Source organism: Mchenga conophoros, linkage group LG12 (assembly GCF_057382185.1).
Source record: "Mchenga conophoros isolate Kocher_MC1m ecotype Shallow Benthic linkage group LG12, M_conophoros_male_GT1.1, whole genome shotgun sequence".
NCBI classification, from domain to species: Eukaryota; Metazoa; Chordata; class Actinopteri; order Cichliformes; family Cichlidae; genus Mchenga; species Mchenga conophoros.
This window is the reverse complement of record NC_140537.1, coordinates 18,809,614-18,929,552: the sequence shown is the minus strand read 5'-3', so window position 1 is coordinate 18,929,552 and position 119,939 is coordinate 18,809,614. Positions and strand designations below refer to the sequence as shown.

General features: G+C 40.9%; 7 protein-coding genes across 7 annotated transcripts; 2 read left to right on the top strand and 5 right to left on the bottom strand.

The window, feature by feature from the left end:
- Positions 1-2,036: 2,036 nt before the first annotated feature.
- iqgap2 (IQ motif containing GTPase activating protein 2) lies at positions 2,037-41,285 on the top strand. The gene is made up of 39 exons (XM_085294165.1): positions 2,037-2,135; positions 2,241-2,405; positions 5,457-5,556; positions 11,105-11,261; positions 11,647-11,724; positions 13,982-14,058; positions 18,311-18,378; positions 19,139-19,252; positions 19,377-19,555; positions 22,026-22,113; positions 22,326-22,489; positions 22,763-22,850; positions 23,069-23,232; positions 23,376-23,536; positions 24,504-24,628; positions 25,394-25,557; positions 29,965-30,055; positions 30,382-30,549; positions 30,678-30,820; positions 30,973-31,143; positions 31,461-31,544; positions 31,721-31,792; positions 31,881-31,950; positions 32,260-32,468; positions 32,634-32,786; positions 33,193-33,356; positions 33,498-33,722; positions 34,059-34,199; positions 34,681-34,765; positions 34,923-35,155; positions 35,687-35,819; positions 36,625-36,727; positions 36,809-36,950; positions 38,066-38,153; positions 38,300-38,512; positions 38,593-38,753; positions 38,861-39,004; positions 40,339-40,447; positions 40,674-41,285. Exons 2-39 carry the CDS (start codon positions 2,360-2,362, stop codon positions 40,785-40,787), a joined length of 4,989 nt encoding a protein of 1,662 aa, XP_085150291.1. The 5' UTR covers positions 2,037-2,135; positions 2,241-2,359; the 3' UTR covers positions 40,788-41,285.
- f2rl2 (coagulation factor II (thrombin) receptor-like 2) lies at positions 25,871-29,032 on the bottom strand. The gene is made up of 2 exons (XM_085294167.1): positions 28,735-29,032; positions 25,871-28,467 (listed from the first exon to the last, which is right to left on the bottom strand). Exons 1-2 carry the CDS (start codon positions 28,796-28,798, stop codon positions 27,446-27,448), a joined length of 1,086 nt encoding a protein of 361 aa, XP_085150293.1. The 5' UTR covers positions 28,799-29,032; the 3' UTR covers positions 25,871-27,445.
- Positions 41,286-41,559: 274 nt separating the features above from the next.
- f2r (coagulation factor II (thrombin) receptor) lies at positions 41,560-44,494 on the top strand. Its single transcript, XM_085294161.1, has 2 exons — positions 41,560-41,710; positions 42,784-44,494. Exons 1-2 carry the CDS (start codon positions 41,644-41,646, stop codon positions 43,983-43,985), a joined length of 1,269 nt encoding a protein of 422 aa, XP_085150287.1. The 5' UTR covers positions 41,560-41,643; the 3' UTR covers positions 43,986-44,494.
- Positions 44,289-45,935, bottom strand: LOC146562434 (uncharacterized). The gene is made up of 6 exons (XM_085294164.1): positions 45,674-45,935; positions 45,417-45,562; positions 45,225-45,286; positions 45,030-45,140; positions 44,855-44,956; positions 44,289-44,636 (listed from the first exon to the last, which is right to left on the bottom strand). The coding sequence occupies exons 1-6, from the start codon at positions 45,782-45,784 to the stop codon at positions 44,599-44,601; spliced, it is 570 nt and encodes a 189-aa protein (XP_085150290.1). The 5' UTR covers positions 45,785-45,935; the 3' UTR covers positions 44,289-44,598.
- A 398-nt stretch (positions 45,936-46,333) lies between these two features.
- On the bottom strand, positions 46,334-49,621 carry LOC146562433 (uncharacterized). Its single transcript, XM_085294162.1, has 6 exons — positions 49,431-49,621; positions 47,386-47,528; positions 47,229-47,296; positions 46,981-47,109; positions 46,764-46,859; positions 46,334-46,678 (listed from the first exon to the last, which is right to left on the bottom strand). Exons 1-6 carry the CDS (start codon positions 49,539-49,541, stop codon positions 46,590-46,592), a joined length of 636 nt encoding a protein of 211 aa, XP_085150288.1. The 5' UTR covers positions 49,542-49,621; the 3' UTR covers positions 46,334-46,589.
- Positions 49,622-54,184: 4,563 nt separating this feature from the next.
- On the bottom strand, positions 54,185-56,124 carry LOC146562432 (uncharacterized). Its single transcript, XM_085294160.1, has 6 exons — positions 55,955-56,124; positions 55,467-55,609; positions 55,111-55,175; positions 54,887-55,021; positions 54,638-54,736; positions 54,185-54,547 (listed from the first exon to the last, which is right to left on the bottom strand). The coding sequence occupies exons 1-6, from the start codon at positions 56,057-56,059 to the stop codon at positions 54,492-54,494; spliced, it is 603 nt and encodes a 200-aa protein (XP_085150286.1). The 5' UTR covers positions 56,060-56,124; the 3' UTR covers positions 54,185-54,491.
- A 2,110-nt stretch (positions 56,125-58,234) lies between these two features.
- LOC146562431 (single-stranded DNA-binding protein 2) lies at positions 58,235-114,954 on the bottom strand. Its single transcript, XM_085294159.1, has 17 exons — positions 114,657-114,954; positions 92,546-92,618; positions 88,321-88,382; positions 87,923-88,007; positions 65,042-65,131; positions 63,600-63,659; positions 63,427-63,493; positions 62,463-62,533; positions 62,283-62,350; positions 61,794-61,842; positions 61,679-61,714; positions 61,533-61,587; positions 61,357-61,427; positions 61,195-61,273; positions 61,013-61,041; positions 60,827-60,925; positions 58,235-60,212 (listed from the first exon to the last, which is right to left on the bottom strand). Exons 1-17 carry the CDS (start codon positions 114,710-114,712, stop codon positions 60,183-60,185), a joined length of 1,080 nt encoding a protein of 359 aa, XP_085150285.1. The 5' UTR covers positions 114,713-114,954; the 3' UTR covers positions 58,235-60,182.
- Between the last annotated feature and the right edge of the window lie 4,985 nt (positions 114,955-119,939).

The following is a 119,939-nucleotide window of genomic DNA, read 5'->3' as shown; positions in this document are numbered from 1 at the left end:
TCATGGGATGTTTGGGGACACCTACACAATCGCTCCAAATTCCATGAGCGGGTGAAGCACATACTTAGAAAACTGAAGTTACAACCACTAGCTACTTTTTCTGCAGGTCTTTTGCTGAACGACTGCTTTACTGTCCCTTTTGCCATGTGGAGACATTAAAGCAGCACAAGCATCCATTAAATTCTAATAATATTACAGTTTTCAGCAGTTATATAACACTACATGACAGTTCAGCCCACAGAAGAAAATAACAAGAGGATATACAAAAACAAAAATAATAAAAGATGATGCCACAGAGAAAAAAAGAATACATAAATAGAAAAATGTAACAGTTGTTGTGCCAACCCAGTAAAAGATATGGTTTTAATGTGGCCTCCACATCAAAAATTGTGTGGATGTAATCTTTTTCATTTCATTGTACCACAATGGAAACCGTTTCCAACATTTTGCATACCTGCCAAATGAATACATGCAGATAAACACGTGGTTAGAGTAACTGTGTCCTCGAGGTAATGCTGCCTCCTAGTGGCCAAAATCGAGGACGTGAATCATTGCAATAGCTGCCAATGATTAATGTATAAAGAGTCGGTATAGACTCTTCTGTATACAGACTTCTTTTGGCTGCTCCCTTTTGGGGGGTACCACAGTGGGTCATCTGCCTCACTCTCACCCTATTTCACGCATCCTCCTCGATCACACCAACGCGCTGTATCTCCTCCTTCACTGCATCCATGAATCTTATCTGCAGTTTTCCTCTTTTCCTCCTGCCTGGCAGCTCTATGTTTAACATCCTCCACATGTCCAAAACTTCTCAGACTTGTCTCCCTAACTCTGTCTCCAAACTGCTCAGCCTGAGCCGTCTCTCTTATCTACTCATTTCTAATCACTCCCAAAGAAGATCTTAACATCAACTCTGCTGCTTCCAGCTCCACCTCTTTACGTCAATGCCACCACCAAACTTTACATCACTGCACAACTCACAACCATCTTTTAAACGGTCTCTTTCATTTTTGCTGCTATTCATTTGTCAAAAATCACCCAACACTCTTCATGTCTCCCCGCCTCCAGGTATTTAAACTTATCCACGTTCACTTCCTCTACTACCTCTCCTAGCATCTTCACTGTCACACCCACCCTCTCATCCACACACAGATATTCTGTCACAGATATTGTTTTTTTTTTTTACTCCAGAGCATACCTACACCTCCAGACCACAATGTTGTCTATAAAGATCATAGTCCACAGAGGCTCCTGCCTGACCTTGCCTGCCAGTATGTCCATCAGCCCCGCAAACAACTCGTCTCTGTCTCGCTGTCCTCATACAGTCTAAAAGTTTTAATTGATTTTAGAAAGATTTTTTACGCAATAATATCTTGAAGTGATATTTTTAACCTCCCACGATGGCCTTTTATGATAAGAACACGTTGTACTAGTAAGTTTATATCAGGAAACCCGGTACCGGTCCGTGAGTCATTTGGTACCGGGCCGCGAGAGTGAGACTCGGGTGTGAAATGTATGGTTTTCAGGGGTTTTATCGGTTTTTAGCGTTATTTTGTTATCGTTTTTTCGTTAACTTGGTTTTCCTGGGTCTTTTCACGTGTGTTATGAATAAATCTTATTTTTTTCGGTACCGGTTACCGGTACTAGTTTTATTTTGTTGTATTTATCCGCGACACCTTAAAGGCCGGTCCGTGAAAATATTGTCGGGCACAAACCGGTCCGTGGCGCAAAAAAGGTTGGGGACCGCTGGTTTATATGACTTGTGGCATCAACTTTGCATACAAAAGCGAAACCTGAACTTTTATGCAAATTAGAGGACGTTAAAAAAAACCCTGTAAAGACACACCCAAGGCAGGGTTGTCTAAGAGAAAAAAAAACATTAAAATAACAAATAATGAAAGCACCAGGCAGAATTAAACATTCACAATTTACCATCTTAAAAATTAAAATAATAATAATACTAATAAAAACAGTTAAAGCTCTGCCCAGACTCACCTTATCACCAGCAGGTGGTGCAAGGTGCTAAAGCTCCGTCAGCGTTCCCGTCAATCATTGCAGCTCAGAGCTGAGCGGGGCAAGAGCACCGACCAGGAGCACTTTGTTCAGGAGGCACCACAAGCTGTGCACACCATGGGGTTCGTCTGCTGCAAGGCACAGTTAGCACTTTCATGAAACTTCTGGACACAGCTGTGCCTATTTTTTTCTCTCCATATACATCACTATTATTTTTCTTCCCCCAGTTACCAGTTAGTTTATTCACATCTGTATCTGCCGAGAGGCGCGGTCGCCGGGTAACTTCAACGTTAACTTAAGTTATTTCCAGTTGAGACGAGTTCACGGGTGGAGGAAACGAGGCAGGATGTACCATGAAGAGACCGCAGCGTTACACAGGCCACGCTATGGAAGTAAGTGAGATCGTGTTTGATTGTTTTAGAGCTAAAAAAGCTACTGACTCCTACCCCAACGTGGGTTGGTTGCGAGGATGAGGACGAGCTAACGTTTCGGTGCCTTCGCGGGGATGTTTGCTGAGCAACAGGTGGGTGAGCTGCACCACTAGCTGCGGGATACCTTCAGTAGGTGTGGCTGGCCCTGACGGTGCGCTTAAAATGCGGATGAAGAGTGGCTATTAGAGGTTTTAGGTGAAAGAAACCACATCCTGGATGCTTCAATAATACTACTAATAGTTATTTGAGACCTAGTTTTCTCCCCTCGCCTCTCACAGGTGGCCCTAAACGCAGCACAATGATTTTTTAATCTGTTTATTTGACAGTGGACGCCAACATAAGGCGTTTTTCTCACAGGTTAACCATTAACTTGAGCTTTCTGCTGCCACTGTCACATGTGCAGCCTAACCCCGTGAGCACGCCAAGAATTTAACCGAGTCCACTGACAATAAACACAGGTAGGTTTACTGTAGATAGCATGTCTGTGGGCAAAGTACAGCTTTGAGAATAGGCAGTATTACCCCCAGTGCTGTTTTTTTTTTTCTTCTTCTTTCTGTAGCATCTGACTTGAATCATTATATTTTATTGATCATATCTTGCTACTGTGAATCAATAAGAAGTGTGTCTCCAGATAAGAGAGAGTAGTATGCTGCAAACTCTCTAAGATATGGGTCCAAACAAGTCCAAATTTGTTGGCCCCAAATCACAAAGTTGTCCTTCAACTGCGCTTTAATTTGCAAGTGCTGCTGTGGGACCCCGAGGCAAATCTATTCATGTATTTCATACTGACCTGAGTTTATTGATTTGGCTTGGATACAATGGATGGACCAAAAAAAAAAACCCACAAAGCCTCCCTTGAATCGTAGCCCGCCAAAAGGTTGCGTAGAATAACCCTGCAGCTAAACAAAAGCATGAGTCATAATCACAGGGACTATAACTCAGGTCCGGTGATCTTGTGACACACAAAAGCAACAGACCCATCCTGATAGTTAAATATAACACAGTGCAAGAGCGTAGACAGGCTCTTCCAGGAAGTGTGTGAGTGTGTCACTAGAGGTAGTGTGTAATGGCTGCGCTGGGGCTTCTGTGCCTGACATACGTTTTCATCTGCATCTGTCTTCTGCACAGCTGGACCACAAATCTGTGGTTGGACCCTTGGATGCGGTGCTCAAGAGACTAGAAAACATTTCGCCTAAATAGCGGGACAATTACGTCTGTAGAGATGTGGTTGGCCCGTGCTTCTCCTCGCATGCGAGTATTATTTGCCAAGCCTCTGCTGAGACTTGGCGAACAAATGTCTCTGCAGGTGGCTGTTGAATAGACAAGTTTAACAGAGTGTGCTTTAGAGTTTTAAAATATTCAGGCTAGAAAAGGGTTTAATGACCTACATATGAAGTTGGTTTGGCATGATTGGTAGAATATATGCAATGTGGGCATAAAATTGAACAAAACTACAGTAAAGTCAGGATTCTAAACTGGCTTTTGTAGCTTTTGTTTTAGGATCTCTGTGAATAGAAAAGTTTGCACTTGGCCCAGGTGTGCAGAAGCTCCACTGCCATGAGTTTGATGTCACTGTTTAGCAATGCGAACCTTTCTGAAACACATCTCAGCACTGATGGATGTAAAAGTCCAGCTAGGGACAAATTAGCAATATATGTAAACTCTCTGTGCAGCACATCAGCTTCACGCTCTGTATTGGAACTGCTGCGTGCTAAACGACATTGTCCCTATCAAATAAATTAAATTTTAATTTAATTTAATAATGACATCAATGGAACTTGAGAGGATATGCTCTAGTTTGTCTATTAGCCAGTGCTGATATTTTTTGTCTGTCTTGTTTTTTTTGTTTTGTTACTTATTTAAGAATCACATAAATCTAGTGTAATTAAGTCTTTTCTTTTAAGTCGTCAGACAGTCTTTGTGTAGTTAGCCGGCTCAACATTGATATGTCACAAAAGGAAAGGGAAAAAATTGGCTACTGACACTGGCGGATGTTGTTATTTTCTGTTATTTCTTATTTCCCATCTTATAGGTAACTTAGTGGTTGCAGATTATGGCAAAACCATCTTTAAAAAAGAGTCATGTTAAACAGTTCCTAGAGGCTTACATCTGCAGGGCACCTGGCTTTATTTTACACTCGCAGAAACCTGCGAGTAAAAACTGTGCCTGTCCACGTGTACCATCAGCTGCTAGCCTGTATTTAAATGAAAAGGGAAAGATCTGTTCGTAAAAGGAGCCCCATAGCTTGAGATTTTCCCTTTTACTCAGCCAGAAATAAATAGATTTGATCGGATTAGAGCTGGTTAGGGAGTACGGCGTGGGGTGGGGTCTCGTTAAGCTGCAGGTGAAGGTCAACTCTCAGCAGAAGTCACTTGTCAGATCGGCACCCCGCCAAAGCCAGTTTAAAAACCATAAAATAAAAAGACTATTTCATCTCTCACGGCAGGGTTTACTGAAGCATGAAGTGGAGTTTTTAAACACATCAGCTCATAGTAATTAAAAAAAAGACTTATTTTTATGTATGTTTGGTATCAGCACTTCTGTTCAGGTGCCGTTTTAACCTATACCTTCAATGTTAGTGTAATAAAACACCATCCTCGAGGAGACCGCTTTCTGTGGTACTGATTCTTTACAACCTGGAGGGAGACTGTGAAGACCCTCCCGATGTGTGTCACGGTTGCGAGTGCAACTTTTGCTGTGCCGTGTTTAAAATAACCTTGTGTATGCAAAAATGTTGTCATGCTTGTGACAACTTCCTGTATTGAGTATGACGCACACATGATGATCTTGGTGTTGGTTAGAGCTAAAAAAATACCAGTGACACAGCTCCTAAGGAGGCCCGAGCTATAGTTAAGTATTAGCTTGACCTGTTCTTGTGCAGCTTTATGAAACAACCCTTTTCAACTGTAATTAAGAACAACAAGAATGGACAACACACTATGGAGTATGTTGCATAATGAAAAACGATGACAGTGATATAATCATAAGTGTTTTTTGTTTTTTTTCTTCCAGCCATTCAGGATGATGAGAGGTTGTCAGCAGAAGAGATGGATGAGAGGAGGCGGCAGAACATCGCCTACGAGTACCTGTGTCACCTAGAAGAAGCCAAACGGTAAGGTGGGCGTTAGATGGAGGGAGAAGCATTGTGCAGACAAAAGCCAGTTGCTTTTCTTTGTATTGTTTGCCTTGTCACAGTTCACACGGCATCTAGGATTTAAGTTGGGTGTGCTCTTGGTCAATCATTAGTTCTGTTTAATGTTTTTATACAAAGGTTTATGTGTTTAATGAACAGGAAATGGTTGTGAAATAAAGGAATGGAGTGAAAGTGAGGGCAGTCTTATGAGTAAGAGAGCAAATGTGTGTGGTTAACAGTGTTTGTAGTATTATGAAGCTGCAATGGTGGATAAAGGCTGAATCAGCGTGGATGCAACATGATGACATGGAGGTGTAAACATTCCTAAGAGCACGTGTGATTAAATCTGGGGTGGTGCTGACTGAGTGGAAAGAGTGGCTCGTTATCCACTGTACTCTCATCTTAGCTTTTTTTTTTCTCTAAAAGCTGAAATTATTTATTTATTTAAAAAAAAAAGAAGAAAAAGCTGTTTTCCAAAGCAAGCACAAATCTGATGAAGAGTCTTTGAGGTGCCTTAGCAAACCTGAAAGCGAACCACTTCCTGTCTTCTTCATGTTGGCATCCATCTGAACGGAAGAGGAAGTCTGATCATGTTTCTTCTAACACAGATTTGATAACCACACCCAGTCCCCAAGAGAGTATTTTCTTGGAGTCACTTTTCAGCTTAAATCCATTGCAGTCACTGTGGCCGAGTGTCGACTGCACATTTGCTTTACGTCCACATGCCCTCAGAGATTTGTTTCCCAGCTGAACTTTGACCCTGTAAAGACTGTTTGAATAGCCTATATTATCTGCTTATGACACAAGAGAGTTTAAGGGTTTGCAATAAGACTTAACTGAACACAGCTTCAGGCTTTCATCATAATCTGGTCACACCAATATGATGACACTTCAGTCTTTTTATAGCTGACAGGAAACACTTTAGCAGAAGGTAAACTGAACTGCATAGAGAACTTTTAGTGGGAAAGTTTTTGTATTAATACACCAGGTTAGCCTTTAAAAATACTATATTTAACTTTCTCAGTTTCCCTTTTAGCTTCCCCTTATTTAATCCTGGAGCTTGTGACACCTTTCAGCCATTGAATTGCACCTCCATTCTTTGAAATGTGTCAAGTTAGATTAGGATTAAGACAGACCTTTAACAAAGCTGTAAACCACAGAGGGCAGGGGATTAGGTTCTGGTCTCTGGAGTCAGGTGTAAGCAGTCACTGAAGTCAAGCAACCATGAGTAAGCAACCCAGTACACCTGAAGGCACAGTTTAATTAGCCCCCTTTTTAACAGTGGTAAAAACCAGTAAGGTTGGTGTCAGCAGATGACCCAGCATGCCTAACATGCCCGGGATCCTGAAGCGGCAGCAATTTCCCAATTTGTCATTTTAAACATTTTATTTACATGTCGTCTGTATAAAAGCCTAATGGGACAATTGGACAGACAAAAAACTGGAATCTTTCTGCAGCAAAGGGACTCAAAGGAAAAAAACAAACAAACAAACAGCTGGTGGGGTCAGTGACATTGTTATCTCTGACAGCATGTGGGATGGACAGACATGCTTTGTTTTAACAGTGCTTTGCTTGCAGTGCCTAATTAGTTTAGGTCAAACTCATAAAGGTTTAACTACCTGAATTGTTTCTGTTGTATGTTGCACATTAACTCGCACCTTAAATGAAACATCTGCTAATATTTCACAGGACGATTGCTTCATTTTAGCCAGACTTTTTTTTTTTTTTTTTTTAAACATCTATCAACTGACAAGAACGGATGTCAGTTAATAGACCCTCCCCCTCCCTCTCCCCAATTCACACACACAGTTGCACAGAAGTTTCTGGAAGGAGACCTTGTACTCTCACCACAGAGTAAACAAATGGTGGTTTACATTTGTAGTTTTTCTGGATTGGGAGCTTTCTTGTTTGCTTTGATGCAGGATCGCTTGGAGGCCTAAATTGTCATGTTTGCTTTTTAGTTAACAGCATTACCCTAATCTTTGGATACATTTTAGCCTGAGATGTAAAATAAAATTCTGTATTTACAGACACACTGGCACACACAAAGACAACTCATGACATGCATGACTAAGCTCCATGACGTAAGCTTCCCAAAGCCACTGTTCAGTCAGAAATGCTGAAGCTGAAAGCAAAAGAGGATGGTAATCATGTGTTGAGGTGGGATAGACCTTTGTTCTAGAGTCCTGAAAGCTCTATTTTGTTTTAGCACTGTGAGCCACAGATTGGACAATAACAGGAAGGGATTTTTTTGGAGGGCTGTAAACAACATCACCAGTTTGTCCTGCGTCAGGAGACAAGTTCTCCCGTCATTGTTTTAAGCACAGGAAGTGCTTCACAGGAGAGCTATGTAACCCACGCAGGATGTTCCTGCATCATGTGTTCATGCACTAGTTGGATTTCTTTCTTTCTCTGTAATCTGAATATCAAATATACTTGCTGTTAATTAATATGCTGCTTTTTTTGCACAAGATTTTCAAGTCATTTATTTTGTCAGATGGGCTTTGTTTGTGAGGCTTTGTGCAATAGCACAACACTAATAGGACTGCACAGTATGTGGAAAATCTGTAAGCTTAGGTGCAGGGAGGTAGTGAGAGCTCTCTAATCTCCCTGTAGGCAATTTGAAGCAAACAAACAGTCCTGTATAATATCAATCCATTCCATGCATCCATTCAATCATTCATCCTAACAAGGCCAACCGTTCATGCTCACATTCAAACCTGTGGCCAGTACAGAGTAACTGGTTAGGAGTAATTTAACTTGCACGTCTTTTGACTTTGTGTGGGCAGCTGGGATATCTGAAGAGAACCCACGCGGGGTGGAAGAAGCGGCAGGTTTAGATGCTACTTTGTTTCTGTTGTGTTAGAGCTATTGAAGAGGGGAAAAGCATCTTAAAACAACTGTGCCTAAATCATTTGATGACCGGAAAAGGATGAGTGCATCGAGTGTATAATTAAAAAGATTTTTCTTATTGGTGGGATTTAAGTTAGGGGTTAGGGTTAGGCATTCCCTTTAAAAATAAAGGGATAGCTATAGCATTGTTTAAGATTATTATACAAATGTTTGTTCCTCATGGTTATAGCCTGCACACTCCACTGGGTTTGTGTTGACTATGCACGGTGTGTGTGTGTGTGTGTGTGTGCGTGTGCGTGTGTGTGGTTGTTGTCCTTAATGTGCTGACAGATAATTTTCCACACTGAATCCTTGAAGCACCCACGCAGCCTTAATTAACCTAAACAAGATGTCCTCTGCATGCATGTGGGAAGTAATGCTTTGCTGCTTTTGTTAAGCCTGAAAGGAGGCAGGAGTTGTTGGTATAAATAAAACCCATAACTGAAACATGACCAGGTTAGATGGCTGCGTGCTGTACACTGTAAATTCAGTGTATGGGGATGAGCAAACAGCTAATAAATTACACACACATTTCTTTTACTTTGTAACATCCAGGACAGGAGACCATAACAGTAAATTTAGTGTCACTTGTAAGCAGTCAGATAATGTGTAACAGACGTCCTCGATCATGATGATTCACCATGCTCACAAATCATTCACTAGTTCTTTGGAATAGGTTTTTCCTGATGTCCCTGGAAATAGTCTGGCAGAGACTGCGTTCCTGAAGGCTTTGCTAAACCTCTCAAAGGGAAATTACATCAGCATAAAAGGAGGGCAAGTTAATTCTGATATAAACTGTATATTTTTCTATTCAGTTATTCGTTTGCACCTTTCTCAAAACCTCTGCCATCCTCTAGAGAATAAAATGTGATCTTTTCCATCGTTACACACTTTTTTTCTTGCCAAAATGCAACTTTTAAACTTTATCCGTAGTGCTGTTTTGAATTTAGACGATTTAAAATAGTATTAGGTTGCTTTAATTAATGTTTTTCCTTCATTGTTCCCCTGACTGGTCACCTCTAATCACACACTGGAAATGTGTGTGCAGCCCCCTTCCTAAAGCATGCTGGCCTCTGTGTGGGTGTTGCCTGTAACATTTGCCAGTTCCCTCACATAAACAGGCTACTTTGTTGCTCTGTTTAATCAAAAAACTTCAAATTCATTTCAGCAGCAATGGCTCTTGTGAACTGTGTGTGTGTGTGTGTGTGTGTGTGTGTGTGTGTGTCTCTCTCTCTCTCTCTCTCTCTCTCTCTCTCTCTCTCTCTCTCTCTCTCTCTATATATATATATATATATATATATATATATATATATATATATATATATAGATAGATAGATAGATAGATAGATAGATAGATAGATAGATAGATAGATAGATAGAGATATATATATATATATATATATATAGATAGATATAGATAGATATATATAGATAGATATATATAGATATAGAGGTGTATAGATATATATAGATATATAATTTTTTTTTTTGTGTGTGTGTGTGAGAGTTCAGCAGGTGTAGGGAAATTCAATATTGACTTGTTGACTGCACGTAGGCATTCAGCCACTTAATATCTGAACAGCACCCTATCAGATGTGTGGGTAAACAGACTAGTAACCATAGCAATGTTTAAGGGAAAGCAAGTTTAATTTAACTAGCGATGAAAATTAAAGGTTTTACTCTTAAGTGCATCCATAAAGTATTTAGAACCTTTCACTTGTTTTACATGGTCTATATTCAATATTCCATACTGAAAATGGGAAATTTAGAAGTTATTACAGACTCTTTCAGATTTTAAGCTCTGTCAAGTTAGGTAGGGATTGCCTGTAAACCACCATTTCAAGATCTCAGTTCAGGGATACAGCTGGACCATTCAAGGGCATCCAAAGTGTTATCCCTGAGATACTCTTACACCGTCTGGGCTGTGTGCCTAAGGTCACAGTCCTGTTAGATTTAAAAGGTTAATCACTCGTCCGGTCTGAAGTCCTTCGCACTCTGGAACAGGTTTTTCACCACCTTACTATCCTCTGTTCAGTCTTCCCTCACCTGTGACCACTTCTCTTGTCACTGCTCATGAAAAACAAACTTGTTGCTGCCACCATCATGTGTCAATGTTGGGATGATATTGTGCAGGAGATGAGCTGTCCCTGGTTTCCTCCATACACAGTGCTCAGAATTAAAGTCAAAGCAGTCAGTTCCATCAGACCTGCAAGTGTTGTTTATCACAGTTTGACTTGATTTTAACTGCAAAGAAAATGTTTAAATTCTGTTCTTGCGTTGCCATCATGTGGTATTAAGTGTAGATTAATGCGATAAAAGGAATTTAACAATTAATAGGTCAAAGAAAGTCAAGAGGTCACAATTATTATGTAGAATGCAATGCAAATGAGATGTTGCGTCAGTGTGATTTCCTGTGTACTAATGTTGTAGACTAGTCTCATTTTCTTCTTTATACTCTTTTAATCTGCAGTTTTACATCATTATGTCCTCTTCTCTATTTTATGTAATTGTCAACCATACTGAAAATCTCTGAGATTTAATTAACATCAGGCTGTTCATTGGGGTCTGTTTGGTTCCAAGAGATCAGTATGTGAGATGCACTTGACATCTGAGCTTCATATTTGTGTTTGCTCAGATGGATGGAGGCCTGCTTAGAGGAGGACTTGCCGCCTACCACAGAACTGGAGGAAAGACTTAGGAATGGGGTCTACCTTGGCAAGCTCGCCAATTTTTTTGCACCAAAAATGGTTTCAGAGAAAAGGATCTATGACCGAGATCAGTCCCGTTATAAGGTAAGGCTTCTCTTCTTTTACTGAACTTGTTTAAGAAAAGTCAATAAAAACTTTGAACTTTCAGATTGCATCATAAAAGGCAGAATGACTGTTTCCCAGGTACTTCCTGGCAGTTACAAGCAGTTTTAAACCGGAAAGAGGGAGATGTGACAGGCCAGTGTTGAGGGCTAACTGTAAGCTGTTGCAGCTGTTCTGCTGCTACACTAAAGTATAGATACGTTTGTACTTTGCCATATTATACTCAGGGCTCGATATGAGATTTGGCCATCAGACCAGCTCAGCTCTTGCACATAGTTTATGCTTTGTAATAAATCCTTAAATATAAATGCTCATTTTTTTTGCAGTTCATCCCTTTAAATATCTGTGCTTCTGTGGTTATCTTTAGAGTAAAGGACTGCACTTCAGACACACTGACAACACAGTGCAGTGGCTCAGAGCCATGGAGTCAGTGGGCCTCCCTAAGGTAAGGGGCTTGTACAGCTGTTGAAGACACTTTAAGTTCTCTTTCACATTTGTCACACTTTAAGTGGAACGATCTGAAATGCGAGAACATGACTGTTGAAGTTTGTAAGTGCATGATGTAAAAGAGAAAAAAGTTTGTATAGAAAGGTCCTATTTTTTTATTTAAGACCATAACATATCTGAACACTGGCTTATGGTTTGTACTTGTTCATGTTAGAGATCAGAAACCACCATGGCACCTAATTTTTACCTCCAATCAATTATAATAAATGTGTAGGAGTAATGCTAGAACAGTATTACTCATATTTTATCATTTATAGCACAACACCAAAGACTGGAAATAAAAACATAAACTGCATCCTGGAAATAAGAATATGGTAAAGTTGTTATCTAGGGCTGGGCCATATTATACCGTTCACGGTAATACCGGTATAATGTTAGGCAACGATAGGAAAATGAAATATCGCGATAGAATGAGTAAAACGCGCATGCGCAGTGCCTTTGTTTTCATACGCACATGGCCGATTGTTGAGTGAAACAGATGAACCAGAATTGGTTTTGTAAAAATGGTGCAACTTCCGTGATGTGGAACTGGTTTGGTGTTTGTCCGTCAGATACACGACAAAGCACATTTTTTTGCAGAACATGCAAGCGGCCATCGTTATTGTCGTATTTGACGGACTAAGATGCCCTTAAATCTGGGAGTAATCTGGGTCCTAAACTCCGTATACTTCAGGTCAAACGAACACTGCAGCATCACTAAGAGTTAAAAACTGTCTAAATTCTTTCATCTTTAATAAAACGATCAGCATTGCTGCTTTACCAGGTGTAACTATGAAGTTTAACTTCCAGGCATCCATGAAAACAAAATGTATTACATTTAACGGAGTTAGAAGCTAGCAGGAAGCTAGCGGAAGTTAGCTCGCTAGTTTCGCTAGTTACCTAAGCATGATATAGCATGTTCTGACTGAGAGATTTCTGAAAAAAATCAAACGTACAGCTCTGCTATCACTTCCAACATAAATGAAGACAGAAAACTAAACAGCAGTGACCTTTGTAGGGTTACTGAAGTTGGGCTAGCTGGTATATAATGATGTGCTACGTGATCGCTAGCGACACAGCTATGTTAGCATAACATAAACAGTGAAGCTGGAGGACAAACACTAACACTTTTCCACTTATAAAAGTTAACGTTAAGGTTCCTCATGGTTAGAGACAAATGCAATCGCATGGCAGGATGCTGTAAAAGGACCAATCTTCAGTCAGGAGAACAACTGAGATAATCCGTCCACAATACGAGGTTAGTCATTAGTATACTGCAACAACATGGGAATAGAGCCGCTGCCAGAGAATTCAACATTAATGAATCAATGGTACAGAATTGGAGGAAGCAAGAAGAATGAGTTTAATAAAGTTTGATTTATCTGACTGCTTTGTTTCGCTTAATGTGCCTTATAATCCCGTGCACCTTATGGTCCGAAAAATACGTACTGCACACTGCAGTTTAATGTTGCAAAGCACCTCTTTTTAACTTCAGTGGATATTATACATGGTTATGCTCAGGATATGTCAGCCCATTTCTACTGGAAATGCCTTTTGGTTAAACTTTCAGCAAGGAATTAGCATTTGCACTGTTACATTTTTATAAAGCTTTAATGTACATAAAAACCAGCTTCTTGTTTAAGTGAAAATAAATGGAAGGTTGTCTTTTTGCGCTAGTAATGTTGTGGAGTTGTATTTTGTCTCGCATCAATTATATCGTCAGTTATATCGTTATCGCAAATTTTCAAATATATATCGTGATAAATATTTTTGGCCATATCGCCCTGCTCTATTGTTATCTACTACTGGCTTTTTCTAGTCTTCAGTTCATTTTTATTTCAAACATTTCAAACATGTGCCTTCACAATCATTACAAAATATCGTTCCATTATTTGTTTGAAAAGGAGTAGGCAGAAGTATTTACTTATTTGTCCCTACCCCCTCAAGTTTTACCTCTCATTCATTTAATTTTCTTTTAGTCTTAATTTATTTATTTAAAATTACTTGCAGCTATTCCTACCTCTTAATTCAATGTTGATTTTAAATGCATCATTCGTGTGTTATTATCAAGATAATTATTGAGACAGAGCCCCCCCCCCAAAAAAAAAAAAAAAAAAGCAGGAACATGTGGTCCTGTTAAATTGTAGCAGAATGAAAAGTGTCAAGACCATGATAAAGAAGAGTGACTAATACCTGCTGGTGGTTTCTGCTTTCAGATATTCTATCCTGAGACGACAGATGTGTACGATCGCAAAAACATGCCCAAGGTGGTATACTGCATTCATGCATTGAGGTACGACTGAAAGGATCTATTTTGACAGCACAATTGGTCGCTCATCTGTTATCTTCATGTATGTGCAGTGGCTGGGTTCCCCTGGCTGAGTTCTCCTGAAGGATCTACACCTGAATGTTCAGTGTGGTTTCATTTCATGAAATGCAGACCTAAGCGTTGTCTTTGACCTAAAAACTATGTGGTTGTATCTGTCTGTTAGGGTTTAAACTATGAGCCAGGCCAGATTAGATTCAGGCAGCATTACATTTGTCTGTACAATGTTGCCTAATTAATGAATGCAATTTATAGTGTATATAAAAGATGTGCATAGTTTCCAAAGTGAAAAGCTGATTTAATACATGTGACTTTTGTCTGCATTCTTTCTAATCACCACCAGGGGGCAACTCATCTGGTTGTAAAAAATGTGGAAATTGAAGTTTCTCATGTGACTTCATGTGCACATTTCTGTCTGCCATACTGGACACGATGCAACCACCTGTTGCTAGGAAAGTTTCTTCCCTGACTGGTTGGTGGTGGTTCCTGGGGGTTTCTACCTGTTGATGAATGAAATTGGTTGCAAAAAAGGCGCTGCACCAAAAGTCACCTGTGATTTATTTGGATGCTAGCAGATTGCCACTGTTGTTGTTGTTGTTGTTGTTGTTTTTTTCTTTTCTTTTTTTCCTTCTTTTTGTTTATTCAAATACTGGCTAACTACAAGCTGGAAATAGAGAAGAATTCCCCTTCATATTAAAAATTGTGCTTGTGGAAATATCTTTGCTACATTGCTGAGGCTTAAGTTTTAATTAAAAGGGAGCCTTCTCCATATCCAGTTTGTCGCACTTTTCATTTGGAAGTGAACTATGACTGCTGCATTGTGCTAACAACCAAAACTATCATAAAGAGGACTTTTCTACATGGTTGAGGAAAACACGTTTTACCCTAGCAACAGGTGGTTGCCATGACTTTAGCAATCCTTTTTTTTTTTTTTTCTTCATCGACTGCTATCAACCTCCAACAACCACTCCCAACCAGTGTTGGGAATTTTTCCCTTATGACCAGTGGTTGCCAGATGGTCATGGATGATCCAACATTGTCACCACGCTTGTCACATGTCCAAAATGGCAGAGAAGTTAATGTCACATGGTTAGTAGTCACATTTCTGCAAAACCTCGATATAAGTCAAATGCTCAGTTGATCCATGACCTCTTTCCGTGGTGTCTTGATGAACTAACGAAAACAACATCATGTTTACTTTGAGTTAAAAGGAGAATAAAGCAGGGAATGGATTAGGTTGGGACAACCATGTAACTAACAAGCCACTCTCCTAGCATGCAATAGCGAAGGTCAGAAGTGCACAGCTCAAGGCTTCCACACAAGATTATAGGTGATGTCATTGTGCCAAGTCCATACAATGTATACAGCGCAGCTGTAGATTATATGGACTAGTACATACTGTTTTCGCTAACATTTATTTATTTATTTAATTTGGATTGGGTTGTGTTGGACTAAACCAAACATTTTGGTTTGAATTGGAAATGAAGTGCTTATTTTGTATCTACAGACAGAATTTATCGACAGCTCATAAAACTACTATGCTTGTGGTCAGATGTTTACACATCATCATGATGGGAATGAATATCATGGTCATTTTAGGCTCTTGATTCCCTTAAACTGTTGTTTTTGTTTGTTTGTTTTTTTCTCCCAGGGTGGAATGATTGTACAGAATACGTTTTTAATGACTTTAAGAAAAATATAAAACGGTTGCACAAGTTTGAATTGTTTTAGGATATTATCTAATCCATGCCAGGTCAGAAATGCATACAGGCTCAAATGTGTAAACATATTCACCTATCTGTTGTAATAAGTAGTGCTGAAGGTTCAGTTTCTTCTAACTTGACAAAGCCAAGGCCTATTAACTTCATGGTCATGCTTTATTCAACTGGTAGCATAAAATAATTTGTCTGTCAGCACTCACTGGATTAACCAATGCTAAGAACAATGGGAAAGTCCAAGGAACTTGATGAAGATCAAAGAAGGAAAACTGTAGATTGACACAGGTTGGTAAGGTCTCTTGGAGCCATTTCTAAACAACTGCAGTTTCTAAGATCATCAGTTTAAACAACTGTATGCGAGTACAAGTTATTTTGATGTGTAACTGATTTGCCAATATTTAGAAGAAGACCCAAACTGTCACTGTCAGATGAAAGAAAATTGGTGAAAGCCCAGAAACCACCAAGGCTCAAGCCTGCCAAGAACTGGAAAATGCTGGAACAACAGTATCACCTGTTCACAGTGAAGTTGCATGACCATGGGCTGAGAAAATCAACACATTTAAGCTTTACTGAAACTTGAATATTGGACACAACTGATGATCCAAGAGGACAGTGTTTTAGAATGGGTAAAGCAGGCGTTAAACCTCTGGAATGGTCTTCCCAAAGACCCAAGCTCAACCTGATTGAAAATTTGTGGACTACACTTGAAAGCCAGGTTCATGCCAGAAATCCAACCAGTTAAAAATGAATTTGGTGAGTTCTGCTAAGAAGACTGGTCAAATATCCAGCCAGACTCATGCCAGAAGCTTGTTGATGGCTACCAAAAGTATCTGGTCATTGTGCAACTTGCCAAAGGGCATTTAATCAAATACTAGTGGGGCTGTATGTATGGATGTATGTATATATTTGTATTTACTTAATCTTCTTTTAGAGAAAATCCAAAATAATTTCAAACTTGTTGACGTGGTTGTTTTCTAAATTTAATTAAGATGTATGCTGTGCAATCATTCCCCCTGGAAAAAGAACAGTTCAAAAGGCTCATTAAAGAAATCATTCAAATCCCACAAATACCATGATATTCATGACCACGGTGAGCGTACGGAAACTTCTGACCACATTTGTACAGTGTGTCCATGAAGCTTAACCTCCAATCTATACATCAAAAGCAGAAGTGGTACTTAGTAAATGATATGAAACAGAAACTGGAAAACATTGTTTCTACTTTAGTAGCACAAGGAGGTTCTGTGTGTTACTTTAGATGTGCCATGCTGTATATATTATCCAGACTCTGTTATTGAGCTATAGACAGCTATATTCACTCTATACTATTAGTTGTAGTTTCAGTGTTTAACTTTACGTTTGCTTTCCTGTGAAAGGTTGGTGGTCTTTTTCCGTGGCTTGTGCGTCGCTGTAGGCCCTTGCTTACTTAGTCTAAATGACTGACTTTCTAAACCATCCAGTCAGCTAAGCACACATTTGGGGAGTGGTTATGGGAGCTGCCTGCCTTGTTTTCTCTGTTGTAGTGTTTTGGTGAGGTCCTTTGAGAATTGGGTTCCTTCCTCCCCTTATGCACACACGTGCTCTTCCTTCCTGCAAATCCAGTTCAAGTCCCACAAGTTCCCATTGAATGTTATTCCTCCTTAGGTACAATGCTGACCTCATAAGTAGATGTTTTAATTCTTCTCAGAGTGGTAGAGATTTGGAAAAAAAAAAAAAAAAAAGGGAATCCACCAAGCTAGTCAGCTGATCGTCTTTAACCCCTGTGGCTGGTAATCAGCCACCTTCATTAACCCCAGTCAGCTGTTGTTGTGTTTGTATCCCAGACCGAATCAGTTGCCTGCATGTTGGAAAATTACCCTTTGTAAAAGCAGATTTTTTAGATGGTCTCTTTCAAACCTCTCTGTGCCAAGGACAGAGTGCATCTTATGTTTACACATGCTGGGACCAAAGGGCAGAACAACCACTAGCTACTACAACTCCTTTATTCAGAGCTGTACTGATGCCAGACCTCCCTCGCCTCTGTCAGTGCGCCCCAGGGCAGCTGTGGCTACAATGTAGCTTGCCATCGCCAGTGTGTGAATGTGTGTGTGAATGGGTGAATGACTGAATGTAGTGTGAAGCGCTTTGGGGTCCTTAGGGACTAGAAAAGCGCTATACAAATGCAGGCCATTTACCATTTAAGTATCTATAATTCATTGCCAGTTACCCAGTACCTGCCGGAAGATGAAAGTTTTATGAAGTTTCCAGTCACCTCCTTGTTAAATTTATCTGCTAGGTAGTGCACGGAGTCTGCTTAGTGTTGTCACAGTGCTTATTGTAATTTGAGACAGTGCTACCCCCTTGTGGTGTAAGTGTGACACTGCAGAGAAGATGATACCGAAGCGATCTTGATCGAAAAAATAAATAGTTTTATTTTCATGGTATGATCTACAGTGTTTTGTATCGCTTATTTTTTGCACAACTCTTACATCGTATGTGTTTGTGTCTTTTTTTTTTTCCAGCTTGTACTTGTACAAACTGGGAATTGCACCACAGATTCAAGACCTTCTAGGGAAAGTGGACTTCACAGGTAACCATCTACCATATAAATTACCTGAAAGTGAAACATAGCACAAACCTTATAACGCACAATATCATTCATACTACATTCATATTATTAGTCCAGCATCACTTTGCTTGTTAGTCCTCACGTGATGGTACAACACAACACGGTTCCCATGTGTTCTTCATGTTATAGCAGAATTTTATGACCAATGGTTCATTACCAGAGATCAGGCTCTTATCACTAGTGATGATCATCCACTCAAGTAATGGGACCATAAATGGAACAATTTATAAATTGCAGCTGCCCTAAAAGCAGGACGATGACCTTGAAGGGGAAATTGGATTTAAAAAGTGGGGGATAGCTTTTTATGGGGCAAGGCCCTGAACCTTTTGATGGCACCTCGTGTGTACCCATGTTCTCCTGCAAGCAACTGTCATGGTGCTCTAAGAGCAACATGTCTTCATCTTAATTTTCCTCTAACAAAGGACATTTACTCTCCTCATGTGTGGTGTGAGGGGTCTGTTGTTCTAATATCACTTGATCATTTTTAACTAGTTTTTTGAATGTTATGAAATATTTATTTTAGGGTTTTGGCAGATTGATTTTAAGTCGTTGTTAGTGTTCTGATGCCCCATTTAACAGTTATACTGGTTAGAAATTTGTCCCAACTGTATGTTTTGTTTTGTTGTTGTTGTTGTTGTTGTTTTTATTTGTTTATTTTATTTTTTTATTCCAATGTGCCGTGTCGCAGCTGTTTCATGTCAGTAATATATGTGTTTTACAGAGGAAGAGATCAGTAACATGAGGAGTGAACTGGAAAAGTATGGCATTCAGATGCCAGCTTTCAGTAAAATTGGAGGTATCCTGGCCAATGAGCTGTCGATTGATGAAGCTGCCTGTGAGTGATCTTTTAACCTTGTGATCTTTTAACCACTCAGTTGTTTTTGACTGAAGTAAACGGAGTTATCTGATCTGATATGTGATATCCTCCACTAAATCCATGTTTTGTTTTTTTTCCTTAGTACATGCTGCTGTGATTGCAATCAATGAAGCGGTTGATAGAGGTCAAGCATCTGTCACAATGGGAGCCCTGAACAATCCTAACGCAATGCTGAGGAACACACAGGAACCTCTGGCCCAAGAATATCAGGACACACTGAGTCAGACCAAGTCTCGCAAGCAGGATCAGTCCTCAGGGAGGGTGAGAAGACAAACACTTCAGTGATCTCTTGGAGCTTTTTCCTTTTTATTTAGTATCTTAGCTGCAGGGCTAGCTCTACACTAGGGCTGAACGATATATCGCATTTGCGATAATATCGCGACATGATCGAGTGCAATTTTCTAACCGCAAAGGCTGCGATTATACTCTGGACATGTCCAAATTCATGGGCTGCATCCTCCTGAGGCCGCATTTGTAGACCGATTACGTCACAGCGACGCGCCGAAGGCTGTCCAAATTACTACCATATCCCAGAATTCATAGCGCGGCCCAGCCAAACTCCAGTTTCCAGCAATGGCGGCCGCTACTAAGTTTTAAAATTACTCATACTAATCTTTCTGGGTCACAAAATAAACTTTTAACATATTTTCAGGCGAGAAAGTAGCTGTGTAAACATCAAATATCTGCTCGGTTTATCAAGATATCCCATATTTGCAAAAGTGCTTCGACGTTTTCAGAGGCGTCTGCTACCCACCAGCTCGACAGCTAGCCGGGAGCTCGAGGGTTACTGATGCGGCCGAGAACGGCACAACTCCCGGCACATCATTTTCAGATCACCGCGGAGTTTCGCTGCTCGGGTTAAACGTAATATATAAGTCACTTAGACAACCTAAAAATGTTATTGTTGGGCTTTTTTCAGTGTTTTGTTTGTTCGTGAGTAAATCGGTTTGGCTGAGATTAAAGTTATTAGATTAGATAAAATAAAACTTTATTAATCCCCTGGGTGGGTTCCTCCTTGGTTTTCACACAGCTGACTAAACGTCAAACAGAAAACTTATTAAACAGAAGTATGAGACAGTCGAGAATTTACACCAGTGTCTGGTTATATTTTAGATAGCAAGAAGCAGACGGCCGAGTTTATTAAACTCCACCGAGACAGCGGTGACGCTAATCAGAAGGCTAGACCGTCCAATTTCACGCCTTTAAATTTTAAAGGCGTGTTTGTGTGTGTGTTTATACAATTGCTATTATGTTTGCACTTTATGTGTAATGTTACTGACTGCAGAGATCAGTAAGATGTGTGTATTTTTTATTTATTAGTTTTATTTATTTAATATTATTTTTTAATTGAATGACTGTCTAGTAGTTCACAGATGTCGAAAAACTGAGTGTGGTAAAGCCACTGATTTTTTTTTATGTATATTTCTGCAATCTGCACATTGTACTGACTTTCATTTTAATGTTTACACCAGGGTTCCTTGTCAGCACTTTATGCTCAGATGTTTGTAAGCTAAAAATAAACTATTGTGTATGTTCAAATATACTGTTGTGATTGAAGAAGTTAAATAAAAATGTCAGTCATCAATTCATGCATCACCTCATGTCATCATAACAGAGGTCTGTCTTCCAGGAAAGAACAGTTTAAAATTAATGTAATATAGTATTGGCCATACTATATGATGTATTGCTTGTCTTTGTTTAATAATACAGAAGACAAAGACCTTAAAAAATAATCGCATATCGCATCGCAATCGCAATATTGGGGCAAAAAATCGCAATTAGATTATTTTCCATAATCGTTCAACCCTACTCTACACTGGAGTCTTAATGCTTTAAAATGTAGCTGCATGCTAGAATAGACTGGACTGCTGAGTCATAAAACAGGTTGTGCTGTATCAGAGACTGAGAATAGGCAATTCTGATTGCTTACCAGCGTACACTGAGGCAAAGGAATTATGAGTGTTATAAACACTCATAAGGTTTGTAATTTGGGAAAACATCATCTTGGAGGGGATCCATCAATATTTTCTATCGACTGTTCACACCTTGGTTTTAGAGCCACCGTTTGGTTTATAATTGTTTTTTAATTATTTTTTAGATGGAAAAAATAAAACAATGCAACTTTCTCATCTTCAGCCTTGTTAAAATTGTCCTCACCCCTTTAACCTGAACCAACCTTGAACCATGTAAGCAGGTTTGATTAAGTTACACCTCTTACTGCTGCTGAGGTTGACATGTTTTCTGTGTTCAAGAGCACACGTGCTGACCACAGACAGATTTTAAGAGCTGTATGTCTGAATGTAGTTTCTAGAAATTTCTGAATCATGTGTGTTATTTGAGACATTTTCCAAAGGAATATAAAGAAGTGTGATATGTATGTGGCAGCTATATTAACTCGAGAACTGCACGGACATCTGAAAATGGTTGCCTGCGCTGATGTGCTCTACAGGCTTTGCCAGCACATTCCAGTGACTGCATTGTAAGCTGTATTTACCTAACGCTCCACGCCATCCAGCACCTCTCCTCCCATTCTCTTTACAAACGCTGTGCAAACAGTAGCACTAGCTTTTCTTTTCTTTTCTTTTCTTTTTTTAATTGATATTACCACACCAATTTAAATGAGAATGGGAGGCAGTAAATACAACCTGCTAAAATATAGTGCGCTTTGTTTTTTTTTTTAACAATTATATGCATATAATGTGATTATATTTTCTTTGTCTCCCTCTGTTAGCGGTCCTCAGTTGCTGCTGAAGAAAGAGATGTTTATGAGGAGCTGCTGAATCAACAGGAAATCCAGACATGCATTGATCTTGTCAACAGTAAGAACTTCCCTATGTTTGCTTTACACACATTCTCACTTAAACACTGTCATGTGTCGCAGATGTTTTTGTCTTTGTGTGAGATGGGCCTTTATGGGTATTAGGTCTAAACATCTGTTAAATCAGATTATGCAGCACAATTACACAGTTAATCAAAACAATATTAAAGTTAAAAAGGATCTGCTCACTGTCTTTATTTTTCCTGTCTCCAGCCCAGGAAGCTATAAGGCAGGTGAATCATGCTGTGTCGAGCCAGGATCAAGCTGCTCTGCTGGCTGCGCTTAGGCTCAACGTGCTGGCCTTGCTCGGTGTTCAGGAGTCAAACAGCCGGTGGTATCTGGAACATTTTACCAACTACTGTCAGCATAAATCTAAGGTATACAGAGTCAGAGCTTGTTTGCTCAGTTGTTGGATTTAATTCCAGCAGTGTGTGTGTGAGAGAGAGAGAGATCCATATTTCAGACTTTGTGGTCTTCTTGTTATCCAAGCATTTGTTACAAGTGAGCAATGGCCTGCTTTCACATGAAATATCTAACTCCACCTTCAAATAATAAAAATAATCAAGTCAAAATGCAAAGAAAAACGAGCCATTTCTTTAATGGGGTCTTTTTGGATATCTGCTTAGTGTAATCTAATGTTTCTTCTTCAGGAAGGTGGAAGGGTCCAGATTCTGGACAAGGAAGAGATTCAGCGAGTTGTCAGCTCCTGCAATGACTTTGCCGAAGCAGAGAAACGAAGTAAGTGGCTTTTGTAACTTCGGGCTGTTTACTAATGAGTTAAAATTCAAACTACCTAATCACCCAAATACGACTCATGATAAGTATTTAATATGGGTTCTTAAAGGTCCTTCAGAACATCATGTATAAGGTTGTACGAAATATTGTTTTCGTTCATTTGGGGAATTGATTCCAAGTTATAATGTAAAACACGACTTTGTTGTCATTTTCTTAATCAGAACTTGAAGCAGTTGCAAGAATCAATACAGCCATTCGCCTGGGCAATGCTTTGGAAACAGTGGAGGAGCTGATGAACCCGGAGGCACAGCTGCCAATTGTCTACCAAACTGCTGCCAACCTCTACCAGGCTGAGCTTTTCAGTTTGCAGCTACAAGGGGGACGGGTGAGGCATGTTTCAGACTTTTACTCTGTGCACATGGATGTTGATGGGTATTGACAAGGTCAGCGATATACATGTATATACATGCGCACACACACACACTCTGCAGGCAACAATTTTCTGATCCAGTATTTTATGTTTTTCAGTCTGGACTGAGCCACGAGGAACTGAGTGTAGCTGTAGAGATGCTGTCAGCTGTCGCAGTGCTGAATGAAGTACTAGACACCAAAGACCCACAGGCTGTGATTGAGCAGCTAACAGACTCTCCCCTGGGCTTTACCAACATAGACCAAGACAACCTTAACAGGTAAGATAGCCGCAGGATAGATGAGGAAGCAAAAGGAAGTGTTATTGTTTACTCACCTTCCCCCCCAGTGTTCCCATTTAGTGGATTCATCTACTTTTAAGTCAGGCTGTGGAAACGACACAGAGACCATAAAGAAGAGTTATTGTGATTTATTGCAGAATGTTTATACAACATGTTTATGGCAGTTTTTAATATATAACTACTTTACCCAACTTCTTATCAACATTACTGCTAATAAATAACTCTTTACTTATCTCGGTCACTTTGTGCAGCAGCTAATAGTTAAAAAACTAATCCCTGGTAGTTAAACATAACAGTTCAACCATATTGTGGTAGTTTTAACCTAATAGCATTTAATTTATATTATACTAACAAGAACATACAATATGTGAATTTTTAGTGATTTACACATTCACCTAACAACAGAAAGACCCCCAATTTCATCCTGGGAAGAAACCCTTTGGTGGTTGTTTGAGGGGGAGAAAAACTAATTTGACCAGATAAAATCTGCAGAGCTTTTTTTTTTCTGTATGATGATTTTTCTTCTAGTCTGTTAGTTGCTTGGTATATTGAATGCACCACATGAACAAAAATCAGTTTATGTCTAAAAATGGGTAGCAGGTTGGTGTAACTTTTGGTTCCTCTCAGACATTTGTCCTGCTGTACTGTATGACGGGACACTTATAAGCTTATAAGGTTAACGATTTGCTTCACAAAGTTATCAGTTTACAATACAGACAACACTTGGTTCCACACTGCTGTCTGCTCAGCTGTGGTGCTAAAGTGCTAAATGCAGCTGTGCTGTGGTGGGCAGGCTATGAGGACACCAAAAATTACACCCATGAGTGTTTTGTTGTTGCTGTAATGTCATAGTTTTTTCTTTTATTTATTTATGACTTAAAAATTAAGTTATAATGTATTTGCGCATCCAAACAATTTCTGGTTACATAAGTCCTTCTTTCCTCAGGTATTCTGACATGCTTATCAAAGAGCGAGCTGAGGCGCTTTCCACGGGCCAAGAGTTTCTAACCTGGAATGATGTCCAGAAATGCATCGACACCGTGAATGTTCAGGTCCAAGAAGAGCATGAACGTAAGAACGTCTTGCTGATTTCCTCTTCTAGTTTACATATTTTAGCAAGTGTTTTGCCCTGTGCAGCTAATCAATTTGCTATGCAATTTGGTGACTACTGAATGAATCATTAGGCTTCTCCTTGTTTCTCCTCGTACATTGTAAAACAATGTCAGTTCTCTAAACTTTGCTAGGACATATCTGCACATAACAAAACTAGAACTGGCCACTTAATAAAAGCAGGAGATTTGATACTTGCTGTAAATGTAACTAATACACAGTGATCTTTTGTTGAGTAACATACGGCGATATGTTGTACGTAGAGAGAGATGAGGCATGTAGAAGCTCACAGACATGTACAGTTCAGACAGACATGTGACAATTACTCATGCCTGGACTGAAACCTGAAGGTGCTGGTGATTCCTTAAAGTGCTTTTGTCTGCTAAGAGAACCATATCAGACATCACACTGAGTCAAGCTACGATATCACACCCAATCTAAATTGTAATTTTGAGAATAACAAACGATTAACTGCAAACTGCTCAAACATAAATAATTTCCTTGAGGCTCAAAAAGGCGTAAAACTACACAGTTTGCTGAGGTGGACATGACGTAAAGGTGCTCAAAATACTCCCACTGTTTCAGGAATATTCTCAAATTACAGATGTTTGAAACCTTAGAACAGTTTTTTAGGCATCGTCTTACACTGAAAAATGAAACACAATCTGTGCTCTTAACTTGTCTGAGAGGCTTTTGTTTTTTTGTTTTTTGGTCCTCCACCTACAGGAATCATAGCCATAGCTGAGATCAATGAGGCACTAAACTCAGGTGATCATGAGCAGACCCTTGCAGCCCTCCTCCTCCCTACAGCCAAGTTGTCGGGGGTGAACCCAGCCACAGCCAAACACTACCATGATGTCCTTCAAAATACCAAACAACTTCTCTGCCAGGTAGGCGAACATTTCTTTAGTCATTTCGAATTTGAGTAGAAAAATATACTTGCACCATCCACAGCTAGATATTGTGGAAAACGTCATTATAGCTGAACGAATCCTTATTTTGTTTATTTATTCATTTTGTAAGTTTTTTTTATTATTTAAACCTGTCCTGTGCAGCAAGCAGGATCATGGTCTGAATGCTTTATTGTGGAAAGCACATTTGCTTTCCTAAGAGGGGCATAGACTCTTGTAATTGTTTTTGGGTCATTATTCATTTTATTTTATTATTCATATTATTATCTGTGTGGGTATTAAGCTGGGGGTGATGCCAGGTTGGTGAAAGATAGAAAAAAGGGTGAAGTAAACGGGCATTTCGGTCTCCAACTCGCTAACAAAGCACACATTTAAATGATATGCAGCAACTGAAAGACAAAACAGAGGGAGGGACACAAATATAGAATTTTGCTGTGTGTGTGTGAGAGGATGTGAGTGTCTGTGTACGGCAACAATGCCCCAACAACAACAACAACAACAATTTTTGTTGTTGTTGTATTTTGTTTTTAACCATCAGTTGCACACAGAGGTTTTTCATAAATTACTCATTCTGTGGTCAACACTCGACCTTCAACAAACAAAAGACGTCAAGCAAGAATTCACGAGACAAAATAAAACAATTGAAATTAAAAAGGTGCTCTTTTGAGCTTACAACACATAAAAATAATAAAATAAAAAATTTGATGACCTCAAATTACAGAAACAAAAGTCTAGATAGTGACTATAAAAACGACTGACATAGAACAGTCACAAGTATCACAGCTGGTTTATTTAATGTTTTCTTTGGTGTGTGGGGAGACGTTGACATGTGGAGTTTAAAAAGTCTTAATTTTGTAGTGGAGAACTTTTCAGCTGGTAGAATAAATTCGTGGTATTGCTTCCTCTTGCGGCAAATGTTTACGGCACGTTTTGCAAATTACCGCATTTTGTTCAGCGAGTCTCATTCCCTCGCTCGTCCGGTAGGATATAAACACACATGCTCAGCGCAGTGCGCCAGGTAGAAAATTTTCTGTTTGGGAGGGAGGGGAATTAATGATTGTGCAGCATGTGGGAGGGAAAAAAAAAACCTCACAGGGAATTGCATGCAGACAGCTTAATATTGCCATGGCAATTTATAAAGCCATTTTAACTATCGTGAGTGGAAAAACTTGCAATACATCGAGTATATTTGAATTATCTCCCACCCTTACTGTGTGGTAATTAAAAATGAGAAACATATGACTGCACAGCCAGCAAAGCCACGTGAATGGCCCTACCAACCTATGCAGCTCATGTCCCCCCTGAGACCCTACGTGCGTGGGTGATGTGTTGTCAGAGGAGCAGAGGGAGGAGAAGGCACGGGATGATGATTAAGATCAGGAGGTAGAGGACTCCCCCTGGAAGGAAAGGGCGAGCAAAGCAGGTTCAGTAAGCACCCCCACTTCCTCCATGAATCATTATTTAAACCGTGTCATAACTTTGTCCTGTTAGTTTTGTTATACAGCAGTTTTTTATCCTATGTCACTTCTTTACATTAGGTCATGTATATATCTATCTGAATTGCTCAATCTTGATTTTAAAGTAACGGATATATCGTTTACAAAAAGTATTGTTGACTTTTGGATATAATTTTAATGAAAAAATGAACAAAACATGACACATAAAACATGTTTTTAGTATACATGGAAACAAATAACACTATGGCCACATTAATAGTTTCTGATTCTGGATGTAACGTGGATACAGCCTAATGTTAACCACAATGTCCGGTCTTCAGTTTGTCATTTTCCCTTGTGACTTCCTGCTGTGTTCCAACAATAGTCCAGGCTTGGGTTTTGTTTTGTTTTTTTTGTATACATGTCCAGTATCACGTCATAACTGCTTGTCTCGGAGATATCTCGCGGAGAGAAATAAATTGTAGTTCTGAAGCCGCTGTCTTGGAAATAAGCATACACAGGAAGGGATCAAGACAACTGTGGAAACAGCAGAGACACACAGCTACTCTAAAGTATCCATACACGCTGTCGTCCCCACCGGAAAACAGGCGGATGTAGTGGGCCATATGCAGGACTCCGCTGGGCAAGAAGCACACCAAGAAGATGCTGAAAACCAGAGTGCTGACTCTGATAAATGGCTTCCAGTCACAAGCACTTTGACCTAGATGGTAAATTACAGCCACATGGGCATAGATACAAAAGAGGAAGGGCGTTATAAAGCCTAGACAGATAAGCATCAGCCTATATGGCACCAGATGGGAGTGTGATTTTTCGTCTAGGGGAAGTACATCATGACATGTTGTGATCCCCAGCTGGGAGATGTTGTAACTCTGCCTGACAAGGAGCTCAGGCACAACAGCAGCCCCGAACAGGAACCATATAACCAAGCACGTCCACACCGCCAGTGTTTTCGTAGCAAGCCTCCTGTACATGAATGGTTTGACCACAGCCAGGTAGCTGTTCAGGCTGATGCACGCGATGGTCTGAGCTGAGCAGTAAACATTACCGTAAAACAAAGCCGTAATCAGCCGGCAGGAGGTTTCCCCAAATATCCAGTTGTTCCCATTGAAGTGGTAGTGAACACGCAGCGAAAGGGAAAGCAGGAGCAGCAGGTCAGACAGCGCCAGGTTCAGGTGAAGAACGACTGTGGAAAAGGACTGTGCTCTGAGCCGGACTCTGAGAAAGGCCAGAATGTAGCCGTTGGAGGGGATGCCCACCAGCATAGACAGGATGTACGATGAGGGTATGACCCAGGTGCTGAGCACCCCTGTGGTATAGGCTGTCACTGGATCCTCTGGCTTCACATGCAAGTTTCTGCCTGTGTCATTATAGTCGGCCTTAAAGGTCCTTGGATTCACTGTGTGAGGTTGGATTTTGGTCCTGTTTTTGTTTCCTGTAAAGAGTAGAAAACAGTTTTTACACCTTCAAACCAACTTTCATGCAAAAAGTTTTTTTTCTTTTGTACCAAAATGTTCTGAAGGTTTTTTGTTTTGTTTTAAAGAAGTAATTTTGGTTTTCTATTTTGTGAGTCTGAGTTGGGAAAAGAGCTTTCCCAGTTGTTGGATACCAAAATGTACTTTTTCTACAAGATTTAAGCTTTTTTCTTTTTTTTTTTTTAAAGAGTTATCCTTTTAGTAATGTGTTAACTTAAGAAACTTACCATCAAGCTGATTGGTCTGCACTGCCATCAAACAAATGAGTAGTCCTGGCATGAGGTCAAACATGTCACCGTTAAGTTGATATTCCAGTATTTCCCAGTTAATTAGGCTTCAGCCCTCTTGGTTTTGCTTCTTGTCAGGAGTTTTCCACCAGTAAAACTTTGTGTTTTGCATCTCTTCAGTGCAGCGGTCGAGCTGATAATGGTGTGAGCTCAAACTCAGCTTCCTGGCAGTGTATACAGAAGCATGTTTCCTGCCTGGACTTGAAAACTGAATTCCCTGCTGTCTGCGTCAGTCACAGCCCTCTGAATCACTGGAGTGGGGGAAAAAACTACTTAATGGTTTACAGAGCTGTTTATCGTGTTTGTCCAAGGAGTTTGGTTCATTTAAGACATTTGACTGGTTTTGGTTTTATTACTTTTGTTAAAATGGGATTTGGTGTTTGTCAGCCTAGTGAATTAGAAGCTGGTTTTCAGACAACATAAAATGTGTAGCAATTACATCATGAATGCAATAAAGGAAGTGAAATGTGTGCTTGAAGATGGTCATTTAGTAAAGTGTTTTCCCAGGACTGTGTTTTTCTTTCTTCCTGTCTTGCCTCCATGCTGTGCTGCTTTTGAAGGACTGCTATGTTCTTCTGGCTTGCGCTATCACATCACATCACGCATGTAATATCTCTTATGACACCCTCAATATATGAGGAGTGCGTGAAACGCACAAGTAATGTCTTTACTTTCAGACTGCTTCAGTGTTTTGTAAACAGCGACTTCCTTCCTGATGGTCTTGTGGTCGATGATGCACCCCTTGATGTTGTCTAAAATTAGCTTGAGAACAAACATAAGGATCAAGCTGAATAAACATGCTGTGTTTGTTCTGACTTTTGAGCCCATTATAGACTGAGGTCATTGCTTTAAGTGGTGGGCTAGGATATGGTTGCAGGTCATCTTTTGTCAACTTTTCCTTATTTGTCTCGACTGGTTCCTGGCACTGGTTCTCTATAATGCGATCATTATCTCTATTAAATATCTCCACAATCCCAGTTTGACTTTGGAAAATATTTCAGGTACAGTAAATGTACACAAACTTAAAACTTTCCACATTATTTTGGTTCTGGGTGCTTTAAATATTTTAGAAACGATGAACAAGCTACTAATAACGCCTTGTTTGAGTGAGTTTGAGTTTTGTCTTCTGAAATGAAGAGGAATGATCTTTGTTCTTTTTCCTGATTGTAGAGCTCCGGTGATGAATCTGCAGTGCTGTGGCTGGACCAAATCCAAGAGGCCATACTGACAGCCAACCAGGATGAAAAGGAGGCTCTCGCATGTATGTTCTCGTAAAGCCTGATTAATTCTTCAAATTGATCTGCGATTTGTTTCCATGAATAACTGTCACATAATGCCTTATAGATGCTCTTATCCAGTGTTTCTTGTTGCTATAGCGAGGCGGATGTAGAAATGAACTATTGAAAAAAAAAAACCAATAAAAAATGTCAATGTAATTCATTTGATGTCTAATTCATTTAAATTTATTTTCCTGTACACTACTCAGTGTGTTCACATTGTACTTTTACTGTATACTGTTGTTTTATTTGACCCAATAGCGTTGTGAAGCTGACACCAGTGGTTTTTCTTTTTGCTTTGCATTGCTAGTGTCTGGAGCAGTAGCTCATATTAACAAGACAGTGAATGAGGGGGACTCCCAGAATACACTGGAGGCTTTGCAGGCTCCCAGTGTAGGGCTGAGAGCAGTTCTTCCTGAATGTGCTGACACGTACCAAGATGACCTTTCACAGAAACAAAGAGACGGTGCTGCCAAAGGTAACAGGATTTACATCTGTGGGACAGCAAGTGTGCTTTCTGTTCAAGAAACTCCAGTGAGAAGTTGAGAATTTGTGTCAGATTTACACCAACAGACTTTTTAAAAAGCACTTTCTGCTTTCCTCCAGGCAGCACTGATGGTGTGTGGGTAAAACACTGCATCAAGGACAAATATGACTATTTCTATAACCTGGAAACTGAACAGGGCACCTGGGAGGAGCCTGAAGGGTTTGAACAGAACAGCGGACATCTCAGTAAAGAAGAAATCCAGGTGCTACCCCTTGATTATAAAGCTTTAACATTTCCCATTGATTGGGCTGATTTCATTTTTACTTTAACAGTAGTGAGATTTGTTTATACTTGGATTGCATCTAAACAAACAATTTTCATGCTGCTGTGGGGTATTCTTGGTTTTTCCCTCAGAATGTGGTGACCTGTGTGACTGCTGAGTATAACAGGGAACAGCTATGGCTGGCCAATGAGTGCTTTGTGACCAAGCTGCAGGCAAGAGTCAGAGGTTACCTGGTCAGGAAGAAGCACGTCCAGAGAATGGAGTATCTGCATCAGCAAGAACCACATGTCATAAAACTGCAGGTAGCTTATAGAACCTCTATAAAGTGTACTTAGTAATTAGTCAAATATTCCTCATTGATTCTGGATGTCTAGGGCTTATCCAAGCACAAACAAATCATAAGCAAAGGTAGCTATATACTTACATTAAATTACAACCACTGTACTGACTGCATATTTTTGTTTGCATCTTCTTAGAAGACAAACCAACAATGACAACAATGTCTTTAGAAAACTGATGTCTAAACTTCATGACTAAGCTTCATAAACTGATTTGTGGTGAAGCTGATGCCGAACTTGTTGCTTGTACATGTTTGTCTCAGTTTTTCCTTTTTTTGCAGGCTTGTTGGAAAGGTTACAAACAGAGGAAAGTGTATAAAGAGAGGATGAATTTGCTTCAGAAAAATGTTGCTTCCATTGTCAAGGTGATGAATTATTTTTGTTATGAATGACAGACTGAAACAGGAGAATATTAATTGGGATTTTTAACACTTATTAACACTAATTGACCTGTGAATAACATTAGCAACATAGCTGCTGCATCAAACGCCTGGTATATATTTTTTTTATAACTGTTTAATAAATACTTTATTTTATTTAGATCCAGTCTTTTGTAAAGATGTGGAAAGCAAAACGTGAATACAATCAGAGGCAACAGTTCTTCAAAGATCATGTAAGTAATACTTCATTGCCATTACTCAGGTGCAGGATTTGGGTTTGTTTTCATGCTTCCTAAAACTCTGATTCATTTTTGTGTTTAGGAAAAAGAAATTGTGAAAATCCAAGCTTTTTTGAAGGCCAACAAAGCCAGAGAGGACTACAGGACGCTAAGTGAGTCATAAAGAATTTAGATCTGCGTTTGAATATGAAATTATGGTCTTGATGCATGTTTCGCCAGTTTTAGAGGATTGCAACTTACAGCGAGTCACAAATTTTTGAACAACCACATTATTTGCAATTTTCTTCCCCCAATTTTTCCTCACAGTCAAGCCAAAAATATTGTTCAGTTCTGATGATAATATATATAATATGAAAAACACAGCTGACAAGCACAGACAGTAATATAAATGCAGAACATGATGAAGGATAAACTTGCAAATTGCATTTGTTGCTGACTTTATTTTTTACACCAACTCTCAGCTGGAGCCAAGGATCCTCCTCTGTCAGTGGTGCGTAAATTTGTCCACTTGTTGGAGCAGAGCCCTCTGGATCTACAGGAAGAGCAGGAAGTGACACGGCTTCGGGAGGAAGTAGTCACAAAGATTCGCTCCAATCAACAGATGGAGAAAGACTTGAACCTAATGGATATAAAGATTGGACTGCTAGTGAAGAACAGGATCACTCTGCAGGTTGCCGTCACCTCTAATTAATACGTGACAGGAAAACGGAAAGTTAATAAAAATGGGTTGAAATCATTTATAGTTTGAGTAAAATGTTGTTGACACTAAAATCTGAAGAAGTTTCTTTATCTATTATCCAGCCAAACTCCTATTTAACTTTGTTTCTTTGAAAAGGATGTTGTGTCCCATAATAAGAAAATGAAGAGCAAGAAAAATAAGGCGAGTAAAGATGACCCGACGGCAGGAGACAGACTCGGTATTAAGGGCCTGAGTAAAGGCAAAAGACGGAAACTCGAGGCCTACCAACATCTCTTTTATCTACTACAGGTATGAAAAATGTGTCTGATTTCTTTTCCACTCGCCCAGTTCGTGATATAAAACCAGTCATGGCATTTCAACTGAAAAGACTCAAAATACTGCTGGTCCCAAAGTTATTTGGAAGATATTTGTAGATAATTCGCAGATGCAACTTGTATAATTCATCCCCCGTGGGGTTTTTTTTTTTTTTTTTTTTTTTTTTTTTTGGGGGGGGGGGTGGGGGGTATAGTGGGGGAATAGTGTCCAATTTCCACTACATTTGGTTCTAAACTCAATAGACAGTAAAGGACAACTTCAGTGTCACCAAACCATTGGAAAAGAAGCATTACTCTGCCTCATCAACTTTAAATGAACTCATTCAGTTTCACTTCTAGTCGCCTAACGCTGTGCTTGCTTTCTCTTCCATTATCTTTAGACCAATCCATCCTACCTGGCTAAGCTGATCTTCCAGATGCCCCAAAACAAGTCCACCAAGTTTATGGACACTGTGATCTTCACACTCTACAACTATGCCTCAAACCAGAGAGAGGAATACCTGCTGCTCAAACTCTTCAAGACTGCTCTAGAAGAGGAAATCAAGTGAGTATTGTGGCTCCATATAATGCTATACCATGAGAGTTCACTGTAGCTAGTTTACACTTATTTTACTCAATTATAACCTACTACTAACGGTAAATGAGTGCCTATAAAGTCCTTTACTATCTTCTCTGCGTGTCTCAGTTCTAAGGTGGACCAGATCCAGGACATAGTGACAGGCAATCCAACAGTTATCAAGATGGTGGTGAGCTTCAACAGAGGTGCACGTGGTCACAACACCCTCAGACAGCTGTTGGCTCCAGTCATTAAAGACATCATTGAGGACAAGAGCTTAGGCCTCAACACAAACCCTGTTGAGGTCTACAAAGCCTGGGTCAACCAGCTGGAAAGTGCTACTGGAGAGGCCAGGTAAGGAGACTGCCATCATACTTAGTTACCCCTGGCTTTTTGCACTTAAATATTTCAGGTATCAAATAAATTTTATTATGAGACAAAAGTAAGTAGAGTAAAAACAAATAACTTTGTTTCTCAGCTGTTTATTTAGTTCATGTGATAATTTTTTAAGTTTATTTTTTTTATTTTGTGTTTTTCTCATCTTGAAATTTCAGCTTTCTGAAGAAATTTTTTAAATGGCTTGTTATCCTAATTGAATTTTGAATTAGCCGGACGTATCCAGCATTTAAAATTCAGGTCAAAAAGCATAAAGCAGTGAACTTTACACATGCATCTTCTGCTGCCCCTTAGCAAGCTGCCTTACGAAGTCACTCCTGAGCAGGCCATGTCACATGAGGAAGTACGCAACAGGCTGCAGGCTTCCAGTCAGACACTGCGTTCGGCCACAGATAAGGTCCTGAACTCCATTGTGTCCTCACTGGATAATCTCCCGTAAGTCTTAGGAGCTGTCAAAGCCCAATTTCCTTTGTCTGCTCTGTGACTTTTCCTGGTTAAGTTCCCTGTATTGTATTGAACTGTTTAAAAGTTTTCTTTCATGCCATGATTTTTATTTGTAGTGTATTTTCTGGTCTCTTAAGTGTTTGTTGTTCAGTTTTGCTATGATGCAAGCGCTCATCTGGCCAGTTGTTTGTGCTTTGTGTGACACGAGTCCTACCATAGTAACCCAGTTTTGTGCCTCATCGATCTTCACAGTCTAGAGTGTATAGACCACTAGATGGAGCTGTTATGCAATTTAAAATCTTAAACATTAAGGTACATACTGAAGACACTGAAAGCCATCAATACTTGCAGTCATTAATGCAGATATTGATGCATCAGATGCATTCCTTATCATGAGCTTGTTTTTGCCATGTAGTATGTGAGTGCATGTTTGTGCTTCATGTCCCATCAATGCTTTGTGTTTTGCATGTAGTTATGGCATGAGATACATAGCTAAAGTTCTGAAGAACAGCCTCCATGAAAAGTTTCCAGATGCCTCAGAGGATGAGCTGTTGAAGGTATCAAATGTCTAAATATATACATATATATGGTGTGTGTGTGTGTGTGTGTGTGTGTGTGTTTGATTTCCATAGTCATGCATGGTCTTCTCTATAGGTCTTATTATTGTGATCCTGCTGAGGTAAGAGAAAATAATACTTTTTAAAAAAATGTCAGATTGTAGGTAACCTGCTGTATTACCGCTACATGAACCCAGCCATTGTGGCCCCAGATGGCTTTGACATCATTGACCTGTCAGCAGGAGGGCAGCTCCACCAAGACCAGCGGCGTAATCTGGGATCAGTGGCAAAGATGCTCCAGCATGCTGCTGCCAAGAATCTGTTTGAGGGCGAGAATGCACACATGACGCCCATGAACAACTACATATCACAGACATATGAGAAGTTTAGGTAAGGAGCGGAATACACGGCACAAATCTGTACTCTGATTTGTCTATGGAGATAATTTAGTTTTGGTCAATGTAGATCACTGATAATACGGTAAGCTTTTCATCCAAAACAACATGATAAAAGTGTGATGGAGGAAGAACCAGTTTCTTTCCGATAACAAAGAATGGTAAACCCTGGAGATGAACGTGTTTGGCCGCGTTAAGCTGACATGGTGGAAGTAGAGGGAATCCTGGCAGCAGAAGCCAGCCCGCTGTGCCGTGTCAGCAGTTCGGACATGCGTGTCTACAAAATCAACCAAATTCCAGACTGACTAGAGCAAACTAAATGGGAGAGGCTGGGCGGCTATGTGCTGTTATCTGCCTCACTTTGTGTTTGACTCATCATTTCTGAAAATCGCGATAAATCTCAGTCCATTTACTGGAAAAGGTCAATATGAACTGCTAACCTTGCTGAGGAAAACAATACAGAGCACTTCACAGGAAGTTCATGTTCATGCTCTGGAAGAACTAATAACAGCTGATTTCTGTCCAGGTTATTTTTCCAGTCGGCGTGTGATGTCCCTGAACCAGAGGAGAAGTTTAATATTGACGAATACTCGGATATGGTGAACTTAAGCAAACCCATCATCTACATATCAATAGAGGAGATCATCAATACACACTCGGTAAACCCAAGCAAAATGATAAAGATTCTTCCTGCTACTCCTGAGGATATAATTAAACTTTACATGATTCATACTTAAATGACTTGCCCTGTCTCTCCATGCCCCTGTCTTGCATGCTTGTACATGCTACAAACTGTTATTGGAAACAGACATTCTTACTGTTGCTGCTACTAGAAAATATATTATTGAGATTACATTGATATTAGATCTAGCAGGGGTTTATATTTTGCTCCAAGCTCAAAGTTTAGTTTTTAGAATATGTTATATGTACGTTATGTCCCCTTATCATCATCACCACTTGACATCCTGTTTCTTTCGTTATGTTTCCAGAACACTTCCTTTCAAAGGGGTTAGTATTGAGGATGTCAGTAGGTTCTGGCCAGCTGTGTCTTTTTGCCATCTGTTATAAATGGAAATGACTTTCCTGTTGAATTTGACAGATGTTCCCTAAAGTTTTGTTTCGTACACTGAGGTAGTTCAAATATATGAAGAAAAGCAAAATCCCAGCTGAAAAGGGGATGTGATTTTTACCTACAAATAAATGTACTGTTGCATATGTAGGACTGAGCTGGATGTTGGAAACCAAACAGTCACAGTTTCATACTTGTGGTATGTATTAAGGCGCTGACTGTAATAAAATTTAGTAAGAGGACGTTTAAGAGCTGTTTGCTATATCCTGCTTCTGCTCTCCGTTTACTGGAAAATCTATCAAGCTTCATCTCAAAATGTTTAATATGTTCAATGACTAATTTTATGTGAACATTTTAAACTTTCGATGTGACTAATCAAATGTGTGTTTGTGCAGCTGCTTTTGGAACATCTGGACGCCATCTCTCCAGAACGCAATGACTTGCTGCATGAGCTGCTACAGGACCTCGGAGACGTCCCTGATGTAGAGGCATTGCTCGGTACGCTCAAGTAAACCTGTATTTTGATTAATCACAAGTTAGTCACAGGTTGACTGAAATCTGTACTGCTTTTTTCCCCAGGTGAAGGAGCTGTTGACCCAAATGATCAAAATAGGGAGAGTGCTCTGAGTCAGCTGGCGAAGACCGAGATCTCCCTCACTCTAACCAGCAAGTTTGAGCTGCTGGAAGGAGATGACAGAGACTTAAAGACCCTCAGTACAAAGTAAGGTTGTCACTGGAGGATGCTGAGACAGACACTCCTGTGTGTCCAGTAACAGACTTTAATCCTTAGGCTTTAGGTGTTTAGCCCTGTAATTGGTATTTAAAGCAAAACTTTGACGCTGAATTACACTCCTTCAGAAATCTTCTACATAGTTTGGTATTGCCTATATGATGCACTGCACTTAACCCTTCTTGACACATTGTGCGTTTCTTTGTGGCTATCTTTCAGTTGCATGTCTTTCCTGCTCTTCTATCATATCCTGTTCCAAAGGAAGGAGTTTCGTGGTCTGGCTTATCTTGCCTCTAACGCATTGTTGGTTTTGTCTTTATTCTCGGACACAGTTCACAGCTAGTGCAACAAATGGTAGTCCAGACATTTAAAATAAACATTGCAAATGTGTCTGAATTTTTGTTTTTTTTTAAAAAGTTGAACATACCCTGCTATCAATGCTGTGAAAGTCTGTTATAAGACTCAAGCTCCTTGGGATAATATACAGTATATAATTTTTTAATTTAAATTTTTTTTTTTTTTTGAAGGCGATTAACATTCTGTCCTGTATTGAGCGTTCATCTTACATAACAGTCCTTATAGAGCCAAAAGTAATCACATTTTTCTCTGCGCTTGGCATCAGTTCAGTTGTGTTTTATTCATTTAGCACCAAATTTCAACAACAGCCACTTCAATGTGCCTGCAGAGTCGGAGAAAACCCCCAATAATCAGACGGCCATAAATAACCAAGTACTTGGTGACAGTGGGAAGGAAAAACTCCCTTTTAACATCAGGGAGGGGCCGCCATCTGCTAATGGAGAAGAGACAAAAGTCATGCTGTGGAGGGGAGCCAAGGTTTAATAATAACTAGTGATTAAATGCAGAATGGTGTATGAACACACAGGGTGTGAAAAGCCCCCCAACTTAATGATACATTTTTAAAGTGTTAGCATGCTAGTTAGCGCAGTAGGTGTGAGTAAAATGTGGGTGTGTGCTCTGGTTACTTCTGTACTTGGTGGTAACGGATGTTACACTAATTAACATAAGCACATATTTGTGACTTTGGTGAGGTGAAATAAAACAAAAGCTAATGTGTCACATCTGATCTTTGTGTGTGTGTACATCAGGACAAAAAAGCTGATTGTGGATGTGATTCGGATCCAACATGGAGAGACTTTACCTGAAATTCTTGAGACTCCAGCCACTGCAGCACAGGTGATCTACATTTCTCAGCTTGTTTTTCCTCTATATATACCTGCCAGCTACTTTCATTCATCAAAGGAGCATATTCATTTGATTTTTTTTTCTTTGCCTCTCAGTCTAATTAATTATGTTACTTCGTATGCGACTTATTCCTTAAGGAGTCAGAGCATACTAGGATTGTTGAGCGCAGGGCAGTCCAGGATGCTCAGACACCAGAGGGTCTGAAGAGCAGCCCAGCGCTTTTGGAGGACAGCCAGTTACCGCTCGAGCAGAAGAAGAGGAAGATTATCAGGAACCTTCGTAACCTGGAGCAGGCTGGCCTTGCTACTGCAAGTAACAAATACCAGGACCTCATCAACGAAATATCAAAGGTTCATAAGCAGCTCTTTTTCCCAGCTAAAGATGCAGACCCACATTCTGTATTTGTGAAGCTAAAATGTGTATTTGACAGGACATCCGATACCAAAGGCGCTACAGACAGAGGAGGAAGGCCGAGCTCGTGAAGCTCCAGCAAACTCTGACTGCCCTTAACTCAAAAACTGCCTTCTACCAGGAACAGATGAACTACTATGATGCCTACATCAAGACTTGCCTGGATAACCTAAACAGGAAGTGAGTTGTATCCTAATTTATAACAAACCTCATTAGGGTAAAGATGGATGATTTTAGCTTGTGATTCAATGGTAACACATGTCCCTTGGTGTGTTTGTATGGTCCAGGAATTCACGCAGATCTATAAAACTGGACGGGAAAGGGGAAGATAAGGGCAGTAAGAAGTGGAAGCCCCAGTCTCTGAAGTACACTGCAGCAAAACTGCACGAGAAGGGAGTCATCCTGGAGATAGAGGGACTTCAGACCAACCAGTGAGTTCAGTTCTTCACCTGTTCTGTCGAAAAGGGCTTGGTACTAACATCCTTCTTACATATCATTACATGTCATTTTACATTGCAGAAGCTGTTAAACACATTTAGTGTTTTTATTTAAACGATTTATATTTGTTTAAATTGTTATTTGTATCACCTCTGTCAGTGCGCCCCAGGGCGGCTGTGGCTACACTGTAGCTTGCCATCACCAGTGTGTGAATGGGTGGATGATTGTGTATAGTGTAAAGCGCTTTGGGGTCCTTAGGACCAAGTAAAGCGCTATACAAATACAGACCATTTACCATTTATATTTATCATTTGTTCAGTCACATCTTGGTTATTTGTCTGTTAACCGTACCTTACAGTAAACTTGGCTGTAAGGTACAAAAGTTACGGTTTCCCAACACCAGACGCTTTTTGGTGCTTGATTTCATGTTATTTGTCGTTATACAAGCAGAGCTGTAACTACACTACAGTATAAAGAAGGAAAAGGCAAATATAATATAATGAGATGATTATAAAATAGCAGCATAATAGTGTTTTACAGTACTGGTATTCTATTATTGGCAAAGTGCTGGTTGATGGTGTTTTCTGATCCAGTCACTGTGTATGACACCTCGGTGTATAGCTCTATGTCTAATAGAGTGCATTTGATAAAGTGCTTAAGAGCCAGAGAGACGATAGTTTAACAGATTTACAGTCCGGGGAAGGAAAAACAAATGTTAAAGTGCAAGCCCTGAGACACCGGTACTGTTTCCCCCCCTGTGAAATGATCAAACAGACTATTGTGAGTGGGGTCATAGGTGATGTTATCCAGATGCTATATTTTAAATAAATGTGATGGCAGGAAGCTGGGTACCAGCAGTGTGCTCACTTGCTTTTACTGCCAGCTGCAGCGCCCTTTGGTCAGCAACAGTGCAGGTACCGTACCACACTGCTGCAGAGGTGGAAGTTGTCAAAATGTTTGCCTTTTTCAGCCTCAGAAAGTGGAGGCTTTATTCGGTCTTCTTTATCAGAGAGCTGGTGTCAGGTCCTCAGCGATAACGGCAAGAAACGCTTGTTACCTGCTCAACCTCGGTGTCATTGATGAGAACGAGGTTGTCTACATTTTGTTGGACTTCATGTAATCAACTATCAGTTTTTTGATCTTTTTTACATTAGTGGTCAAGAGCACAATGTAAGCAAATGGATCTCTTGTCTGTGGGCCGTCTCTCATTGTTATGGAGTCAGTCAAACGTCTGTTTAGAGCTTCTCCAACATTTCAGCTATAATTTCAAACGGACTCTCATCCTCTCACACATCTGGTGTCCACTTTTGTTTTTCTTATCTCTCAGGTTCAAAAATGTCATGTTCGACATTTCACCCACTGAGGAAGTTGGAGACTTTGAGGTGAAAGCCAAGTTTATGGGGGTCGAGATGGAAAAAGTCCAGCTTCATTTCCAGGTAAACATTTCCCTTCAGAAAACTCACTCGTCAACACTTAATCCTGGTGACAAATGGTTGAATTTCCCTTTCTTCTCTATGGACTACTGGCAGGAATAGTCATGGAAATAAGCCAGCACAGCATGAGCCTGACTTAAGAAAGAACTTAGTGATGTGTTTTATTATGATATCATTTGTAGCGTATTTGTAGCACCAGCGCATTAACAAGTCAGTTTGATGTTGGCAGGATCTCCTTCAGCTGCAGTACGAAGGTGTGGCGGTCATGAAGATGTTCGACAAAGCCAAAGTGAATGTCAATTTACTCATCTTCCTCCTGAACAAGAAGTTCTACGGAAAATAAAGGAGAGAAAAAACAGAGTTGGGAGAAACCTGGTCGTGCCTTTGGACTGTACTGAGTTTGTTGAACAGCACAAAAACGTCACGCGGTGCCGTGATTTGTTTCTTCTGCCTATAATTTGATGGATCGCACCAAAATGAAACTTTATCGTTCACTTTGTGTCCTATATTTTTTTTCTTTCCCACGTGGTGATTGTAAATGTAATATATTTTGAAGAATTCAATTGTGATGTTCATGTTTCTTGTTCAAAAGAGAGAAGTTTGATGGAAATGTCAGACGAACCAGTACGGTCTTATTTCAGAAACTGGAGCGGCGCAGCCTGCATGGCTGTATGAAATAATGTAGTGCCTTTTTAATGAAAGAATTTAAAGACACATGTTTTTAATTAATAAACATTTGAACATTTTAAAAGCTATATGTGATGTATTTTTATAAGTGTTGTTGCTATATAATTGATGTCTAATGCTTAAACAATATTCATAATAAATTGCACATCCCAAACCTTTTCTCCTTCTTCTTATCGTTATTATTACTATTATTATTATTATTATTATTATTATTATTATTATTATTGGTAGTAGTTGTTTTGGTGCTTTTGTCATGCATTCATATTCAGTGATGTGCTTTTCCCTTTGGTCTGGCAACCTTTGACCCTGTTGGAAAAACCTACTTGGGCTTTCGTTTGGCTTGAAGATCCACGCCGCTGTGACATTACTCATGGTTTTTGTTAAATGATAGGAAATGTTCAGCTGGAGAGGAGGTGGAGTTTCCTGCCTTTAATAACAGCACTTTCAGCAGCTCTTCAGCAAACATAATTTCCACTCTCCTGCTAAATATTTGGAGGATTTACAGTAAAGCCATGCATCACCTCTTAATTTGCTTGTTTGTATTTTCTGTTCAAAGCTCTGCGCTCCCATCTGGAAATGGTAAGTAATTTTCCTAAGACTTTAAGATGATGATGATGATGATGATGTCTACAGTTTGCCTTGTACTCTTTTGGCGCTCGAGTAAACTTTACGTATTTGTATCTCCCCCAGAAACACATGCAGGATCGGTTTAAACATTTACTTTTAACTAGATCACTGCGCAGGAAGGAGTGAATGAATATATTTATTCTTAGAGCAATTTAACTAGGAAAAAAAACATCCAACATGTCATCTGACAAATATACAATCGGAATTAAATACTGGCCCTGAATGTTTGTGGTAAATTACTTTAACCCTTAGAGGCTGCTAAAAAATTTAAAGAAAAAGCCCATACACTAAAGCAACAACAAAGCTCAACAATGTTCTGTGAATAAATAAATAGGTAAGATAATATACTGACATTTGATTCTCTTTGCACTTCAAGAGACTCGGTGATGTCACTTCCTTGGTGCTCATGTCAAAAACATTTTATTTTGTAGCAGGTAAATTGTATAGCGTTACTGGGTTCAAAGCAAACTGGAGGATGTGTAAATATTGGTACTTCATAGAATAAATTTATTTATAGTTAAAAATAATGTGCGTATAATTGTATTTTGGCACTAAAAGTTGAGTTATAGTTACATTTTCTATACATTTAAAATCAATTAAATTGTAGTAATGGTCAGTGGGGACACGGAAACGTGTGATCTCTACTGGTTAGTCAACTAATTAATACAAAAAAGTTTTAATTTTATTTATTTATTTGCAGTATTTTATGAGAAAACACTTGTTTGTTTGTTTGTTTTTAATGAAAATGCATTCATGTATTTTGAGTTAACCTTTGGGTAAGAATCACACTCATGATATGGATGCATGTAATAAATGTATTGGAGAGTTTATTTTACTTAACCGGACTTTCTAAAATAATATCGGGGCATTAGGACGAGCTTGAACCTGATAGATGCATTTAACAATCTGATCAGATAAAAAAAAAATCTGCTTTTCCAAACTGTTCCTAGTGTAAATGTTTTTAGAGTGTTGTGCATCCCTTTGGCGTAACCACATTTCTGCTTCATTTCCCTGTTTCTTTTAAGGCTCCACTCCCTTTTTGCGGACTTTTTCTGGCCACTTTGTAATGGTTGGAGATGATGCAGCAGACTACCTAGACCTGTCACTCTTAGATGATGAAGGCTCAGGATCGACGGAGTCCAGAAAAGTACACCCCCCTCACCCCCATCATCCCCGGAAGCACTATTATGTCTCGGAGGAGACCAAAGCATTTCTCGAGGGTGGCTTGGCCACACGTTTCATCCCCGCCGTTTACATCTTCGTCTTCATCATCAGCGTGCCCCTTAACCTTCTTGCCACGGTGATGTTTGTGCGCCAAATCCGTCCCAAGAAGCCGGCGGTGATCTACATGCTCAACCTGGCCTGTGCTGACCTGCTGTTCGGGCTGCTCCTTCCCTTTAAGATCGCCTACCATTATCACGGCAACAACTGGATCTACGGATCCTTCATGTGCAGAGCCGTCACTGCTGCCTTCCACTGTAACATGTACTGCTCCGTCCTGCTTGTGATGTGCATCAGCATTGACCGTTTCCTGGCTGTGGTTTACCCCATGAACTCGCTCATGTGGCGCAGCCCTCAGACGGCTTCAGCTGTGTGCGCGGCTATGTGGCTCTTATCCCTGGGAGGAGTGTGCCCCCTGCTGATCTCAGAACAGACCTTACATGTATCGTCGCTGGGCATCACCACATGTCATGATGTGCAGGACGTAGGAAAACTACAGTCTTACTATCTTTACTTCTTCCCCATCTACTCCTCTGTGTTCTTCTTCATCCCTTTCATATTCACAGTTGTCTGCTACGTACGCATCATTCAGGCTCTGGCTGAAGCCAACGTGGAGAACCGCTCCAAGAAGACTCGCGCTGTGGTGATGGCTGTGGTTGTCCTGCTGGTGTTTGTGGTCTGTTTCACCCCCACCAACATCATCCTCATGGTTCACTACGTTCAACTGGCGCACAAGGCTAGCAACAGTTCTTACCAGGCATACCTGCTCTCCATGTGCATAGGAAGCTTCAGCTGCTGTCTGGATCCGGTCCTCTATTACTTCGGGTCCTCTCAGTGCCAGAAGCAGGTGGTGACTCTGCTCAGATGCAGGCGACCGGGACAGGGAGGGATCGGCTCACACACAAGCAGCACAAGAACCAGCAAGTTGACAGAGAGCAGCAGATCGTGCAAAATGGAGAGCGTTCAGACTGAAATGGGGAGCCATTACAGCAGGCTGATGGCTTAAGACACGAGGACTGAAAAACTGTTCGGCTCTCAGCCATATCCACACTTTAACAGATTACTTCTGTGTTTGCTCGAACTGTTTGTTATCAAGAAGCGCATGAGGTGGATTAGATGAAATATGAAACTTGATGTGGTGCCGACTTTAGACCCCAGTGGTAGTGCTGGGTTTATTTGTATCAGAACAAGCACATTGGTAGCATCAGTGTGTACATGCAAGCAGTTATCTTCTGTTATTTTATAGTCATAAAATGTAATCACCACTTTGACAGTGTGGAATATATTGGATTCATTCCACAATAAGAAAAACATTTTAACAATACCTTTTTATTTTATATTCAACACATCTGTGTTTCCAGTGAATAATGGGTATGACAGTTAGTGCACTGTTAATAAAACAGTTTTAATAACTGTGTTATGATATGACAAAAACAGCTGTCGATGTGGTTTTCCCAACACGATGCCGTTACAGTGAGTAAATATTTAAAGGAGATTAAATCATTTATAACTTTGCGTCCTGGCATTCATGACGTCAGAGCATACAGACGGCACATACGACGACACTGTATGTATTTTCTTTTAATGCATGCAGCTTTGTGGATCTCGTTGCCTCCTCTTTATTCCTGCGTGCTCTCCTTGTCATCAGGGCACAGCTCTGCAGGAAAAAGAGAAACAAAATGTGACAGTTTCCCTGAGCAGGATGGAGAACGGTGGCCTCATTTCCTCACCATGTGCATTGTATTTTATGGATTCGATCCAAAAATAATGAAGACCTAAAAACTATTGCACTTAAATATGACATTTCGCAGGGCAGAATCTCCACCCTGTGGGAGTTAAAACTCTGTCGTTGGAGGTTTTTGGATAGCTGCTGACCTGTTTTGCCATCATAGCTGTGGTAGTCATCTGGGAAGTTCAAGCAGCCAACTTGTTTTTTGAAAATTTCCACATGATTTGGATCAATTTTTCCTGTCCTCGCTGCAAGCAAAGAGAGAATGTCAACATCCAGGTTGCAGCCCTGACTTGATGTGCTGAGAAGTGCAGGACTCACTGAACTGCAGGATGTATCTGCCAGTGACGTCCCCATTTCGGAAGGTGTCGGTCCACAGGAGGCAGTCAGAGCAAGTCTGCAGGATGTGCCCTTTGTGGTCTGACAGATTTTCTTTCAAAGTACAGTGTTGGGTTATTTTACGAGAAATCTATTGTCTGTTGTGAAGACAAATTCATCAATCTGTAGCTCACTCACTGCGAAATGTGGTAGCAATCCCTGAGATGGTTGCATTTACCTCCCCCGTGATACACCGGTTACTGAGAAACAACAAGGCATGGCAGAATCTGGCTTTCACAACTAAATTTAAATGTTTCGCTTTTAATACTGAATTGCATTAAATACATAAGTCTGTTTAACATATTGAAATAACATAATCACCAAACTCACAAGCAGTGATCTCCCCATCGCAAAGTCACAGTCTGATCGCTGGAAGTCGGGGACAAGTCTATCCAGGAGCTTTTCAGAGACTCCAGTGCTTTGTGGTACTGTTTGGGGTCGCCAGCTCCCATCACATAAATCCATTTTCCAAACACCTTGATGCACAAAAAAAATAAAAATAAAATAAGGTCCTTACATGTTTTAAAAAAACTCCAGCATCATTGTTGTAAATACGACAGAGAAAGCAAACACACTAGGTGACTTACCTGTTTGGGGTCCTCTGGCATAAAAGGCTTTACGAGCTCCTTACAGTCAGGTGCAGATGCAGCAGCCAGTGCAATGAGAGACAACAGGAATACAACAACAGGCAGAGCCATGGTCAGCCACAGGGATGTTTGCCGAACCTGTAACAGAAAACGTCTAACTCTGATTCATTTTCCCTCCGGGCTTCACACAAAAAGTTGTTTCTGTGTGAGTGCTAATCCTGAAGGAGGGGGAGGAGGGGAGGAGAGGGTCTGGGGGTGGAGGGGCTTTCTGCAGGCCCAAATGCACCAGAGAAGGTTTCCTAATGACCATGCATGCAGTTTTCTTCTTCTTTCCCCCCTCTTTTTCTTCTCAGCACTGAAAGGCGAGCTCAATAGCCCTCTGTTGCCCACGCCACTGCTCCTGAATGAACTCAGGCAAAGTGCCACATCTTGTCTTGGGCTGTTGAAATCTTTCAAAAAGGACCTGGAGCAGCTTTTCTGCAGCAGAATGAAGGATGTTTCCCTGTGGGGGCGTTCTGGACTCTGTGTGGTGACGGTTTAAGAGTTTAACATCTTTTCTCTTCCCTCTAACACTGATGTTATTCAGTAACAGTCTTTGTTGATGCTTTGGGGAACAGCAGTGTGATGGTGATCAGAAAATAAATGACTAGAACACAGACGGAGAAGTTAGAGCCCTTTTTATTTGCCGCGCACAACCAGTGGGAACTAGATTCGTACAAATACCACTAAAAGGATTTAAACTGGGCATTTAGACTTGATTTTTCTTAGCTCGAAAGACAACATAGTGTATTAAAAAGTTATTATGCAGCACAACATTGTATGGCAGCACATATAGATCACACTACAGCACTATTTAGTACATTTAAAGGAAGATTTATCTGGGTGTTTACAGAGCTGTGGCCCTCTTTGCTCTACTTTACTGCACATTAGGCTCTATCTCAGGTTGCTCTTTCTCTGTATTCTTGACGCCAGTTGACGTGGTCGCCCTGCCATCAGGACAAAGATCTGAAGGAAGAGGAAATCACAAAATGAGAATAGTGTTTGTGATGGTCACACTGGATGCTGGAAACACGCCTAAATGGTGGCTGACCTTTGCTTGTAAAGTGGTACTCTGAAGGGAATTTAAGACATTCTGCCTGGTTCTTGAAGGTCTCCAACTCAGAACCCTCCAGAGCACCGGTCCGTGCTTTTCAAGAAAGAAAGAAGAGGACGGGAAAAGAAAGGTGGTTATTTAAAGCAGTATGTGCTAAATATTAAGCTGTGTGTTGCTGCTAAAATACGAGATGAAGGTTTGAAAAACGACTTACTGAACAGGAAGAAGTATCGCCCCTTTGACTTGCCGTCAGGGAGAAGAGTGGTGTCTTCAGACAGGAGGCAGTTGCTGCAGGTCTCATAGTACTTCCCGTCATGATAGGAAGTGTGACCATTGATGTTATCTGTGGAAAAAAAAAAAAACTAAACATAACTCTGACTGTAACCCCCAGCGATTAAAAGAAATGAAACCTGCGGCACACATCACCAACTCAGTGAGTCAGAGCAAAAATACCACACATACAGGTGGTGTGACTTGTCATTCCTGAGATGGTGGCGTTCGCTATGCCCTGAAGACATTTATTTTCATTCCTGTGTTGAGATAACAACAACAACACTTTACTATACACTCTCAACTGGACCGCATCAGTATGTTCACACATGAAACACACGACACTCACAGGCGGTCAGCCCAGTAGATGGTGATGACTCCGCTCTCCGAGGACGCTGACACATCCAACCAGGAGCTGTTCACTGACAATATGTCGTCCTTCAGGCCCGGATCGTCCCAGGATGCCACGTGAAGCACCCACTTCCCATAAATCTTCCGGCACACAGAGAGAAAAATAAAATGCAAATGACTCTCATGACTGTTTCTGTTAGATGTGACCAGACTTTATTTCTCAGCAGAATAAAACTTTCTCTCATAGCCTGGTTAGAGAAAAAGCGTTGTGAAAATGTATTACATTATTGTTTTACTCTGCTGTGACTACAGACATGGCATTTGGCTTCCCCAAAAACATGGATTAACCCAGAGGTAGGTGAGTCCCTTTCCCTAAGTTAAAAATAAATAATCATACAATTTTACTTTGCAGCTCTTCTAAATCATAATTTTTCTGCTTTATAATCAGTGAAAACTACTGTGTTGGAATCTAGTAGGGGACACATTAATGTAGCTTACATGCAAGATTCAGTAGAAGTGCTCGATGCACATGGACGCAAGCTTCCAGCTATTACTGACCAGCTGAAACTTTCTTTGGTTTTTAAAAACTCCAAGGAACATTTGCTTTATGCTGTTGCAACAGTAAACAGACCGTGCAGTTTCTAAAAAAATGAAAAATGTCCCATGCTGTACTCCAACCGACGGCCTTCAGCACACAAAAGACAGACAAGGAAGCAGTAACTGTGCCACTAAGAGACCTTGTCTAAATCTACTTAAAAAGTGAGTGAGATTAAAATCAGTATTAAAATTATCTGTAAAATATTTCAACCTGCAACCTCATTACATACAGCAAATAGCTTGCTGCTGTAGGGTGAACACACATGTTTGACGCTGTAAATAGTAAATTGTAAAAATGTGTTTACAGAGAAGCAGAGAAAGAGAAAAAAATGTCCCATGCTGACATGAACTGATGACCTTCAGCATACGAGGGAGAGGCCAGCAAAGTGATAAGTATGCCACTGAGGACAAGCAAGCAGGACCGTGCCAACCAATCAACAAATGATATTCGAATGAGTGAGGGTGTGAAATGAGAGCAGTGACCCCGTCTCTCTGTCTATCACAAAATGACGTATATAAAATGGGAAACAAAAGTGGTATTCATCTGTTTAAAAAACTGTTAGCATCCCATGGCTCTACCTATCTATGGATTTTGGTGTGTGTAGACCTTAAAGTGAGGTCAGGGGAGCGAGTTAAAAAAGCTTGGGGGGATTTTTGTCCAAAACTGGTTGGAGATAATAAAGAGGGAGTGAACGGGAGTTCAAAATGCCATTCCTCTGAAACAAACGGCTCCGGTTCAAGAAGTATGCATGTGTGGGAAGGGCTTCTTGAAAAGAAGACAAGCGTAGCTGTTTTGAAGATAAAAGGATGGCTGAAGGGTGAAAATGATGGTCACAGCGACAGGTTAAACCGAAAATTTTCAGGCGAGCTTTGATGCTTTTCGCACTCTGACCTACTTAGTTTTCACTGTTGCTCTGCAATACACATGAATGGGGGAGGGATTTGAGAGATATCTTTGTGACATCTTTGAAAAATAATTTAAAGACCTTAGAAGTTACTGTGGAAAAATGCGATATTGTTTTTGGCACATTCGTGATATTCATCGTGGTGTGACAACGACGTCTGAATGGGCAAATGACGTGAAAGAAAATGGGTCCAGAGGAAGGAGAGTGACAGCAGAAAAGTGAGAGAGTGCTGCCTCTCCATTCAAAGTCAATGGGACTTTATTAATAGAAAAAGTGGAATATTTCAGAAACTGCATGAAAATTTTGAAATCTGAATAGAAACACGCAGGACACGAGTAAGCCCGTCGTTTTGGCGTACGAACAGTGTGTCTACGGCAAATGATGTGCGACTAGTTCGCGGATGAAGAATAATAAGAATAACATATACTGGGATCTTTACTTTGCAACAATCCCACCAATAACACAAGATTCAGCTATTCAGTTCACATTAATATGCATCACTGTTATGACTGCTTCATAACAAATGGTTGCTCATACTCACGGGGCTGTGGCTGTCCAGCACCAGAGGCTTGACCAGCTCTTTACAGTCCGGTTTAGATGCAACGGCCAGGGAGGCGAGAGCCAGCAGAACTATAACCTGCTGTGCAGCCATGGTCCAGACAGCAGGCGGCCAGGGAGCAACACTAACCTCAGGGACCCCACTGCCAGCTAGAGCCTCCTCAAAGGGAACTGAGGGACATGTTTTGTAACAGTGGGCTGGGCCACACACACACACACACACACACACACACACACACACACACACACACACACACACACACACACACACCCACCAAGCTGTGCACCCATCACTCCACAGGACATTATGTTGACTTATACTAATTTCATGCAGACTTATGCCGAACCAAGCCATAATAACACTTACTGTAAACTAATATATGTTGTGAGGAAATGCTTTCTGTCACCATGACGTGACTTTATAATCACATTAATAATTCTCCCTCTCTTTTCCTTCCTCTGGTTTCAGGAGGAGTCTTTCACTTGATGCATCCAGTCAGTCGGGCTTGTGTCCCATTTATCTTGTTATATAACAGCCAGCTGGCAAAGTCTGAATAGGACCTCCATCCCCTCCATCTTTCAGTATGCGAGCACCTCCTTGCACAGCCTCTCTCACACTAAACAAGGCATGAAAATAAAAAGAAAGACACACACACAAACACTCATCTGTTTTTTTAACATGTGCAATGTCTTTGTGACAGGGGATTTTTAGTGTAGCTCTCCCCAAATTTGGTTGAATTCCAAGCAGAGATACACTGAGCCCCTTCACTGTAGTCCTGACAAATGAGCCCCTTTGGAATGACCTCTGACCTCAGTGGGGTCCTCTATTCATGTCAGAGGGATAAAACACAGCCAAACTATTGACTAGCATGGATTTTAACTGTGGGTGGACGTGCCAATCCTTTTTCTCCTTGATATCAAATATTTAGCTAATAAATGCATTAATATTCTCTACTTCATACCTCACATTTCATAAAAGACTATTCCTGCACAAAGGACACATTAGTAGTTCAGAAACACTTATAATAACCACCATACAAATTTCTCCTTCTTTTTTCCAGCTGCTGTGGCATTTTCTCCCTTGTTGTGGTAACTAACTTTGCTTATTTACAGATTAACCTTTACAACCTATTCTAGTTAAATTTGACCTTGTTTGACATTTTTCATCAGTAAAAAAACCCCTAAATGTCATTCTTTTATCCTGACATTTGATGGCTTTTCCTTCTGAGTGAAGGAAAATACAAACAATTTAAAATACAAATACAATTTTTTTGTATCCATTCAGATACAAAAAATCAAGAAAAATTATGCTTTTAGGGAATCTTGAAACTGTATATGCCACGTCTGTGTGTATTTTTAATCGGACAGTGGTGACACTGAGTTCAAGGAAGACCTCAACACTGCCATGAGAAATGAACTCAAAGGACTTTCTTCCTATAACTCTCATTCACACAATACGTCTCTCTATCCATAACCTAACATTCACATACTCAGAAGACAGAGTTCAGTATCTTGTTCAAGAATGCTTTAATGTCCAGACCAGAGAAGCCAGTGATCGAACCACTGACCTTCTGATGGGTAGATGCTCAACCTCCTGAGGCAGAGCCGCCCAAACATGAGAACAGTCTGCGTTCTCAAATCTCTGAGCGCAGTTTCCTGCAGGGACAGACACACGCTGGTCTTTGAAGGATTATGAGAGAACCTCCATCCCATCATCTTCCACTCATCTAATTCTGGGTTGCAGAGGGGCTGGAGCCTATCCCAGCTATCACAGTACACCCTGGACAGGTCACTTATCAGTCGCAGGGCCTTAGTTAAAGTGTGACTTGTAGTTAAATGCTCTTTGAGTGGTACAACTAAAAAAAGGACTACATGAATATGAGTACATTTCAATTGCACCTGCAATGTAACAAAATAAAAACCAATTAGAATAGCTCTGAATGCACATAATAGTTTGCAATATGCAAGATTTGAGTTCTACGTGTTAATTAATGTTGATATTTATAGATGGTAGTTAAGAGGATTTTTAAGTATTTTTAAAGATATAGCAGAGTGGACAGTGTTTAATGCCTGTAATGGTTATACATGATTATATATGATAAATCCCAACAGCTCTAGTTCTACATTCAATACAATATAATTCAGTCATTATAGCTTTTTGTTTTCATGTCTTGGGTAACACGGAACATGATAGTATGTAAAAACAGAGGGTTTTCTCCAAAAACATGAGTTGTACATGTCAGGGGTTGTGTAGCGGAGAGGAATGTGAGGCTCCTAACGTAGACATGCAGGGGCAGGTGGTGGTGAACAAAAATCGAGCCATTTATTCAGGCTGAAAATAACATGACATCAAAGAAACACACATAAAATACAAAAGGGGACTGAAAAGATAAACGTCCTGGAACCTAAACTGGGAATCAACACTAGGGCCAGGGGGCACAGGAGCTGGGAGACACAAAACTTGAAATGCTGGAAAGGATGAAGGGAGACTGAGACAATATATACATAGGGGGGTTGTTAGGGGAAGTGGAGACACATGGGTTAAAATACACTGCTGAACTGACTCTAATGAGACAAGGAAGCTAAACTTAAGACAACCTCCTGAAATAAACCATGAAAAATAACTAGACACAGCAGCGAAGGGGCGCAGAGAATGACAGAAACTTAGCACAGGTTACACAGACAAGACAGGATAAACTCCAGTACTACATACACAATACTCACGACTATAACCATGGACAGAACTAGAGAATAAAAACTAGTAGGACTCAAAATAAAAGGTTACTATAAATAACAAACTCAACCTACAAGAGATGTAATATAAGTTCTAGATAATACATGTAAAATGTATACTTAAGAATCAGTCTGGAGATATTTAAACAGAACTCGAAATCTGACAAACACAGAAAAATCTACTGTGAAGTCGAGGCACTCTACCTGTTTCCCAAATACAGCAAGGTTACCAGATACCATACCACTTTTTTAAGCACTTTTAAAAAGAACAACAGGGCTGAAAAAATAAAATCACCCATATAAAATAAATCATTAACATCAACAGAATATTCAGGTTTTTATGTTTGAGTTTACAGACAAGCAGCCACAGAATGACAGACTTCGAGAGATTTATACAGCTTCACAGTTCTGACAGTCGTTGCAGAAACAAACATTTCTACTGAAAGTGACTTGGGTTAGGTTTAAAATCACATTGTCAAAATATATCTCTGCTGAGGACACTGTCCCGTTTCTGTGATTAATCACACTCAGTATTAATCCGATATTCTTTATCTGCTTATTGGTGCGGCCCTCCACAACAGTACTGGTTTCTCTTCTCATGTGACCCCTTGGGAAAACGAATGGCTGACCCCTGCACCCCCCCCAGTCTAGATCAGAAAACAGAGTGAGCAGCAAAGTCAGACAATAATGAAGAGGCATGATGAGAAGTCAAACGACGGCCAGCTCCATACCAGGACTGCTGAGCTCCTGTGGGGAGGCAGGGATGACTTCAGTGGAGGTTACATAAGAGAGGGGGTGGGCAGAGGGGCTGGTTGGACTATGTAATAGGATTGTGTAAGGCTGGTTTCAAAAGAGATAATGCTTCATTTGGTGTTTGTTGGTGATGCGTGTATGCGCGTGCTAAATGGTAAATATTAAAGGTTAGGTTTACTAAGTGGGCTAAGTGGGGAAAATTAGCATAAGGCTGCAATCACAAATATGGTAGATCATTTTCAAAACTTGCCACTTCTTGTTTCTCAGAAATAGCATTTCAATTCAGACCAAGGAGATGCAGCTGAAGGAGAATCCATACATTCATCCAGCTTATCCCACCTGTCACAGGGCAAGAGGCAGGGTACACCCAGGACAGGTCGCCAGTCTGTAGCAGGGCTTGAAGGAGAATCAGTATTTGATTTTGTTGTTGTTTTAAAAAAGGCTAACTTTTCAGTTAGGAATTGCTGGCTGGGGTCGCTGTTCCTTGGATGAATCTCTCAGGTGGAGTGCAAGATGCATCCAGACAAGGCCTGCTGTATCAGCATGATGTGCGTTTAACAGGTATAATGTGCAGAAGAACATAAAACAGTATTCACCTTCAGAAAGGCGTTTACTATCTTTACCACATACTCATCACTTATTTATTTTTTTGGCTAACCACCACACTGCAGTATGGTGTAATGGTGATTATCACTGTTGCCTCACAGCAAGAAGATCCTGGGGTTGACTCCACCATCTGGCCAAGGCCTTTCTGTGTGTTGTTGTTATCTTTGTTTGCGTGGGTTCTTTGCAGGTACTCTCGGTTCCTCCCACAGTCCAGAGACATGTAGTTAGTGGGGTTAGGTTAATGCGAATGTGAGTGCAAATAGCTGTCTGTCTCTGTTTTAGCCCTGCTACAGACTGGTGACCTGTCCAGGGTGTAACCTGCCTCTTGCCCTATGGCAGCTGGGACAGACTCCAGCCCCCCTGCAACTTTGGTAAGGATAACCAGAAGAGAATCAATTTTTCTTTTTTTTTGCATGCTGATAGGTGGTTAATATCACGTACTGTAAAATCCACACACCAATTTAAAACTCCACAGACAGTGCAAAACTGTCAGGATGGGACATAAAGGCCAATGATGGAAAAATATAGGAAGGGAGGGGCTTTGAAGGAAAAAAGCCCAAGTTTTAGTTATAAATTCGCAGGAAAGACTTGCCAAAGTTTGACCAATAGACCGGATTTACACGAAACAGAAGAAAGCAAACACAGTTTCTTTCTGTAAATCTTTATGTGAATACAAGACAAATCAGAAATCACAGTTTACTGCATCTTCTAGTAAATGTAAAATCAGTCTTGCACCTATTCATACACAAACAAAAAAAACCCAGCCAGAGTTAACACTGTTACAAACTCCTTGTCCTGGACTGAACCCACCGCAAGATGAAAGAGCGCTTTCTCCACATCTGTCAGCACATCTGTGATACACATCTGAATACACACTTCAAACACTTGAGTAATTTCAGGTTACAGGATAGATCTGAGAGATCGAGTGAAAGGAGCTTAAATGTGTTTTTCTCTATTGTTCTTCCAGTCTTGCATCTGTTACAGCTTCACTTTCATATGGACACAGATCTGAAACAAAGGAAGGAAATCAAACTGATGAGTCACTGTTTACATTAGATGTACTGCTTACTGTTTGCGTGGATGGTGAACGCATCTCACCTGTAGTGTTTGCAAAGTATAAATCTAGTGTGAAGTTGAGGCACTCAGCCTGTTTCTTGAGGACTTCGAGATGAGAGGCCTCCAGTGTCCCAGTCTTTGCTGGAGGTAGGGGATGGCAGTGTTAACATTATTTTCAACAGAGTGGCAAAAACAATAAAAAAAAAAAAAAACCGTTTGAAACTAATTATTAACATTACAGAGTCCTAAAAGTTGGACACATATGGACACAGACAGGCAAATGCAACTCACTGAAGATCCTGAAGCCTCTGCTTTTTGTGGTTTCGCCGCCGACCTCTGACACCAAGTGGTCTGTCCAAAGCATGCAGTCGGGGCAAGTGGCCAGATGCTTGCCAATATGCTCATGAGTGGTGGAGTTATAGTAATCTGTAAGATACAAATTAGATGGTTGCCATGTTGTTTTACATCACAGTGACTATTTGATAATGTGAGTATAACAACATGTGATCTCTTACACGTGTCTGTGGAAGAGTTTCCTAAGAAGGTGGCATTGACACTTCCATGATAACATTTTCCATCCCTGTTAAGGAGCAGGAAAAAAATATAAGCACATGAAAAAACAAAGAAAAAAGTCAAGAGGTCAAATTACGTAACTCATTTGATGCCTCAAAGCAGGGGTGTCAAACTCATCTCATTACAAAACTGTAAACCTTGTTAAAAGCCCCAAATTTATGCCCTCCTTCTCATCTTCCTAAATTGTCCACTGGACTGGATTTGAGCCTTTGCTAGGCCGATTCTGGCCCACGGGCCTTATGTTTAACACCCCTGCCTTGAAGGTAGTACAAATCATTTAGAAAATATTGACAATTACGCTTTGTGTCCGAAGCGACTGAGCATGTCTTCACTGTCAGGTATGGGAGTCTGTTCGACCCAGAAGCTGTGCAGAGTTTTAAGCTCTTTTAATTGCTCTTTGCTGTCTGATGTTCCAGCGTAAAATATCCATTTTCCCCAAAGCTAGAGAAAGAAAAAAGAAAAAGTAAATTCAACTTTCAAAGAGATTCACAGCAGGTTCTAAAGAACCAGCATTTCTATTGAAAACAAAGGAGTTTACCATCTTTACCACATGCATAAACATGATCATCACTTGTTTCTGTGATCATATATAATAATAAGTTTATACATGCAAAATCACCAGTGGGACCTTTTTAACCATCCAAGGTCAAGTCTGTTTTGTTTTTTTGTTGTTGTTTTTTTGCTAGAGCTAGGAGCATCAGCGATGATGATTCAGCCCTCAGGGATTTAAAACAATTTAAACTCAGATCTGCTTCATGGTGAATGTCTCTGCTGAGGACACTGTACCTTGCTATGATCCTCCACAGGCTTAATGAGTTCTTCGCAGCCTGGATCAGACGCACCAGAGAGCGAGAAGAGAGCCAGCAAAGCCAGGGAACAATGAAGGAACATGACGACAAGTCAAATGACAGGCAGCTGTATACTACTGCAAGACCACAACAGCTGGACTCTTATAGGGAAGGTGCAGCGGGGAAGTTATATAAGACAGGAGGTGGTCTTTAATGGGATTGTGCAATATTGGTACAGATAAGGATAAAGCTTTAATTTTTTTTTATCTGTGGTGTGCGCGCGTTTGCAGAATAACAAAATGGAAAACAGCAAACAACATGAATGTGCTGCATTCCTGCAAAAGCTTCTCACAGACATGTGAAACAGATATTCTCTTTATCCGTCAAGTATGAAGTGAGCAGCAGCAAAAGTATTTGACAGATTTGGGTAGGGTGGCACAGAAATAAACTATTTCACAATCACCATCTGTTGCAGCCTGGAATTGCCAGTTATTGCAGAACACTGGAAACTTACTGGAATTTCCAGGGTAGCGTCAGCCAAAACACAGAAAGTACAAATAAAGCAGATTCCTGAAAAACAAAAGCAAGCATAGCGTGTCCTTTTGTAGATTTCAGTTAATATAGGAGACAAGAAAAACCCTTTTCCAACATTATTTAACCCAACTGCAGTATTAATGAAATTAGTTTGTTGACTTGTCTTTAGCAGACCTACTGCTGAATGTCGCAGGTTCATTAGTGAATAGCTTTATGAGTCTCATCAGCTTTGTCTTTACCAAAGCTCCCAGTCATCACCTGGATGACCTACAGAGACATACTTTAGACCAGGTAGTAACACAGAGTGCGACAGTCAAACGCTTAACTACCTGTCTCACATTGAACTCCCTGCAAGATAAAAAAAAAAAAAGAGCACCAACACATCAGCGATACAGAGTTCCCTCATATCAAAGAAAGCACATCTGAATACAAATGTGACTCATGGAGCCAGTTGATGTCTCTGGTTAGACTTGAGCGATACAGCAGGTGATAACAGTGTTTTATTGCTTTTTCCCTTTACATCTCCGGCACTTTCCTTCTCATTGGGACACAGATCTGAAACGGAGGAAGGAAATCAAACTAATGAGTCTCAGAACAAACACGGCTTAAAGTCAAGTTTATGAACGTCAATATAGAGATAAATATTCTTAGATTGGGGGGAGGTATGGTGAATTTAAGAGACATGATTAGAAACCAGAGGACACTTAACTAGATATTGCAAAAATGACGCAACCCGATTTGCTGAGAATCGGGTCGTCACACCGAATGTGAAAATTGATAAAATATTTTATATTAACTACAGTTTTTATGTATTATCTGCAAACTTTACGGTGATAAACTGGGCCTTGGGGGACACGAATAGGTTGGCGAAGCTTTTGACCTTAACCATCATTGTTAGTGCCCAAGATCAAAGTTGACCTTGACTGAAAAAAAACCAACAAACCCCAAAACATATTGAGTAATACAGCATATGAAAGGCATAGAGCAGGGGTCTCAAACTGCAGTCCTAGAGGGCCGGTGTCCTGAGGTGGCAATTCAGCCATTTGATTCATGTTACAGCTGCTCATGACATGGTGAAATAAAAGTACTTTTAGAAGTACATTTTTCCAAACACTTACATTTACTTAAATTTACTTGAGTAGGGTCAGGAGTTTTCTCCTCAGCCTGCAGTCAAGTTCTATACTCTTCCTAATGACCTACTAATTTATTCAGGTGTGTTGCAACAGGGACACATGGAAAGGTTTCAGGACACCAGCCCTCGAGGACTGGAGTTTGAGCCCTTGGCATAGAGAGAGCTGTACAACACACTCTTTTTTTTTTTTTTTTCAATACGATGGCCTACGACTTTACAGTGACATCATAACAGGCTGATATCAGCATGATATAATAAAAACAACATAAGCCATAACAACTTTGATGTTATTACTGTTATAACTAGAGTAACAACATCGAGTTTTAGCATAGCCTCTAGCATAGCCCTTGCTCTTCTGGGGGACTTGCTGTTGTTACTATTATTATTAAAATATGTAGCTATACATGTAAAGCTATCCATCTATCTACCTGTCTATCAAATTTTAAGTACAAAATCCATCCCCAAATGATTGTTTGATAGAAGTTATACAACAGGTTTGGTAAATTTAAGTACAGCTTTAACAAACACAATTGTGATCATATTCATATAATTTCATCAGCAGATACTTTCAAATGCACTCCAAAGTCTGTTCAAAATGAAAAGAGATGACACTTTAAGGTTAGAGAAGCTTTATATCAGCATAGTCAAAACCCATGAAACTTCTCTGTGTATTTACAAAAACATAATACAAGAATAAAAAAGAGAAAATGAACACGTCACAAATGGAGTCCCACATACTGTCACAAAAACAGAAAGAAAAAAAATGATCCAATTTACAAATTGATCTTTATGTACTCCCACTTATGGCTTCAATCTAACACAAAACAAAATAAAACATCTCAGGTCAGCTGTGATGGTGCGCCATCAGTCCATCGTTCCCTTTGCAATAATAATTCTCTCTAGCATTATCTTTAAATAATAATAATAATAATAATATCAAATACACATACAAGACAGAGGAGCTACATTTGTGAGCTGTACACTTTGCAGTAAGGGAAGGGAAAGGAGAATGTTTGCAGGAATATTCACCCTTTGTACATGATAATAATTCATCTTGGGCAGTGAAAAAGGTTTCAAAGATTATTTAAAAACGAGCTTGTTTTATTTTTCTGTACCAACCAATTGTTCATCATACTAAAAATCACAGTTTTTCCGGATGACAGTTAAGTATGAGTGACCAAAGCTTGCAGTTTATCATCCATACTGCTTACCTCTTATTACTTCTCTTTCTCATTTGAACATTTTTATGTCTAGGATATGGGAGCATGTTTTGTCACCAAGTAAAACAAACAAACAAACTAATGATTTCCTTCATTTCTGTCAAAAACATTTGTTTCGGCCCCACAAAAGCACATAATGGGAAAAACCCACAGGATGAATTGTAGTAAGAGTTCAGGTGAAATAAAAACTTTCAGTCTGTACAGTACTACTGAGTACTACGGATTACTACGGAGTACTAACTTTTGTGCAAACATTCCTCAGCCTTATGCTGACTTCAGTTTAATTACAATTAGCATAGTGACTGATCTTATGTGACTTAAAGTCAGACTATGGAAGTTTTTAAAGACGAATTAGCTCGTTTTCCCTCAGACTAATTGAAAGATGAATCCGTAACTACTAGAATGCATGAATGCTTAGTTCAATACATTCAGGACTTTTGCTTTATCTGTCTTGCTTGGTCTGGTATGACCATTAGCTTTTAGTTGCTAAATGTTAGCTAATGCAATGACCTATCTACAATGCCACTTTGCCGACTTTTGTGTTTAGACATTTCCCATTTCCACCTGTTGCATGTTGGCTGCTGTTAAAGCAGGTTCATAGTCTCACTTTAAGCCTTGAGCGAGTTTTTTTCTTAATGAACATTCGCCTTCAAATTAAATATGAAAACAAATATTGTCAAGTGGGATGAGAAAACCATTGATAGTATAAAACTTTAAATGCAATGTATGCGGTCTTTAGACATTTACATACTCTAAAAAGACTTCTCAAATATCGGCCCAAGGATTGCGATGTCTCTCCACTTCTCTTCTGGTACTGCAAACAGACTAATTAGAAAAAAGAAGACTTGATGACAGCCATTTAGATCAATCAAACAGTGACTTTATATATTTAAACTCACTGGAATTTTAACTTTAGGCTACTGGTATTTTGTTTTTGGGTGCCGAGCTTTGTGATCTGATGCAAAGGCAGGAAAATCTGTCTGTGACCGGACTGTTTGCACTCTCATACACACCGTATGCAAATTTACAGTTCTCCTCTGGGTCAATTTTGTTCCTTTGTACAGTCTCATTGGAGCAGAGGAAGAGCAGATGAAGGTAGCAGAGTCACCACTTAGAACTGGAGAAAAACAGGAGCGTAGAAACATGGACAGAAACCATGGAAGGGTGGGACTTCGGTCAGGGGGGGTAGTAGTAGTAAGATGGCACCTGGGGCTACTGTCCGATTGGGCAGGTGGTGGAGGAAGAGTCACTGGCCTAGATGGCATCATATCATGTCTCACTGCTTTTTGGTGAGCCACACCAGGTTATTGAGCGACAGACCAAACCTGCTTCCAGAGCCCTCACACACTCATCGTCATGTTTGGAGAATACTGCAGAAAAAAGTTAAGCAGAAACATAAAAACGCAACTGTTTATGTGTTTAAGAGAGTAAAGCACATCTCTAGCCATCAGTCTTAATTATGCAACAGTCACACGAAGCATATTAGTGGTTGGAGACCAAAATTGCTAGGACCATATGCGCCAAATGGGACTTTGTTGCCTTTGAAATGATTGCTTTGAAGACAGGGATCAGGTCTGTGAGCACTCACAGTCAGCTGCGAAGCCTCTTTGTTTCACCAGCAAGAATTAGCATCACATTTAAAATCACGGCTGCATCATGGGAACTAAGCTAACTAGCCAGAGATAATGCTGGTGAAAATACACTATGTCCAGTTTAAACAAAGAAAAAGAAGATGGCAATGGCCATAAAGTCGAGGCTTCAGAACAGTAGTCAGCAAACCAGTGGTGGTGTTATCTTTTATATACAGTCTATATATCTTGCAGAGACTAGTAAGACTGATATTATCCGCATGGTAAAAAGTACAGCAAGTAGTATCTTAGCTTAGCATAAAAAATGGGCACGTTTAAGGCAAAGTATTACAGGGAACTCTCAGCAGCAAACACCTCCAGTAATCCCATATATTAAGAAACTAATTTTCACTCACACTTTCGCTCTGAAAAGGGTTGAGGAAGTTTCCTCCCATCTCTCCATCCTCCCGAGGCGTCCCAGGCTGATTACTCATACTTAGGTTACCAGGAGAGTTCTGTTCAAAGACAAATAAAACATATATCACAGTATCTGCTACAAAAATCAGAAGTGTAGTTCAGAGTAGGTGAAAAACTTCTCATACCTTGGGGAGACTGTCCATATCGCCCGACCCTGAAGGAGGGAACACAAGTATAAAAATAATGCACATCACCACGATCAAATGAATACAAATTTTTCATGACAAATCAGGGACAAACATAACCAGAGGTTTTTTAGTTTGTTTGTTTTACCCCTGCCGGACACAGAAGCTTCTTGTTTTTGTACCTAAAGAGCCATTCATGTGATGTGGCTCCATCCCGGCCATTCCCCCTAATGGACCATCACTGCCTCCACCCATAGGAAACTTCGGAGAACACACATAGGGCAAGTTAACAGCAGTATTCCTGTTTGACTTGTAACACTAACACAGACCCAATTGCCACTCACATTTGGCCGGCTTCCACCTGGAGGGACTGTGTTTATCATAGTGTACATGTTATCTCCAGAGTTAGTTGAATCTGACACAACACAAAAAGGAAAACGGAAACAGTAAGAAAATTAAAGGTCAGTAGCATGTTTATATATCTACATACACATATACAACTGATACACACAGAGCTTACCTGCTGGACTTGGCATTATTGGTGTTCCAGGTGGCCCTCCTCCCCCCGGAGGTCCCTGAAAAGAGAGTTTTGTTTTCATGACATTCATGCATGATCCTGTGAATTAAAGCCTATTTAGCTAGTTTAAGAGTTTCAAACATACATACCGCATAGCTTCCTGGTGACGCAGAAGAGTATGGGGTCTACAAAGACAAAGAAGTAAACCACTCAAGTCATGAAATGAAAATGAAACTTCTTCAGTATTTTTGTTGCAGGACTTACAGAATTGGAGTTGGGAGGATTTGGCCAGGGTCTACCACCACCAGGTCCCCTAGAAAACACCCATACACTTGAGTTTTTTGCATTTGGCAGGGTCTTTGTTTCCAATTTATTTGGGAAGAGCTGGCAATAACAAGCTCCCCAGATGCCAGAAAAAAAGTAAATGGAAGAAGAAGAAGAAGAAAAAACTAAAGAAGACTAAATAGAGGGAAAGGTTAAGGTTGTGGTTTCATGTTCAGAGCCAAAAGTTAAAAACATGTGGTAAAGCTGTAGGCAAAAGACAGTTAAAGGAAACGGCTGACTATAACAACTCTACTGAGTGATTAAAGATAGCTGACATTTGGAGAAAAATGTGCTGAGTAAGCTTACATTTTTAAAATAGATACACAGACAAGTGTATTTTACTCTTTTATAAGCTCATGTGCTCAGATAGGCCTTATGCTACTCTGTCTATATGTGCGTGTGTTATGGTGTTATTCATATACCACTCACATGCTCATACCAGGCATCCCAGGACCAACCAGAGCATTCAGTGGTGGCCTCATCCCACCTCCATAGTTCTGGGAAAAAACAGAAACCAGAATTCCATTTGGACACGACTACATGAGAGTAACTATCAGAAACAAAACTTACAGCAAGTAGTCCTCAAAGAAAAATCATCTTGACCCAAACCTGGGGTCCTAGTGGGACCATGCCCCTGGGTGGAGTCATCCTCTGCATTGGTCCTCCCATATTTGGATGTCCTGAAGTGTAGGATTTACCAGAATGAGAAAAGGTTCTCTTCAAACATGCATTTTTGTGTTTAACACCTTTTTGTGGCCACTTTGGTAACTCAAACCACAGACGAGGATGCATTTTTAAGGCGACGAGACTTAGATGGCACAAATGCTAAAATTTACAGCTGCTTCAGTGACACCGTTTTCTTGGTCTGATGTTGGTTCGACAGCGGCTGAACACCATCTTCACCCATGCATAATTTAAGTGTTGTCTGGAGCAGTGAGTAGTTTGCGTAAATGGGAGTATGCTTGATTCATAAGAATACCGAACATGCTGGTTTTAATATTAATGATAATAGTATATCAGGGAGAGGCTAACCATGAGTTCATCTTGGTAACAAGCAGCTTTCAACTGGGTTTCACGGTTATCTGAACACTATTAAAAACTCATAAACGTGCCATTCTTCCAGTGCAATGAATAAGGGCGACTGTTTCTTTATATACCGTCTTTGATCAGATATAACAACGCTTTCAATTTTCAGTGTGTTATGTGATTTCTAGAGGGACTCTCCAGAGAATGTATTGTCATAAAACCTTTGTTTCACAATCCCCTCGGGAACCCATTCTGACTTTGGTGATTCCCTTCTCCCAATTATAGTGTCATAATGGGGTTTATTTATTTTGTAATGAAATATCTTGACAGCTACTACGGTAAAATTTGGCTCAGGAATCCATGATCTATAGGTGGAGAGTCCTCTTTTAGTCGTGTTAATACATAAGGGTGCATGTTTTAAGGGCAAAACCTCAATCAGGCTATGATCGCACAGTAAATATTATTTCAAAAGACAAAATCCTGCCTGCATTATTGTTAAATAAAGTAATTATTGACTATATGTGTGTGTTTCAGTGTGGGCATGCACCTTGCTGTCTTGTGGGATCCATTCCACTTGGTAACATAGGCTGGCTCCCTGGAACTCCTCCAAGACCCTACAGAAAGAAGAGGATCCATCTCCAATGTTATAATCACTGTGATGTTGCTCATTTATACAATTCAGTTACGTCTGCTGCCTGCAGGGGTCAGTCTGGCTCTTACCTGATTCGGTAATCTGAGGGGCGGTCTTGGTCCTCCGGGGTATCGAGGTGACATAAATGGCTAAAAATTAGGCAAATAAAATATTACATGCAGACAAATAAATGGACTGACCACATGTGTAACAAAGATTTAGAGGGTGGCACAGTGGGAACTTCATACGCTCTTCAAAGCAGGGAACCAACCAGAGCTGCTTTTATGTTTTCACTTGAATTCAGGGCTCATTTTCCTTTAACCATACAGCAAACGGAGGAAGCTGACCGCATTTTCACTGGAGTGAATTTATGAGGGGGAGAAAAAAAATGACAGGAAAAAGAAGGATGATAATGATGTCAGTGCGTGTGTTAACTCTGTGGAATTTGGCAGCCTGTATGAGGAGCTCTTTTGCAGCTGTGAGTGGGCTTTCACTTGTCCTCACCACAGACAGTAGCAATGCTGTTGCTATGTCTGCTGAACTGATGCCACCCCGGACAGAAGAGCCACTCTGCAGTGGTGGAGGAGCAATGCAGAAATCTGCCACTAGAGAGCAATGGTCCTCTTAATTTAATCAGAGCCTTCACTTAAATTGCTGTCTTAGTTGTGCTTAAATCAACTGGATGAAGCTACAGCATTTTAGGTTTCTTTAGTGATGGCGTTACTATTTTTTTTACTATTAATTAAAAAATGTAAACAACTAATCATTATCAGCAAATGACGTAACAGAATTTGAATGAATAAAACGAAGCATCATTTGTGACTGACTTTGGAAATAATGTGCAATTTATCACAAAAAAAAAAAGATAGTGCAGATATTCCGTTATATTTCATACACAAAAAACCAGACAGAAGAGCTGGCAATCAGGTAATTATTATATTTCTTTAACTAAGGTCCTGACAAGACCTTGCCTTCAAAGAGCGACTGATCTTCAGAAGCAGACGGAAAAAGCCGTTCGGACTCACATGTGAGTTTATGAAAGCGGAACTAAGAAATGCCCGGGAAGACTATTGATCTTTGCGTCTAATCCGAGCGCCTGAATTTGACTGATAATGACGTTTAATCGATGTACAACTGGCAGAGGCCTTCACAGATGATCTGGGGCAATGCTACATGTGTGCGTTTTTGTGTGCCAGAAATTTATCTCTCCTGTCAGATTAGTTGTGTTTGAGATTGTACACATATTCAAAGGTAACGTACGTGAATATACATACAGTTGTTGTTATCTGAGAGTGAGTTCTTGCTCTTAGGGGATTCATTGGATTTCTAGTTAGGATGTTTGCAATGCGCTCTTTCAATTTAAAATGCCTGGAGATGGCTTGTTGCTGTGATTTGGAGCAGTTTCAATACAATGCAATTGAAATGAAGTGAGACTGAATCTGCCAAATATGGGGAAGCTTAAATTTGAGCTGATATTACATCCTCTGGAGTGACAGAAACATGGCCGTTCAGCTCTGCGTTGCATGCATACCTGAAAGAATCCCGGTGGGACTGGCCCTACTGGCATACCCTCTACTGGGGGAAGGTTACCGAGGACTGGGCTCGGTGCTGCTGCGGCACTCTGAAAGAGACAAATGGCGAAAAAGGGAGACTTCAACTCAGATCTCAGACTTGTCAGAAACAACAAACTCAACACCTCTTTCACCTGTTTCATCAGCTACTCTCCATTTTTCTGCAGAATAAGCAAACAGATATAATAGTTTGGATAATTTCTGTCTTCCTCAAAGCAGGAATTTACTTATCCATGTTGCAAAGATAACACATCCAACACCAAATACCAGATAAGCCTGCTACCACTTATATAAAAGTCATAGTCTGCACTGCGAGGGTCTTTCCCCATCTCTCTCCCTCAGTGGGATATTTCCTGTTTCTGCAGATGCCCTGCCATGCCGGCCCAGGTTTATTTTTATTCAATGCGTTTTTGTTGTGCTTGTCCCAGACGGGTGGCGCTGGATCATTTCAGCACTGCCTCTGTCTGCTTCCTGTCGCATTGTACAACCAAGTTACCACCCAGCACCGGCCTCTTCTTCCTAATCCTCTTTAGGAATACAGAGCAGACAACGCACAGTGTGGGAGAGTGTACGTACATCCATATATTGTACACAATAACGTGTGAACAGTGGGCTCATGAAGCCGGAGTGGCTGCATCTGTGTCAGTATCTGCCCACTCTCTGTTCTATTTTTCTGATCTTCCTTTTCACTTTCTCTCCCCCTCTGAAGGCACTGGAGGGGTGTAAAGAGATCCAGCGAAATTCACCCAACAGTCTCTGAAGTTTCCGCCAGCTGACTTTTTAGGTCAGACAGGAACAAGGTTTAATCAGAGCTGAGATAAAAGCAGACTGACGACACCCCTGTATCCTCCTCTGCTCCACCCCGCCACCCTCTCTGTTCCTTCGCTCTCATATCTCTCGATCGTTAATGTTGAGCAATGTCGAACAGGATGCCGTGCAGTTTTTAGATTCTATATTCTGCTGTAAACATAGGCTGTATTTGTCTCAGCAGATGAACGTACAGATGGACACAGATGGATATTTGCAGCTCCATGGTTCAGTAGCGGGAGGCTGGATTTGGTGTGTGTGTCTGTTTTTGTGTGTACAAAATCATGCACTGCATCAAGTGTGTTTTGTTTTTTGGGATTTTTTCTCCCCTTTTATTCCCTCTCCCTCCTCGCACCCTGGATTACCCAGAATGCCTTTCCACCCTGGCAGCCTGGAGGTCTGCTGAGTTTGCCTTCGTGCACCGAGAGAGGGAGGGAAAGAGGAGAAAAGAGGACAAAGCAGAGATTATGAGTGTGTGTGTGCATGTGGCAGTGAGTGTGTGAGCGCACTTAATGTTTGTGGCGGAAAAAGAAGAACGGGAGGAGGGAGGAGGAGGGGATCTACCTGACCTGCTGACAAAGCAGCATTTTCCACAAACACCCAAACACGGCAACGAGGAGAAATAAAAGCAAAAACAACAAGCCTCAAAAAGCAGGACCAGCTCTCATACATGGAAAACTACAGCAACGCTAAAAGCTCTGGTACTGCTGCCGACGGTTAAGTGCCTTTTGATTACGACAAATCAGGTTGAGTCAAATGACATTAAAATCTGAATGAATCACAGGTTTAACAAAGCCTCTTTAAAAGAAGTGATTTTTTCCCCCCATGTTTGTCTCCATACGTTGATCTCTAGAAGAGTCACGTGGGTTAAACAGTGTAAAACTGGGATTTGGAAACAGGCGTATTTGTTTTGCCAGTTGTGGCAAGCAGCTTCATGGCCCATTCTCTCATTTTCACAATGACAAATGAAGCAAATGAGAACAAAAACAAAAACGCTGAGTTGATTCTAAATATTGAAAATGCAGTTTTTAGATTTTTAGGTGAAGGAGTTGAAAACCGCCCAAAATAAACCAACCAGAGAGACAGCAAAAACTTTGAGTGGCCGAACCAACAGTGTGGTAACTTCTTAAACAGAATGAATGCGCTGCTCAGCTCAGCAACACCAAAAGACCTGCAAGACCAAGTCAAGTCAAGTCAAGTCAAGTCAACTTTATTTGTCAATTCTGCCACATGTACAGGACATACACAGAATAGAAATTGCGTTACTCTCAAACCCTAGTGATTAGAAAAATGCAAATAAAATAATTAAAAAGTAAAAATTTAAATAAATTTAAATAAATACAATACAATTTTACGTATAACAAAAAAAAGCTATGCAATATACAATATACAATATTCAAGTAAGAAGGCATAGTGGTGCAAAATAGGCAAATAGTGCAAATGGGGATTTAGTAGTGTACGGTAAGAGATAGTGTAAGAGGACAACTGCAGTGGATGATTGCAGAATTCTTTCCTCTGTTATAAAAACCCTTCACAACATTTAACCATTTTAACCTCTGCTACAGTAACACATTCAAGGACGTGGGCATATACCCAAGCTCCCTAAAAAGCCATTCGCTGATCCAGAATGCTGCAGCCAGAGTACTGACAGGAACTAGGCACGGAGAGCATATTTCTCTTCACTGGCTCGCTGTTAAATTCAGAACTGAATTAAAAATCCTTCTCCTCACATACTAAATCTTGAATAATCAGGCCCCGATCTTAGCTATAAGACTGCTGGTTTACTTTTAGTTCCTAGATTTGAGAAAGTAGAACTGTTGGTTACACTCAAGAACAAGGAGGTCAGACTGGACTTTGCCAGGAAACATCTAAAAGAGCCGGGAAGAAACAGCTAACGGTAGAGCTGATGTTATGGCATTAGGATATATGGCTGCCAGTGGGACTGCTATAACAGTAGCAGCAGGATAACCTGTGAAGTGTGCAGGCCTGTACTCGCTGCTCAGATTCAGCCAAATGCTGCAAAACCGATCAGACAGTGCTTCACAATGGACAGATAATGACCCACACAAACCAAATCCAAAAGCAAACCAAGAGTTTCTCGAGCAAAGAAACGGGACAGTCTTCAGTGGACACGCCACTCACCTGATCATTATTTCCAGTTACTAAATACAAAACTGAAGGCTGAATCACGTGTGTCCTTCCCTCCTCTGAAAACAGAATCTATAAAATCTGTTCAGTTAAACTGACGGCAAAGCTTAAAGATCTGCAGAATCATAACACCTGGTGTCGCTGTATAATAGTAATGTGGTGCCATTACCTCGTGTTAGCCACAGCGATGCTGTGATCCACACAGCAAACTCCTCGTTGTCAGTTCTGTTTAAATACCGATTCACAAGCGAGCTCAACATATTCCAGCACTTAACCTTAGCAACCACAAAAGATCCACAGATTGTTACACAGTTAATGAATCCATCATTAACACCTCTCACACATCAGTGTTTACACTTTTCTGACAAGGCCAAGTGAGAGGAACACTGAGATAATGAGGTACTGCCTGTACACATTAACACCGTACAGTAGTGTACACTATTGTGTGAATGTAGCTGCCAGCAGTGGTGCAGTGTAACGCTTCTGCATACACTTCTCACTGAACTTAAATGCAACCGAACACTGACGCTAATTTCCACTGCACTTCATTTGATGGACTTCATTGCCCATTCAATTTGCGAACAAGCTGTAAGGCCAATTATAACGCTCAAAAATTCTCAGCCCTTAAATGAAAATTAACCTGTCTGAAACTGGATTTGGGGGAACGACAACAATTTTTCTTGGCGGGTAAATCATTGCTTTTGCTGCCAATGTCCATGCAGCATTTTATAGTTTCATTGTTTGCTACATTTCCAGTTAAAAACATGAAGGGAAAACACTGCTTGACCGCGCACCACCGTTTGTTCAGCTGTGACACCTGTACAGCTGAAACATGCTCCATGAACAATGGCGTGAAACAGAAACACTGTGTAATGACAAAACTGCTTGATTATTATTTTTCTGTATAATATATATATTTTTTAATAAACAACAAAAACTAGTATTAGACAACACCTGTACCTGCCTATAAGACAGCAAAACATAAGCCAAATGTGTTGGACCCTACCTTTTTTTTCAGTATAAATACTGAACTTAAATACAGTAAATGTACAAAAATTTTAAAAATGAGAGTAAATTTTTAAATTTTAAGGGGTCTTTTTACAGTGCTGGGTCACAACAATCTGACCTGAGCTATTCTGTTACTCCAAAAGTCTTTGCCTTTTTTGCTGTATTGATCATGTGTTAGAGAGCATTGTTTTAATGAATGCACAATGGCGGGGAAAAGGTATTGCATGCATGTATGTAACATCGACCTGAACCATGATACCACAATGACTAAAACGCTCAGCGTTTGAGTTTTCCTTTAATTTGTCACACCCATCTGTAGATATACAGATAACCAGAATGTCAGTGAGCTCATTCGGCTCACTATCCATCACAGTTTACAGGTTATTGTCTGTGAAACGACAAATGTTACCTTGACCTTGAGCGCAGTTTGTGTGAAGACTCACTACACTAGGAGGAGTAGGCTAGCAGACGGATGCCTCGCCACGCCATAAGATAGTCGATCCTTCGGCCGGATGAGCTGATTAAAGTGTATAACAAATGAACTTATCTTCAAGAAGAGTAAGGTTCAGTCCACTTTAAGCAATTTCCCTCACTTCTTTTCTTAAAACTATCTTCGTTCTTACACTCGTATCTTTTCCGATACTCCATCATTTTCTAGAGCGATCCAGAAAGACCTGATTGAAGCGTAACAAGACAATCAACTCTTCCGTCTGCCCATTCGGGAACCCCATTACATTACAGCTTTTCATTTAATGAAGCGCTGTGTTTGTTGTGTTCTCCCCACATTGCGGTTATTTGCACGCTAAACGAAGTGTTTGTGATGAAACCCGAGGCAGTGGAACAGCCCCCGAATGTCCTCAGATGAACACCTGCATCTCCTGGCAAACTCATTTGTTTCATAAATTATTCAAAACACCACCCTCCAGGAGGGGAATTACAGTATACCAGACATACACAACAAGGCATACAATAACACAAACTACAATTGCCATTTATGAAGTTTAAAAAAAAGGTCCAAAAAAGAGGCTAAAATAAGGTCAGCTTCTATTTCAAACTGTGAAGACTGGTAAATAAAACAGCGTCTTTCCTGTGTGAAAGAAAAAAAGGCAGTAAATGTATCATATGTCACAACAAACAAGGGGGAAAAAAAAAATCACCTGAATTCGAGGTTTACTCACTGAAGTATTAGATGTATTAGATCTACCGCGTCCACTCTGTTATCAAAAAGCTTCCCATATTATGGAAATATGTATAATTTCTCCATCAGAAATGGCGCTTTCTCTCCCGAAGCATCTCCTGCTTTATGCCTGAAAACGACCCAAACATGTAATTTGCTAAACTTTTCTATAAAAAGCACAAAAATGCATCGAAAGAACTCCGTAGTCATTCATATGTAGGGCAATTACGCCGCAGCTCAACACTTTACAACTTAATCAGACTTCCTCCATACTACATTCACAGTACACTAATCCCATCACACTAAAGGGCTCACAAATACTTAACAAGATAACTTGCAAACTCTTTCATCCCTCCATGTTTACAGATTAATGCGTGTGTGTGTTTGTGTGTGATGCATGTATACTTAGCTTGGGGGTGTGTGTGAGTGTGTGTGCATGTGAAGGTGAGGAGTCATTTTCATTCAATACTGCAGAGACTGAGAGACACTCAGAGATGCGTGAGTGGAATCTCAAAAGGCTGTCTGTGTCTACCTTCCCTCTCTGTTTCTATCGCTGTGTAAACCTGAAGCGGTCCCTCCACCTCTCTGTCTCACGCAGCCTCACACATCAGCTCTGTCTGATTTTTATTTATTTATTTATGTATTAATTTACCACCCCATTACAAGAAGTTTAATAAATATGTATCCCACATAAAATGTCCTGCTGTAGTAAAACTGACCTGACAATCTGTTTACATCATGCAGCATAGGTGAGTTCATCTGTGTTTACCATCACTTAAATATCAAATAATTGAAAATGATATTACTTTACAGTAACTGCAATACTCCAGTAGTCTGGTATTCAGGCCCAACAGCAGGAAGTCACTCCTTTTTTCAAGCCTTTATTATTTGGTTTGTTCACCTTTATATTTGATGATAGAATCTTCCGTCAGATATTCAAATTTCTACAGAGCCTCAATTTTACAACCTGCTCCTGGACAGACGGGTTATGTTGCCTGTCTTCCTCTTTAACCCTATAAAGGCTGCATATCTGCTACATCCAGTATTTTTCTGCAGTTTATCGCTTACAACTGTATTTTTTGCGGGGGGGGGTACACCGATTAGGGTGACCGACCTTCTTTTGCACTTGTTGACTTGTAAAAGCCTATATGACATTTTTTATTTCACTTCAGAGAAGGCATCGTTTAAATGTGTTAAAGTTTTCTTTAAACAAACAGTATTATTAAAGTTCTTCATGACAGTGTCCTCTTTTTTTTGGAAGTCAAAATATGGTCACCATAACGCTGATTAAATGGAGGTCTGAAAAACTCATGTATCAAATATGACACACCAGGTGTTACAGGGTTAAGATACCCCAGATTTGCCCTGTTGGACTAAGGTGAGGTAACGTTTTTAACATACTCCTCTGGCTCTGATTAGTTCCGCTGTGGCTCGTTCTATACCTCCTGATTAATGCTGCAAATGCACTTCCACTGATTTGTAGCTGGTCTTAGAATTTCCTGGATCACTTTCCAAGTTTGAAAAGCCTCACAGTCAGCCTTTCTTTTATTTTCAGACACCTTAAAACAGACAGACTCCAAAATTCACAAAGTTTCCTGTTCACAGGTCATATTAAAACCACATTCATGCAGTTATGCCTAATCCGAAATCACAGGTGTGTTTAAATTTGTTGATTCCTTCTTTTAGCCTGTTTTCAACATTGCATTTTGATTGTATCACATTTGTCTGCTTAAGAGAGTAAATACTCAACTTCTGACCTTAGAAACAATAAAATTATTATTAATCTGACATTTAAGTCACACACAGGTGCACCCTCTTCAGACTAACACAGCAATATTGAATGTGTATGCAGTTTTAAATAACAGTATTTATATCTGTATAATATTATAGACCTGGGTAAAGTGCCTCAGATGCGATAAGGTGAAAGCACTGTTGGCTTTGGTTGTTTAATGGAACAACAGGATTTATTATGAAATACTCAGAGCAGACCACTACTAAGTTATCCTATAAATTCTCACTACCACTAACTAATACTACTTCCCACCTAGCGAGAGTCCACCTCCCTACAGACACAGAATTAACCATTTCATAACACAAAGAAGAGCAGATAACTTGAACTAATAAGTGAAATTATTTGCTTCAGTTAACCTGTGAACGATGGCCAGTGACAGAGGTTGACATATTTTCATTTATGAATTACAGTAGCAGCTGGGGAAAAATGGCAGAAGGAAAAATCTCTGAGACTGCGAGAAAATGTTCAAGTAAAAGCTCGAGGGGCAGGTTCACGAATTCTTCACTGAGCACAGTGGCTGTCTTGGAGAGCCTTTAGGTGAAAGGCTGCAGCGGGCTGTGCATAACAGTTAACACTGAGTCTCAAGGCCACATCAGGATCTACGAATGACACGCTACACAGGAAGGAAATGTGTTCCCCCTCCCTCCCCCTCGTTTCTACTCACTCCATCCTATCAAATGCCATTAGTCCACTTCCTGAACAAGGAGGGAGGGTGTGGAAAGAAGAGATGCTTCCATTCTGCATGATTCCCTCTTTGCACGCACACACACACACACACACACACACACACACACACACACACACACACACACACTAACAAGAAAAACACACATTCATATATGCACAATATCACAGTGTGAATATGTGTATCCACAGAATAAAACTTTGGAGTATCTGTATCTGTAAATGTCATATGAGAGAGGCAAAACGAAGCGCAGAGATGAGAATGGGTGTGCTCTCCTTTTAATCATCTATTATTCACATCTCCCATAGCAAGACAGATCAACACACCCCACTGTGGAATCCCAGCCCAAACTCACTTTTCAGTTTCAAGACTTAAAAATCACCCTCTGCTATTCAAAGCTTGGAGCAGACCTTTCCTGTTTGCCCACACTGTACCAGAGCTACTTGCAAGTGTCTGAACCAAATTCAGTTGAAACACCAAGGTTATGTCATCTTTGAGCTCTTACGAGGGAAAGTCCAAGATGAGGCTCAAGAATAGTGACTTGCAAGCCCAGAGTGAAAGTTGTCTAATATGGCTTCTAGTCAGTGCTAGTATGAAAAGTGATGATAGCACGATGGCCTAAATGAGAGCAAATATCAGACTGCTTCCATCAGGAAGGAGGTTCTGCAGCATCCGGTCCCGTACCAGCAGACTGAGAGACAGCTTTTTCCATCAGGCCATCAGACTGCTGAACACGTCATAGACACCTCAGCTTCACTACTGGAACTTCAACATTATGCACTCCACACTGTATATAAATGCCACTTGTTTTGCACATATTCAACTCTGTATATTTTATATATTTTATTATTATTATTATTTTATTTTATTTTTTTACTATTTAATTTGTAAAAATGTGTATACACACACACACACACACACACACACACACACACACGTAGGAAAATATTTAGTATACACATCCAGAAATGCATACACTATTATATATTGTACATATATTTATTAGTTTCAGGTTGGCCATTCTTGTATTTTGCTCGTTTGTGTTGTTGTGTTTGCACATCTCTGTTGCTTGTGGGGCTCGCACACAAGAATTTCACTCGCATGTGCTGTGCCAGTGTGCCTGCACATGTGATGTGACAATAAAAAGTGATTTGATTTGATTTGGTTTGATATCAGATTTGTAAGGAAATGTTCACACCTCTAGTTTGTTTAGTGTGGTTTGAATGAGCTCACGAGTTTGTAAACTTGTAGCTTTTTCCCATGGTTTGGTTTATTTTCACACGGAGAAAAATTCAAGTGAACTCCAAGTGAATCAAAATCCATCACTACAAACTGCGTGAAAATATTCAGTTCGCTTATTGGCCAGATGTGTCTGGGGCGGGAGCATCAAAAGTCAACACAGAAATAAGGTGTTGTGCTCTGGACTATAGGAGGACAGAGAATTTATGTTCGTTTCACAGCTATTTGTTCGTCTGCCCAGACCTTTGCACATCTACAGTACTGCCTGGTGTTTGGTTTGGATCGAGGTTGGATCACGTTAACACCATAAACGAACTGGACTGGAGTTCATGTGGAACTACACCAAGACCACCTCCTCTCCAGGGTTTTGGTGTGATTGTTTTGCTCTGCAATTACTGAGTCCACACCTTGACAAATGAAACGCACCACGGGGGAAAAACGAACCAGAGTTCAACACCACAGGTGTGAAAACACCCTAAATGGAAAAATCCAGTATATGCACTGCATTGTATTGCTGTATGTAATCTGGTACTGTAATTGATTTGTTTATATGTATGTGTATATATTTACATATGTACAAATACTATTTGCACTTCTGGTTTGATGTTGTTTGAGTTATATTCTTTTTCAATGACAATAAATCTAATCGAATCAAATCGAATCTGCAATTAGCCTCAAGCTATGTGGGGTTTACAAAGAATCTCAATGAAATAGCTAAATGAAAACAATCAAAACAAAAAGGGTGGTTTCCATATTTCTATACATACCTCATGAACAGTTTACTACAAGCTACATTCATGCATTCAAACAAAATGTTATTCTATAGCTTTGGTGCTTTCTAACAATCACACACTCACAGCCCGATGGATGCACTGGGGGCAAGGACACTTCGCCACGCAGACTCTGTGACGCACTGAACAACCAACATTACAAATGGTAGATGACACACTCTACCACCTCAGCCACCCCTGTAGTGACCTGTGCTTTTTCACAGTAAAATCAGCATCAGTCCTGACGTTGAATGGTTATACTACCTAATAATTTTCATGTTAGCTTTTTAGCAAAAGCTCTAATGATCACGCACGGTGCTTGATTTGCTGATACTCTCAGTACAAATGTAGAATAATGAGAGAAAATACTGTGGAATACTAGGTCTACTTTTTTTAATTAACTGAGAACAAGCAAAATGATATAATTTCACATTTTAAGAACGGTAAGCTTGCTCGTTCTTGTAATGGGATGCAAACAAGAAAACAAAAAACAAGAAAAACAGAAAAATACAAAATAGAAGTTGAGAAGTCAGTTTCAGATACAGCAACGCAACTGTCGACTAATATCACCAGGCAAAGATTTAAAACTGCAGCATCTGGTCAACTGTCCTTTAGTAAAAGATGAGCAAAGAAAAGATTCAGGAAAACATAGTTACCAGTGGTATATACAGATGAGTAAAGTTGACATCTGGCAAACTTCAAGCAATAATGACCCAAAAGCAAGGCTTTAATGTTCAGTGTTAAAGGTCTGGATATTAAGTGGCACTACAAAGATTAAACTAAAGAGGACATCCACACAGGAAGTGATTTGTGTGTTGCACATTGTTTTGCCACCGATGTTTGTTCACTAATCGGCATTCCAATCATTCCAGACTTTGGTTGCCTAGGTAACCTTTTTTTTTTTTAAGCAAAAGGCCTGAGCCGCACCTCATTTCTTTCTATTTTGTGTCCAAGGAGTCAGACTTTGGTCTTTTTTAAGTGTTCATGAGCAATAGTTCTCCAGCCTTCCTGACAGTCTTCGGGTTTTTCTATAAACATTGGCTGCTTTTTCACAAAGTATCAGTCTTTGTACCTGACCATTTTCCGTTTTAAGAGAGTGTGTTTTTGTTTGTTAAGGCCCTCAAAGCCTTAATTATATGGCTGAATAGTTATTTCTGTTATACATCTTTAAAGTCTGCTTGATATCTGCCCAGGGCACATGCATAGTTGGTACATGCAATTGGTAAAGTAAATTCTCTGTATATGAAAAAACAGGGACACGTGAACACCTGCATGAACTCTCATGTTCACCGTCTGGTGTCAACATTGTACCTCGGACCTGAGTGGACCTTAGAGGACTTGCGGACATGGAAAATATGATCAAGGCTAATCCCTGATAAATGAATCATTCAAGCATTATAAAATGCACCCAACTCAAGGAATCGAGCGTTGTGTCTACACATTAGAGAAATACATTTAAAATTGTAACTTTAGGAACTTACTAGCAGTCGGTCACAAAAACACGTAATTAGTTACAGAATCCGTCATGGATCGGCCTCCCCAGAGCTCGAACCTCAACATCGTTGATGCAATGTGGGATCATCTTGATAGAGACCAGAACAAAAGTCATCCAGCATCCAAGAAGCCTAGAGAACTATTTCTGAAGACTACTTACAGAAGAAAGCTGGCTAAGAGAGTTCAGCCTTGACTGAAAAATAAAGGTGGTAATACCAAATATAGAGTTTCATGTTTGCTAGTTTGCCTGTCCTTGCTTGGAAGCCACTAAATGTCACTGACTTTCTTTTGTCTGTGGTTGTTTTTTGTGTGGATGCTTATTAAGGTTATAGCAAAACCAAAGTAAAACCTAGACGATAATAATCAGAAATGCAGACCTGACAAATAAACAAAAAATAAAAGTTGGAAATGTCACATATATGCATGACTGTGGGGTGGACAGCAGGTGGAAAATATAAAGTGGATATAAAGTGGGGAAATGAGCTTTATGTGTAAAGACTAAAGAACTTATTATGAAAGGCTAATTTCTCGCAGTTGAGTTTAGCATTTTCTCAGTTTTATTCTAGCACAACAGTCTTTCACTATCACAATCTTTCAAAATCTTTGCCATGTTTATCGACTTTAGCAGCACATTATCAGTATAACACAATCCCCACCAGCACCCAGACACTCTCTAGTGTAACATTACAGGTGATTACCTGGTAAAATGGCACCACTGCGCTAATCTGCTTGGTCTCACTGGGCGATTACAGGTAGGGTGATATCAGCTGCACAGGGGGTGACTACGATGGAGGGGGGAGGGGGGGAGGGCATACTGGTTGTGTTTCCTTTATCACTGATGTCATTATCGACCCTTGTAAACATCTCCGAGTCTTGCAAGGAGCTGTATAATATGCGAGGTGGAGCTGCAGGCTGATACACTGTCAGATACACATACAGAGCTGAAAATGATAGTCACTTTGGCGCTGGGGTGTTACTCTTCGTCCACCACTATCTTTCCTTGGTTCAACGGCACTGGGGAAGATAAGGGAGATGGACTGAACACAGAGGGGAGGGTGGGCAAAAAAATAAAAAAAAGACAGAAGATTTAAATCCTGCAGCTTAGATAGAGATGAGGCTGTAGTGTGGTCTTTTCTAATGTATTTAGAAGATCATTGCAAAGACTTTGATTATTATGTCATCTTTAATAGAATCACTTCAATTATTTTAAAACACATCATAGTGCAATTACGGAGATTGAGAAACGTAATTAAGAAAACTGGCAGAAATGTTAATTCACAGACTTATTGCCACAGGAACAACTAATGAGGAGTTGTCTCATCTTGCAGTTCTTTAAGTAATAGAAGGCCAGACACAGGAGACAGCACAAGATAAGGATATGGGTGTCTACAAGAGGAAAGGAAAATTTATCTCTTGTATCCCATGGCCCTGTTACAGCTTCTCCTTATTCTTACGCCTACTAGTGTTTCACTGCCCTCAGTTAACCTCTCCCCTCCGCTCAGTGCCGTGGCTTCATCTTTGCCCCTGCCTCAAAGCGAGGCGTGCATATGTCAACATCACATAACACTTCACCTCGGCGTGTCTAAACACGCGTGCGACATGACTCAGCGTAATACACCAGTGGAAAACATACTCCTTAGAGAGCATATGGGGAGGGGGGGGGCACAACGGGCCAGCAAAAGAGGAAGCAACACACATGGAGAGGAGTCTCTAAAAGGAAAACTGAGGCAAAGAAGGAATGAAGAAGAAGATGAAGTAGTAGGCAGGGAAAGGTAGAAATGTGGGTTTTTGGTAAAGAAATATTTCAGTATAAGTGGCGCCACACTGAAATTTCCATTTTGATTTTTAAAACAGAGATCGTGACAGCCATTTCCATCTCTCCTCCACCTATGGAAATTCCCATTCTCTTTCTCTCCTCTTGGTTCGCTCTTCATTGCCATGGCAATGATGTTACAGTGAGTCACCTCATCATCTCCCTCCTCCTCAACACCGCCAAGAAAGAACATGGGAGCGTGTAAGAGAGAGAGAGAGAGAGAGAGACATGGACAGAGACAAAGAGAGAGGGAGTGAGAGGTTTTGTGGGGTGGAGGAGGAGATAGAGCTCTGTTTCCCTGGAAACAGACCGGGGGTCTCCCCAACCCCCATTGGCTCTCTGCTGGTTGGAATCAGCTTGTTACCCACAATACTTGAGCCAACGGAGTCTCTGTTTCTAGGTTGTCTCTGTCCAGTCTGTTTTTTTTTCTTCCCATCTGTTCAAACGCACACAAACAAGCTCAGGTTCTGGTCAAAATTCAGGTTTGCATTCATACCACTGAAACGTGCTGTCCGAGCTCAGGTTTGTTCGGTGATACGATATGATCAGATATTAAAACTGCAGAACTCAAAACAGTCATTTTTCAGTTATTATAACAAACTCAGGACTTTTGTTATTGTGTCCCCATACTTCTCCACCATATTCTTCCAATCCCCTTGAGCCTTGCTCTAAACAGGGTTCACCATGGCCACCTCATCATATGGTATCTCTCATCTCTATGGACCAGTATAATATAAGGTTTAAGGTTTCAAGTTGTTTAAGAATGTTTTACTTTAAGGAATGAGTCGACTTTCTTTCCTCTGTTCCCTGTGTGCCAGCACAGCATACACACTAAGGAAAGGAGACTAGTTGGAAGAAAAATGCAGTAGAGACTGAGAGCACATATGTTAATGAAACAACTTTTTTTTTCTTTAAATGTGGTAATTTATTTAGGTCCCTGTCACAGATGCCTAGAAACCAGACGGTGACTATCTAGCAACCACTGGTTGTGAAGAAACAACATGCATTCCTGGATGGGTTGGCGAGCAATTGCTGGTAGTTTCTATGGAGGACAGTGCCTACTTATCTGCAAACACTTGTCATCTACTTGGCAATCAATAGTAAAACTTGAAAAAGTGCGATAAAAAAACCCAACTCTACAAAATGTTAACCTTAAAGTAAAAGCTATGCTTTACTACCACTTTTACTTTGAAGATGAATATTCTCCATTTACTGCTTGTGCTGCATTATCCATCTATCTATCCATTTTGTTCCACCTATCCAGGGCCAAGTCACTGGGGCAGCAGCTTAAGCAGACAAGCCCAAACATCCCTCTCCCCAGCCACCCCCTCTAGCTTATCTATGGAAACACCAAGGCAATCCCAAACCAAGAGACGGAGAAATATAATCTCTCCAGTGTGCCATTAGTCTGCCTGGGATCTCCAGTCATGGTGGGACATGACTGGAACACCTCACCCCGGAGGCGCCCAGGAGGCATCCTTGTTAGATGCCCAAACCACCTTAGCTGGCTCCTTTCGATGTGGAGGAGTAGCAGCTCTACTCTGAGTCCCATTGAAAGGCTGAGGTCTCCTCGTGGCTAATTTCCACTGCTTGTATCCGCAATCTAGTTTTTTCGGTTACTACCCACAGCTCGTGACCATAGGCGAGGGTAGGGATGTAGATTGACCAATAAACCGTCGTGAACAAGACCCCAACACTTAAACTCCCCCACTTTAGGCTCTAAATCGAACCTGACATGTAGTGGGCACTCTACACTTTTCCTGCTAAGGACCTTGGCTACAGACTTAGAGGTGCCGATTCTCATTCCCGCCACTTCCCACTTGGTTGCAAACCACTCCAGTGCGAGCTGGAGGCCACCACCTGATGAACCCAATAGAACCACAACATCTGCAAAAAGTAGAGATGAAATTCTTAGACAATCTAATTAGAAGCCTTCTGCCACTTGGCTATGCCCAGGCAAGTCGGCATCTTTGATGCAAACTACAGGCAACAACAGCAATCTGCAAACAACCAAAGCAATTGCAAGGAGGTTTTGGGTGCAGCATAACAAACCTGTTGCAACCACTTGCCAACTGGTTAAGGAATACACAGCAACATGGGGTCAAGGGGGGGGTCACTGACTGGTCTCTAAGCATCCATGACTGAGGCTTTCGCAATTGATTTCACACTGACTGCCATCAACCTCCAGCAACCACTTGGGAACCGGTTGGGGAATGTTTTCCGTCTCAACTGATGGTTGGGAGATTGTTGCTGACCAGTCTCTTAGCCTCTTAGGGACATTACTTAGAGAGTAAAGCATTCTCTCTAAGAGAATTGGGGGTATGGAGTCTTAGGTGTCAGGAAAATATTAAGTAACTTGCCATCTCTAGCTATCTCCATGGACACTTTCCTGAATATTTAGTAGTAATCCTCAAATTGTTTTAATGCAGTGCACTGTGACTGTATCTATAAGAAACAAAGAGATCAAAAATGAAGCTGCAGGGTTTAGCTTAAGACAGTAGTTAGAAAGGTTTTACTGATGAAGATTGGGAGGCAGCTCAGCTTGAGACGATGACTTCAGGGGAAAGGAAGTCTCACAGTCAAAAGCATGGCTGTAAGAATTTTGGCTTGCTGAGGTGTGATGTTTATTAATGTAGATGTGTCTTGGAACTCCTAGGAGTGCTGCTAAACCAGACTGTTTAAGTTAGGAAAGATCAGCAGGTTAACATATTTGCAAGAATGTTTTCATTATGACGTAGAACATTTAGGGTAACAACTGTTTTTATGACTCAGTAATACTAGAGAGAGAGAATAAAGGAAAGTCTAAGGTCGGCTGTGCACTTAGTGTCCTTTAATATACTGAAACAGCATACATTTTTACTTCACATGTCTCTCAGCGCAGACAGTGGCTGCTTGTCCTTCAGCATCTCACAGGCAGTACGGTACAGGATGTGTGCACTCGTGCTTATCAAACACTACTGTTTGAGAACCATATGTATGTAAATGAATAAAGCAGCACAGAGTGTTGTTACATATTTACCAATCTGTTTATGGTGTAGCTTAACAATAATGACACAATATACGTGCTGCTGTCACAGTGCACGCTATGAATGCACTTCTATGCATGAGGGGGAGAGTATGAATGTAAGATCTGACAGCATGAGACAAGGCATTTTTATCAAAGGGGGTTGCTCTTGGCACTCCTCCTTGATCTCTTCTTCCCCTAACTGCTGTGTGCCTGCTATCTCCCACAGTGATGCCACACAATGATACCAGGCTCCCTCTGCTATAATACTTGCCTGTAACACTGCTGCCTGACTACTAGCACATTTTATGTCTACTCAGTCTCCAGTTCATCCATCTGTCACCTTTGCTCATCTTGAAGATCCCATATTGTGAAAATGCCTTTTGCCTTTTCTAGCTTTAAAATGTCTTAGCTATGAGCAAAGCAAGCCAAATGAGTCTTCACATGTCAGAGGACAGAAGACCTTCTCCAAAACATTCACAAATGAATAAAGTTACCGTCTGTTTAATTTTCTCTCACAGACTGTATAGAAAAGATGTACATAGCTTCCAAGTTTGAAAAGAAAAAATGATGCAAATTGTCTTAAACCTGCATTTTTTTCCCCTAATGGCCAGCCTGAGGCAACTCATCCAGCTGCAAAAAGAAATCCAGCTGAATTGAAGTCTGTGGAAAAAAAACAGCCCTCGGCTTTGTCGTACTGTAACATCAGTAAACACCTTCTTAATGAGTTTGTGATCTCAGTTGCTAGTTTCAAGTCTGAATAAGTACAACATGACATTAGGTAAATCATGCCCTTTATACTGAAAAAAGAGGATAAAGCTGGGTGTGCTTCGTCATGTGATTGAGTGCCCCTCTGATTCAGTCACAGCCACTCCTGACTTGTCACTTCTGGGACCTCTTTTATTTACAGTCTATGTTCTCTCCTATCTTCTGGGCTCAAATATACATTATTTTAACCCTTTAAAGCCCTTTGAACCATGAAAAAATATATTCTTTGAAATATATTCTTTCTCAACTCTTTAGAATTTAACTGGTTTGATATTTAGTCTTTTTTTTTGCAATGTATTGCTCAAAAATGTGCTGTATTCATTTAGGTTATTTTGGGAGAAAAAACTCCCACAAATTGTGTGTATCAAATACAATACATTAGGCATTAAGGGGTTAATGCCGCCATTTCACAATATAGACTTTTTCGATGACATATTTCTATGTTGTTAGATAAGTGAATGAGAATGAGATAATGACTGAATAGCGGGCGTAGAGACACCAGAGTCGCTGTGCTGCACTTTTGAAATCCTGATTTTATAACTGTAAAGTGAAGTGAAGGACAATAGTAGAGCAGAGAGAGAATGGCTTTTGTGTCACTCACACTCATTCAGGTCTGTGAGCCACATGGCAACCACAGAAGTTCTCCTGCCTTGTTTTGGCCGGGGTTTCTGTGGCATGGGCAGGAAATGCACAGCAGTTTTCCTGAAAGGGGGGGGGGGCTGCAGCAACTCTGAAGCACCTTATTTGGCACAGGGCTAATACCAGGAGTATACGACCTGATCTGATTCTGAGCTCACACTGTGAAACTTACATTAACTTGGTAATAGGTGCATAATATGGGAATTGTAGATAATTTAGCCTTGCAGAGATCTTTTGTTATTGTAGTGTTTGCCAATTCGGCAACATTATTGGAGCTCACTCAGATGACCTCTAGTATATCAGAGGTCCACCTACTGACACAGACTAGAGCATTTTAGCTTAAAGCATACTTTAGTTCACAATAAGCACTTTTTAAACAACAACTTGGATTCATCAAGGATAGCGTTTCACCCAGTGACTTTCTTCAGTTAAAGCACATATCTTAAGACTGCACAGCACAACCAGTACTTCTGTCAAACACTGATAATCTCCTGAAATCAAAAGTCAGGCATCTTCTCCGTGGAGTTCAGTTAAGAGTTCTCCCCAACTCCCCCGAAGATTTCAAAGTCACCAGCACTCCTTGTACCAGTTCGCCTCTTTAACAAAGTCTCTATTCAAGAGCTTGTAAGAATAATCTACACAGAGAAAGTTATAGTAGTAAGAGTGCTGTGGGAATTATGTAAGTGCTACACACACATTTACAATTTACACACAATTACACACTAATGCACTTAACACAGTGCATACTTTTTTCTGATAGCACAGCTGTGAAACAGGTGTCCGTTTTCAAACTCGCAACGCTGTCAGGAAAAACCCCTGAAATGACACGCACGGGTCTGTGATGTATATTCTTCCAACACAGAAACGAGTCTGACTTTTGTCTCTAATAGGATCATTTCCGGGCCAGGCATGAGAATTTAAAAATAACTTGTTTATGTGACTCCATGGGCCCTTGCAAATGGAAACCGCTCATTTAGTATTGAGAACACAATTTACAAAGCACTTAACAGAACTGTAAACGGCCTTTCTGATGCCTGAAAAGCTTTGTCTGAGGATGGAAATCAATAACGCTGCATCTCTCTTCACTTTGTTCATCAGCCTTTTCTTTCTTCCATTTTTAACATTAGATTACTGTATTAATGTCCTAGAAGACCATCCCCACGCGCTCAAATCTAGTTATATGATTGGCATCTACATAACAAAACCATATGCATGAATCCCACGCACACGCAAACAAGAGAGAGCACAAATCAAACAGTTTCAATCAGATTCGCACAAAGCCAAATGTATCTACAGTAGGTAGTTCAAACTGGGATAAACTCGCAAATGAAGTCAAAAGCCTTGTCACAATCCCATCAATTATCAAAGGAGTGGGACACAAAGATGATGCCAGCGAGCTCCTATATCTCTGCAGCATTAATTAGGACTTCACTCAGTAATTAGCTATCTGAAAATAATTACCATGAAAATGTCTGATTAAAATCTCCGCCAGTCTCAAAGTCAGGAGACTGAAAGAGAGACACGGGCATCAAATTAAGGCGTGTTCCTTCTTCCTTCTAACGACGTCCACCACAGTTGTCCTCTCGTTTTGTTTTAATTGAGTGGCAGATATGTGGGAAGTACCTCTCATTGGCTGCGAGATGTAGTGTTGCATTGGAGCAGTTGATTGAAAGTGACCTTGGTCTAATTACAATTGGTCTAATTATAATTCTCTGATTACATCCCTGCAGGAAACGTAAGAATGAGATGCTGCTGGTGGCCTTAGCTAATCACGTTAAGATACATTCTGAATGATTTCTGAATTGAATAGATTCTGATCAGACACATAGAAAAACAACAACATACTGTTGTGGCTGCTTCCACTACAAATACTTAATTACTTGGTTTTTATGTTTTGTTTTTGGTTTTTTTGCTTTTTGTGTTACAAATTATTGACATGAATCGCAAAGCGTTTATCTCACCAGTGTTTTTCCCTCTTATTTATTTTCATACATCTCCTTGCTTCCATGTTTCTCTCTGCCTGTCTCCTCTCTTTTTTGTTTGTCTCTCAGGCCTGAGGTCACGATGCCCTCCAGCTCCCTCCTTGGGAGCCGGGATGACATCATCACATCGCTGCCTCGTCCTCAGAGTGCCTATTCATCACCCCGATCATCATCGCCGGCATCAGCAGCATCACCTGCGTACGCACACGGGCACGCATACACACACCGACTGTATGCAGATAAAAGGGGAAGTGAGGAAGTGAACCCCCATCCCTCGTTCCACAGGACTGCAAGCTTAAAGGAAAAAAGGGAGTAAACCACAGAGCCACACACGTAGGGGGAGAGAGAGAAGATCCTGCTGGGCTAGGCAGAAACCCCTGACCTGTGCACTTCCAACAATACATCTCAATAAACCACTGTAGAGAAATGTGATGAGTCAGACTGCACGCTCCTGAGGGAAAAACAACAACAACATAAAAAGCAGGAGAAGACCCCAGCGCACACACAAGCACCTCCAAACTCAAAACGAGGACCACACTTCCTCTCACACAGTCGCCAGTTAATGTAAAACTTCAGGAGCTCTGGCACTTCTCACTGTATTCCACTCTTTAGTGGTGAAGGCTGGATCTACCCTTAATGTGCAAGAACAACAGCAGTGAAGTGGAGCCACATTGAGAAAACACAGCCATAAACAGTGTTTCCACTACACGAGCCTGCGTCTCACTGCCCAGGCTGCTCTACAGCATAAATGTGCACGATGCAGTATGTGCTGCATTTTAAGGCTGCTGTGGTAGAATACAAGAGGAAGCAGGTAGAAACCTTAAGTTATGCACTGAGGTCTCTGCACTCCATCACAAACATCACAACAAGCATTCCATTAAACGCCACTTAAGATCAAAGATTCATGATGGGATGAAACCATTTTGCAAGGCTGTGAAGACAAGTTGCCGCCATATGAGAAACTGAGTGTGCTCAGTACACGAGCCTCACAATAGATGTGAGAAATAAATGTCAGCTGTCTAAACTTTATGATCTAAATACATCCCACTGTGTCATTTTTGTCAACAACAACGCAACATTAGGTGAGCTATAATGCTACAATCCTTAAATATGGCGAGTAGGAAGCAGGACACAGAGATGCCGCTGCAGTGTTGTAGTTCAGTATATTTTTGGGTGGCAATAAACTGGATGACCACAGCTTCCGGGATTAATATTGTAGAGTCTCAATCTACTCAACATGAAGTTTAAAAATTAAACTGTATCCATAAATGAATTTATTAATGAACAGAATACACGTTACAATCGCAAAGTTAAATTTGAACAATCTGATCTTCAAGGGCATCTCCTTGTGCACCTCTGGGTACTCTTAGCAACATGGCTACTCGTGGCTGTTTTTTCTTTTTTTTTTTTTGTGCTCGAGCATCTCTGACATCACAGGTTTTAAATTTGCAGAATTGTGTCAGACTGACACGACTCTCATGTCGAGGATCATAGTAGGGCTGGGTATCGTCACTGATTTCTAGAATAGATTCAATTCCGATCCACAAGGTCCTGAATTGATTCGATTCAATTCGATTCAATCTGGGAAATTTTGCCTCAGACAGTCAGAAATATTATTCAGATCAGTACATTTACATATTTTTGTATTTATAAAAAGAAGGCTGACACTTTCCAGACTTTATCAAAGGTGTGAGCATCACAGCAGATGCCTTTGTGTCAAAGTAGCTGAAGATAAAACAGAAAAACATGAAGGTGATTTTCCTGGCCTGGGATTTTATAAAAATATTCTGCAGTACAACAAAAACGAAAGAAAACCATTAATCAACATATGAACATTACCTCTGAAGTTACAGCGGTTTGATTACAGACACAGCTAAGCGTTTTGCATTTTGTATCATTTTAAAAAGTTTAAATTTGTTCAGAAGCCTGTTGAACAGCAGAAATTAGGTTTTCTTTTCGGAAGTAAGTAAAAGGAAAAACAAAACATCGTCCGACAGCGCTGTAAACAACGGTAGCCTTGTGTGTAACAAGCAAGCGAATAATGCAGAAAACAGATTTCGGGGATAGATGGGAAACTGTTCTTGAAGTACACTGAGAAAGAGAGAGAGAGCTGTGCATGAAGTGTGATTTTATTGTGGTGGAAGCAAAACAGCAAAAGTCAGAGGGAGTCCATGACGATGTTTATGTGAAGCGTAGTTTGGATCTTCTTTTGCTGCTGGTTCGGTCAATATTGTTTGGAGAGATAAAACTAACAGCTTTAGAATCAACGCAAAACGGGCGTAAACACAAAGCGCGGACCCGCCGAAACATCAGAGTCAGCGAGCTGTCGGCTTTCAGCCCCGACCGTGTCTGTGTCGTCGGGTGAGAAAGGCGACATCTCACTGATTCTGATCTGCGGGTCCGCGCTTTGCGTTTACGTCTTTGTGCAGAAGCCATGGACCTGCTCTCATTTACTGTTTTAAATGTTTGGTGGTTGTCAAAATTTTGTGATGTTTCACCTGAGATTCTGGAATTTTGGGCAAAATACATTTATATAAAAAAATCGATTCAGGATTTTAATGAATCAATATCACGTTATCCAAGCCAGAATCGATTTTAATCGATGAATCGATTATTAAAACCCACCCCTAGATGAGAGCTGGATCTTAGGGGGACTAAACAGCGGTTCTTTTACTGTCCAAAGGTGGCACATGAGGGCAGGAGTGCAGCTAGGAGCAAGCTTGTCATCGTCTCTTTATTTATTTATTTTAAAGTTGACTGTGCAGCTGGGGTCAGAGTTAAATGTTAGCACCCTTTAGCATGCTGCAGCAACTGAGAGTAGACATTCAGCGCAAACCAACTGAAATGAAGCGATCTGAGTGGCCTCAGATTTGGCTCCCTGCGGCTTCTTCCTATCAAAATAAAATCTAGCTGAAGGGGCATCGTTTTGACACAACAGCAGAAACCCAGCACATATGTCAGAGGAACAAGTGCAAGTAGTTAAAACTTCAGTGAGGGAACTAAAAGCAGCTTTCCCCAAGGAGACCACCAAAAAGGTGCGGTGGCCTTACTAAATAAAATGTATTAGCTCTAATTTTAAGAATTTTAAGAGCTAGGTGAACACAACACAATAAAATCTGGAAACAATCCAGTTTTCTCCAGTTTCATATCATAAAAGAATATTTTTCTATGCAACTTCTCAAAATGCTTTCATCCAGCAGAGATGTGAAGATTTTTACACTGTGAATTAGACTCTGCCTTTCCATCAAAGCCACAATCAAACACAAGCATGACCCGCAACAGACTCTACTGCTCTGCAAAAAAAGCAGATAAAACACTATTTGTCATATTTTTTTTAGTTACTTCATAATTTCCTGGTTAAGGATATTATATGATTTGATCATCTGTTTATTCAATACTGCACACTGGCATTGGTCTCCTTATAACATGACACCATCCAGCATAGATTTCTGAATTAATATGAGAGCGCCACTGAGCCAGAATAAGGATGAAAAGCCGCGTCAGCGCAGACTCACGTAGTCGTGGAAGGCCTTTGCCTCACTGGAGTGTTCACATGTGTCTCTTCTCTCTGGAGCTGCACAGTACAGGTCCCAGAAAACACTACAAAGCACAGAAAGAGACAATATTATAAAGCCGAACCCTTTGAAATAAAGAAAAGATAGGCCATGACAAAGCTCTGGTAATCTGGCATCCAGAAAATAAGTTGGGTTTTTTTTGTTATCAACATTGCAGCAGATGACTTCAAATTCACTATCACAGCATGCAAACAGTTAACTGAGGAAGGGCTGATGAGATAAAGACAAACACAGGAGGAGAGATAATTTTATTCAGTCATGGCAGTGATGGAATGAACAGAAACGGCAATAAAAAGAATGGATCTTGTATCAATTCCCATAAAAAAAAACGCACTCACCACCACCATGAGTGGAGGAACCCCGGAGGTTCTCCTAATGTGATGTTCTTCTCCCATCGGATCTTGAGACACACACACACACACACACACACACACAGAATGAGATCCTTCAGAAACATAGCAAGTATAACAACATGCCTGACATCTGAATTACCTGCTTTATAAGGTTAAAGAGGGTGCGAGGGAATTCTTATAACACACGCCATTAAGTAATTATGTTATGATTCTCGTGGAATCATAAGTGGATAAGTGGGTTTATGTGTGCCTGAAAGCTCTTGTATTCATGAGTACATGAAAGTGTGCGTTTGCTTCCTCGGTCAGGAGGTGTGTAGGGTATGAGGTCATAGACATGTACCGGCATGAGGAGCCCAGCCAGACTATTGTGCGGCCTACGACACACCCTTCAGTCTCCTCCTCACAGCATTATCCATCATTCTGAGCTCATCAACTTTGAGTTTCATTTATTGCTGCTCTCTCTAAATTCTTTACCTTCCTTCCTATTAAAAAAAATGAACACAGACAAGTTTCTAAATAAGTCTGACAGCAAAAAATGCAATTCTTGAAGATGGCCATTGAGCAAGGTGGAATAAGAGTTTTACTGCATGTGGACTCGACTGGTTCTTATATAGCGCTTCTCTACTCTACCTGAAGTACTCATAGTACTTTATACAACATACCTCATTCATGCCCATTCATATACATGCTTTCCATCAAATAATCATAATAATAACACGCATTTACTCTCTGCCCAACCTTCCAACTAGTAGATGACCTGCTCTACCTCCTGAGCTACAGCCACCCCACATGTATTTCTGCCTTCAGGCCTTTATCCTATAATATTAGGCTCATATTAGGTCAATAAATTTGACCGACTAATCCTTAAAGTCAGGTTTTCAATACAGAGCAAAAAAAAAAAAAGTGTTGGGCAATCGACTCTTAATAAGTTTAACGAGGCGTCTCTGAGGAAACTTGCTAACAGCAGCGTTTTCTTTCTCAAATCAAGAACCACTATCGCCACAGAGGAAACATGGAGCACAAGAGTAAATCAGCCTATGATAAAATTCAGTTTGAGAGTGACAGCATATGCGAATGAAAAGCACGAGACAAATTACACAGATTTGAATCTGATCACTGAGACAAATTTCGGATATTGTCCGGGCTCATTTACGAGCAAATTAATTTCTCTTTCGGATCTTACTGTTATCTTGAGATGTGATTATTTCAAACAAATCGGTACACAGAGAGAGAGAGAGAAAAGAGCATCTTAAGGTATTAAGATTTGAATCAAAAATAAAATATCTGAAATGTGAAAACAAGGTGGAGAAAAAAAGAAAATGTTCTTTTCTTCTGGGGCAGCATACCACTCAAATAAGACACCAAAACAAAGTAGTTTCCAGTGGAAGTGAACATGGTTACAACATGCTTAAAAAAGCAGTTTATAATAAAGCAAATTCCCAGTTCAGGAAAAGTGCAGATGGGGGTGGGCGGAGGAATAGATAGTTATTTAAAAAGCAGAAAATGAGCTATCTACGAAGGAGAAAATCGTTTTTTTTTTCTACTTACTGCTGGAAAAACTGCTGTGGATTTTATGTGATAATCTGCTGAAGTTAGCGCGGTGAACTTCACTGGTGCCGAAGAAAGAAAAACACAGCGTCAGTGGGAGGGTTTCAGACGCTGTTCATCAGACTGACACGTCAGCTGAAACAGACGTAGCACCTTGCAGGCTGTCGTCGGCCTTGCAAACAGCTAAAAATGACATCACCGCTGCTGATGTGCTGTGCATTTTGCTGTCACTTTAGGCTCTCGATTCTCGTAGCCTGGCTCCTCCACGCATTTCAGCGATATACCGACGCAGGAGCACAGAGGGAGATTGCTGCAACAGTAGGAAGAGTGATTGCTTTGTTTTGCAGCGACTTCAAGCGTGCCTCAAGTGTGTGCATAAACGGTTATGGGGATGACTTGACACCATAGTCCAACATGTCGTTTACAATTGCAGCATTCGTCAGAATCAGTGACATCACCCACGTGTAGGACGACTTTGAGCACAGTGTTCATGGATGAACTGTGCTTAGCCCCATGTTCGTCTTAATTTTTGATAAGGCTTAGACAAGTAGAACTCAAAGGCTGCGCTGCATAAATGGATCCATGTGAGGACAATCACAGTGGTTCATGGAAAGCACAAGAGAAACAGTAGTTAGTGGTTGTAACTTCAGCCTTATGACTATGTGTTTACCCCACTAATGGGCTTTTCTATTGATTGTGTGTGGTGACCAGGTTTGAGTTTGGAGCCCACACCTTGGCTCTGACCCTGTATGCACACACACACACACCACACACAGAGAGCTGAAAAGTGTGAGCAGTAGTGAGACAATGACACAATTGTTTTGTCTGCATCTGACTTCTCAGAGTGACCTCATGTTCATCTTTTTTAATTTCCCTTCATATTATGTTTAATCCAAGTAAAAGAAGAAGACTATTGTGCCACCTGCTACAGCAGCGGTGTGAACAAGCGCTAACATAACAGGAAAAGCTGAATCACCGCATGTTCAATCAGACCATCCTGACCTCAGCTGCAGATCAGACACAGCGACTTTTAGAAGGAATGGTTTGCTTTGAAGTGTTTTGGGAGGGTCAGGAACTGCCCCTGTTTGTTTGGCCCGCATGCTTTTAGTCTAAGTTCGCAGTTCCAGTAAACCCTATTGGCAGCCAGCAATTTCCATTTACACACCATGACAAAGAAGGTTTTACTTTCTCGAACTGGCAGAAACGATACAGAAAAAAATCGAGAATGAGCATGACATTCATCATTTCTCACATTTAATTGGCTGCAGCTTAGACCAAACAAGATTGCACACAGTTCAGGTCAGGACACTTTCTAGTGTCTCTTGTATTTCCCCTTCATCTGGAAAGTGTGGAGAAAAACCCCCAAAAAACAACGAATGTGCCCGCATATCCCGTCTTCCTGTGGTCTGCATTCCCAGGAGGTCTTTTAGGAGGTCATGCTGCAGAAAGATCCCTTTAGCATGATTGCTGGCAGATGTAGGCAATGTGTGACATGGGCACAGTTTTGTTTTCACCCCTACTCGCGTAAAATGTAAACCTTTTGAATTTGTGCTGTATTGTCTTTAAGGTTTCAGATCTTTTTGTTGTTTTTCTTTGAGCCATCAATTTAGTTTGAGAGGTTTGCGTGGTTTCTTTTTGCCACTTCTTCTAAGCTGTCCGTTTGTGATTTGATATTTATATCAAGGTATCCCTTTACGATTTGTGAATTGCCGCCCCGGGCTCCTGCTCCATGAGCATAAGGATGCGCTGTAAACCCATGTGAATGATAACACAGGGCTTTAAAGCCGTACTACAACCATCCTTCCAGCACCAGTTACACTTTTTTTGCAAACATGTTTATGCTCTGTGTGTACGTGCACGTGTATGCTTGCATATGTGTGCATGCGGACGGCACAAAAGCGGCTGTGTTTATACTTGTTGCGCTCCCGCTGAATGCATTCCCACACTTGAACATGACACCGCCTATCTTCTTCATCTGCGGAAGAGAGATCAAGTGATACGGCAGAGAGGAAAGGGTGTCTGAGAGAAACTGAGGTGTAGGTACGTGTGCGCACGTGTGCGAACACACACTAAGAGCGATGAGAATCGGTGCCAGCTGATGATGTAACCTTTTCCACCACCCACACCCCCTTTCCCCCTTTGTTCTCCTCTTCCTCTGGCCGATGTACAACAAGCCTCTAGCTACTGTCTCCTACATTGCAATTTACCGTCATTTACTGCAAAGCACAATCATCAGCTGACCTCCTTTTCACCTCATCACCTTTTCACCTCCGCGGAATTAAAGTGAGGACAAGCGCAGGGAGAGGAGTGGAGAGACAGACGAGAAGGAGAGCAGGAAGATTATAATAAAAACAGAGGAGAGCAAGATGGGAAGAGAGGGACAAACACAAAGCTGCCGAGCGGATCAGACAATGATGTCAGTCGGAGACGTCAGCTCCAGCCTAAGCATCATAAGTCTCCCTGCGCGCCGGCTCCAGTCCCACTAAATGCAACACTAATGTTAAAAAGCTTGTTGTCTCAGCACTGCGAGGCCAGGCTAATTCAATTAGCCGCTACACTTGTTCGACATGTTATATGAGGGTCAGACCACCCTTCAGAGTGGACACATAAAGTACATGGCCTGCAGTCCGGCACAAACACATAAAGCATTTTCGTGACTTACCTCTGAGAGAAAGGTCTGTGCTGACTTCTGTGCTCCTACATGCAGCAGGTACTCGTACACATAAAGAGCCAACCTGCACAAACAAAGAACAACAGCAGGACAAAAGATGAAAATTAGCAGAGGCAAACAGATATGAGGCGAGTAAGCAAGAGACAGTGAAAACAGTCTTAGTTTTACAAGCAGGCAAAAATTAGAGCAACTACTAAGCACTTGCAAATCTCCAAATATTGAAATAAATAAGTTTTTCTCTGGGTGTTTGAGATAAATCCATACATAGTGGGAAACTGCACTAAAGACGAACACCTAGGCGTGGATACAATTTGCCAGGCAGCCAGGCAGGACTAGAATCCTGTATGAGGAGATGAGTGAAAACTGCAGAGTCTGTTAGAATTCCCATGGGAAACACAAAGACACACTCTAACTTAGGAGCAATATTCCTGCCCCCAAATTGCCAAACAGACAGGACAACCATTAAAAACATTCGAAATTCACGCAACATATAAGCTAAAACAACACAGTGATAACAGTAGGCCTGGTGGGACCACACTGAGAAATACCTCACCTCAATGCCTTGGGCTCTCCATGGACTTCCTCCCATGGCTTTGATCACAGTAAGAATTAATTACAGGCTTGATTTGTTAATCAATTCTCCTCCCTGTGAGCCTCTCCTGGTACTAACAGCAACTTAGGAAATGGAGGACGGGGTAATCTACTGGTCTATAAATACAAGGTAAAAATTGATCTACAGGGGATCAACAGCAGATCTCACTGACTCCTAATGGCACTGTGTAGATTTAGAGATTTAGCCATTGTAAGAACACAAAGTAACTCTACAGGGATATGAACATGATCAGCGTATTTAGCAGTATTAGTACAAAAAACTATTCTGTCAGATGTTTGTATACTCAGTGGGCTTGATGTGTGCTGAAACAGCAATGTATTAATACAATTGTGTTATATATGGCTTCAATTAAATGACTAATCTGTTGACTATTTCTCAGTGAATCAGTGTGTCGCTGTCTAATGCATACCGCTGGAAAACTGCCAACATTTCTATCATCATTTTTAAAGATTATGGGGACATAGTGAAATAGTTCTCCAGACTTTCTGAAGGTCTTTCAAAGTTTTTCTTTGGACATTGGTTGCTTTTTCTCTCATTTTAAGTCCAGTCTGCATATTTGGCCATTTTCAGAGACATGTTTTTTGTTTTTTTTGTTCGTTTCTTAAGCCACTTAATATTGACCTATGAATCATCCAAGCATAGAAAGGCACCTAAACAGTGTGGTGTCTACATATAACAGCAAAAAGACAGTTTTAAATCTTTGGGCACTTTGTTACTAGCATTTTGTTGCAAAACCCCCCAAAAAAACTAGAAAGAAAACACAAAATTTCTCCTCATTTCTTTAGCTGAATCTATGACAAATGCCAAAAGACAGAAGATAACACAGTTTGACAGACATGAAATAGTAGTTTGACAGCAAATACTATTTGCTCTCAAAATATATTTAACGCAATGCTACTTCCACAGAATCATTAGTGATTCCCAAAGTGCTATTAGGTAAATCCAGACACGATGTGCAGCATCCATCCACAAAGGTTTCTACAGAAACAGTCTTAGGGGAAGGCTGGCCCATAGGAAGCAATTCTTAAGGGAAACAGGGAGAAAAGGCTAAGGTACATCAAATTACACAAGATGTGGACTGAAAATCTGTGGCAGGTCTGATGGAGTGATGAATCCAAACTGGAAAATTTTGGTTCAAATCATCATCAAATCATCGCTGCTAATCATCACGGACAGAAAAACACAGTGAAACCCTATCAGCCATAGATTGGCTTCCCCAGAGCCCAAACCTCAACTTTATTGAAGCAGTGTGGGATCATCGTGACAGAGAACGGAACAAAGGGTACGAGGAACCGCAGAAGAGCTTTAAATGTTCTTCAAAAAGCCTGGAGAACTATTCCTGAAGTCTACTTAAACAAATGACACCAGAGAGTTCAGACCGTGTTGGAGACTAAAGCTGATTATACCAACATTTTTTTCAAGCTCATTAGAATTGACCACACTCTGTTTTTGCCATATGTACTGTATTTCCATGTGAGTTTACAAGTTTCAAATAATTGTTGGACCCGTTTCCCATTTTCCTACCAAACTATAAAGAAATGATGGAGTGGTACAAGACTTTTGCAGAGTACTGTACTGTTGTATATGACGAAAGACGATTCAAACACACATCTGAGAAGCCTTAAACATGATGCATCGAGCGCTTTGAGCTGGAGCTTGGAGCTTTGTACGTTAGTGGGTTCAACTTTCTGAAGGCATGAAGCCATGAACGATGGCCACACTGGGACAGCAGCTGTCCTAGAACACCCCCACCCACTGAAAGGTGCTACCAGCTTGTTGTAGCAGATCCAGACTCTTACACCGAAGTAAAAATAAACTCCCCAGACAGCTCTGTCTGCCTGTCTGAAGATGATGGACTGCACACCTTTCTGCTATGCACACAGGTACTCTGTCTGTGGCCCCCACCTCCTCTGTCCCTCTCCTTTATTTCCATCTTTCTTCATTGCTTTCATCCTTCGTCTACCTCCCCCTCCTCTCCCTTTCACTCTGTGCCTTTTCTGTCTTGGTTTCGTCTTGCACCCTTTTTTATTTTTTATTTTTTACAGAGGCCATGTTTGTTTAACGATGAAAGGACGAGGAGGGAACCTCTTTCCGTCTATCCTTCCCCTCCAATATCCATCTCTTCTTCCACATGTCCCCTCTCCTCCCCCCGTGGCCGGGCTGTAATGTGTAACCAAAGAGATAGAGACAGAACGTTTCACAGGGACAAGGTTAACAGAACAATGAGAGGCTTGACAAAACTCTTGACACCTCGACAACTGAACATGAATAAAAGATGTGCCCGATGTGTGTGTGTGTTTTTTTCCAAGGCGCTGCACAACCCCCGAACATTTCTAGGAACGAACTTGCTCCGTCGCTCTGTTCTGCTTCGTTTTCCTGTCAGCCTGTCGAAATCTGTCACTCCCTCCTGTGAACCCCACCGCCAGCCACTGCAGCATCAGTATAGAACTATTTATTAATACTGACAGATCGCATGTATCTGCAGTGAATACATTCGTAGCGATGATGACAACCTGATGGGCTGCATGAATGAATTTGTTGTGTCAGTGGGAATAAATAAAGAAATGAAAGCTTGTTCTCAGCATGCACCAGTTTGTTTTCAGTCAGCTATCTATTACTATGCTAAATACAGCCTCGCATGGTAGCTGCCTCGGATAAAGACTTAAAGGTTTTAACCTATGATTGATTTCACAGAGGCTCCGCGCTGTGACCTTTGGTCCTAATAGAGAGGTGGGAATCGAAGGAAGTGAGGAAACCTAGGAAAGGTGGATAGAAGAGGGCAGTAGTGGCAAAGGTGATGCAGTTTTTTTTTTTTTTTTTTTTAAAAAAGAAGTGAAACCACAGGTACATATGCTATTACAAGTTTTGGAGAGGTGATGAAAGAAAGGGAAAAAAGAAGGAAGACTTGGTTCATTTTTGACCTTAAATACAGGGAGTTTAAAGGCGTAAAAGCTTGCAAAATACACCCTAACACCCTCCTTCTCTTAGCACACACCAACAGGTGGAGTTTAAACGTGGCTGATAAGCAGAAAGCAACAGAGCAGATATTGGTAGCACTCGATATCTGCCTAACTTTAACTCACAACTACTCATTTCCTCCAAGACGAGTGATAGGCTTTGAAAGCACTAAATCCCTTCATGCTGTTGCCTCATTGTTCACTTACCACTTGTTCAACTTGCTCACTTACCACAAGCAGCTACAAGGAACTCGGCAGGACGACGGAGCCCAAACACTGAGCAGAGATAACGTTTGAGGATTAGAGGATGGGGGACTGTTCAAGGTTAAGAATCCTCTAAATTTGACACATTAAAATGAAAACATGACAATGGCTCTCCTGTCACGTTAAATAAACTGTCACTTTAAGTCATATCTGTGGGCAGCAGTGCTCAAATTGAGGCAGCCAATGATTTTCGAAATGCTCCCTGACTCCATATTAGTCCATACACACTGAAGTTTTGAGGCGTTTGCCCTTGCTGACGGACACGCACGTTTCTTTCCATTTCTTACCTGACTACTCTGGCAATTTCTGTTGTAAATATGAAGCACTTTACATTAATCAAAGCTGCAGCTAGAATGATTAGAGTGCTGGGCCCCTCCCGCTTTGTTTCCACTCCATGCTGCTCGTAAGCGTGTGCACAAATGCACTTCTGGGCGTGTTTTGCGTCACGGTGGTGGTTCTAGCAGAGAAGGCATAGGCAGAGGAGAGGGGTGAACTTTCAGGTCTCCAAGTGACCCATTTATCCTTCAAATTCAAGTGGTTCCGTCTTCTCTGAGTCACATCTAATTAAATTCATATTTCAAGCTGAACCCCATCCCGGCTGCTCTCGCAAAAATCTACAAGACCAGACAGCTGCAGCAAGCTCAGACAGTCAGAGACTGAGCTTAGCTTAATGAAGGCAGCAGGCAGAAACACTGACCAGTTTCTACGCAGTCTTGTAACAGAGCCGCTGTTGCTGTTACCAGGCTGTCGAACAGAGAGGAAATCAGGGAGAGGAGAGCTATCTCGGAGCTCAACCACAACCTCAGCTTAAAGCGAAGACATGAAGCTTTTTTTTCCTCAGGATCAGCATTTAGGAGACCAACAGATCACTGCTAATCAATTTACTGCCATGGCGATCAAAGTCTGGCAGAGCTTCAAATCACAACAGGCAATGGTTTCAGTGATTAGGTTTGCCTATTATAGATTAGCTTCAGAATATTTCACCCTTGTTAAAGATGAAATGGAAAAGCGATTATACTTCTGATCTGAATCGACACGTTAAGTGACATATATCCAGGACTCAATACTGTGCTGACATAGCCTAATTACATATTTGACCAGGAAAATCAAATTAAATGTTATATAAGTGAAAAGGGAAGCAATCAAATCCTTACTGCCAGTAAGCAATCTTCATTAATGATTTTTAGCAGTCTGTATTACCAAAACTGCATTATTGGGAAAACTGCTGGGTGCCGGTCCTGTTGTAGTTCCACATTACTTACTTTTAATGTTTTTGTTTAAGGGAGAAATTTGCACAAACGCCACACAGCAGAGGCAGCGGCGTTTAGTATCCTCTGAATAAAGTGCTATAAAAGTATCTTACTGCACAAATGTTATTCAGGTGTGGGCAGTGGCAGGAAATCAGTTTCTCCCTGCAGAAGGTGTTGAATGCAAACTGTGTCCAAAATGGCAGTTAGAGAGTTTTGCGGCAGGAAATATTTGATCAAAAACTCAAAATAGTGTCTGTGCAGTTTATTCCAAATCCAATCAGGCAGTCTTGCCCCTTAGCAACCATGGTGGTGACGCCCCCGGGCAGTTACTGCAGGCTCAGAAACCCGGCCAGTATTCAAATACAGAAATCTCAAAATGAGGCCAGTTTTCGCTTCAGAACCTGGACCTGAGCATTTCTATTCGCTTATCTTTATAAAATCAACAAAGAATCAAGAAATGCGAAAGCCACCTCACTTATGATTCAACTACTATAACTACCAAGATAAACCATCATCCTCTAAACACACACATTGCAAACCATCAAAGTATTTGATGCATGCATTCCCCCCCCGCTCTGCCCTCAATCATATGTCCGCTCTTTAAATTGGCACTTAGTCATCAAACCTTTGAGAACCCCTGATTTAAATGGATGGAGCGAGAGGCATAACTGCAATTTCAATCACCACCACCACATAAAAAACGCATGTACAGAATAATCAAATCTGATAATAACACAAAAAATAACCCCAAATATCCCCCCCTCCACCCCAAACATCCACCTCCCCCACAGGGCTTTTTCGTTCTTATGCACAATGTTTTACAACACCCACACACTTGTACCAGTACAAAACATGATTGGCCTGGTATTCAGCAGCTCAGCTGTTATAAAACAGACGATTGGCTTTTTGGAGGTAGCGGTGGATATGTGTCAGGTGACTGCCTTCTCTGGCGTTACACAATTTTTCCTTAGACCTCTATTCCACGCTCCTCAGCTTTTAGTTTTAGTTTAGTGACGTTGAATTCAAAAGATTTTTGTGCAGACGAAGAGTCACATTATGGGTGAAACACCCCCTTTTTTTAAAATGCGAGAGTGCAAAGAGGCTGAAGCAGAAATGGCTGCTTCATGGAGAAAGTTGCTAACTGTGGTTTTAGATTTTGTCAAGCCAGCAAACACAAAGAGAGGCTGGCTTTGCTGAACTTCATCATAGTGATGAAGTTCCAGGTGACCGTCATGCTTCTGGTCATCTGGTAAATATATTTAATTAAAGTTTTCAATTCAACTGACTTTTCAAAATTTATTTTATAGCAACAAATCACAACAACAGTTGCCCCAAAGCACTTTATATTGTAAAGATAAAGGCCCTAAAAGCTACTGAGGTAAATACCTGAATCTTTAGCACTTCAGTTGCAATTTTGCAATAGTGTTTGAAACTTTATCTGTTGTTCCTTTGTGTTCGGAAGAGAAGTATTTATTTCAACATTTGCAATCACTAATCTGAGCTTTTCTCCCACCACATCATTCTCACTTACTTCCAGCGTTTTTTTGTCAGCTTAGCTGCTTCTCATTCAATTTCTATAGTCTTATACACCCCCGATTCTAAAACTGTTCAGATGCTGTAAGAAATCTAACTAAACACAGAATGCAAATCTCATAAACCCGCATTTTATTCACAATAGAACACAGAAAATATATAAAATTATTATACAGAGAAAATTTACTTTTTCATGACAAATATTAGCTCGTTTTCAAGTTGATAGCATGAACTAAAATGCAGATGGGACGAGGGGAGCAACTACATTTCAAGTAGTACTAAAAAGAAACCGCCGGAGGAACAATTTGCAACTAATTAGGTTAATTGGCAACAGCTCAGCAGCATGATTAGGTATAATAAGGGCATTTCAGACAAAACGATGGGCAGACGTTCAGCAACCTCGAAAAAATTATCTCTGAAAATTGTGGAACAATTCCTTAATATTTTTTCTAAAAGGAAAATTGTGAAGACTGAGTATCTCATTGTCTACGGAAAAGATTCGGAGAATCTGGAGAAATCTGTGAACAAAGGACAAGGCTGAAAATCAATACTGGATGCTCGTGATCTCTGGGCCCTCGGGCAGCACTGCATTCAGAACAGGTTAAAGCTCTATCATGCAAAGAAGAGGCCATACTGTATGTAAACATGATCCATGATAATGTCTTTTGAAAAACCTGCGTCCTCACAGAGGGACCATCCGGCTTGTTATCGGTGGTTGGATCAAAAGCCTGCAACTCCCTGGTATGAGGGTGAAAGGTGTTTACAGGTTCTCAACATATGCACACGTCATCTTTTCCAGGGAAGCATATTTTAGCAAGTCAATGTTAAAAGAAAGAAAGAAGCTAACTTTTTGAAACAAGAAATCACGCCCCCCTTCCCGGTCATCATTATCTTCCAATAAGGCAAACACAACCATGATTATTGCCTTGAACCTAACAATTAAATAAGCACACCTTTAACGATTAATTCCTGTCACATCGTTAAAACAACTATTTCGATGTTACTACAGGTTTGGACACATACTGTAGCACTTAATCTGCAATACTCCTACACATTCAGCAGGAAAATTACTTACATTCAGTCTAGCCTTTAGAAAAAAAGAAAAATGAAATGCAAGTAACTGCTGGTTTTCTGCTCAAGTCATACAGAAGATCAAAATTCACTGAAAGTAAATCTTTTAATTGAGGCCTCGGCTCTTCAACCTCGGCTGAACGAGGGTCCAACACTGCGTTGCTCTAGGAATGTGGCATTTGCACAACGTACGGAAATATTGTTAAACGTTATTATAATTATATAAGTATTTTTGAATGTAGCAACTGCCTGACATGTCTAAAAATAAATGTGTGTGTGTGTAAACGAGTGAAAATAAAAATTCAGTGCAGTGATTTACCGTTCTGTCTTTCGAGGAACAGCTGGAGATTAGAGCCTCTCTATGCTGTCAACCAGGGATTAACTTGCAACTTCTCTCATGAATTGGTCAAACACAGGTTGGACACGTGATCAGTACTCTGAACATGTGTTCAGTACAGAGTTGCTCGTGTATTAAACAACCATAAAAAGATAAAAAGACATACATTCATATAGGAACCATATCCCTCTGTCGTTGTCAGGATGGAGGAAAATTACAGAGAAAAATTAAAGAGGAAGAGAGCGATGGTGGGACAGGAGTATAACAGAGCGAGATGAAAGGTTTTGGTGACAAGCAGAGAGAGAAGAAGAGGGATTAGAGAGACGGAGAGGGAAAAAAAAGGATGGAGGTGATGGGTGCTAGCGGATGAGCCCTGAGATGAATCCTCATGAGATCTGTAAACTTTCATATTCTAATGTTGAGGATTCTCACCGAGCGGTGTCTCAGTTAGTCAAGCACCCTGCTGTGACCTCCTTCTGCAAATTAACACAAAACCCTGCAATGAAAAAAAAAAGTCTACGGAGCTACAGTAGAAGTGATTCCTACCGTTTTTTGAAGAGAAAAAGCAAATGACTACATGCTGTGCTGAAATCATAACATACAGGATGGACTGGAAGCTACACAAGCGTAGCATGCCGTGGTGTATGCGCTGGATTTCATTATATTTTTATAAACGCATTTTAAAGAGTCCTGTGAAGAGGTAATATCAATGGAAAAGTAATCCTATTGAACCAAGTCACAGACAGGAAGTTATACGCTGTAGTTATCTCCTGGATATGCTTACCTACACACAAAAAAAACCCAAAAAACCCACTAAATTAGCATCTTAAATCTCTGCTGTGTGTTTTCACAGCAAAGAATAATTTTAGCAAATGTGCCACAGTGAAGTAGAGCTGTAGTGTCTTTGAAGCGCTTTGCTTTCAAGCGACCGTACACGAAATAAAAAAGCAATGAAAGCAATTTTTTAAAAAAAAGTTACTCCTCCGAATTCAATATAATAGCAGTAACACTGCAAATTAGACCTGCAGTAAACTCCAGCTTGGTGAAAGTCATAATACATAAATGTGGACAGCCTCATTCTGAATGCTCTGCTTTCATTTGTGTGATGTTAATTTAAAAAAAAAAATGCAATCCCATCACTCAGTGCCTTCCAGCTCGTCTCAGTGAGGATCTACTTTAGCGATCCTCTGCAGCTTGACAGCCGAATGTTGAGATTTATTATTATTTTTTTAGACTTTTGCCATGTTACATAATTTTGCAGCATATGTGACTGATGCAATACAGACAGTGACAGCAGTAATCACAAGTATAGAGGAAGGCGCCCTGCATAAAACTGAGCCACTTTACCAATTAGCATCATGCAAATGCTTGATTAGAGACTGGTCATCGTTATGTCAAAGCAGGCTTTAAATATAGGTACAGAACAACCACATGGCTGCTTTTTTATTACCTGACTCACAGAAATTCTGAGGCAGGTACTGAGATCAGCATTTGGGAGTGCTAAAAAAAAAAAAAAAAAAAATTTAACAAATCAACACATTTACTGTTTTTTAGTTGGATTTTTTTCTTTTTTATTAATTATCACCCAGCCACCTAAAACACACAATGTTTTACACCGTTTTCGTTACATCCTTGAGACATCCTAAGTGATATCACACCCCAACACACAGCGCTGGGCCACAATGGCAACACAAATCACAGTTGAGTTGGAGGTATGATCGTAAGCGTTATCGTCTTCGTCGTGCCGAGCCTACACTGAATGCTACGGGATCCATCTCTCCAAATCAAGCCTCTGTGAGGCTCCGGCAGCTCGGGCTCCTGATGAATCTGGCGAGGACAGAGAGGGACCCCGCCATAAAAGGGAGCGCGGCGATCAAGCTGCTGCCCCTGCTGAGGACAGCCCTGTGTGTGACAGCCAAACACTTTCCCTGATTAATCAAGCCTAGCAGCGGGGCTTTATGTGCCATTAAGAGCCCTGCTAAATGACTTCACTTCATTCATTAAAGTGGAGCATCCTCTGCGGGTAGAGCAGCTCCGCTCGCCAGACAGACAGACAGACAAGTGAAAGCTTGGAGGAGATGGTGGTGGGGCAGCGATGAGGGTGGTGGGGGCACAGAGGCAAGATAAACAACGACAAATATAGACCCATTACAATGCTGAATTATTCATCTTATACGCAGAGCTTCAGGAAAACAACAGAGGGAAGAAAAAAAAACAAGAGTCCAAACAACCATGGGGCTTATAGAGTCTTTATACACCAAAGAATATCATTAACACAGGACTACTTATGCACACACCTTGTCTGGGAAAGGTACCACACTGGGATCACGGCCAAATCACTTTAAATGGAAAAAATCAGGTTCCAGTAGACTTATCCGTGAAGCGCTTTCATTAGGTAAAGGTATAGTTTTAATGAATCTGTGCAGGGGGAGTTTGACAGCTATAGGTGCGAGTAAATAAATCGCTTGAAAGTGTTGTGCGCCGCCTACAGCACATGTTAATATAAGCTATTCTCAGAGCACAAATTCATACAGGATCAAAAAGTCAGGCAGAAAATTCCAGAAAGGGAAGATTACAGAAGGGAGAGGCAATGATGCACCCCGACAGCACTGAGAGTGGACAAAGATTGGTAATTTACCAGTCAAAAGGGAGATAAAGATGGAGGGATGGAGAGAAAGATAAATAGATAAAGATTAGCAGCAACAGGAGATCCAGGGGGCAGAGAGGAAGAGAGAGACAAATGAGACTGAAGAAGAGGGAGGCTGAAAGAGAAAGAGAGAGGTAGAGAGTAAATGATTAATGAAAGGAGCTGTGGAGGGAGGTCAGGACTGAGCAGAAGAGGAGTGATGCTGCAGCCAGTGAGCAAAACCGAAGAGGACAACATTATGAGCAGCCGCGCTGCTGTCGCTCACCGTAACACAGGATTTGTAAAAGGGGAACCAAATGCGACTCAAAAGAGCTTGAGAGCACGCGTTGAATCTACTGAATTTGCCAAATTCACTAAATAAGGCTTTTTTTTTTTTTTTTGCCTTTTCATGTTTAAACACAGATTCTAATTGGCCGTAATGCCTTTGAGAGGCTTTTATTGTTATTTAAGCCAAAGACTGGCAAAAATACAATGAACACTTGCGTGTGGATAAGTTTGCGTCACTGTAGAGAAGAAAACTTTGATCACCGGTGATGATTTATTACTTGACAAAACTGTTCAAAGACTTTCATTAGATCCTTTAACTTCTTGCAACATCTTAGTCAAATTCATGCCTTAAATTAATCCCCAACTGGCAGTGTGCTGTGGCTCTATTGCCGGGGCTCACTGATGCATTTCTAATTGGCATTTTTGCTGATGGTCACAAGTTAAATCTATATTCTCCATTACCCTTCCACCATGTCCCCTGGGATCTCTCTAATGGCTCCGAGCACTTGAATAGAGATATTTGTATAAAGTATATTCTCTCTGATGCCGACTCGTCTCCGCACGGGCTTACTTCAGCTGCAGGTTTGGCGTGTAGCTGAGAGTTTGGGAGGAAAAAGTTCACTACCTCTTTGAAGATTAACAAAACACGTGTTATAATCCAGCATGGAAACAGCCTGAGGAAAGACACTTGTAGTAAAATAAACTGTGTTTTATCTGCTCATCTTCAGCGTTTCGTCTGCACCGAGATGGTCTCACATGCTGCTTTACAGAGCAAATGTTTGTCGTAGCCTTTATCCCTCTCGTTCCACATCACATAGTAAAGCCCTTGGTGAAGTTTTGGCTCAGCGACAAGCCTGAATGCTCTATAACCGGCTCGGCAAAAAAAGACCCCAAAAAACAAAACACTGCAGCCAGCGCTGGTTAAGAATGGTTGAGCTGAATGACGCTAGCTGTTACAGGTTGACCAGCAATTTCGCAATTAGCTGATAAACCACTAAGATGGAGGGTTACATAGTTTGAACGTTAACTCTTTACCTCTTGAAAGTCTACTAAGGAGGAAACTCTTTTCCAACCTGAGCATTTTGTGTCATATTTCAGGCTGTCTTATAGAACAAAATGACTGGCTGTGCCTCAGAAGTTAGTGAGGGTGGTCTCTGTCTAAGCAGCTGCCCTCTGAAAAACCCAGAAACTATTCTAACGGTCACCAACCCATGTCTTAAGGATACAAGGAAGGTCATAAAATATCATCTTTATAGCGGAAAAGAGTTAAAGGTAAAAACTCTTCTTGACTGTAAATCATAAAGTAGTTTTTCACTGAAACCTTGCTCCAGCAAAGATGAGAAATTGCCAAAGGTGAGATATCATGTGTTAAAGTCAAAAGAATGAAGCTCATATCCTGACAGAGAGGAAGAGTCCTGCATTCTTTGGCTCACCTCAGTGTAGACTCTGTGTTTACCTTTCATTAACTAGAGATCCCAGAATCCTCTCCTCCCGCAACCTCCCTTGGGATACTCCAATACAAGGTGAAAATAAATGCTGTAAAATAGCTGCTTGAACAACAAATATTAAAAAAAGCACAGCTTATTATGTTTGAATTATAAATTATTTCATAAATGCTGATGAAAGACTAAGTCTAAGTTTTAGTTTCCCGGATGAATTCTAATTACAGATCGCTCCGTAATCTATGTGTAAAACGGTTTTATTAACATATCTCTAAAAGGCCCAAAATATTCCATTTAGAAAAGCTGAAAAATTCCACAGTTTGGGAACTACAGTGCACTGCAAATGCACTGACACAGGATATGACTAACACAAGAATAGCGTCAGCTCACGACATAAGCTAAGCTACAGGCAGACAATGATAAAAGCCAACTAATCAAGATACTCTAACCATAATACAGCTGCAGTTGTGAATCCCCACCCTGTGCTCTAAGGACAGAACACACCGTGTCCTCAAAAAGCTACACCCAAAGGCCGTTACGATCACATGAGAAACAGTCGAGAGACAGAACGCCGTCTAACCGAGGAGAAGGGGGGGGGTTGCAATTAAGACTTGAACAGAAATGTAAAAAGGAAGCAATGCTCCCTGCCATATACAAGCACAATCAGACAGAGTGAACCAGCTCTTGTTCTGTCAGCAGTGCAGAGACTCTACTGTATCACAGAGCAGACAACAATGCCCAGGGCTGAGATAACAGGAAATGCCAGCTTATCAGAGAGGGGAGAAAACAGAGGGAGATGGCGAGAGAGCGTGATGAGTAACTCACTGTTTACCAACAGTGTAAGTGAGCAAAGATTTCTGTTGTGTCCTTCATGTGAAAGTCTGTCATTTACACATAAGTTTCAGCCAGTGAGTTTTCCCCCCCTCCTGCAACTGTAATTTGTTTGCAGAACATGTAAAGTGGATAAATCAAATAATGGGGTAGGCAAATCCATCACTTTCTTAATTTGAGTTCCATTTCATTGGCTTTGATTTGTTCAGATTGAGTCACCTCTCGTGGGGAGTTTGTTTAATTTCACAGCTGAAAGAACACCAATGATTTTTAGGAGAGTTTTCCTTGTTCAACTTTCTCTACAAGCTATTACAGTAAATCTTGAATGCAATACAGCCATAAACCCCGGAATATTAAACTGCTGTTTACAGAGAGAACTTTGATGGCGACACTTAGTGATCATACTCGCTTAATCACTGCAAAAGTCTGTTCTCAAGAGTTTACTGGAAAATACGAGAGTTAAAGCAACATTATGCAAGAATAAAAAAGGAAATCGCTTTTCCACCACGACTGGAAGTGCGACTGATAAATATGAGGTATGCGAGAGAGGTGGCGTTCACACAGAGGCAACTGAGCCATTCAACAAGTGGAGCAAATTCATCCCCGTCATTGGATTAGGAGGACTGGAGCTATGGTTTTACCCCTACTTTATGCCTTCATTTTACCCACCAATAAACCAATACTTGTAGCAATAAGATAGTTCAAAAGGTGATTTAAAAAAAAAAAAAAAAAACAACATAAATGTAGTATTTATTTAAACAAACCATTATGGTGTTTAAAGAGCAGTACATATTCAATATGAATTTGCTTTTTGTTGAAGGAAATTCAGTTTTGCTTTGAAATTCATTCCTAATAATAAAAGTATATTTAAGAAATAAAGAGTAAAAAATCCTTAGTAAAAAGTCTTCACCAATAAGAATTAAAAAGAAGAAATGGGAAGGATTTTTTTCCACCACAAGAAATATGATTTTTCTTCATTTGTCCTGTTTTATATCTGGGTGGACATCCATTCTTCAGACAGCATTTAGTTGTTTAGACATGCAATCACTCAATTTCTTTATTGTTCACCATATACAGCATTTTTCTCTCTTGCTTTCTTCTGTATGCACACACTCTTGCCCAAACACACTGACACTGTGGCATGTATCCACTGCCATTCCCTCTACTGAGCTTGGTCTGTCATTCAGCAGCACGCAGGACCTGGAATGCGACGGCGTGGGACGCGCTCCTCTCCTGCTAGCTCCACACATCGTCCGGTGGCACACAATCTTTGTTCGGCTCGCACAATACAGCATTCCACAATCAACGACAATTAAAAACAGAGGGAGAAGGAGATGACTGGGAGGACTGCACCACTCTAATCTTATAGGATTTGAATTCCTGTCTACGGGACTCTAATAGGCCTCTGTTCTTTTGAACAACAAAGCTTCGAGATGAGATTGAAAAAAGCTGATACAGATGAAGGCAATCTGAAGCAATTTGGGGAGAAATGTGAAGCTATTAAGGCCTGTATGAAGGCTCTGGAGGAAGTAGAAATAAATGACTAACCATTCAGAGGAATGTTTTTCTGTAACATGAGGTTGTAAAAATTTGCAGAAAATGTATGCACCAAAGTGTCTGCAAATTACAATAATTAAAAAACACACACACACAGAAAATATTTTTTTAAAAACACACTTTTTGTACACAATATTTCCAGCTAATTCACGTGTAGCTAGCACTGGATCAGAGTTGGTGAGTCCTGCTGCGTCCCTGTTGCCCACCTGGTCTCACTCTTTTGTCCTTCCTGCTCTTCAATGGTAGAAATTGGCATTAAGTGGACTTTAAGCGATTTAAATCGTAAACACGAGGATATTCCATCTTGGATTTCACTGGGGAGAAATGAGATGTCACCATGGACTTTGCAGGGATCAGTGGGCAGACAGCCTGTCATCTAAAGACGATGCATCTAAAATAAAAGAGGACAACTCCATGGCTTTACTTCTCAGAAATTAGCAGGGACAAGTGAGAAAGAGACAGAGGAGAAATGAGGGCAAGGTAGTGAGGAAGCAAAGAAAAATAATGTGTTTTTGCATGTGGGTGCAGGAGCGAGAGAGGGATAGAGAGAGAGTGTCTGAAGCAGTTCCGAAGCCTGGTCGTCACGCATGCTTAACCTTGCGCTAGTGCCTGTGCGATGCAGCTTGCATATCAATGATGGACGAATATCAGCAGAGAGGCCTCCAACCAACCTCCACTATACTCAGCAGGCTGAGGTTGGGGGGGGCAGGCAGAGCAGCATCTGCAGCTACACTACGGTGCTTACTACAGCAATGCGAGTTATATCGGGTAAGGGAAGAGTTTTTGTAAATGTAAGTGTGATATTTTAAATACACGCTGATTTAAAAAGAAATTAAAGAGTGCAATATGAAAATACTGCTTTAAACTGACAAACAAAAACACGCTTTAGATCATCTAAAAGCACTCTTGGCCCGAGTGTGTGTTTCCATTAATGGAGTTTACTTTTGCCTGGAGCTCTCCAGTCACAGCCTCCCTCATTTCTCTTTTGTGTCTCATCATACCTAGAGGTGGAAGATCTGGCCAAAACATGTTTTTTAAGTTAGTCTGGGTAATTTCATGACAAAACAACATCAAATGCCATGAGAAAAGACTGCCTGAGAGACAAAACACCTTTAAAACTGGGCATTTGTGCACAGCTTTAAAACCACGAGCGGCACAGCAGCTCTAACTTAAAGAGTCAAACGAGAGAAGAGAAGAGAAGAGAAGAGAAGAGAAGAGAAGAGAAATGATGTGATAATGTGTTTCTAATTAAAACAAAAGCACTCAGGGACACCCATGGGGTCCTAAGGGACCAGCACAAGGTGATAAACTCTCTCATCCTTAGCCTATTTTTTGGGAAGCGATAAAAGAAATTCAGGATGCCATGCCCTCTTCTGTTCTTTTCTCCTTCTTTCCCACATGCTATCTGATGCCGACAGAGGCCTTTTGTCACGTCGATCCTTCCCAAGCACCCCAAGGCGTCCTGTGAGGGTGCCTTCTTCAGGGTCCTGTGTGTTGATTGACACCTCAGACCTTTTTTTCCTCCCTGCGTCGATCAGAGGCCATTTCCCTTCTGCCTCATACAGCTCAATAAGAGGCCGCCGCTTTGATAGCAGTTCTGTGGCAAGTTACATCTCTGGCAGAAGGGATAAGAGAGAAACTAGGAGGGATGCCAGCAGATAAAAGAGGACTTTTACCAGCCTTCTATGTGTTCAGCAGGTTAAAAAGTGTTTTCTATCAAAGCCTTGTCAAACTGTCATTATCACTTTGATTTGAAGAGAGCTCTGTATACCCCAGAAAGAAAATACACCAGAGCTGCATTTCTCCTCTGGTTTTCTTGTAATCCCAGACTGATGCTAATCTAAAAACACTGTGGCGATTACACTAGAAGCAGTTTTAAGTTGCTATCTTTCACTGACAGTCAGTGTTGGCGAACGCAGACGACAGAGAGCGGTGACAGTTCTCCGTGTTCTAACAGTTGTTCTCGAGGCATCCCTTGAGAGCTGGCAAGGCTATTAGCTGTGTAATGATCACTGGATGTTGTAGTTCACATCCACAATGGCAGCGTGACAGACAGATGGAGGTTGATTTTGAGGGATGAAGCATATGGAGAAAAGTGCTGTGAGCAGACAGCTCAGATGGGATTGCAGGCTAACACATGTAGCATCCTCTCTATTGACCAGAACAGCAAAGATTAATACAGATACGCAGACACGTAATCACGCACATTTATATTGTTCTTTATCCACTTAAACAAAAGGAAAAGCTCATGCTGAGGCCTACCACGTGGATCTTATGTATGGGGCTTATGCATGGGAGTTGAGCCAACAGAACCAGGTGTGGCCACTTACCAATGTAAGTGATCCATGGAGAGTGGGATGTGTGTATAGAGTGGGGAGGTTCGACACAGAGCCATTACAGAGCATTAGACCGTGCGGTCCTGTAGGACATCACCTGACCTCGTCTGACCTCAGTGAAAGAAAGAAAAACCTCTTTAATCTTTCTTTCATCCGTCCGTCCCTTTTCATTTTTTTACCGCTTAGCTGTGGAGTTTATTTCAAATTTTAAACTCTTCCAGCATTCATGTTTTCATGCTTATTTCCCATACTTAACCTCTCATTTTACCATCCAAGCTGACCAGCAACATATGTTTACCCTCGGGCTACATTCTTTTGCTCCTGCCATAACAAATAGGTTTCCTCTTTGTTCTAATGATTGCACCTATATCATTGCTCAAGGACAACGAAATGTAGTGAACAAAACAAGCAAAACAAAAAAAACCCCTCATCAATCATCAATTCATCAGGTGGCAGCTGGCATGGGGAAAATGTGATTCCCTGCACAGTTTATCCAATGCATTGTGAGCTTGCGGTGCGTGAGTGCATCTGGGAGAGAGATACAGCTATTTTTATTGTAGTTCCACTGTAATGCGACTCACTGTCAGAGCCAGAGTGGCAGCCTGAATTGCTTCTGTCGGATAAACACTCCCAGCATGCACTGCTTTGCCTCAGTCTGCGCAATGCTGCATTGGCAGCCTCCTGGCAGGATTTTGAGGTGTCTCGGTTTAGAAGTAGCTGTGTGTGTGTGTGTGTGTGTGTGTGTGTGTGTGTGTGTGTGTGTGTGTGTGTGTGTGTGTGTGTGTGTGTGTGTGTGTGTGTGTGTGTGGAATGATGATCCTTACAAGAGCAGAAAATGCTTAAGTCTGCACCAAGACTGATGCTTGGTACCTGAACCAGACTGAATGAAATGGCACATACCTATACTAGTTACACATTCCTATGCTATAGGTTGTTTGTTTTGTTTTTTAAACCCTGACTTTACATGATCTTTAGGAAACACCTGAAAAGCAATTTATAGAGCTGTGAGCACTGGAAAAATGGACAAAACAAGCATCTGTGAGCATTTGAGGCAGAGTTTGTTCCATGACTCAATACTCACTCAGGAAAAAGGAGAAAAGGAATTTGTACTATGTGCTGCAATGCAACTCAGTCAGGACCACAATCCCAGAACTATGTGGAATGTGTCCTCTAACTGCCAGCGACTGAAACCTACACTCGTTGAACAACTGCAGTACACAGTCAGTGGTCGTGTACTGTCACTCTGAATCAAAATCAAGCGCAGACCATAACACAGGTAGCACACAGAGAGAGAAGAGAGACCAGAGCAGTGTTGCTGTCTTAAAAGCCAGACAAAGTGTTCATTACTGGTGCAAAGGCATAAAGACAGCCTATTCTCAGATATTCGCGGACGTAGGGTATAAATACGAGAAAACTCTCTTTAAAAATGCATGCGTCAGGATTATATTTTTAAGTTTTACTCAGCATCAGACATCCAGATACACCTTGCTGCAAGTGGTCTGCAACTTGGGCTACTGTTTTTGCACACCTGAATATTTCAAATGTCTTTCTTTTGGGGGCTTTGAGCCTCACAAACAAAATCTCAGCTATCCTTCCTAAGCCCATGTGTCTCTGCGCCTTTCTCAGAGGCAGATATGTTCCAGACACTGTGCGGCACATCCAACTTGAATAATCAGCATGCGGTGACACCATAATTGACGAGTATGACAATATGTTTTTGATTATTATTGTTATTTCTTATGATTGGGAAGAACAATACTTTAAAACATTTCCTTTTCTCGCTCATCTGCTTCTCTTTATCTGCATATCCTCCAGCATGAAAGGTACAAATTATATAAAGGAAATTGATAAGTGATAACAGCTTTCCCCCTACCTTCAGCAAAATGTGCTTCAAATGTTTTGTGCAGTGGGTGTTTCTTAATGTTTGCCATGTAATATATGCAAATAAGAAAGAAAATAATAATTCCCACTACAATACTGTAAATGATCTTGCAGCTTAGTTACACTGTACAGAGAAAGTTGAATAAGATTTTAAATTCAAGCGTGACATCTGTGTTTGTAGTGAAATATAAACTTTTATGGATTGTTTCGCTCTCTCTTCAGCTCCTACCATTTACATCAAATACCTGCACACCCCTAAGCCTGGTCCTGCCATGGGTTTCTACCTGTTAAAAGGGAGTTTTTCTTCCCCACTGTCACCAAGTGTTTGTTAATAGGCAGGTGATCTGGCTGTTGGGGTTTTCTCTCTATTATTTTGGGGTCTTTATTTTGCAATATAAAGCACCTTCAAGTGACTTTTGCTGTGATTTAGCACTATATAAATAAAACTGAAATGAACTGAATTTTTATAGTGTGGACACATGAGATAGAAAAAAAAGCATATTCCCAAAATGCATCTCTAGCAAGGACAGACTACATGTTTCAGATGTTTATCTCTCACACACACACACACACACACACACACACACACACACACATACACACACATACACATACACACACATACACATACACACACACACACACACACACACACACAAACATAAAATCTTCAGAGGTCAGTTGTATTTAGAGTTTCTCTGTATCTACATGGGCGAGACGCCAGGGCCCCGTGTCTGCAGGGGTCCATTCTGAGGTCAATACTACAACACTGTAAACTAATGATCCAGCAAATTCCCTCAGTCCTACTCTCTCCCCTCCTCCTTCCTTTTCTCCTCAATCTGTTGTTGCCCTCTGTCTCTCCCACTCTCTGATCCCCTGCTGCGCTGCAGAAATGAGAAACAACTGAAGACTCGGCAGCGCCGGGCCTGCTCTGCTCCTCTGATACACACCACTGATAAACAAGGCTGCTTGTTAAGAGACAAATGAAACTTTTGGCTTCCTCGATTTTGTTGCCTTCCACTGCCTTTTCATCTAGCGTTTTCTTGACACGCGTTCCCTTCTTTTGTCGACATGGTCTTGGCTGTAATGCCCAATGGAACATCAATCTTGCGTCGAAGTGTAAACACAGATAACAAAATGATCGGCAAAAGCAAAGAAGTCTGAATTAACCAGGAAAAGTAAGAAGTTCCCTTTGAGCTCACCTCTAACTCGTGTACGCAATTTAAACAATCCGCTAGGTAGATGGCTCAGTTCCATTAAATAAATCGACTTTGATGTAAACGTTTAGTCACATAAAGTTAGTGTGTCTCCTCATTATAGCTTTGCCTCTTTGTTGTTTGTGCTGATGTACCTTTAGCAGCAGCTTGCAAATGTGAACTTCATCACAGGAGACTGCAGAACCACTTCAAAATCTTATGCCAAGACACACACACACACACAGATGCATGCATGTTTTCACACACAGTATCTCCCAGGCCTGGAGGAAGCTCTCCATCGGAGCCTCTGAGTCAGTGCACACGATAAGGCAGCGATAAGAGTCTCACTTTTCAGTCCTTTCATATTGATTTGGAATAAAGAATGGGGCTCAAGGGATGAACACTCAATCACGCTGTTGACCAATGGAGGCGAACTGGATTTAAAAGACACAATAAACGAGTTGCAGTATCTGGCAGTCAAAGTGAGACGATAGAGACAATATCTGCACTAACTTTGCCCTACTCTCACAGGTGGCAATAAGCTGTCCCTGCAGACAGGGAGAGCACAGGCTACAACTGTGATCACCCTGTCTGCAGGAAGCCTGGCCAGTGAAGCTGAATCAAGACATGCTCCTGACCCAGTGCATCAGGTGTGGGAATATCCTGTTAGTTCCCATGCATCAAAAAAAAAGAGGCTATCAACCACAGTTTATATTAACACAGCCTCTATTTTATGTCACTAACATGTCCACCTTCACAACTGACCTTACAAGAAAGAAAGAAAGAAAGAAAGAAAGAAAGAAAGCTCATTTCGACTGCTCTCTTATTCACATGGGGTCGCCACAGCGGGTAGCACCGCATATTTGATTTTTATGCCGGACGCCCTTCCTGAAGCAAGCCCCAAGAGATTTGTGTCTCCTCTTGGGATCGAACCAGGGATCATTTGCTGGTTAGATAAATGCGTAAAACACATGGAGCCATTGCAGCTGACCTTACTGTAGAATGTTTAAAAAAAAAAAAAAAAAAAAGCTGTTGTTTAATCAGGAGGGTAGAAAAAAAGCCCTCCACTCCCGTGTTAGTGGACAAGACACACAGGCAGTACAGCCATGACAAGCATTTCTATTATATAAAAAAAAAAACAAAAACAACAACAACAACAGCTGATATGTCAACACAAATTTGCTGGACACCCACAGTACGTGTCCAACTACTTTAAAATAACCGGATCGACAGTCTCCGTCTCCCCAAGCGCGACGACAGCGTGACTGTCCGTTTTCACAAGCCCCATCTGGGGCAGCTTGTAGCAGGACCGGACCCGCGGAACACGGCATCTGAAGCAAGGCAGCCTCTGTGCAAAGCAACACGCTCCAAACACAGCAGTTTTCGAGCGGTCAAATGCGCGGACTTTCCAGCTGCTGCCGCCGACACCAGACCTTGAACATCTAGTTTCTCTCTAAACTGTTCGATCCTGACCGCGTGTGTGAAAAGCATACACCAGCCAAAACTAGTAATGACTGAAGAAAAAAGAATGAACAAAATGAGAATGAAATCAAACAATCAACATGCTCAAGACGCCAAAACATTTACAGAAGAAAGGAAGGTGTTTGCTGGATTCGTAATTTATTTTTATTTTTAAAGCGCATTGGAAGTAAAATTCTGGCAAGGTGAAACAAGCTTGGTAAAACTGAACCTTTCCCGCTTAACAACATTTACAACCGGCAGATAAAATGTCTGTCTTTTCTCAAAGAAAACCCAAAGCAGTCAACTTTCTGAGCCGTGCACAGCGCTGAGCTGAGAGACCCACGCCGCTGAGTGTATCGCCTTGCGCCCTCCCCTCCCGCAGCTCTGTGTGTGACTGCCCCCGGCCGCTCGTGAACTTCCCTCACAGCCGCGGTTTCCTCCCCCATAAATAAAACTTACTTTTCTCTGGCTTGGCTGTCGGACGGCACGTTGCTACTCTTGCCTTTGGCGTACATGCTTGCAGAGAGCTCCGATTGTCACGCACCTGTCAACCCATCACAACCTCCCTGGGCACAGCCCCGTCACCATGGTGACACAAGCAGCGTCGTCTCCCATTGGATGTCCTGCTGTTCAGGACCGCCCGTTCTCCATGGCTACCGCCAGTGAGTGACAGCTGTGTGTCCACGCCCCCTTTCAGAGTAACTCCACCCACCTCCTCTTTCTCTCCATATAGCTCTCTTTTTCTTTCTGTGCTCTACCGTCTATCCTTCTGTCTCCCTGCCTGTCTGAAGTCTGTCTGTCTGTCAGCATCTATCCCCTTCCCATTCCCCTGATTGGAAAGGCTCTCCTGCCATGTAGTTTCGACACACACAAACACTCACACACACACATATCCTCTTGCTTAGTGCAAACTGAGAAGAGGAGGGGGGATTTGAAACAGTCCAACTAGGATTTTTAAACAACTGGCTTTGGATGCTCCTTTTATAGACAATCACACCCTCTACCGACGCACACGCAGCTCACTGCACAAACAGCTCCAGCAAATAACTGCTTTTCCATTGGTGTTTATTTACATAGGTGTGAAGACATCCAAACATGTGGGAAGCGGAGCATGTCGGGAACAGTCGGGCTCTACAGAGAGAGAGAAAACAACACATTCTTTTAGAAGATGCGGTTGCCTTATAAGCCTTCCTGTACATACATCATACGTAGTGCTGCTACAGTGCAGCTGCAACACCAAGAGGAAATGTTCGGGAAATCCGCTGAAACACTAATGTCACATCTGCTGAAAGACAGTGAGGGTGATGAGCATTAAACTTTGTAGGACCACCTGTAGGAATTCCTGCTACATAATGTATGTGAGTTTGATCAAAAGTGGAACCCCAGTCCTCACGTGGGCAACAGTAAAATGTTTGTTTGATGGTAATAGGAAACACAAGTTTGGATACATTTACTATCCAGTGTCTCAAAAGCACACTTTCATGCTTACATATCATTCTCAGTGCATTTACTTCACATCAGGTATGTCCTCTTGCTCTGTGACAGCTTGGATAAGCTATAGCGCCCTTGTAACTTTAAGATGGTTAAACAGTTAAGAAATAAGGATGGATGGATGTTCACAGAAAGTAAGCGCCTTTCTGTGGTCAAAGCCTGCAACTCTCACTTCAGGTAAGTTAGCAGCTTGCTGGCTTGATTTTGCAACAACGTTCTCCTGCTGAAGCTCACACACAACACAAAGAAGCATGTAGTATATACAGTGCATGATAGTAGCTGAGTGAGAATCAGTGATAGAAACACTGAATGTATGAGTGTGGCTGGAAAATGCAGCAGGGAAGAAGTGCTATGTCATGCTGCTATGACCGGCTTGGAAGCTAACAGAGTAGAAGGTTCAGTCCACTGTCACAATATACTTATCACAAATCCACTGAGTCAAAGCACTCTGGAGAAAAAAAAGACAGGCTACATCTCGGTATAAAAGGCACTATAGAAGGCTGATTCCCAGACAGTAGTAAGCTCTGGAAAAACACAGACTGTGCATGCGTGTGTGTATGTGTGTGCGCACTGGGGGCGTAGCACAGGGGCAGCAGTGTTTATGCTTACGCAATGCTCCCGTGATGTGACCCAGTTGGAATGGATGCATGCTGCCTCACTCTCTCCGGTTCTCTCTATCTCACCCTCTTGTCCTCACGCTCTCATCTCTTAACTGAAATCTCACTCTCTCTTTCTTTCTCTCTCTCTATCTCTCTCTCTCTCTCCCTGTTTCCCCACTTCCCCCCTCCATGTGCCAAATAAACCCCGCTCCCCCTGGAGAGAGGCGGTTCTATTTCAGACAAGCAGAACTTTTGGTTTTGGGATGAGTCCCTTGGGGTCGATCACCATGACAACCACTCACAGGCGATAACCATGTGTTCCAGAGGATGGAGGAGCAGGAAGGAGTAGAGAAAGAACAAGGAAAATATAGAGGAAGCAGGAAATAGAGAGAGAGAGTAAAACAGATAATGGAAAGGTTAACAAAGGTTAACCCATTTGTTGTCATGTTTCTGTGTGAGAAGCAGGTAGGTATGTAGGTAGAGACTGACTGTATGCACTGAGCACAAAGTGCCAGTTCTCCTTTATCAGGTTTGTCTGGTACATTGTCTCTTTTCTATCTATGCCAGATTCCTGAATCTTTCAGAAAGCCCAAGGTGGGGTATGTTATGATATCCTTCATTGTACAAGAGGCAGCAGACTGATCAGCAAGTCAGCTCAAATTCAGCTCATTCCTATAAAGATGTGATAGGATAAAAAGTAAAAGGTGGGAATTACCCCATAATATGACATTATCACAATACCATACTATTTTGATTGCATTTTGCGATACAGTGAGATTTATTGCCTTTTTCAAATGCAAACTATATCCTCAAAGTTAAACTTTTTCTGTTTTATCCAGTAAGATACACTAATTGACCATCCATCCATCCATCCATCCATCCATCCATTGGTTGAGGGGGCAGCAGTATGAGCAGAGAAGCCCATACTTTCCTCACCTCAGCTACCTTCTCCAGCTCATCTGGTAGAACACCACGTCATTCCTAAGCTAGCCAAGAGAGATGTATATAGAGAGTCTTCCTCAAGGCCTCCTCCTAGTAGAATTTGCCTTTGGAGGCATCCAGGAGGCATCCTAGTCAAATACCTGAACCACCTCAACTGGCCCCTTTTGATGAGGAGGAGCAGAGTGAGGAGCTCAGTCATCCCTCGGGAATGACCAAGCTCTAGTAATCCCAGGAACTATGTTGTCTGGATCAATCTGGTAGTGATTCAGAAAACCCCTATGTTGAGAAAAAAAATCATGGTTTCAGTGTACCCTGTCTGGGACAGGGTTACCTGGGTCCTACCAGGTCAGTGGCCAAACCTTAACCCACGAGACCTGGTTGGGCCGTAGGGGTTTGGTGTGATAGAGGTTCAATGCTTTGAGAATCCAGCAGCAGTTCTCGTATTTCAATTCCCAGCTTCCAAAACTGACTCACAGTTAATGCAGTTCATACAATAATTATTTGTGGAAAAATGGCTGAAAATCACATATCTGTTGTTGTCTATAGAAAAAACATAAACTCACATTTAATAGAAATTTACATTTAACAATTACATTTGCTCACCAACCTTTCTGTTCCACTGGAATATAACCAAAATACAACAGAATTTTTTTACTTCTTCTTCTATTTCTTTTTTTTTTACAATATTGAAAAAGAACTACTAATTAGTTAAAGTTTGAGCTTTTAAAATGACACTATATGTACAATAGTCCTGGTTCACCTACACATTACACGTACAGGAGCTGTCTGGTCATGGAAACATACCACAAAGCTCCCAGCGCACAGTGTTTTTGCCGATGTTAATGCCAGAGGAAGTTTGGAGCTCTACAGTTACTGAGTGAGCAGAGCAAACTATGAGCCTCACCACTCAGTGATCCCTGCTTTGCAACTTTATTTGGTCTGACACTTTGTAACTGAGTTTTTGTAGTTTCTAGTTCATAAATACTTTGAAACAGAACTACTTACAGCTGATTGTAGAATTTCTGGATATGAAGAAATTCAATGAACTAACTTACTGCTACAGTAACATCCTACTACAGTACCATACGGCTTGAATTTAATAAGCCTTTTAGAGCAACCCAGATATTTTCAAAGATGTTTGTAAAGGCAGGCTGCATGGGTGCTGGATTTTATACACCTGTGGCACCCAGACTAAAAACATGTGAATTCAAAGATTAAAAGGTGTGACCCCCTATTTTTAACCATTTAGGGCAGGGGTGTCAAACTCAAATACACAGTGGGCCAAAATTCAAAACTGGAACAAAGTCGCCGGCTAACATTAATATTTATTGAAATATATTTATTCCTCCAGATATAAGAATGAATCTTTTCTCATGGACTCAAACACGTTTTGCTGAAAAACTGAATATGGAACAAGCAAAGCTTAATACTAAACAATATATATATTAGCTGTATAATACCAGTAGGCCAGCTCTAATAATAATTTGGTATGGCTTCGCGGGCCAAATGTAATTAGGCTGCGGGCCAAATTTGGCCCGCGGGCCAGAGTTTGACACCTATGATTTAGGGTATTTACATACAGTTAGGCAGTGAGGTCCAGTAGTTTCCAAATTGGTTGCACCTTCTTACAAAAGACCATAAGAAAAGTTGCTTGTGAAAGGACTGCTGGGATGGGAGAGAAGAAAAATTTTATTGGACAAATTAGTATTTAGTTGTTGAGACTTCTCACTGATGTTTGCTTTTTATGTGAAAACTGTGAGCTTCTTTTGGCCTTGAGCAGTTATTTTAAACAAAACCACCAGAGAAGTTTGGCGCCCACATTTTTCTAAAAGGTCATAAAGATTGTGACTCACTATAAAAAACTTCTCTCCTGTTTTTATCATCTGTTTTCTTCCTCTCTACTCCTCCTTAAATGATGTTTCTTATTCCACCTAATAGGCACTCTTTATTAGCTTTGCATCTTCAAGTCATTTATAAGCAAGTGAGCATATTCACTTAGTAAAATAGAAAATACAGTCAAAATCACCGTAATCTACGGGGTAAATCCAAAATCCGCCCATTTCTTTTTCTCTCTCGATACTCTGAGGCACACTTTGTTTGCCTCTTGTATGTCACATAAATAGTATTAACACACAGTAGGCAACACACACACGCGCAAGTAATATATTTTCCCTTCCCCGGCTTTACACCAACTGCCTTGGTATTTTGGCAAACAGCCTTTGTTTACTGAGCCTGTCGATGGGCTATGTAATCGTATATTTCCACTGAGAGTGTCTGTTAGCAAGGACGCTAATTAGCAAACGATTAAGCTCTCACACAAAAGAGGTTCTTCAGATTAATTGCTACTGAAGTTTACAGAAGCTTGTGTCTCAGTAAATAATTTAGCATGAACAATAGTATACCTTGTCACACTGTTTTGTTTTGTTTTTTCTTTTTTTGGGGGGGGGGGCTCTCAACTAAATGCTGGTGTCAGAATTAGAGATGTAACGCTGTTTCAACAGTTGTTTACTAAAGCGGACAGCGGAGGATAGACTGAGCTAAATCAGTCTTCTTTCATTTGCATGCAGTCAGAAGCTCACCTGTTCACCTGCTAAAAATGCTTTCTCTTGCAAAAAGAAAAAAGAAACTAGGACACTGGGAAACATGGAAACACATAATACAAATGAGTAACATGCTAATGCACTAAATGCACACACATGTACAGATGTTT

Bases quoted from the DNA above. Each gene is read 5' to 3' on its own strand.
- iqgap2 (XM_085294165.1), top strand. From the start codon at position 2,360: ATGTACCATGAAGAGACCGCAGCGTTACACAGGCCACGCTATGGAA. The intron at 22,490-22,762 runs GTATACAGAGTC...TTTCTTCTTCAG, and splicing joins ACTGTCAGCATAAATCTAAG to GAAGGTGGAAGGGTCCAGAT. The intron at 36,728-36,808 runs GTACGCTCAAGT...TTTTTTCCCCAG, and splicing joins TGATGTAGAGGCATTGCTCG to GTGAAGGAGCTGTTGACCCA.
- f2rl2 (XM_085294167.1), bottom strand. From the start codon at position 28,798: ATGTTTGACCTCATGCCAGGACTACTCATTTGTTTGATGGCAGTGCAG. The intron at 28,468-28,734 runs GTAAGTTTCTTA...TACTCTTTACAG, and splicing joins GCAGACCAATCAGCTTGATG to GAAACAAAAACAGGACCAAA.
- LOC146562433 (XM_085294162.1), bottom strand. From the start codon at position 49,541: ATGGCTGCACAGCAGGTTATAGTTCTGCTGGCTCTCGCCTCCCTGGCC. The intron at 47,110-47,228 runs GTATGTGTGGTA...TTTTTTCCACAG, and splicing joins AATGACAAGTCACACCACCT to ATAACATCAATGGTCACACT. The intron at 46,679-46,763 runs GTCAGCCACCAT...CTCTTCCTTCAG, and splicing joins GTACCACTTTACAAGCAAAG to ATCTTTGTCCTGATGGCAGG.
- LOC146562434 (XM_085294164.1), bottom strand. From the start codon at position 45,784: ATGGCTCTGCCTGTTGTTGTATTCCTGTTGTCTCTCATTGCACTGGCT. The intron at 45,563-45,673 runs GTAAGTCACCTA...TTGTGCATCAAG, and splicing joins TGCCAGAGGACCCCAAACAG to GTGTTTGGAAAATGGATTTA. The intron at 44,957-45,029 runs GTGAGTCCTGCA...CTTTGCTTGCAG, and splicing joins CAGATACATCCTGCAGTTCA to CGAGGACAGGAAAAATTGAT.
- LOC146562432 (XM_085294160.1), bottom strand. From the start codon at position 56,059: ATGTTCCTTCATTGTTCCCTGGCTTTGCTGGCTCTCTTCTCGCTCTCT. The intron at 55,176-55,466 runs GTAATTGTCAAT...GCTCCTTAACAG, and splicing joins AGTCGCTTCGGACACAAAGC to GGATGGAAAATGTTATCATG. The intron at 54,548-54,637 runs GTGAGATGCGTT...CCTTTGTTTCAG, and splicing joins ATACTTTGCAAACACTACAG to ATCTGTGTCCATATGAAAGT.
- LOC146562431 (XM_085294159.1), bottom strand. From the start codon at position 114,712: ATGTACGCCAAAGGCAAGAGTAGCAACGTGCCGTCCGACAGCCAAGCC. The intron at 62,351-62,462 runs GTTTGGGTCAAG...GTTTTTTCCCAG, and splicing joins TGGTCCCACTAGGACCCCAG to AACTATGGAGGTGGGATGAG. The intron at 61,588-61,678 runs GTATGTATGTTT...CTCTCTTTTCAG, and splicing joins CGTCACCAGGAAGCTATGCG to GGACCTCCGGGGGGAGGAGG.
- f2r (XM_085294161.1), top strand. From the start codon at position 41,644: ATGCATCACCTCTTAATTTGCTTGTTTGTATTTTCTGTTCAAAGCTCT. The intron at 41,711-42,783 runs GTAAGTAATTTT...GTTTCTTTTAAG, and splicing joins TGCGCTCCCATCTGGAAATG to GCTCCACTCCCTTTTTGCGG.